At 50.4% G+C, this 123,623-nt stretch overlaps 5 protein-coding genes across 9 annotated transcripts; 3 read left to right on the forward strand and 2 right to left on the reverse strand.

Moving 5' to 3' along the window:
* The first annotated feature begins 7,606 nt into the window (after positions 1–7,606).
* Mvd (mevalonate diphosphate decarboxylase) lies at positions 7,607–17,389 on the forward strand. Its single transcript, XM_021170759.3, has 10 exons — positions 7,607–7,753; positions 10,370–10,440; positions 10,862–10,976; positions 11,240–11,386; positions 12,987–13,186; positions 13,524–13,598; positions 13,798–14,016; positions 14,440–14,555; positions 16,077–16,185; positions 16,810–17,389. Exons 1-10 carry the CDS (start codon positions 7,681–7,683, stop codon positions 16,888–16,890), a joined length of 1,206 nt encoding a protein of 401 aa, XP_021026418.1. The 5' UTR covers positions 7,607–7,680; the 3' UTR covers positions 16,891–17,389.
* Positions 17,390–18,044: 655 nt separating this feature from the next.
* On the forward strand, positions 18,045–26,345 carry Cyba (cytochrome b-245 alpha chain). The gene is made up of 6 exons (XM_021170660.3): positions 18,045–18,196; positions 23,230–23,299; positions 23,667–23,741; positions 23,962–24,045; positions 24,670–24,751; positions 26,030–26,345. The coding sequence occupies exons 1-6, from the start codon at positions 18,139–18,141 to the stop codon at positions 26,237–26,239; spliced, it is 579 nt and encodes a 192-aa protein (XP_021026319.1). The 5' UTR covers positions 18,045–18,138; the 3' UTR covers positions 26,240–26,345.
* Positions 26,346–27,538: 1,193 nt separating this feature from the next.
* Il17c (interleukin 17C) lies at positions 27,539–29,206 on the reverse strand. The gene is made up of 3 exons (XM_021171069.3): positions 29,180–29,206; positions 28,651–28,970; positions 27,539–27,808 (listed from the first exon to the last, which is right to left on the reverse strand). The coding sequence occupies exons 1-3, from the start codon at positions 29,204–29,206 to the stop codon at positions 27,547–27,549; spliced, it is 609 nt and encodes a 202-aa protein (XP_021026728.1). The 3' UTR covers positions 27,539–27,546.
* Positions 29,207–33,460: 4,254 nt separating this feature from the next.
* Zc3h18 (zinc finger CCCH-type containing 18) lies at positions 33,461–85,047 on the reverse strand. 5 transcript variants are annotated; one of them, XM_029480521.2, is made up of 21 exons: positions 85,004–85,047; positions 84,185–84,847; positions 73,772–73,829; positions 71,590–72,194; positions 68,668–68,752; positions 67,864–67,935; positions 52,657–52,805; positions 52,272–52,364; positions 51,448–51,605; positions 48,916–49,033; positions 47,215–47,483; positions 43,387–43,578; positions 42,543–42,668; positions 39,868–39,972; positions 39,426–39,569; positions 39,149–39,214; positions 37,731–37,891; positions 37,418–37,617; positions 36,929–37,022; positions 34,693–34,789; positions 33,461–34,351 (listed from the first exon to the last, which is right to left on the reverse strand). In XM_029480521.2, exons 3-21 carry the CDS (start codon positions 73,782–73,784, stop codon positions 34,153–34,155), a joined length of 2,946 nt encoding a protein of 981 aa, XP_029336381.2. In that variant the 5' UTR covers positions 73,785–73,829; positions 84,185–84,847; positions 85,004–85,047; the 3' UTR covers positions 33,461–34,152. The 5 variants fall into 5 exon arrangements, with proteins under 5 accessions (XP_029336381.2, XP_021025385.2, XP_021025386.3 ...); XM_021169726.3 differs by lacking the exon at positions 73,772–73,829; XM_021169727.3 differs by lacking the exons at positions 73,772–73,829; positions 84,185–84,847; positions 85,004–85,047 and adding an exon at positions 83,233–84,063.
* A 14,808-nt stretch (positions 85,048–99,855) lies between these two features.
* Positions 99,856–104,099, forward strand: LOC110300777 (thyrotropin-releasing hormone receptor-like). The gene is made up of 3 exons (XM_021171051.3): positions 99,856–100,743; positions 102,161–102,554; positions 103,704–104,099. The coding sequence occupies exons 1-3, from the start codon at positions 100,382–100,384 to the stop codon at positions 104,097–104,099; spliced, it is 1,152 nt and encodes a 383-aa protein (XP_021026710.1). The 5' UTR covers positions 99,856–100,381.
* The last annotated feature ends 19,524 nt before the right edge of the window (positions 104,100–123,623 follow it).

A 123,623-nucleotide genomic window follows, 5' to 3' on the forward strand; every position in this document is an offset into this window, starting at 1 on the left:
GGGCATAAAGTGTCTTCTTCATCCCTAAGGGCTTACCATTCAGTTCTAAAATAGAGCCAGCAACTGTGACAATAGCTGTTACCTTTGGGGGCCTCTTCAGCCAACAACTGCTAGGGAGGTACCCGTCACTGGCACTGGGGTTCTCAGTCAACTTTATGGCGTGGGCATGGTGGCATACAACTTTACTTGTGACGCAGAGGCAGGAGGATCTCTGTAAGTTGGAGGCCAGCCAAGGCCACATAGTGAGACCCTGTCTAAACAAACAATCAAACAACACAACCACTTTATAGCTTCAAGGAACACCTGTTTCCACTCTCACAAGATGCCCACTCCTGAGCTGGAGAGATGGCTCAGTGGGTAAGAGCACCCGACTGCTCTTCTGAAGGTCCTGAGTTCAAATCCCAGCAACCACATGGTGGCTTACAACCATCTGTAAGGAGATCTGACACCCTCTTCTGGTGTGTTTGAAGACAGCTACAGTGTACTTACATATAATACTAAATAAATCTTTAAAAACAAAAAAGATACCCACTCCTGTTCATCGCTAACATTTACAGACCCAGGTGATTGCAGGCTTTGTCTCAGTCACCTTGGTGGGCAGCATCTGTGTCTTCCCCAACTATAAAGCTTCCAAGCATGTCACAGCTGCACCTGGCCCTGTCACCTTTCGGCCTGATTTCCTCTACTTGCTCCTCCTGGGGCAGTCACACGTCTCCAAAGGGTTTCCGGATCTGCAAAAACACTCAGAGCTTAGCATTCTGTCATCTATGCCTTTTCCTAGGTGATGATCAAGACACACCACAATGCCAAGGCCTGAACCTCCACGACATAATGATTGGTGGCCAGCATCAAACTCCGAAAGCTCACCACAAGTGTCCGGTTATCATCGAAGTTCACAATGAGGAAGATTCCGAAGTCAAATGGAAGGGAGGTCTCACAGCATGGGAAGAGTCCTCCATCCACTAGAACCAATCTCTTCCTCCACAGATCAGGGTTGGGTGTAGATAGGATGTGCTAATTAGCTCCCTCCCCAGTCCTCAGTCACTTTCTGAGCCTTCCACCTCCACATGCTGTAAGTCTCCTCTGGAGCCTCCCCAACCCTGGTGAACTCAGTGGGGCTGGCTCAAGTTGCTCACCTCTACCCAGGGCCAAGCGGCGTTACCCAGGCCCTGCTCTCCCCTGCTGCCCCTCATGGCTCCCTGGGTCCGAGAGGCTCTGGTTGGGCTGGCACGGTGACTGTAAGGGCAGCCATTTCTCTATCCACCACACCTGGCTACTGGAGGCTGTCTTGGCTGGACAAATGGGCTCGACCCCTATTGTAACGTGTTGTAGGAGGGGAACATTCCTTGCTTAGTCAGGAGACTAAGATAGAAAGATAGGAGATAGAAAATCACCTACCCCTGGCACAGACTTGATCACTTTCACCTGGATGATTTGACCACGATGCCTTCTGTAAACCCTCCCCAGACTTCAAAGCCTTCCAGTAGCTCCTTAGTATAGAATCCCCCCACCCCCATTAGAACTCAGGCACACCTTGCTACTTTTGCTTAAAAAACCCAGACCAGAGCCGGGCAGTGGTGGCGCACGCCTTTAATCCCAGCACTTAGGAGGCAGAGGCAGGCGGGTTTCTGAGTTCGAGGCCAGCCTGGTCTACAGCCTGAGTTCCAGAACAGCCAGGGCTACACAGAGAAACCCTGTCTCAAAACCACAAACAAACAAAAAAGCAAAAGACAAAAACCAAAACCCAAACCAGTTTCTTCCACTGCTTTGGTTCTTGTCTCTCAGCTCGGTTACACATCCTCTCCAGACACTCAGGTCCGCCAAAGCCTTTCTTTCTTCATAAGGATCCTGTCCCGTCCCCCCTCCCACCAAGGGCCCGGCAAAGCCACAGAGCTCCAAGCCAGATCCGAGGATCCAGCTTCTCCTTGAGTATCTAGTGAACACTGACCTCTCAGCCCAAGTGCCCTGGGTACTAAACATCGCTTCCCTCCTTCCGAGATCCCCTGAGCTCTAGTCTCTGTGGCTCTCCAGCCCTCAGTGTCCAGAGGACCTCCATGCTGATGATCATGTGTCTTAGTGTTTCTGTCGCTGTGGTGAAACACTAGGAATAAAAGCAACGAGGGGAGGAAAGGATTTATTTGGCTTCAGAAGCCAATGGCGGAACTCAAACCAGGGAGGAACCTGGAGGCAGGAGCTGATGCAGAGGCCATGAAGAGGTGCTGACTTGCTCCCCATGGCTTGCTTAGCCTGCTTTCTTATAGAATCCAGGACCACCAGCCCAGGGGTGATACCCCCACAATGGAATTGCCCTCCCCAGTGGGATCACCCCCCCCCAAACAATTGCTAATTAAGACAATGCCCTATGGGCTTGCCTTCAGCCCAATGCTTATGGAGGTATCCTCCTCTCAGATGGCTCCAGCCCTGGTCAGGTTGACACAGAACTCTCTCTGATGTCTCTCATGAGCCAGCCCATGGGGTGGATTCCCCATGTGCCGCCTCAGGGATGTAACTTGTGCTCCGGAGATGGATGTGGGGAGGGATCCTTGTGAAGAAGGCTTTGGAGGATTCGAGTGTCTTAGTCTTGTTGCCTATAGCGTGTGAGCCTAGAGGATGCCTAACCTAGCATAACCGTGCTCAGTGCCTCTGCTTCTTCAAGTGCTCACGTGGATCCCACCTGTCCCTGTGGCCCACAGCCGCTCGTATCAGTCTGTGAGAGACGGTTCAGTGCCTGCTTTTCCCTAGTGCTGATTTCCAGTGCTGAGTACTCTGATTGCTATGATCTCCCCCAACAGGCCATTGCTAAGTCCCCCATGTCTGCGAACTGGACCAGAGTCTCCCCTTTCTGACTGCTGTCTTCTGCCTCTCTTTTACTCTCTTCATCTCGACTACCAGAAGCCTTCTGTGGATTCCAGGCTTCCAGAAGGGGCTCTTCAATGCAGACCTGATTTAAGTTTTCTTTACCCTTCGGCCAAGCTCCAAGAAGATGGGAGCTAACACAACCATCTCTTCTCTCTTTATCCCACTTACTCTCTAGATTGGAGGCCAGCACAGAGGACGGACGTCAGCCACCTCTGCCTTCCTCCCTTTATCCTGTGATGTCTTTCCCTCCTGGCTGCCACCATAGCCTCAGGTAGGTCTTGTTACCGATCGCAGTGTCTAGGCTGCCTCTGCAGCAGCTTGCTGACCGCCACCACCACCCCCCCCCCCCATCACTCCCAGGGGCTGTTCTGGATCCTCAGCTGTTCTCAAAGCATCTCCACAGTCCCTGGGCAAACCTCAGCCATCAGGCTCTCATGCCCCTTGTTACCACCTAAGTAAGGACCACTGTCACCAGATCTTCCCCACAGACATCCCCATGTCTTGCTGCCCTCTGAGCTATACTCAAAGGGGACATACCACGGCCTCATGGGTATAGGAAACCATGCCAGTATATCCTCTCCCCTTAAGTAGCATAGCTTGAGCTGCCAGTCTCATTGCCCACCTCAGGGCCAACACCAATGCTCTTCTTCCTGCACTCAACCTTGCTTTTATTGTATCCTGCCAGACGACTGGCTATGCCGGCTATGACTAAAATGCCTTCCCTAGGGGAGACATAAACAATGTCTACCCCCTCTCACTAAGGGTTTCTTGGATAAACTAAGGAAAGCTCACACCGAGGAATTAACAAGTTTTATTTGGCTTACTGATAGAGCAATGGGTAATGGGTTACAGGCAGGAACATGGGTGAAGTCAAAGCAGCCGCACAGATGCTGCTGCCCCACCCCACCCCACCTCCAGTCCCTGTCCCCTGCTGTGGCTATGTAGCTGGACACCTCCCACCCTAGTCTTCCCCACACAAATACTCTAGCTCCTCTCCAAGATGTGACGCACTTTTGGCAGAATTGCATGCACTTTTGGCAGAATTGCATACAGCTGTTTGGAAGGAGTGGCTGGCTGCTCAGGTAAGGTTGCCTAACTCCTGAAGACGTGGAAGTTTGGCTCAGGAAGTAGTCCTTCACAGCGGAAGGGTTGTGGAGATGGAAGCCAGGGTTGCTTACATGCCGTGTGCCTGTGTCTGGCCTCTCTTGTTAAGTATACAAGGGCCCTTGCAGCTAATTTTGTGGTAAGTAATTATTATTATTATTATTTTTTTTTTTTTTTGGAAAGACAAACCTTCGGTTTTCCCAGCTTAGTCTCCAATTTGCTCTTTAGCTGAGGATGACCTTGAACTCTTAACCCTTCTGTCTCCTAAGCACTGGGATTACAGATGTGTGCCCCACACTTGCTGTATGCTGTGCTGGAGAAGGCGTGCTAGGTAAACACTGCTAACCTAACCTGGTGTACATATTTGGCCACAACACCCAAATCAGGGGGCAAGAGAGATGGCTCAGCGGGTAAGAGCACTGACTGCTCTGGAAGAGGTCCTGAGTTCAAGTCCCAGCAACCACATGGTGGCTCACAACCGTCTATAATGAGATCTGACGCCCTCTTCTGGTGTGTCTGAAGACAGCATACTCATATACATTAAATCAATAAATCTTAAAAACAAACAAACAAACAAACAGCCGGGCGTGGTGGTATACACCTTTAATCCCAGCACTTGGGGGTGCGGGGCGGGCAGAGGCAGGCGGATTTCTGAGTTCAGGCCAACCTGGTCTACAGAGTGAGTTCCAGGACAGCCAGGGCTACACAGAGAAACCCTGTCTCGAAAAACCAAATTAATTAATTAATTAATTAAAATAAAATAAAATACACCCAGGTTGAAGAATTCTTTCTGATACCTAGAAAGTGTGATCCACCCAAGGTGTCTATGTAGGTGCATGGGAACAAGCCACATCCATGTATTTGGTCCCTGTCTGAGGCTGCTGGCATTTCCTGGGACACCCCCATCCCCATCCCAACACACACAGGTAGCACTGGCTACCTGGCCCCTTACCTGGAAGTGTGGCTCATACCTGTCCTAAAGGCCATGTTGGGCTGTGGTCACAGAGGCCAAACAAAGGAGGGCCTTTAGAGGTCGCCCAGTGCAGTGGCCTGATTAGTCAGGGCCAAGTGACAGGGGCCAAAATCCAGGCAAAGAACAAGCCAGGGGGAGCGGGAAGGAAGGAACAATGACTCCTGAGGGCTGGTGCCCAGGAACCCGCACAGGTCAGAGGAGGGCTTGGTGACAACCCTCCTGGCCTGAGGAAGGGATTTGCTTCTCGTGGCAGGGCAAGGAAATTCCAGCCTGGGGTGGCCCCGACTGTTTCTCCTTCCCCTCTACTCAATGCAACTTTCCTTCCTCCCCTAGTTCTGCCCAAGCCCCAAACCTCCCCTCGGACCTTTGCTACCTTAGCCCCACCCCTAAACACAGCTGCCAGCCTACAGTCACCCACATGATTGGCTGCACATGCCAGCCCTGCACTGAGCTGTTTCTTGTTTTTTGTTTTTGTTTTTGACAAGGAACCAGAACCCTTGGATGAAATCTACCTCTCTACCAGTCTCTATGGTTACCCAGGCCGGCCAGGTGCTCTGGAACAACTCCAACCCCTGAAGACTTCTCTAGGGAACTGAGTTCAAAGGGACAAGGGACAGGGGCACAGAAATCCACAAACAGCATCCTCCCCTTTGAGGTTGCTGTTAGAGGTTTTCTGTCCCCAGTGCCTGGGCTGGGAAACACAGCTGCACTTTGGTCCCCTCTGCTGGCCTGTTCAGGCCAAGCTCTGAGGTACAAGCAGAAGATGGTCACTCAGCCCTGGTGGACTCTCCTCCCTTCCTGTGCCTCATGCATGTGTGTATCCCTGACCTAACAATGAACTTCACAAACATGACAGACATTTACAACGTTTGATGAGTAGAGAGAAGACCTACTACTGACTCTTAGCTTCAAAGTATACGGGGTTCCAGGTACTGGTGTCCTTCAGCCCATGAGGTGACCTTGGCCTCTGTACCTGATAATGTACAAAAATACCCGTGGGTGAAACTATTCGTTCTGGATTAAATTAATTGTTCTCTTCTTTCTTTAACTTATTGTTTTCATTTTTTAGAGACAGGATCTCACAGTGTACTTCTGGCTGGCCTTGAACTCACAGAGACACCCTCCCCGCTTCTTCTTCTTTGGGTTTATTTAGGTTTTTTTTTCAAGACATGGTTTCTGTGTAGCCCTGGAACTTACTCTGTAGATCAGGCTGCCCTGGAATTTACAGAAATCCACCTGACCTCTGCCTCCTGAGTGTTGAGATTAAACACTATCACCTTTCTGCTGGTGTGTGTGTGTGTGTGTAGCAGAAAAGTTATTGCAAGAGAAATTGAAAATACGAGCCATCTCACAAGCCACAAGGAAACAATAGTGAACTCCCATTGGTCAGCTGTCAGCCTGACTGACAGGCTGTTTACTGTGGCGCAGAAGGCCTATTCACACACTCTTGCTCTAGCAGAGAGAGCTGAGCAATCGATCCAGCTTCCAAGATGGCAGCCCGCCAACAGCTATCAACATCGCCCCGGGCACATAGCTGCTTGGCTGGTTCATCCACTTCTAGGAATCTACGCAAGCACTCTTATACACAATGCAAGGAAAGTCCGGTGCATGGCTTCCAAGGGGGACGGCTTGAGTCAATTACCAACAGTCTAGACAAACAAGGAAGCTGTTTTGGTGTGCAGCTGGAAAGTGTCCAAGAAACTCAGAAGTAGAAAAAGCAGCAGGGGAAAAAAAAAAAAAAAAAAAGCAACTGCCACTCACTGTGTATAAAATGTCAGCCAGAAGGCTGTGAAAGGATTGGGTACCATCCACACTCCTAGGAACAGAACTGGTGGCCTGGGTATCGTGTGCTCGCACATCTTCGGAATTCTAAGCCATTCAACAGCCACAAGTTTTACAGGAGGTGGAACTAGGAAGTTGTATCTGTTTCTGTTGGAGAATGGATGGTTAGTTCTGGAAACAGAGGTGACGGTTGTATCAAGTAAATATACTAAAGGTCACTAAACTGTACCGTAAGAATGACATAGAAATGTGCCGATCCATTTCAGCTACGAAAAAAAAAAAAAAAAAAAAACCGACAAAATTCTTGTGTGGAGCTTGGGAGAGAAAATGCCCATCTCGGATGCAGCACATCCGCCGGCGCGGCAGCTGGACACCTCAGGCAAGCTGTGAGACCCCAGACTGTGGGACGAGGAGACTGGAGGTTGTGACAAGAGACGTCAGATTGTGAATGTAGGAGACTCCAGGATGTGGGGCTCAGGCGCGACCTTGGGCTGCGGATCCCTCCGGATTCACCGTCTAGTGAGCTTTGCATGCAGCGGAGAGGCTAGATGCGCATCCTTTTTCAGCTCCGCTGTTTCAGCAGCAGATGGCCTCGCTGTCCCGACGGTCACTCAGGCTATCCAGTGGTGCTTGTGCCAGAAGGAGGAACCTACGCAAGAAGGAGGTCTCCTGCGCCTGCGCAGATACCACCTCCTGCGCCTGCGTAGATTCCACTCCCTGAGCGGACCCCGCCCCTCGCTCGCAGCCACGAGCTTGCAGGCACCGGGGGCGGGCTCAGTGTCAGCCGCACATCATTCGATCCTGTCCATAGGCTAAAAAGTGGATCATGGGCTCGGCCTGTCGCCTATTGGACGGCACGGGAAAAGCCCGGCCAGCGGGCCAATCATATGGCAGCGCGTGAGGCTGTAGACACCGGGTAATCGGTGCTGGGCTTTCTAGTTCGGGACTCCAGCCTCTCAGTCATGGCCTCAGAAAAGCCTCAGGACCTAATGGTCACCTGCACCGCGCCGGTCAACATCGCAGTTATCAAGTACTGTGAGTGCTGGAGACAACGGTCGCTTCGGCCGGGATCGGGGCATAGAGCTGGAGGCTGTAGTCACTGGGACCCCTGGGCTCGAGGGTCGGGTTCCAGAGTAGCGGGGCTGGAAAGGGGATCCTCCAGGCTGGAATGAGGGGGAAGTTCGCCACCGTCAGATCCATGGGCACAGTGATGGAAATGGGGGTTACTACAACCAGGATCGGGGATCCTGGAAGTTGGAGACCGGGGCACAGGTGCCGGGATCGATGTGCACAAGGCTGGAGATGAGGGTCACTGCTGCCGGGATTCAGGGTCCTAGGGCTGGAGGGAAAGACCAGTGTCCCGGATCTGGAGTAGCTGGGCTGGAGAAGGCTGGAAGGGATGAAGGGGGCGTTGCCATGCAGGGATCCGAGGGGCGCTGGTGAGGGGCAGTTCTTCCTCCCTCCCTGGTGACACTTGTAAACTGGGGAGGTATTGCCGGGACCAGGGCTTCTCACCCTAGTCTCTCCCTGCTCTTCCTTCCACCGTGGTCATTTAGAAGTGGATCCACACAGCCTGTAGATTCTTGAGTTTGGCTCGTTTCAGTACACACACTCTTCTCAAGGATTATCCAGGTGGACGCAGCAGGATTTCATTGCCCACTGTTGCTTAGGCCCTAGAACAGGGGCTCTGTTGTTACCAGGAAAACTGCTGCCACATTTATGGGCAGGTTTTGGTGTGGGAGAACAAGAGTCAATTCTTCATTCTGTTAATGATCTGTGGGTCCCCTGGGTGGCAGTACCCAGCTGGTATTCCCACCAGTGCTACGCCAACCCCTAAGATTTAATTAATTTATTTAATGTATATGAGTACACTATAGTTGTGAACCTTCATGTGGTTGTTGGGGATTGAATTTAGGACCTCTGCTTGCTCCAGTCAGCCCCGCTCTCTCTGGCCCAAAGATTTATTTATTATTATAAATAATTATTATAAATAATTACACTGTAGCTATTTCAGGTGCACCAGAAGAGGGGGTCAGATCTCATTACGGATGGCTCAGTGATTAAGAGCACTGACTGCTCTTCCAGAGGTCCTGAGTTCAATTCCCAGCAACCACATGGTGGCTCACAACCATCTGTAATGGGATCCTCTAGTGTGTCTGAAGACAGCAACAGTGAACTCACATACATGAAATAAATAAATAAATCTTTTAAAAAACAAAACATAACCTTTAGCTATTGGAGGATGGGCACCACCTCTTTTATGGCAGACAGATAGATACACCTACTTTGTATGACACTTGTTCCTGCTGGGGCTCTGTAGGGTTCCTGTAGGAACCATCAGGCCTCCTCTGGAAACTGCTGGCCAGGCTGGGAGAAGCATCCATCCGCCCTGTGGATGAAGTCCAGGTGGCCTGCTGCCCTTCAGGGAGCAAAGTGTGGCACTCCCAGGCTACCAGAGCCTTGGAACGAGGGCAGGGCTGAAACAAACAAAAAGTTTGTCTCACTCAGCTGCCTGGGTTTTCTTGATGCAAGTGTTGCTGACCTGGGACCAGTGGGCAAGAAGAAACTCACATAAGTGTACCCAAAGCCAAGTCAGGCAGTGGCGGCCCACGCCTTTAATCCCAGCACTTGGGAGGCAGAGGCAGGTGGATTTCTGAGTTCGAGGCCAGCCTGGTCTACAGAGTGAGTCCAGGACAGCCAGGGCTACACAGAGAAACCCTGTCCTGAAAAAGCAAAACAAACAAACAAAAAAATAGTGTACCCAAAGCCATACACCCTAACGGTGCCTGCATCTGAGGGCCCAGGGTCTTCCTTCCTGTCTTGTATAGGGCAGCTGGGCTTCAGCCTTAGGCCATAGGGCATCCACTCTGTGTTCCTCAGAGCAGCCCTGTGGTTCCAGGAGAGCTACCTGTGTGCAGATGTCTGTCTGTAGGCAGCAAAGGGTGAAATCACCTGCCCAGTGGGTCTTTTGTTATCGCCTGGCCAAACAACTCCTAATTAGCCAAGCATGTGCAGAAGGCCCACATAAGTGTGATGCTACAAGCTAAGAGCTGCGGGCGCCCTCGGGTGTCTGCTCCTCAGGCTTTCTGGGACATTTTTTAAAAAAGATTTATTTATTATTATATCTAAGTACACTGTAGCTGTCTTCAGATGCACCAGAAGAGGGCATCAGATCTCATTATGGATGGTTGTGAGCCACTATGTGGTTGCTAGGATTTGAACTCAGGACCTCTGGAAGAGCAGTCGGTGCTCTTAACCACTGAGCCATCTCTCCAGCCCTTTCTGGGAGATTTGACTGTGCTTGGGGTCGCAGGAGTCCTGGGCAGAGGGGCCGTTCTGATTGGTACCATCTGGGACACGGTCAGGACCCGGACTCCTCTGGGCGGACAAGCAGGTGGAGGAGATAGACCACCAGCCACATAGGCACGTGGTTCCTGGCAAATGCCCTCGACTGTATCTGGGCAGTGAGAGAAAGATGGAGGAAGTGTGAGGCAGAAGTAGACTGGTCCCCTACCTCCACTGTGCTCTGGGAAGGTTCACTGAGCTTTGAGTCTGCTGCCAATTTAGGAGGTCTTCCTGAGGTGGTGTAGTAAGAGGGGGTGGAGCACTGAGGGGAGGACCAGGAACTCACTGCTTCGGTTGTTGTTTTAGGGGGGAAGCGAGATGAAGCACTGATCCTGCCCATCAACTCCTCCCTGAGCGTCACGCTGCACCAGGACCAGGTGATTGTGCTCTGGTGGCTGGAATGGGGTGACTTCTCATGGGACCATAGCTGGGCCTGTGTCCTCCTAATTCCCGTTGACCATCCAATACGCGTTAACCCTTGTCTCCTCATCCACACACAGACCCAAAGCCACAGGGCTGGTTTTACGTCCGATTCCTTTACTCAAGAGGGACCGGGTGCCCGTGGTTCTGTGGTGAGACAGTTCTCACTCGACACAGTGCAGGCCAGTACGGCTACCCTGAGGGGCTTGCCCACTTCCCTGCTGCCTAGCCAGGGCTGACCCTGGGGGCCCTTCTGACCTTCCACATGCTTGCCCAGGTGGACAGCCATACTGGCCCTAGGTAGGAGAGACCTCTTTGGCAGAAAGGGGTGCTTGGCGGGCATTTGTCCTCAGCACTGACCCTGGTTTTTCTTCCCAGCTAAAAACCACCACAACTGTTGCCATTAGCAAGGACTTCACAGAGGACCGCATCTGGCTGAACGGTCGCGAGGAGGACGTGGGGCAGCCACGGCTCCAGGCCTGCCTGAGAGAGAGTGAGTTGGGGTGACGGTGGGGTGCTGAGTGCCCGCAGGAAGCCTCTGGTAGCAGACAGAGAAGGGCTGGGGTTGGAGCACCCCAGGAGGACGTCTGTGTGAGAGTTGCTGTGCCACAGATTTTAGCCATACTCTCCCCTCTCCCAACCTCTCCCCTCTCTCAGCCTCTCCCCTCTCCCAGCCCCAGTTAAATGAGGCATCAGGAGTAGGTTCAGTGCGTCTGCCAACTGGCAAGGCCACTCACTCTGCCGTCTGCCCTGCAGTTCGCCGCCTGGCTCGGAAGCGGAGGAGCACAGGAGACGGGGACGCTCTACCCCTCAGCCTCGGCTATAAGGTGCACGTGGCGTCAGTGAACAACTTCCCCACTGCTGCAGGGCTGGCCTCCTCAGCCGCAGGCTATGCTTGCCTAGGTGGGTACCCTGGTTCTGCTCTGTGGTAGTAGGGGGTTCCCTGGACTGTCAGCATCCTGGCTATCATCTTAGGGTTCTGGTGCAGTGAAGAGACACCATGACCAAGGCAAGTCTTTTTTTTTTTTTTTTTTTTTTTTTTTTTTTTTTTTTTTTTTTTTGGTTTTTCGAGACAGGGTTTCTCTGTGTAGCCCTGGCTGTCTAGGAACTCACTTTGTAGACCAGGCTGGCCTCGAACTCAGAAATCCGCCTGCCTCTGCCTCCCGAGTGCTGGGATTTAAGGCTTGCGCCACCACGCCCAGCTCCCAAGACAAGTCTTATTTTTTTTTTTTTAAGATTTATTTATTATATGTAAGTACACTGTAGCTGTCTTCACACACTCCAGAAGAGGGAGTCAGATCTCGTTACGGATGGTTGTGAGCCACCATGTGGTTGCTGGGATTTGAACTCTGGACTTTTGGAAGAGCAGTCGGGTGTTCTTACCCACTGAGCCATCTCACCAGCCCAAGACAAGTCTTATAAAGGACAACATTTAATTGGGGCTGGCTTACAGGTTTGGAGGTTCGGTTCACTGTCATCAAGGCAGGAGCACGGCAGCATCTAGGCCAGCATGGTGCAGGAGGAGCTGAGAGTTCTACATCTTCATCAGAAGGCAGCTAGTGGAAGACTGGCTTCCAGGCAGCTAGGATGAGGGTCTTATAGCTCATACTCACAGTGACACACCCACTCCAACAAGGCCACACCTCCTAATAGTACCACTCCCTAGGGCCAATCAGATACAAACCATCACAGCTTGTTGGAGCTCCCTGTACACAGACTCTGAGTTTGGCTTTTTCCAGAATGCAGTTGACCACCAGACCCTCTATGCATTTGTGTGAGGGCCCTTCAGCTCCCAAGTGACAGAAGTGACACAAGCTACTTATCTTGAGGCATGGGGGGGGGGGGATATCCTTGGCTCCTCTCCCTACACACACCTGGAGAACTTCAAGGCCGTGGCCCAGCTTCAGGCATGGCTGCCTTCCAGCTGTCTGACCCCATGGTCAGGAGCTCTCCTCTCCCATCCGTATCTTCTCTGCTTCTTGCCTTGGGTCACTATGTGGCATCCCCAGCCCTGGCACAGGCAGCCCTCACAATGGTGAGCTTAGCCCGCATCCATCGGCTCCAGGGGTGATAACCTGTGTTGTCCTGAACTGGAGGTGTAGGTGAGCCTTGAGGCAGGATCACCTTCTCAGGAATGCTGGACTCAGGGAAGGCCCCATGCTGATGAACAGCAAGCTTACCTCATTGCCTGCCCTACTGCCTTCCCTGTGCCTCAGGCTCTCACCTGGTGGCCTTCTCATCGTCTCCTCTTCCCTCAGTGCTCCACTTGGGTGCAGCTCCTCAAAGAAACTTCCCCACCCCAGGTCCTGAGGCTGTTTGCGAGACTGACTACATTTCCAAACCCAGTACCGAGTGAAGCAAGGCAGAGCTGGGAGCTGTCGGCCCAGACGCCAGAGCCACAGCTCTGCTTTCTCATTTCCTGTGTGGTGGGGAGGGCACTCCTAGCAGAGCTGTGTAGCCCATTAACCCTTACCCTGCCTCTGTCTCTCTGCTGTACCTTCAGCCTATACCCTGGCTCAGGTCTATGGGGTTGAGGGAGACCTCTCCGAAGTGGCTCGGCGGGGCTCGGGCAGCGCGTGCCGCAGTCTCTATGGGGGCTTTGTGGAGTGGCAGATGGGGGAACAGGCCGATGGGAAGGACAGCATCGCCCGGCAGATAGCCCCAGAGTGGCACTGGCCCCAGCTCCGAGTCCTTATCCTTGTGGTAAGTAGGTGGGCATGCGGCTGGTGTGGGGATGGCTGCTTAGCAAGGGCTGCAGGGTTAGGAATGGAAGCAACGGTAGCTATGCAGACTTCACCAGGATCCTAGGCCGGTATGGGGCTAGAGAACAGACCAAGGCTGTTGGCAGTAGGTGGTGAGGTCAGGAGTGGCTCCCACAATGGCCTCGATGTGCCCCTCTTGCATGATGTCACCAGACACGTACCCACATCACCCCTCCCCGTCGAGGACTTCAGGGTTGGGGTGGCAGAGGACAGGACCAACTGATAGTCTGTGGTCCTGGGTTCACTGTGGGCCAGGCTCAGCGCTACCTTCCATTCAGGTGAGCGCCGACAAGAAGCAGACGGGCAGTACAGTGGGCATGCAGACCAGCGTGGAGACCAGCACCCTGCTCAAGGTAGGCTTGCTGGGGACGGGAGAGACCAGAGCCTTGCCCCCAAGGTGGGTCTGCAGGGTGAGGAGTGGAATACAGCAGGCAAGGTCGGGCTCCCCTGGTGGGTGGACTCCCCTGGTGGGTAGGTGGCTCCGGAGGTCCTGGGCCCAGACCTACTGCCAGAGAGTGTGCCTGCCTACACACCCACCCGCCCACCTTGCAGTTCCGGGCTGAGTCTGTTGTGCCTGAGCGCATGAAGGAGATGACCCGCTGCATCCAAGAGCAGGACTTTCAGGGCTTCGCCCAGCTGACCATGAAGGATAGCAACCAGTTTCATGCCACCTGCCTGGACACCTTCCCACCCATCTCCTACCTCAATGATACCTCCAGGCGCATCATTCAGCTAGTCCACCGCTTCAACACCTACCATGGGCAGACGAAGGTGACAGGGCATGTGGGGAGGTGCAGGCAAACGGGGCCAGCTGTGGGGAATGTGGGCGGCTGCTGCTGCTGCTGCTGCTCCCTCCCCCTGTCGCCGCTGCAGCCACCAGCATTACTGAAGAGGGTGCGGGTGGCCTCTGGGTCAGGGCCTTAGGACGACCTTGCTGACACGGCACAGACAAGCTCCACCCGACAGTTCTGGCTTGTTCTATGTTTCTGTGTCTTGCCCAATTCGAAGCCTGGTAGCCTGTCCCTGAACTCCAGGCAAAGATGACTCACACCGGGGTGCCTGGTTGATACCACTCCTTGGTTTGATTACATGGGCCCCATACAGCTCTGGGAGACCCTAGGTCCCCCAGCAGGTAGAGGGTCAGAGCCAAGGGTGCCAAGCTAAGAGCTAGAGACAGACACACTTTGGTTCCAGGTGGCATACACATTTGATGCTGGCCCCAACGCTGTGATCTTCACTCTGGAGGACACTGTGGCTGAGTTTGTGGCAGCTGTAAGACACAGCTTTCCCCCTGCAGCCAATGGAGACAAGTGAGTGTGTACCCTCCTTCCCAAATTGAGAGGCACAGAACATTCTAGAAATATATGGTAGTCACAGCACTAAGTCCAGTGCTCTCAGGCTCACGGATCATCCCGTGGGGACACAGCCACTGCACGTGCACGCGGCAACATTGAAACTCTCCTGGTAGCCACAAGTCGTGGGTATGTGAACAAATACCATATCCCCCTTCTAAGAAATGACATCTCAGCTGGGTGAGGTGCCTCACGCCTGCTCAGGAGCTCAGTCCCAAGCCAGCCTGGGCTTTTTTTTTTTTTAATTTTTTTTCTGATTTTTGGGGTTTTGTTTTGTTTTGTTTTTTTTCACGAGTTTTTCTGTGTAGCCCCACATGTGCTGGAACTTACTCTGTAGATCAGACTGGCCCCAAACATCTACTTCTGCCTCCTGAGTGCTGGAATGAAAGGTGTGTGCATCACCACCACCCAGAGAAAAACAAAAAAATTTTTTAAGGAGAATAATATCCCTGAAAGCCCAGGGGCCCTGCTTCAGTAAAAACTGACTTGAGCTTTATTTATTTATTTAAACTATTTTAAGACTTTTTTTTTAATGTGTCTGAGTATTTTGCCTGCGTGAATGTTAATGCTGGGGCTGGTGAGATGGCTCAGTGGTTAAGAGTGCTCTCCCGGAGGTCCTGAGTTCAAATCCCAGCAACCACATGGTGGCTCACAACCACATGTAATGGGATCCGACGTCCTCTTCTGCTGTGTCTGAAGACAGCTGCAGTGCACTCACATACATAAAGATAACTAATTAAATCTTTAAACAACAACAAAAAAGTTAGTTCTCCATGTGTGCGCAGTACCCTTAACAGCCAGAAGAGGGCATCATAGCCACCAGAACTGGAGTCACACAAGGTTGTGGGCTGCCATGTAGGTGCTGGGCATCTGAACCGGGGTTCCCTGCAAGAGCACCGAGTGTTCTCAGTCTCTGAGCCACCGCTCTAGCCCACAGTGAGTTTTACTAGGAAATCAGTGCATGAGGCACTCTGATGCGCACGTTTGGTACCTCATAAATTTGAAGTGGGGGATTTAAGCAAAGCCCCAGTTTCTTCCATACCGAACAAGTCTGAACCTGTGAGTGTGTGGTTTCTTCTTTTTGTTTTGTTTTGTTTTTTTTCGAGACAGGGTTTCTCTGTGTAGCCCAGGCTGTCCTGGAACTCACTTTGTAGACCAGGCTGGCCTCGAACTCAGAAATCCGCCTGCCTCTGCCTCCTGAGTGCTGGGATTAAAGGCGTGCGCCACCACGCCCGGCTGAGTGTGTGGTTTCTTGTCTCTTCCTGTCACCGTTCTATCTTCTGAGACTGGTCTGAATGTGTGGGCCACTTCTCCATCTTCTCATGATCCCCCCCAAAAAAACCCCCAAAAAATCCCTCCCTCCTAGTAGACCCCTGCGCTCTTCACCCGCACCATCCCCAGCCCACCGTGTCTGAGGAGCTGCCCTTCTGGGCTTTCCATGCACAACCTCATGAATATGTTTCTGCCTTCTTCCCCTAGGTTCCTAAAGGGGCTGCAGGTGGCACCTGTTCTTCTCTCTGATGAGCTGAAGGCTGCGCTGGCGGTGGAGCCCAGCCCTGGTGGGGTCCAGTACATCATTGCCACTCAGGTGAGGCCAGTACACACGGCAGGCACCCCCTTACCTGCCGGAGGGAGGGCCCAAGCCTCCCCCACTGTGTCTCTGGCCAGAGGCAGAAGCCCACATCAGCCACGGCACGGAAGTAGCCACATGGCATTCTTAGGCTCAGAGTCATTGGACACTGTCTGGTTTACTCATTTCCCCTCAGTGGTCATTTAGGGACAACTCGTAGAGGAGAGCAGGGGCAGGATGTGAGGGTTAGGTACTCTGGACAAAAAGATGATAAAAAGCAGTCACTTGCCAGGAGAGGTAGATGTTGGGGTCCCCAAGACTTTGCCCTCAGGATGTACCCCACCACAAGCAGGCCAGCATCCCCACGTCTCCTGATCCTGCTCAAAGAGGCTCACTCTGAGTCCCTCCTTTCACACGAGATGAGGGTCACTAAGATCCCCACAATCTAGCCCAGCCAGGGTAAGGACCCCCGGGCAGCTTGAGAGGCTCATCCTGCGCAAGCTGATGTGGACTTACCATGAAGGGAGCCACCCGTCTCACCCCCCAATCTAATCCTGCCTTAGAGTCTCTGGCCTGTAAAGTCTCCGGAGCAGCGGCTTCTGCCGCACCCCATGACTGGACACTGATTTTTCTCCCCCCCAGGTGGGACCAGGACCTCAAGTCCTAGACGACACTCATGATCATCTGCTAGGCCCGGATGGACTGCCACAACGGGACCTTTGACCTCTTCCACGTCCAGTGCCATTTGGAGAAAGGGGTTGCTCACTGGAACTCGGGAGCTGGCCTGCTGGTCGGCCTCTCCTCAAGGGTTGCTTGATGATGGGTTATACTGGGGGATGTCGAGTGTGATGAGCAGCCATCTAGGCGATCACGGGAACCCCTTTCAAGTGCCTCCGGTTCCCCGCTGGTTTCTGAAGGGCTAGCTGACCCACTCGATGGACCTTCCTGCACTCCAGACAGCAGCTCATTAGGGATGGGGAGTCGGTGTCTCCCTCCACCCCCCAAGATGCTCTGAGGGCCTCAGTAACCATCTAACCATGATGGCTCAGACAGCGGTGCCTCTCTGCTGAGACTCAGGCCACAGTTTCTTTATAAAGCCTTCTGGTGAGGGTAGGGGCTGTAGAGCCCACGGGTAGGGTCCATTGTGTGTGTGGGTGCCTCATGAGGGTGCAGTCAGTGGACCTGAGGACCACAGGAATAAAGTGTGCTGTTGCTGCCTGCCTGCCTGTGTGGACTGTGCTTTCTTCTTCCTAAACCAGCGCTTTAGGGGCTCTGGTCTACTGATCAGTTACTGATCTGCCGGGTCCCACCCGCCATTGAGTTCAGTCTTATTTCCCTATGTAGTGGAGAGGTGCGGGCTGAAGTGGGTCCTGCCAGGAACACTTCCCACTGCCCACAAGCCAGCCCCCGGTACCCACCCCGTCCCCCCACCCCCGTGAGAGTCTCCTGCCACCTTGTGACCACCCAGCATACATGCGACAGCTGCTGGAGCTGGTCTAGGCCAGAGAAAAGAGACAACAGAACAACGGTATTCTGGTGTTCTGTCCCCTGCTTTCTGGGTTTTCCCAGCCTTGCACACTATGGTCCCCCACCCCCACCCCGTAGTCATGTGACCCAGGACACACCTGCCCCAGCTCACAGTGGGTCGGAAGTAACCTCATCGCCTTTTAGGGAGCAACCTTTATCTGATAACTAGAGGAGCAGGTGGATGAACTGACTTACGCCTCTGGCCCTGGGGGTACGGTCACAAGTCACAAGCAGTCACAAGTGACCCTGGTACATTCCAGCTGGAGAGAGACGTCGATGGGGAGACTGTCCCACCCACCAAGGCTCAAAGGGAAGGTGCAGAGGAGGCCTCTGGGGCATAGCCCGAAAGGGCGGGGCCTGAGCAGGGGGCGGGCCGATCAGTGAGGACTGCAGAGTGGGCTGCAGAGTTGGACCGGGCGGCTGCGTGTGCGCAGGGTCCTCATCATGGGGCAGATCGAGTGGGCCATGTGGGCCAACGAACAGGCGCTGGCGTCTGGCCTGAGTGAGTGAGGTGGGCTGCGGGTGGAGGGGTTGCTCAGGACCCATGGGGCACCGCGGGGCACCGCGGGGGAAGGAGGGTTCTGGATGGTTCTGCGGACCTCAAAGCGCGGATCCTCGGAGAGACCTACCGGGGCCTCGGGGCTCAGGACGGGCGGTGGCCGCTGCAGGCCGTGCTCAGCCGCCTGTTCTAGAGGCGACCCCGCCCTGCACCCTGTTGGATCCGCGCTGGGACCTCGGAGGAGGAAGTTGCTTACAGCTGGGGAAGAGCATTCACTCGGTGGTTTCCCGCCTGGTTAGGAAAACCCCCGGAAGACCCTCTTCTGCACACAGCCCACTTGGCCTGGAGTTGGGACTCTGGCCTTGGGGTCACTCGGGCTCCCGCTTCTCCCGGAGGGGCCTGGGATAGGAGCTAAGCTCATCCTAGAGGAGCAATCGGCTCCATCCCACAAGCAGAGTGTGCGCAGAAACTTTCACAAGAGTCAGGACACCACTGAGAGGGATCTTAGCCCTGATGGCCTGCCGAGTTAAGATGCAGGACACTAGCCTTTAGTCAGGTTGACACTGGCCGTGGCTTGAACAGTTCAGATTGTCTGGGAGGTTTGCCAAGGGGCAGTGGGACCCCTGGGCTTCACTGTACCAGGAAAGGAACCCAATAGACCAGACCAGGAGCATCAGGCCTGAGACTAGAAACTGCAGACATGCCTCAAAGCCGAAGGTAGCCAGGAAAGACCTGCAAGGGCAGGGAGGATGGCCCAGACACACTTCCACTCACCCGGGAATAGCACATAGGAGAGGTGATAGAGAAATCAACGCCAGCCCACGCTGGAAGCTCCCTTGGAAGGCCTTGCAATCCCAACCTTTTGAAAATGGTGCCCCTCCCCCACCTGCAGTTTCCCTTCTTTACCCTTCCCAGCCTCCTGCCAGTGGTGGTTTGTCCTGTGAACACTACGGACAGTTTCAAAAGTTACCTCCAGGAAGTGGGGGTGCCAGACACACCTAGGGTGGGAAGACCTGGCGAGCGCTGTCCATGCTGAGCCACCCAGTGTCTCCTGTCCTCGTGTGTGCTAAGGTCTCTATGTACTGCCTCAGCTAATTGTTCAGAGTGTCCAGGCTGACACAAGTGTCCTGTGCTGAGAAGTCACAGGCTGTGGCCACTTACTTTCTCCACCGAGTGTGACTTCTGCTAATCAACAGGGATGTACTTTGTTTCATTTTGTTTTTTTTAACGTTTTATTTTTTCAGAATGTGTGTGTGTCTGGCCATGTGCATAACTTTGCAGACAAAGGCTAGAAGAGGGTATTGGATCCCATGGAGCTGGTGTTACATACGGGTGGCTCTGAACTGCCTGATGCGGGTGCTGAGAACCACACTCAGGTCCCTTCCAGAGCAACCCTCGCTCTTAATCCCTGAGCCATCTCTCCAGCCCCCTGTTTTGTTTTTTTCTAAATCACAGAAAATTCCATCTGTTCTGGCTCCAACTCAGGACAAAAGCCCGTTTCTGACTGCCGAGTCCCCGCTGGTCTCCTGGGCTCTTCCTGCCTTCCTTGCTAGGTTGCTCCTTCTCTGTCTCTGAGTTTCCTGAATGTGCAAGGGGCCTTTTTGCACAATTGGCTGGGGTCACAGCTGATGCCTCCCTTCCAGTCTTGACTCAGATGCCACCTGCTGAGACATCAACCTCAGATAGTGGGCTTCCCTGGGACTGAACCCTCTGTTACAGTGTATCACTTCAGCAAGCCAGGGGCTTGAGAATCAGTCCTTGGGTCTCCCTGTCGGGTAAAGAATGACCCCTCCCACTCATGGTGGGCAGCTTAGCAGAAGCTCACAGTGAGGACATGAGTCCCTAAGGACTATGGGTAGCAGGCGGAGTGAATGTGTGACACAGCACCCTTCCCTCCTGCAGAGTGCACCCTTAATGCTGACCAGCAAAACAGGAAGGTTAATATGTAGCCGTTTCAAGCCCAGCATAGCAAAACACCAATACGATTTAAAGGGTGGGAGAGGGACCTGGAGTCTGGGGATGTCCAGGACAGCATGGAAGCTTTTCCTGAGGCTGCTCCAGGGTCTTTGTACTGAAGAAGGCAGGAGTCACCACCCTAGCAAGATTGTCATAGAGGGACTTGTCAGTCCCTCCAGCTGCCAAGAGCTGTTGCTGCCAAGGGTCAGGCAGAAAAGATCCCAAACAGCCAAAGCCTGAGACCTGGGCCTGAGGAGGTTGTAGGGGTGAGGCTGCCTCCACCCACAGATGCAGAAACTAGAGACCTCAAGTAGGCCCATGGGCGGCTGTGGGATATACACCCTATTGGCATGAGGTCACACTCACCGTTTGAGGAAGTGAACCCTGTGAGGAGTCGGCACCCACTGGGCAGGGGGACCCGTGTTCTTGAATGTCAAAGGAGATAAATGGCCACCTGGATCTGAGAAAGGGAATTTTGTAGACACACACCGATCAGCTCTTGGTGGTAGTGGGTACACCGAGGATGTACCACCCTGAGGAAGGAAACAGAAGGAAGCCAAGAGGAACCACACAGACGTGGAGCTTCCTACACAGAAGTTGTGTCATACGTTGTACAAGAAGGGCGAGCATGTGAGACGCTGAGTTCCCCAGTGTGGGGGAGGGCTTGGAGGCTTCGCAAGCACTGCCCAGAGACGAGGAGACTTTAGGCTGAAGAGAAAAAGAAGTCTTTTTTTTTTTCCCAGAATGAATGGAAACAAATCCCTCCTTGGATCCACGAAAGTGAAATTAGACAAAGAGGGAGAAAGTCATGGGTTACTACCAGGCTAGAGTTCCCAGACTTATCGTGGATGCCAGGAGACGGTGCAGTGATAATTGGATATTGAGCAAAGAATACATCTCCGCTGGCAAGATCCTGCTGCGTTTCAGCTACCGGGCCTCTGTGCTGTGGTGGCTAGCGGATGTTGCCGTAGCGAGAGGGAAACTGAATCCAGAGATGGAGCTGATGGTCGAGAGAGAGAGGACAGAAACTGCCAGATGAGAAACAAGTTAGGGAGCAAAAGCAAAGCGGAGCTTCCTGGGGTCCACCCACAGCCGCGAGGAATCTTGCGATAAGTAGCCTTAAAGATCTGGGAGAATTAATTTTCAAATGTCAGGACAGGAAAGAGAAGAGCTTGACTCTGCGCGTTTCTGTTTGAAAAGTAGCAATGATACCTCTCACTGTACCTTTGAAAGTCCTTGCTAAAACACATATATTTTTTTACTAAAAACTTTATTGGGTAAAACTTAATTTTTTTTTCTTATTGTTTGAAACAGAGTGTGGGCCTGAAATCTGTGATCCTTCTGTCTTACCCTCAAGGGTATTGGGATCCCACACATGGCCACACCTAGCTGAAAAACAATACTTTGGACGAGTGGCCGGAGTTCTTAAACATTGACCCATCGCTCCAGCTCTTCTATCTTTTTAAGATTTATTTATTTTATGTATAGGAGTACACTGTAGCTGTCCTCAGACACAGCAGAAGAGGACATCTGATCCCATTACAGATGGTTGTGAGCCATCATGTGGTTGCTGGGAATTGAACTCAGGACCTCTTCCAGAGCAGTCAGTTCTCTTAACCACTGAGCCATCTCTCCAACCCCTCTCCAGTTCTTTTGTAACCAAAATCTTCAGATGTTTCTTACACTTGGTGTGTCACGAATCTCCCTAAAACTACAACACAGGCTCCTTCTAGCTTTTATTTGCTTACCTGTTTGTTTTGAGATAGGCTTTCAATTCAGGCTGGTCTCAGATTCACCAAGTAGCAGATGATGACTCTGAATTCCTGGCCCTCCTACAGTCATCTCCTGAGTACTAGGATTCTGGGGACTCATGTATCCCAGCCACTCCTGGAGCATACTGTGTAAGCGAGGCTGGCCTTGAACTCATGGTCTTCCTGCCTCCCCCTTCCAAGTGCTGAGATTACATGCAAGTACACCATGGCCAGCGTATGCAGCCCTGGGGGTTGCACTGAGGACTTTGTGCGTACTAGGCAAGCCCCCCACCAACCCAGCCACGTCTCCAGCCTTTGCTTGTTTGTTCATTTGAGGCACAATCATGCTGGGCAGTGGTGGCACACGCCTTTAATCCCAGCACTTGGGAGGCAGAGGAAGGCAGATTTCTGAGTTCGAGGACAGCCTGGTCTACAAAGTGAGTTCCAGGACAGCCAGGGCTACACAGAGAAACCCTGTCTCGAAAAACCAACTAAAACAGAAGAAGAGGGGGAGGAGGGTGGTCCACGCCTGCAACCCAAGGTCCACGCCTGCAACCCAGACATATGGGGCGAGGAGTTCCAGACCAGCCAGTAGCAACAACAACAGAGTGAGCCCCTGATTATTTACAGAGCACCTCACTTCAACTTCATGTGAGCTAAAGACATAGATGCAAGAACTTCCTGAAATGAGGGAGGTTGTCTGTTGTGTGGTTCCGGGGTGGGGATGGGTGTGGGGACCCAACCATAACGTTAGCTCGTGTAATTCTACTGTAACGAAGTCTTGGACGGGCTGCCTGAGACATTAGTGGGGGTGAGGGTAGCATAGTACTGCAGGAAAGCTCCCCTCTCCCTCCACCTCTCTTCCCCCTGTCCCTCCTCCCCCCAACAGGGTTTCTCTGTAGCCCTTGCTGTCCTGGAAGTCCCTCTGTAGACCAAGCTGGCCTTGGTCTCACAGACATCTGCCAGCCTCTGTCTCTTGAGTATTGGGATTGAAGGTATAATGCCACCAGCGCCCAGCTATACCCTCTCAACCCTGACCCTGGACAGGGATGGAACCCAGAAATGTGCTACTTACAAAAGGACCAGGAAGTAACAGCACAGCTGGAAAGAGTTGACGTTCCAACCAGGGCGTAGCACTGGACAGCTATGGTGGAGTTCAGCTTGCTGCGGCTACCTCCCTGAGTGTCCTCTCTGTCCCTGAACCCCTTGCTGCACAGTGCTCTGCTCCAGTAGGCAGAGAATTGGAGGTGGTCCCAAGCCCAGGGCAAGCTCAAGCTGGCTCACGCCTGCAGCAGGTGGCACATCCTAACCACCTCTCTCAATCCTTAGTTCTCATCACCGGGGGCATCGTGGCTACTGCTGGACGTTTCACACAGTGGTATTTCGGCGCCTACTCTATGTATCCTTCTACTGGGGACCAGGAAGGTGGGGTGATGGGAGTGCTGTCAGCATGAGCACATCAGTTCACAGAGTGCTACACATAGACTGACCACAGCCTCCAGAGGCAGGACCAGCTCCGTCTGCAGCTTTAGAGTCCAAGGCCCAGGGCTGGATGCCCCCTTGCCAAAGGCCACAGACGGGGTTCAGGCAAATGTGGAGCTGAGGCTGAAGATCCCAAGGTTTGGACTGGAGTCCATTGCCCCTCTGTCCCACCCTGCTGCACAGTAAACTAGGCTCCTAGGCCAGGGCCTGAGAACAGATGAGGCAGAGGGCAGGTATGGGGCAGCGGCCTAGGCCTAGCGTGGCTTTCCTTAACCTCACCGCAGCGCTGCAGGTGTGCTCATCTGTCTGCTGGAGTATCCCCGGGGAAAGAGGAAAAAGGGGTCCACCATGGAGCGATGGTAAGTCATTCCTACCCAAGAGGCCTGGGGACCTGCCCCATGCACCCACTTGTCCAGAGCTCCCAGCCCAAGGCCTGCCCAGTTGCCAGGCTCAGGAGGAAAAGGAGTTGCCCAGGAGGAAAAGGACCCATAACCCTGGAAGGGGACAGATAAGGAGTGACAAGGGCTTGTTGGTGTGATTGGTGCTGACCCTTTGATGTTTTGTCTTCCCGCTGTCTAGTGGACAGAAGTACCTGACCTCTGTGGTGAAGCTGTTCGGGCCCCTCACTAGGAATTACTACGTCCGGGCTGCCCTCCACTTCCTGTGAGTCCCTCTGTCCATCCCCATGGGTCTATAGCTTGGACAGGAAGGTATCGCCCAGCCAGCCAAGCCTCTTCTTCATTGAAGTTTATCCAGATAGAAAAGCTCAGCTTTGGGGCTGGAGAGATGGCTCAGCAGTTAGGAGCACTGACTGCTCTGGAAGAGGTCCTGAGTTCAATTCCTAGCAACCACATGATGGCTCACAACCATCTGTAATGGGATCAGATACCCTTTCTTCTGGGGTGTCTGAAGACAGCTACACTGTACTCATATAAAACAAACAAATAAATCTTAGAAAAAGAAAAAGAAAAGCTTTTAGAGAGGCCCCAAACCTGCAGTGCACACCAAGCCTAGCACCTGAGCCACAGGTGCTGTACTGCAGTTTGGGGACACACCTATATGGCCACACTCCAGCTCGGGCCTTTTCCCCAGCAAGATGTCTGTGGCTTGAATCAAAGGACACATCATCACAGAGAGTAGCTTCTACGAACCCCAAGCTGGACCTGATGAGAGCTAGCCTCTGCTCATCCCCTGTCCAGGGCCCCGGGGAGGGAATCTCCCTTTGAGACTGTGTGACCAGATGCCCTCTGACTGCTATCTGTTTGCTTCCTCCTGTCATGCCTCAAGGTTGTCGGTGCCTGCAGGCTTCCTCCTGGCCACCATTCTGGGGACCGTCTGCTTGGCCATTGCCAGTGTGATCTATCTGCTGGTAAGTGGCTGCCCTCAATGGTCTGCCTCCCTCCTGCACCCACCCTTGTGCCCTTGGTGCCCGTGGCTCTTGGAGCAGCTTTCTCGCTCCCATTGGCTGTGTTGAATGCTCCTCTGCTGTATCCTGGGCACTTCCCTGATGAAGCTGTACTGTGGCTCAGAGAAGCAGCGTGGTTGGTCCAGGTCATACCTCCAAGCCTCCATGTGGGCCCATGGCTCATCCAAGCCTGCCTGAGTTTGGGTGGTGTTAGGTGGACTTCCCAGGAGCTCATGACACAGAAGTACCTATTTTATTTATTTTTATTTTTATTTTGAGAGGAAGAACAGGGTCTCATGTAGCCCAGACTAGCCTCAAACTGGCTCTGTAGTTGAAGATGGCTTTGAACTCCTGATCCTCCTGGTCCTCCGGCTTCCGTCTCCTGATGCTGGGATGACAGATATGTGCTGCTTCAGCTGGCCTAGTTTGTGTTCATTACAAGGCTTCTCTGTTCTAAGGTCATACAAATATCTCCCTGTGTCCTCTTCTGCCAGCTCCATCCTTACCATCTGGATAAAATATTTTGGCTTGTTGGTTAGAAGGTGTAGCCACAGGTGTGTGCTCACAGGTGCGTGCTCACAGGTGCGTGCTCACAGGTGCGTGCTCACAGGTGCATGCTCACAGGTGCGTGCTCACAGGTGCGTGCTCACAGGTGCGTGCTCACAGGTGCGTGCTCACAGGTGCGTGCTCACAGGTGCGTGCTCACAGGTGTGTGCTCACAGGTGCGTGCTCACAGGTGCGTGCTCACAGGTGCGTGCTCACAGGTGTGTGCTGTGCTGCAGACTTTCTATCTCTTGAGCATTGTGGGATACGAAATCAATCTGTCAATTGATTCGTTCTGGCTTTTTGAGACAGGGTTTCTCTGTGTAGCTTTGGCTGTCTTAGAACCCACCCTCTAGACCAGGCTGGCCTCGGACTCAGAGATCCGCCTGCCTCTGCCTCCCAAGTGCTGGGATTAAAGGCGTGCGCCACCACTATTCAGCATTTTTTAAAAAGAATTGTTTATTTATTTTACATATATAAGTACACTATTCCTGTCTTCAGACACACCAGAAAAGGCCATCAGATCCCATTACAAGTGCTGCCATGTGGTTTCTGGGTATTGAACTCAGGACTTCTGGAAGAGCAGCAGTCAGTGCCTCCTAACTGCTGAACCATCCCTCCAGCCCCAACCCTTGTCCACTTGGAGTCCCTGGGGACAGTAAGCAGCTTGAACCATAACATAGCCCCGCTCTGTCCCAGGCAGCCATCCGAGGTGAGCAGTGGACTCCCATTGAGCCTAAACCCAAGGAGCGGCCACAGGTTGGAGGCACCATCAAACAACCACCTACCAACCCCCCACCCCGGCCACCCGCGGAGGTCCGGAAGAAGCCGAGTGAGGGTGAAGAGGAGGCAGCCTCAGCTGGAGGACCCCAGGTTAACCCAATGCCAGTGACGGATGAGGTCGTGTGACCTTCAGTGGCTGTCTACAGCTCCTGCTTGAGTTTCTGTGGAGTTGTCCCCCCCGCCCCCCGAGGGTGGTGTTGCTCGCTGTAATAAACATGATTAATAGCTGGCACGGACAAGAAGTTCTCCATATGAGGCTGGGGGAGGGACTGTGGTCAGCAATGGATGGAACACACTCCCTGACCTGTTTGGTGACCGGAAGGCCAGTCATGGAAGGCCTGGTGACTGCCCAGTGGACCCTGGGTGGGCTCATGTTTACAAGTGAGACCCTGAGCCTAGTCCAAATCTGGTTCTTCCAAAAGCTGTGGGCACCCAGTCCCCTCCACCCAGTGGAGTCAGAGTACAGGGTGCTACCCTGGTGGCTCCTGGCTCTAAGTGGGAGTTTAAGTCTCCAGTTTGGCTTCACAGCCCTGGGTCCCCATTGGGGAAAAGACAGGTCCATGCTGGAAAGGTCTGTTGTGGCGGTGACTGTCTTGATGCAGGGGGTCATTCCTGGGGATTAGCCTCAGGCAGAGATGGTGTTGTCTGAACGGTCAAAATAATAACAAAGACTGGCGGGGGGGGGGCACAATGTGGCTTTGAGGGACTGCCTGGGACTTCAGCTACCTCCCATAGAAAGGTAGAGACCCAGGCCTGATGGCTCTACCGAGCCCACCTGTTCAAGCCCCGCCCTACCACAGCAGGACCCACTCAACCTCAGGAAAGGAATTTGGGGCTTTCGTTACCCTCTGAGCCCACTCGGTGGACGGGACCAGGCGAGCAGAAAAACGGACTGGTAGGGGTAAATGAAGGAGACACTGAACTGTGTTAGTTTAATAACAGTTAAAATAAATAATTGTTGAAAAACAGATACTGAAGGGTTTCATCAGACAGAAGCCAGGGCTCTGTGGTGACACAGACGCAGCCTCCCATCTCCTTCCCGCTCACTGTTGCTAGAGATTCAAGGAGAGAAAGCCAGTTCCTTCGGGCCCATCCCACCATCTGGCTTCCCTGAAGCTCACTGTGTAGACCAGGCTGTCTGAGGACCTGTGGCAACCTTCCAGCCTCTGCTTAGGATTCCTGGTGTGATTTATACCACGCCCAGCTTTCCCTCTGGTGACAGGGTTAGCTAAGTGGTCCTTCTAGATGTGGCCCGGATCAGGGCAGTGGTTATGGGTCACAGGGCAAAAGCTGGGCATAGCTTCTGCTTCTCTTGAGTCAATAAATAATAAATAAATACACATAAATAGAAGGCGTCCTCCTCTGTGGAGGTGCCTGGAATGCCTGTCCTGGAAGGATTGTGATGCGCCACAGTGGGGCCACGACAGAAGTCATCACTGTGTAGACCTGGGAAGAACGCAGGTGCAGCCGACAGGCACGCGGATGAACTCGGTGTGGAAGGCGAAGGATCCTGGCGTAGGGTCCGTCGTGCCGTCTCGGGAGCAGGGCTGTCGCCGTAGTACCAGCAGGCTCTGAAGCAGCTGCACCGAGTTCAGGGCAGCTGTCTCACGGCCCGTCTTGGCGTTGATGCATCCACGACACAAGCATTCTGCCACCGCCAGCTTCTGTGGGTAGCGGTTCTCATCTGTGTCAATGCTGTGGGGAGGGAACCATGAGAATGTGTACTCGGGCTCTACCCAGAGCCACTCTGAGCTTCCACAAGCAGCTCGCAGCTCGGTGGGCTGGGCATCCCTCTTCCCTCCATTTTTTTTTGTTTTTAATGTGGATGCGGGGGATTTGAACTCAAGTCTTCATGCTTGCCAACTAAATGCTCTTATGCAGTGAGCCATCTCCTCAGCCCTCCCGCTTCCCTCCTTGGAGCTCTACTGTCCTGCGACTGCGCCCCGCTTGCTCTAGAATTTGTAGTCTGAGAATGTGAATGCTACAGACAAAATGGTGCAGGCACTGAGCAGGCTGGCATTCTGTTAATGCTTGATAAGCGATGTTACCTGCATTCCTCCATGGCCTCTGAGAATGTAGAGGCAGGGGCTTTAGTGAGGGCTCTGGTCTCACTTAGCTCAAGCCTCAGCTGCTTCTTCTTCTTTTTTAATTAGCCGAGTCTCTCTCTCTCTCTCTCTCTCTCTCTCCTCTTTCTTCCTTCTCGCCTCACTTGCTCCGGCCCAAAGATTTATTTATTTATTATATGTGAGTACACTGTAGCTGTCCTCAGACACACCAGAAGAGGGCATCAGATCCCATTACAGATGGTTGTGAGCCACCATGTGGTTGCTGGGATTTGAACTCAGGACCTCCAGAAGAGCAGCCACTGCTCTTAACCGCTGAGCCATCTTTCCAGCCCCGCAAGCCCCAGCTTCTTAGGGGAACATGTTTTTAGAGGTTGGGGTGAGTGTGCACACTGAACAGACAATGATCTAGGGCTCTGGAGTGGAAATAAAGTCCCCCCACACCCCCACCAATGGGGACCCCATCACCCTCACCGATATCTCCATGGTGAGATGGAGCGCTCGTGAGTGTCAGCTTCCAGCACCTCCTCCGGCCGCAGCACGGGGCACTGTGTTCCAGCTAGAGGTCCTTCATGCTGTCTCCTGTGGCCCGTGGCCTCCAAACTGGCCACCAGGGCCACAGGGAGGGCCTGCTCCCACCTGGCACTTCGAGTTAGCAGGTGTGGAGGAGCCTGGCCGTGAGACAATTCCTCAGCAGAATAGCACCGCAGGGTCCTATGGCTTCGGGGTTTCCCCCAGGATGGGGGATCTTGGTGGGTCATCCCAGTAGGCAACCAGGCTAGAAGCAGGAGACTCTGTGGAGCAAGGCAGGTGCATGGTTAGGGGAAGCCCAGAGAACACCCATTTCCTCCCAAGGTTGCCTGTTCTCACTGAAAAGATGGGGTTTAGATTTCCCTTTGTAGGTGGGCAAATAGGCTTAGCCTAAAGACATCCCAAAAGGCCCCGCCATCCACCCCTCTGGGATAGGCTGTCATCATGAGGCTGGGAAAGGCACCAGGCTCACCATCACAGTGACGGTGACGGTGGCCATGGCAGCAGACATGGAGCAGCCTCACACCTGGCGATGGTCCCAGTGCTGTACCCGGTGAAGCCTGGCTGTGTGCTTTATACCTGGGGCCACACCTGGGGAAAATCCGGCACTGCTTCCTCCTCTGGGTCTGTCCCTTTGCATCACAGAGTTATCCAGCTAGGTCCTGAGAACAGCCCGGGCCCTGCCCTGGCCACACCTACCCCGGCGTCACAGATACTTCGGAGCCCCTGCAAGGCAACCTTTCTCCCCAAAGATCTGACCCAGTGGAATGCCCAGGAGCGCACAGGGCCCTGCCTGGCAGGACACTCTGGAACCAGGAACTAGGGCTTTCAGCCAAGCAGTTCTCAGCAGCTCACTGCTTTGATTTGTGTCAGTTCGGCTGTTTGAACTCAGGGACTCTGGGGCTGGCACTGGGGGACTTACGTGCTATGTCCTGCCTGCCATGAGTCTATAAGGTTCCAGGCCCTGGACCAGTGGATGGACTTGGAGGTTGTGCTTCCTGCCTAAGGTCACCATGCACCACCACCCTGTGGAGGCTAGGGAATGCCCTTAGGCTTGATCTGGGACCCTACAAGTTTATAATAATAATAATAAATAATAATCCTTTTGTGTGAGCTAGGTATGTTGGCACTTGCCTTTAATCTGAGCACTCAGGAGGCAGAGGCAGGCAGATCTTTGTGAGTTTGAGGCCAGTCTGGTCTACCGAGTGAGTTCCTGGACAACCAGGGCTACATAGAGAAACCCTGTCTCAATAAATAACAACAAGCAAACAAGCAATAACAAACAAAACAAACAAACAATAAACCACCCCAAAAACCAAACAATGTGGATGAGTGTTTTGTCTGCACATATGTGCCTGGTACCCACGGAGGCCAGGAGTGGACCCTTGATCTCCTAGAACTGGAATCATGGCTGTAAGAACACCCAGTGCTTTTAACTTCTGAACCCTACCCTCTCTCCAGACCCTCTCCAACAATTGTTTTTTTTTTTTTTTTTCTTCGAGACAGGGTTTCTCTGTGTAGCCCTGGCTGTCCTGGAACTTACTTTGTAGACCAGGCTGGCCTCGAACTCAGAAATCCACCTGCCTCTGCCTCCCAAGTGCTGGGATTAAAGGCGTGTGCCACCATTGCCCGGACTGTCCTGGGTTTTGCTAGACTCTGAAATGTCCAACTCTTGGGATGGAGCCAGGCAGTATCAGCCTTTATACTTCGAAGCAGTGTCAACCTGAGTGCAGGGGCTGTGGTGTAGCATCTGTTGTGGCCCAGCCCCAGAACCAAGGAGGCACATCAGGGCACCCTACAAATGACAACTCAATTCGATGAAGGGGCGGCTCTGCTCACAGACTTGAAAGGCCACCGCGAGGGCAGTGTCATGCCGCCAGCTGGCTGGAGTCAGTTGAATCACTGGAGGCTGAAAGTGTGGCTGTCACCAGATTCACAGAGTGCCAGGCTCCCAGCCTGCTTCCAGAATCTGGGATGGACACTCCCAGCCCCTCCCATTACATGGAACAATGCCAGGTGGGGCTGAGACTGGCTAAATGAGCCAAGGAAGCCTCCTCTGAAGTGTCCTTAAGGGTCCTGAAGCTGGGGCTGAGGTGTTGTGCAAAGCCCAGCCCTAGGTCCCTTGCCAACCAGCCTGCTGATCTCCAGCTTCTCCCTGGCACACACACACGCCCACTGACATGCACTTAAACACCCACACATACAGATGGAGCTGTAGGGCTCCAGGTTCTTGGAGAATACTCTGGTGGACAGGGGTGGGGTTTCCCAGACCTCAAGTTTTCTGGCTAACCAATGGGCACCCTGATGATTCCTGTGGCCTTTCTGCATTCTGAGTCTGTGAGTCACAGATTTTTCAAGACACAGGTGGGAAGGAGGCAGGTTGGAGGTGAGGGAAGAGTTTGGCCAGCTATATCCTGGAAGAGAGGGATGTGTCAGTAGATTCCAGACTCTTCTTGGATTGGAGTCTTTCTGTATACAACCTGTCTGACAGCACCCAGTGCTCCTGGGGAGAGCAGGAGGAGGAACACAAGGAAAGGAAAACCAGTGTGTATGTGTCTGTCTGTCTGTCTGTCTGTCTGCCTCTGTATGTGTGTGTCTATGTCTCTGTGTGTTTGTGTATCTGTGTGTCTCTGTGTGTGTCTGTGTATGTATGTGTGTATATGTGTGTGTGTGTTTGTGTCTGAAACAGAAATGGGAATTAGAGAGGAATTCCGGGGAGAAAGACCCACTGCAGAGCGCCCTACTCTAGACCAGCCATCTCTCCCCAAGGCTACTTCTTCCAGAGTGGAGCCCAGAGGGGCCACGTGGCTCCCTATGAAAAGGGCTCTGTCAAGGCAGTGCCCAGTGCGAGGGAGTGCACACCTCCTGCCTCTGTTCCACTTGGTACCTCAGGCCCAGCAGAGAACAGGAGCAGGAACTTTGGAGACATCTAACTATTGCCACGTGCACACTCTAGGAACTCCAGGTTACTCACTGCCCAGGTGGAAAAACTGAGGCCCAGGGTTGCCGCAAATTAGCCCAGGCAGTACAACACGTATGTTGTACACATATGTACTACTGTGCTTCCTGCCGGGTCCTGAAACTGAGATCTGTGGACCTGTATGCTATGGGCCATTTTCCAAATGGAACCTGGCTGAGGTGACCAGACCTCCTGCCTTGGCTTATGGTAGCTCTGTGTTGGTCCTCTGGCCCCAGTGGCTGGCAGCTGTTCTGTGCCCAGTTAAGCCCAAGCAGGGCTTTAATTCAGACATCTCCATCTCTTGAAATGCACAGGACTCCTGGGCCAGGATGGCACTAGCATACTGGCCTCTGAGCTCCCAGGTTGGAGCTGACAGTCCATGGGTGCCCTAAGATGGCATCAGAACAGCGAGTCAAGCCTGGGCCCAGATTATGTCCTGTAACCTTTGGTCTCATACCCCCGTCTTCCCACCCTGTTTTGTATTTCACTTTAACCACTGGTGGCTGGATGGGCAGTCTGAGGAATTGAGTGCAGCTCTCCTAACAAGACACTGCCCTGGCTGTATGTAGGATAGAGAGAGTGGGTGTTATGTGGGAGTCAGAACACATGCAAGCATTGGAGGCAGAGGTAGGTAGCCTTGCTCCTGAGGTTTATGCAGAAGTCCCAGGTTGGGCAAGACTGGAAAAGCACCCAAGAGGAAGGATGCTGGGCAGACCCGCCCTGGCTGGGCAGGCCCGCCCACGCTAGACTTGAGCAGCCCCTACAGAGATTCTGCCCTGTCTGGGTCAGGCAACAGTGAAAGGCCTGAAGATCTGAGGTCTCTCTGAGGCAGGGGTTGCTGTAGGTCGGTTTGGAGTTGCTAGGTAGGGCTGCATCTCCCCTGGGCCTGGGGTCCAGTCAATAGCCAAGATGGCTGACACTGACCCAAGAGCAAGGTTGTGGGGTCTAGGCCTATCCTGGGTGAAGCCTGGGGTTGGTGGGACAAGTTCAGCTGGTAGAGAGCTTGCCTTGCCGACACAAAGGATCAGAGTCCAATCCTTAGAATCCATGAAAAATGTCACTTGTGCTGGCTGGGGAGGTATAAATAGGTAGGTCCCAAGGTCTTAGGCTAGCCAGGCCAGCCTAATGGTGAGTTCCAGGCCAATGAGACCCTGTCTCAAAGGAGGTGCAAGACATTTCTGAGGATACCTGAGGCTGGCTGTCCTCTCAGCTCCTTCAGACTTGGGGGCTTTTGGGCATGGTACTTCCTGGAAGATGGTGCTAGAACAGATGAGGCTGGGCACAGCACCAGGACTGGTGGCCTGTGAAGACGCTGTGGTATTGACCTGTCTGCACTGGCTGGATCTTAATCAAGTGCTCCTCTCACAGGAATAATGAAGGCCATGGAGGGACACCGCAGTCAAGTCCTGCAATCTTAGCTAGGCTTTGCATATGCCTGGGTGAGGGCCAGGCGACAGCTTCCCAGCAAGAATGACAAGCAGCTTTATAGCTGGGGTCAGCTCAATCATTGTCTACAGTCCCTGCTCAGCCAGGGCTCACGGGAGGGAGGGAGCTCCTAAATCACTCCAAGTCAGTGGTAAGAGCTGGGCTGCTCTTTCCTCAACCACAGGATGGGAAAACTGAGGCTCAACACTCCGGGGGCTAATGACGAGCAGTCTGTGCCCGCGGGCTCCTGGGGGTAATAGACGCATCTGCTCTCCTAGGGTGCTTGGCCCATTTTGAGCCAAGGCATGGATGCCCGGGAGAGAGGCAGCCGAGGCCCAAGCAGACATTACCAGGACCAGAAAGTGCTTATCAAAATATTTTATTTTAGGAGATCGCTCAAAAAAGACCCTCCACATTGGACAGACACCCCAACAATACCCCTGGCCTTTATTATTATTATTATTATTTTTTGTCTTTTCTGTTTTTTTCCTTTTTAATCAACTAAAACAATTTGATGCTTAAAATAAAAGACAGGAAATGTTTCCCAATCAGACTTTAGGCAAGAATATATATATATATTCTTCTTTAGGCAAAGTATATATATATATACTTTTGATCCAGGGAGGGGAGGGATGGCTGCCTGTAGTCCAGAAGTGTTCGGCTTTCCTGTCCCCAGAGGAAGCTGCTGAAAACTGCAGCCCAGGAGGTCACCTGGGAGAAGTGAGGACGGAGGCAGAAGGGTGAGGCCAGCCCCTGCGTGCCTGAAGCTCTTAAGTTACACAGAGTTGGTGTCCCCTGCTCAGTGCTGATCTGTCCGTCTGTCCGTGGAGACTCTATTCTGGAAGGAGCTGGTTCAGTCTGGTGGGGAGGTTGGGACTCAGCTTCATCTTCATCTTGTGTGTGGCTTCTTTTCCAGCTGAGAAACTTTTTTTTTTTTCTTTTTTAATTTTTAAAAAGAATCACAGCCAAAATAAGACATTGACTGGAAAATCCAAAATGGCTGCGCTTACCCTACTCTTTATAAAAACATGAAGAGTCTACTCCAGGAGTGAGCTGGGCCACTACACTTTCCCGGGGATCTTGGCCCGCTTGCGAGCGATGGCGTCCTCAACCGCCTTGAGCTGTTTAAGGAGCTCCTCTCGCCGTGACAATGTGCTGGCCTTCCCTGACTTGGTGCCTGCTGTGGCAGTATCTGTGGCTTTGCCAGGCACGCTGGTGACCTTGCTGGAGCCCTTAGACTGGGGTGACAGTGGACGCTTCCTGTAGGATTGAGAAGGTGTGAGGCAGAGGTGACCAAGAGCCTGCCCTGGGGCAAGTGCCCATGACTCCCCACTTCTTCTGTGGGGAGACAAGGAGGGTGCAGGCTAACCTGCAGCCTCTCCTATTTGCCCCACTATATAGGCACCCTGAGAACCACTGGCCCTTGTCTAGGGTTCTTCAACAAGACAGTAATATGCAGTTGTACCCGATTAGTCTGAGGGGTTAAAGAGGAGTGGGCTGAGACTGCCCTGTCCTTCCTACTTGTCTTCCATGTCTCCCATACTCCTAAAGCCGATCAATTGTCCAGGACAAGCCTGTCATGGACGCAGGCAGAGACTTACCTGTCCGCTGGGGCAGCAGGAGCTTTAGCGTTCTGGCCTCTCTGCCTCTCTGGTTTTGGGGAGCCCATTCTTCCACCTGATTTCCGGTCTCGAGAACCTAGTAAGCAAGGGGACAGAATGAAGCCACTGCTTTGTATGTGGGCTGTCAGAGAACCCTAGTCCAAAGCATCAAAGTGACCAAGTGTGATTGGCTCTAACTCTGGCACCTGAGGTAGAGAGGGAGGAGGAGGAGCAGGACTTGAATGTGGTCCTTGGCTCATAGTGAGGTTAAAGTCAGCCTGGGTCACCACGAGGCCCTGCTCAGAAAGTCACAATATCAGGGCAGCTGGCGCTTTTCTTTCTATAAAGAATAAAACAGGAAATGCCAGGGTGGGAGACATGGGTCAGCAGTTAAGAGACTGGCTGATCTTTCAGAGGACCTCAGTTCAATTCGTAGCATGCATAGGGCAGCTCATAACTGTAACTCCAGTTTCAGGGGGTCCAATACCCTCACAGACAATGCACGAAGGCAAAACACCAACAGACATAAAACGTTAACAAACAATCAATCAAACAAATAAATAAATAGTGAAGACAAAACAAGACAAGCCAGGCAAAGCCAAGCACTGCTTCAGAAAGCAGGCCTGGAGCTGGACTCATCTCATCAAGTCCTCTCCTTAGTGAGACCCCTCTCTCTCAGCACACACATCTGACAATGCAGAGCAGTAACTGGAAGTCAACTCAAGAGTGGAGTACTCTCCTTTGTCAGGCTGGGCTAGGTAGCGGAGAAGAGGGCAAGGCCTGAGCGTGAACCAAGCCGGTGACCCAATGGCCATGGTTCTGAGGAAAGAATTCCCTCTGGAGTTCAAAGGCCAAGGGTCATGGGCCCAGGGATCTGCCTGAAGTGAGCCCCAGAGCCTCAGCAGCAGCAGCAGCCACCTCCTCTACACCTGCTTCAGAGAGGCAGGTATTGGTTTATATTGGTTTTTGCTCTGTCTATTAAAGCAAACCAGGAGAATCCCCCATCTTTCCTGCAGGGCTTGAGATGGGGTGTCCTGGGAGATATGGAGGGTCTCCAAGACTCTCTAGTCTCCACGGTTAAAACAATGACTCAGAGCCACTGTGCCTTCCCACATGCCAATGACCCTAAGGTGTGCAGAGGCACAGCTGGGTCAGTCTGGGGTGAGGTTTCACTGACTGACTGTTGGCTGTGCAGGCTGGGTTTTATGGCAACTTGACACAAACTAGAGTCATCTGACAGGAGGGAACCTCGACTGAGAAGATGTCTCCCTAGGATCTGGTTGTGGGTAAGCCATGGGGCGTTTACTTAGTAAGTAATTGATGCAGGAAGACCCAGCCCACTATGGATGCTGCTACCCCTAGGCAGGTGGTCGTGGGTGTTATAAGAAAGCAAGCTGAGCAGGCCAGTAAGCAGCACCACGCCACGACCTCTGCATTAGGCGACCCCAAGCTTCCTGTCCTGACTTCCATGATGAACAGTGGTGTGGAAGTGTAAGCCAATAAACCTTTTCTTCCCCAAGCCACTTTTGGTGATGGTGTTTCACCATAGCAACAGTGGCCCTGACGACGACGATAGCCGACGACATCGGGCATTAGAACGTGAGGAGAAGAGCGGATGCACTCAGTCATTTGCCTGCTGCCTGTAGCCCAGCCTGGTCTGGAACTCTGTATAGCCAAGGATGACCTTAAACTTCTGATCCTTCTGTCTCCAGTGCTGACGTTTTAGATGTCCATAGCATAGCATTAACGTGGTGCCAGGAACCAAACCCAGGGCTTTTGTGCAAGCCCTCTATTAGCTGAGCCCCTACCTGCCCCCTCACCCACTGTTCTGGTTGTATACTGGAAGGTTGGTCATTATTAACAGACTGCATCTGTGTCACTGTGCAGACATTATTTATCATCTGTAACCAGGATCTTGTGTTCTACCACTGAGCTATATTTAAAGACTTAAAACCTTTCCTATCACACACCTGTCATTCCAGCACTTTGGAGGTGGAGGCAGGAGGATCATGAGTTGGAGACAAGCCTGAGCTAAAGAGCAAGAAAATGTCTAAAAGGGAGAGCAAAGCTTGGTGTGATCCCCAGCACTACAGTACTCATCACAGACACACAGTGGGGTTTTTAGGTTCCGCTACAGTTTTCAGAATACACTGGTATCAAGCCCCCGCAGGTGGGCCTTCTGGCTTATGGGTGACATCCATAGTATAACCTCAGGCACAAGACCTCCAAGGCTTACCTCGGTCTGGGGACAAGTTGGCCTTCTTGGCAGGAGGGCTCTGCCGGTCCTTGTCTGATGGCTCATAGCGCTTCCGGCTTCCTTTATCAGCTGCCTGAAACAGCACAGTGAGGGCGGTAGGGCTCAGATCATTGTTAGGCCAGGCAGAGGGTGGCGGGTGGCGGTGTATCTGTTGTTACTGGCGAGTGATTCTTTGCTCCCATGAGCCTCCTCTTGACTGAACCCCTGACCCTCCAAAGCAGTTCTGTGGCCCTTGCCACCACGTGATGGGGCCCTCTGTGCTGCATGAGCCTCACAGGATCTCAACATGTCAGGCCTTGGCCCTTCCAGACACGTGCAGAGCTTTGAAGATGTCTGATGCTGGGGTGGGGTCAGGACCCAGGCTGGCCAGGCCGCAGGTACAGGCACATGGATGGGCGAGGTCCCTTGGGCCGAGACCCCAGTACCCAGGCTCAGGTGCAGTAATACAGGCCTGTCCCCTTGTCTCACCTTGTTCAGCAGTGTCAGCTTTATCTCCTTGTGGGCAACAAAGGAGCCCTGTTGGGGCTGCCCAGGGGCCGCCTGCTGAGGTGCCGCTGCCTGCTGGGAGGCCTTCCCACCTGCTGGAGCTTTAGAGGACTTGGGTGGCTGCGTGGATGGATCCCGCTTCCGCTTTTCCTCTCTCACTCCGTCTTCTTTCTTGGATTTCCCTATCAACGACAAACCTCAGTCACAGGTTCCTGTGTACATGGACCATAAAACAAAGTCTCTGTGGAAAGCTTACCCCCAAGCCCACACCCCAAGGGCAAGGGCCCTTGCCTACCTCTCTCCTTCTTGGTCTGGGCAGGAGTTGGGGATCGAGAGCTGGCTGAGGACACAGGACTGGCCAGGTCTGCATACATGTCATCTGAGTCCACACTGTGCACTGAGCTGCTACTCGAGGTGGCGCTGGACACTGAGGAAACGCTGCTCACACTCAGAGACCTAGACACACAAGCACAGCTGTGCGCTCAGCCCCACGGTGACTGCAAGATGGCTGGGCTGCAGGCTGACAGGAGGGTCTCCATGGTTTGTCTTCACCCAATTTCCATGTTTATGGGATGCACACAGACAGAGTACACAGTGAAAGGACAACTCTGAGTCTCCACTTGGCTAGCCTGGGTGACCCGGTACTGGGGACTGAGCCCAGCCAACAGTGAGACAAACCACAACCTTAAGCACAACAGTCACAACCCACAGTCCCGGTAACCTGGGAGACAGAGGCAGATCGCCATGCTTCAGGATAGCACAAAAGGGGTGTGAGCTGCTGGAGGTGTGCTGGAGCCCCTCTGCTCCCAGCTTCTTGGGAGTTCAAGCTCATCTGGGCAACACAGGGAGACTCCCAATTCAAACGAGCCTGCAGCTCAGTGACAGGGAGCTTGAGCAGAACGCAAGGCCCCGGGTTTTAGTGGGACCACTAAGATACCTTGTACTCTCCTCAGGGCACAGGAGTAGGGTAGGGAGAGGAGATGGTGATACAGTTTTGATACAGGGCAGTGCCATGACATGACTATCACAAACACCAACCAGCTTCTTCTAAGGGCATCAGGAGACAGAACAGAGGAGCAGAGACAGGGAGAAGATAGAGTCAGGGGTTTTCTAGTTTTCAAAAACAAACAGGCAGGGCATGGTGGCGCACACCTTTAATCCCAGAACTTGGGAGGCAGAGGCAGGTGGATCTCCATGAGTTTCAGGCCAGCCTGGTCTACAAGAGTGAGTTTGGGCACAGAGAAACCTTGTCTCAAAGAGCCAACAAATAAAAATCCCATAGGTCTTTGAAAGAGTCTAGACTGCTAAGGCCTTGGACAAAAGCTAAGGCCCTGATGCAAGAGGACAGAGGAAAAATGGTCACCAGATTCCAAGAGCACCAAGCTGACTCTACCTTCTAACTCCTTTCTGGTTTTCTTTAAGGGATCTTCCTCCCAACTGCTTTAGGGCTGACTCCCTCCAATAGGATCAGCAGGCCCTGAGAACACCCGTTTATCCTCAGGAAAGGTGTGGGTAGAGAACCTGGGACTGGCCTCAGCTTTGTCCAGCTGGGGAGCAGGAGCAGTCTCGCCTCCTCCCAAAGGTTAGGTAGGTGCTGTTGTGTGAAGGGAGACCATACTCGCCCTGAGCTGTGTGTTCTCAGATAAGCCCTAACATGGTCAGCCCACCTGGTGAGGGAAAAGGGTCAATAGGGGGTAGGACCAAGCAAGTGACCTGGATCGGGAACTGGAGCCACTGTAGCTGCTACCACTGCCGCTACCACTGCCGCTGAGCGTCCGCCTGCAACACAAGCAGCATAGTTCACCTCAGAGGCGGCCTCACTGAGGCAGAGCCGTCCTGCACACCAGGCTGCTAACGGGCCTGTTCCAGGTTGGGCCTCTGCTCCTTGCTGCTTCCCTGGGGATGGACCCACCTCCCAGGCTCCAGTCTTCCATCAGCACCAAGGACAAAGAGAACTGTCCCAGGATTGCCATAAGTCCACACTGCTCACCTCCTTGGGGGAGTCCTGGTTTGCCGCTCCTTTCTCCTGGCTTCTCGGAGATCTCCAGGTTTGGCAGGCTCAGGACCAGGAGCAGTAGTTTTGGTGGCCTGTGGTGGGGCTGGGGGAGGGGCTGGCTTCTTTATTGACTTCTCCCTGTGAGGCAAGGCAGGGTCAAGGCAGGGTAGGGCTAGGGTCCCTGCTCAATAAACCCACATCTCAGGGCTCTACAGTTTAAGCACAGCACATGACTGCTAAGGTTCCATGCTACAGGGACCCAAGTCTAGGTGCTGAGCCCGGGCCTCTGCCCACCTCCTGGGAGCCAGATCTGCTGCCCTTTGGAGGCTGCTCACTCTAGTTCAAGCATGGGATGGGAAGAGAGGAGGAGGCCGGAAGCCCTGGAAACCCCACCGAGGTGGAGCACCACAGCAACCTGAGGGGGCTCAGGACTCACCCTGCTTTCCCGGGAGGTGGGGCCGGCTCCCCCTTGGTTCTGACTGGAGGTCTGTGTGGGGAAGGTGTGGGAGACGGGGATGGGGACGAGGAGAAGGACCGGGACCTGGGGAACAAAGAGAGTGTGAGGAAGAAGTCTGGTGCTTGGCAAATTCCCTTACTGGCTGGAGCTGGCACATCCCCTAGGAAACAGAGACCTTAGGCTGAGGCTCAGCTGATTCACCATCTGATAGAACACACACTCTGATAGGAGAGCACACACTCTGATAGGAGAGAACAGAAAAGGGCATCGAGCAGTCTCAGGGATGGAGGCTTGTATGCAGGAGAAAGCACATGGCTCTGCCTTAGCATGGGGCCAAATGAGTGGATATGGCTTTGGCTAAGTGTGGAATCCAAGACACCTAGAAGCCAGGAGGTGGCAGAGCTGGTAAGGGTCCCAAGTGCCTGGTCGGCAGGCACAGGCACAGCACAGAGGTAGGTCCCCAAGTAGTGACAGCACGACATAAGCAGGGAGTGTACAGCGGGGAGATTATGACCGGATGATTTCCACAGTGTCAGGTGTCAGCAGGGTAGACAAGCAGCCCAGGAAAGGGTGCTGGTCCAGGCGGAGTTTCCAGGATGAAGTTCTAACAGTGAGCTCACACTTCAGTCGCGAGGATCAAAGAGACTGGGTTGACCTATGTTACCTATTCAGAACCACCACATGAACGCCTGTGACGTCGAGCTAGGTGGGGCCAGCAATGGGTCAGGTTCCTGCAGTCCTCCATGCTTTCATGGGCAAAGGCAGATGCCCAGGAAACCTCGCATTTACTCTCATGGGCAAGCACTACAGGAGGCCCAGAGACTGTGACCCAGGGGACCCTCCAAGCCTTGGCAGCAGGCCAGCCTCCTCTCCCTCAGCCCCTGCTTCTTCCTCAGCAGGCCTCCTGAGTGCAGCTTTGGGAGGGGCTGCTACAGATGAACTTCAGGAAGGACAGCTGCAGAACCCCAAGGCTAGGACTCCAGGTCTCCTTCCTCACTTCAAAGGAGGACACCCAGAACGACAGGTCTCCAGAAGGATAGTGCGGACACCAAGTGAGTTACGCCACTGAGAAAGGCACTCGCACTGTGGGAATGGCGAGACCGTGATGAAGCTTCTGGACCATGGATGGGATGGAGTATTCCCACTGGTGTCTCCCTGCAATGTTACCTTGTAGCTCCTTGGCTGACCTGTAGGACCTTCCTGCGTCTTGCCTGCTCTGGGACCCACCCAGCTTCTTGCTTTCTGTGCTCCATTTACCAGCAAGGGCCAGAAACACACGGACTGACACCTGGAGTCTGTACCTCTTGGTCCTGTTGCAGCTGCCTCCCCGACCCAAGGCCCTAACCTTAGAGCACAGGATAGACAGGGAGTGTTTTCCTGCTACCTTCTACCACTATCATTAGCTGCTTGCCCAAAACAAACATCATATACACAACTTTCTCTCCACACTGAGTCCAACCTTTCTAAAGGCCCCTTGTGTTCTCTACCTCTACAGCCCCTTATTTTACAGAAAGCTAAGTGACCTTTGTCTGTCTCAGAGACTCCCACAGGTTCTCCTTGTCCTTCCCACTGTGAGGCCCATGGTCTCTTCTCTTTACTGCACCCCCACCCCCACCCCCGCTGCTGACACCTGCAGAAGGAACCTGCCAATGCTTGTGCTCTGGGGTTTGTGCCAGCACATCTCTGGATGGCCTCCACACAGCCTTCTCTAGGCTACCTTCCCCTCCTGGTTGCCTGTTATGTTACAAGAGCTCCTATCTTCTATGTTCATGAAGACAGACCCCCATGCAATTTACTCCACACTGGCAGAAGCATCAGTGAACATCCCGTGAGACAGCCTCAGCGGCCTCAGCACTGCAAGCTAACCCTCATTCCATGTACAGCAAGAGCAGCTGTGTGTGACGGCACACTTCTTTCTGCCCAGCCCTCGGGAGGCAGACACAGGTGGGAATTAGAGGCCAACCTAATCTAATACATAGCAAATTCCAGGCCAGCTAGGGCTATATATATAAATCTCAAAATGTCCTTAAAGAAAATAAAAACAAGACCATATGCCAGGAAGGGGTAACATTGCAAGGGACCAAATTACACTAAGGAACTACAGAACGTTTTATTCCCACACAAATGCTTAGTGATAATATGTCCCAAAGCAGTGGGTTGTGTGTCTTTATGTGTCCCAGGTAATGACGAGGACTGACACTTCAGCTTTACCAAACACCACGCCAAAGTTTTGCTCCTTCTAAAGAGCTTTACAGTGACAGCAGCGCAGGGAAGGGACACGATGGAGCATCAGCTCAGTTGAGGGACGGACGGACCACTGAGCACTGCCCTACCCCCAAGCCAGCCTGACTGAGGTGAAGGGCACCTGCCACTGGCAGACACACTACCACAGAGAGAAACTTGCCTAACTCTCCCAGGGCTTCTGGGATGGACACTGTACATTCCTACCTGCCGCTCAACAGAGACCTGAGGGGCAGGTCCTAGGCCAGCCCCTGCAGTATTGGCACCTCAGTCCCAAGTGCTCCTCAGGATGCAGGGTACTGAAACCATTTTGGAAGCAGGCACCCAGGAACCCTGCGAGAGACATGACCACCTGATCCACCCCACACACCCATGATCACTGAACCTGCTAGAGGTCAGCAGGCAGGACTTACCTGGACCGGCTGCCTGAGAACGAGCTGTGTCTGGAAGAGCGGCTAGAATAGGAGCTGTAGGAGGAGGATCGGGACCGGGACCGGGATGAGCCAGAGCCAGAGTAGGATGAAGACCGTGAAGATGACCTGTGGGCCAATGGACAGAGAAGGGCAGTGACAAGGTGGTGTTCACTCCTGCAGCACTGGGATGTGCTGAGCCGCTGTTCTCTCGTGCAGTCAGACAGCGTGGCTCCATAGAGAACAAGCACTTTCAAAGACAGAGATGATCAGGAGACCTGCAGAGCAACCCACAGTGCCATGCTGCAGAGAGCAGGACTGGGCGCCCCAGGAGGAGGGAACCAGAGACTAGTGTGAGTGCGGAACAAAGCCAGAGTGTGAGTTTCCAGCTGACCCAGGGTTCCCTCCCATGGCTGTGTTCATGGCTGTGTCCAAACACACACCTCTGGTTCCGCCCAGACTCCATGCGGAGCTCCTTCCCCTGAGGTGCAGACACAGCTTCTGGCACGCAGCACTCACACGAGTCCTGTCACTAAGGGAAGTTCTCTGAGAGCTGAGTGACTGGTCAGCAGAGTGTGTAGTTCCTGTCAGCAACCCACAGCCTTTCCCACAGGATCTGAGAGGCCTTCCCTCCCTGAGGGACCTGTATGACTCCAGCAGACAGCCGGTGTCTATGTGTTAGGTCACCCATCCTACTTACTGCTGTAAGTTCTGGAGCACGGAAAGTCTTACCACAACACTCAGCATTAGTCCTATCTAGTAATCCACTGACCAGGCACGCACGCAAACAAGAAACTGGCAGCCAGTGACTGTGCCCAAGCCACCTGTCTTTACAGTCCCTTTGTACCTGGAGGAATTGGAAGCCGAGGCTGAAGAGGCGGAGGTTTTGCGACGTCTTCGTGCCCGGCTTGGGGAGACGGACACGCCAAGCTTCTTCTTGGGAGACTTGGATCGGCGCCAGGGGTCCTTCCACTCATCGGCTCGCTTCACCTGGGGCCCCACAGAGGTGCTCTCCTTCTTTGGTGGTTCAGCTTGACGGCTAGAATCACAGAGAGGCTCTCTGCTCAGGCTGCCACCCTTCCCCAGCGATGCTGCTGTGAAGAGAGACTGGAAAGCCAGGGCATTCACCTGAGATACCCGAGGAAAGAGTCAGATGAAGAGGAAACATGGCATCCCTTCTACTCCACAGTCGACTTCCTGCAGCAATGGGCTTAACTTCCATGCCATCTTTCCTGGGAGGGATCCCATTCTCTCTCCCTCTCTCTCTTAAGATTTATTTATTTATTTTATGTATATGAATACACTGTAGCTGTCTTCAGTCACACCAGAGGAAGGCGTCAGATCCCATTACAGATGGTTGTGAGCCACCATATGGATATTGGGAATTGAACTCAGGACCTCTGGAAGAGCAGCCATTGCGCCATCTCTCCAGCCCTCATCTTCTCTTATATATAATAAGTATTTTTTTTGGTGGTAAGTTTGAGGTCAGGCTGGTCTATAGAGCAAGTTCCAGGATAGCCAGGACTACACAGAGATATTGTCTCAAAAATCAAACAAACGAAAGAACAAGTACTTTAGGGGAGTCATTACTTAACTCTATCTTTCTGACTGTACTGTTCTGACAGCAACGGAGTCCGCCTGATTCAATGCTTATTTTTAGTGTTGGCACATAGTAGGTACAGAGTATTCATGAAATTAAAGCAACAAGAACCATGTTTTTAAACACCTGTTAACAAAGAAAAGTGAAGGAAAGTCCATGCCTTAAGCCTTTTCTTTGCATTTCAAGAATCTGGTTAACTGCACCCTGGGAAGTTCTTGATTGATGCACAGAGAGAATGAGGATCCCAGGCTCCCTTCCCTAACAGCACCAGCCTCATGTGCTCAGAGTTAGAGAAAAGGTATATATATATATATATATATATATGGAAGGCTGCACTATCCCATGCAGAGAGAAACCCTGCCGGTTTATCCTTTCAGAACTTCTGTTTAGTCAGGCACCAGCCAGTGGCGGGTACCAGGACTCTCGCTACCCACTGAGAGGCACAGGGAGAGCAACACCCAGCTGAAGCTTAACCACCAGACATGTGAGTCTGGCTTGTGCCACTATTATCTCAGCCCTGACCCCGGAAGCTAATGCCCCAGGTACACCCAGGGGCTGCCCTAAGGAAATGCAGAAAGGATGGCGTAGGGAGAGCCTCTGATCCCCAGCATAGCTGGGAAGAACCCAGGTCACAGGAGAGGCTATGTGGGTGAAACATGGGTATCCAATGGAAGCCCCAGATTTAGTGATAGGTCTTTGTGATAGGAAGAATGACTGGATGAACCATCATTCAAGAATCCATTACCAAATTCACTGAGAGAAGTGTTCATGTATCATGTAGAGGGAAAAGCTTCAAGACTGCCGTGTGTCTGAGTGCCAAGGAGTCTGGCCACGGCGAGGATCTATGACCACTGAGCTTGTGTTTCAGGGTAGCAGCTATTGAGCCGCGGGCTAACACCCTCCCAGCTGGCACCTGAGTTGTCTTGACAGTTGAGGTCTGGAGTCTGCAGAGTGACATAGGTTGAATCTTTGTCTCCCAGGACATCCTGAGAAAACTGCTGAATTGTTTAGTGGGGAATAACCACCCAGATATCACATCAGACCTAGAGAGCCAGGCAGAATACAAAACCACAGGAGGTTACATCTCCCCATAGGTGCCCACATAGTGTGTGTGGTATATCAGGACCGTAGTATGCAAAGGGAGAAGTGCTGGTCGGGAACTACAGCAGGCATCTGCTGGGCAAGGACAGATGTGTTATTTCCAGATATTTCTGAAGAGACAAACAAACAAAGGCACAGGTGATCTGTGACCTTGATCTTCTGTGTAGCTGCAGCACCCTCTAATCTCCCTCTCGCACAGTACCATATCCAAAGGCTACCGGAGGCTCTACAGGGCAAGGGTCAGCTGTGCTGTCAGAGTCAATGCTAAGGCTGACAGCACACAGGCCAAGGGAGGCACAAGGAAGTGAGCAGCAGCCCATGAGCGAAGCAACCACCCCGCCTGTCTGGGAACTCCAGCTTGGACAGCTGTCAAGTCTGGGGTCAAAGAATAAAAAGCAACTGATGGCAAGTTGCTTCTAAAATCGGGAGGATTAAACATCTAATAAAGACAGGAAGAAGGAACTCACAGCATGTGGGTTCTTCCCTACTACCTCAATCTGCCAACACCCAAGGAACACACACTTTTGTTTATCTCCCAGGAAATTGCACAGGTTTCCCAGGACTGTCCCACTTGGCCACAGTGTATACAGTTTGCCCTAATTTCAGTGGGTGACACCACTGTACCTCTTCATGCCTTACACCATGCACACGATGACGTCTACTGGCTAAACCCCTCTGAGCTCAGTGAGTCCTTCTTCCTTCTGCAGTTCCCCAGGAGTACAAGTCCTACGTGTTCTCTGCTCTGCTTTGACATTACTTCTTGTGAGCACCCTTTTCTGAAAGTCAGCACTTGCTGTCTGGTCCTCTCTACTAGCCCTACATGTATGAGACAGCAGAGATTTCTTACTGCCATTTCTCCACCCTGTGCCCTAAAGAACACAGAAGGCTAACACATGCCAATCTACTGAGACAGCATCAAAATCCAGAGGCAAGAACATTTGTTAAGGCAGCCTGGTCTACACACCTAGTTCTAAGATGGCCATAGCCACATAGCAAGACACTATCTCAAAAGAAAACAAAACAAAAACCAAACCAAAACAACCAACCAACCAATCAACCACAGAAGCAATACAAGAGCAAAGTCCTATCTGTGGGCTTCACTTAGCTCATATTCCAACCAACTAACAATCCCAGAAGGTCTGAGTTCAGTCCTGACCTGCAAGCGCTGAACTGGAACAAGGCTTTTCCATAACCTACCACTCTGATTCAGAATCTGAAAATGTATTTTTGAGCATACTGGAAAGCCAGCAAACCCAGAGACACAGAACTGGTAACAAATGTCAACAAAGGCCCTAGACCCATGTGTTCTGGGACAGAAAGAGACAAAGTGGCACATGCCTGGAAAACCAGCAGCTGGAAAACGGAGGCAGGAAGGATCATAAGTTCAAGGCTACACTACACAGAAATAAAAACCAAAACGAATAGTGTTATTTGTATTACTTCAGATGGTAGGCAAGGCTCACTAAAATGTACTTCTAACATCATGCTACCCACACTGTCCTTGGCTCTTCATCTCACACCTCTACTCTGCTCCTGCCACTTTGCAGAGGACAAGGGAGGGGCTCTCTACCCTGGTGTGGCAGCACTATGGGCTGAAGGTCTAGGAGAAATGGACAAAGCAGCTTCTTTGGAAGGCGGTCCGTCAGATCATCAGTTATGAGATGACCCGGCAGCTCCTCCCACAGGTAACCCAAGAAGAGAAAATCCACACCCACACAGCAACATTCACAGCTACAACTGTCAAAAAGTACCCACAGCCCAATGTCCACCAACAGACAGACAGACACAAAAGGAGCTGAGGCACAGCCACAGTGCTTTCTGCAAATACAATCTCAGAGGAAGAAAGTAGCCCCACACCTACACTATGTCCTACACAGGCAGGCTGCTTCAGGAAAGCACAGAGCTGTTACCCAAAGATCTGATGGAGAGGCCAAGGGCAAGATGTGCTGACAGATGGGATTTAGGGTGACCTACCTCGGTGGCTGTGGGGACCGGGGCTTCGGCTTCTCCTTGTCCTTCTCCCGGTCCTTGTCCCTGTCTCGGTCTCGGTGTTGCCGGTCCTTCTCATCTCGCTTGGCTCTCTCTCTCTCCCACTCCTCTTTCCTCCGCTGCCGCTCCTTGTCCCGCTCTCGCTCCCGTTCTCGCTCCCGCTCTCTCTGCCTGCGCTCCCGTTCTCGGTCCCGCTCTCGTTCCCGCTCGCGTTCTCTTTGTCTGTTTTCTCGCTCTCGTTCCCTCTCTCGTTCCTAGGTTAAAAAGCCAGATACAGACGCTGAGTCACAAACTATTGGATAGAAGCAGAGAGAAAACAGGGTGCAGGGAAGAGGATGCTATCAAGAGGCCATTCTATTCCCAAGTATTTCCTTAAAATAAGTTAGCTGTGTCTGATGGCAAAGGCCTGCAACTAGGAGACTAAGGCAGGAGGATCTCAAATTCAAGGCAAGCCTGGGTCAGGTGAGAGCCTTCTTTAAGTCACTGACCAAGTATGTCCAGAGTCTTAGGAACTTAGGGTTAGTTCCTAGTACCACAAAACAGACACATACACACAAACACATACATGTTAAAAAATGCATACAAATTAAGAGTGAAGTTACCCCAACCAATAAATCCACAACTTTGCCAGCACCAGTCTGTAGAAAGGAGCCCACACCACAGGCCCTCCCATGAGTGACCCAGCTGATTCTTAGAATGGCTGTCATGCAGGCAAGGCCCCACCACAGTGCTTATGAACACGTCTGAAGGAAGAATGTATCCCCTTACTGCAACTCCCCACTGCTGCCTTCTTTTCCTGCTTTAATACTCAGCATTAAAACTCAACAAGTTCAATAATGGCAGAGCTGACAGGCTCTGGGCCTCTGGAGGCGTCGGGAGACACCATGCAGGCTCCTGTGACGTTCCTTCCAGCTACTCACTAGACTGAACAGAGAACAATTACTGTACTGGGCATCCCACCTCCAGGAGGAAGGAAGCTGTGGTTCTGGGCTATAGGGGAGTCTGCATAGCTCATACCTATGGACTCCTGGAGTCAGTACTTCTCTTCAGTGCTGTGACAGCCGATGGGTGGTATGTGAGTCACGGCACATAATAACTCAGGGGCTCCTCTCTAGCCTTTCCTAGAGCAGGCTTCCCGAGCAGGCTGAGAGTGAAGATGGAGCAGGCAGTCTGGGGCACACAGATCTTTATACACACTAGGTTCTCAGGACCTGACCAACATGGCAAGGCCAGCCAGAGGCACATCTGTAACCAGCAGACTAGATGGACAAGAACAGGGCTACAAGCGAGGACACTAAGCGCGACACGACACGCTCAGGAGAGCGACAGTCCCGTGGAGGCTGACACTGACTGTTTACCAGCACGGCCAGCCTTATAAAACCATGGCAGCAACAACGATTCCAAGGAAGCTCACAGGACACCAGATGACCACAAGCCTAGCCAGTGGCTGCCTGCACAATCAACTTGGGCTCAAATTCAGGACTATGGCTAAATACATTTTGCTAAGTGAATAAGCTCACAGTGGATAGATACACCACAGGAGGAGTGACTGCTGCTGGGTGAGGAAGCACACAGCACTAATTGTACAGCCAAGACAGGAGGATGATGGATTTGAGGCTAGCCTAAGGTTCATACTTAGACCCCGTCTAAGGGAAGAGGAAAGTTTACACACGTGATCATACTTACGCGATAGTTATGATACGGCTCTGCTTCTGTATACTGCACCCTGAAATTCTCGTACTGTCCACCACGCCAAAACCGCTCTATCTCATAGTCATAATAAGGGTCTGCATAAGGCTCAAGTCTGAAAAAGGAGCCAAAAAGAAGGAAATTGTGTCATTTAAGAATGCAACAGCACAAACTCTACATAAAGACAAGCCAACAGAGTCCAATCCCACATAACAAAAATACACCATGACCGAGTGGTGTCTGCAGCTAAGAACACAAGGATAGAACACAAGCAATAGGACAGCGGCACACATTAGTCAATCTGGGGGGAAGATTTTTAACAGGTGAAGACAAAGAGAAACTGTCTGTATCCATTTCTAGAGAAAATACTCAACAAAATAGGAATTGGCATTTTCTTAACGAGATAGAAACATATTCTTAAAAGCCCTGTAAGGACTCTCAGGATGGCTCAGACAGTGAAACACTAGCTGTAGATGCTTTGTGTTTCATCCTAGAAAACAAATCATCAACAATTCCACAAAGCTGTCCTTGGACCCCCACACCATACATTATATGCACAGACACACACAGAACAGTAACAACAGTAGCAGCACTTTTAAGGCCAAAGCTGGAGAGAAGCATGGAGGAATTCTCTGGCATTAGGATACAGTAGGACCCGTCCTCACCTGCTAGTGTATGTAGATACTGATGACAAGACTGCCCAGAGGAGCCCAGAGAGGTGGAAACACAGAAAAACGGTCTCTATCTGCCATCCTGTGACACTACACCTAAGCAGCCCAGGACAGAGCCAGGTCATACAACCACTCACTCACTCACTAAGGCAGGACGAAAGCCTCACACGGAGACCTAGCTCCTCACATGCAGCTAGGGCAGAGGCATAGAACCACTTGCGATAGAAGAGGGATAGTGCTTGGGAACGACACATATTCACCCTGAATGTCACAAAGCAACAACTAAGTGAGAAGACGTGACAGAGCACTCTTATCAGCATTTGGGTTCACCCTGCACTGCTCATTAGTATATTCCTAGAAAAACCAGTGAGGATATTCCCAGGCTAGACAGATACACTGACAGCCTGGTCTACATGAGAAAGAGACACGAGCCTGGCCAGAAACTCAAGGAAGAAGGCAACCTCTGACGCTTGACAGCGGCAAAGAGCTGCGAGGAAGCACCATTAGACGTGCTTCATTCAGTGCAGGAAGAAAGCAGGCCCAGGGAGACACGCTAGGGTGGCACCTTTTTGTGTCCCCAGTACCTCACTACTCACACCTGGAAATCATGCCACTATACTGGTGAGAAACTTTATAAACAAGGGGAGATATGCAATTGACTAAAAGAGTAACCGTAACAATGTAGCTAAAGTCACCAAAATGTATAAGCTGCTTACTTTTGGAATTCTCAGTCTTTCTGAACCTTGTAATGCAAACCACAAAATGGAAAGCTTGTGCTGTACACCACAGTTACTTTTTAACCCTCTTAGCTGCTTTCTATATGCGCAGGCAGGCGCAGACTCGCACCTGCCCAGCCAGTGCAGAGCTCCAGGGCGTGAAGGGTGGCAGGTGACATGTGTTTAGGGGTGAAGGTGGGAGGTGGCTAGGCAGTGATGTTGAGGCACAACTACTTTCTCCTTCTTTTCATCCTTTTACCATCCAGTAGCCAGAAATGACAGAGATGAGAACCGCAGAGAAGAGTTTTATGAGACTATGACAGTGACTCAACCGGCAATTCACAGCGTGGACTACCACTTATCCCCCATGTCCTAAGTCCACACCGTGCACCCTCGGCAGGCAGAAAGGAGACCCATCATCTTCCCAGGAGGGTTAGGAGCCCCTGATGAAGAAGCAGAGAAGGAGCACCTTCCAGGCCACCCCGTTCCCCTGGGTCTGACAGTCAAGTCTCTGCAACACACAAGTCTCTACTGAGGGGTTTGTCTTCCTTTTTTTTTTTTTGAGATAGGGCTTCTTTTCTTAGCCCTGGCTGTCCTGGATTGCTCTTTGTAGACCAGGCTGGCCTTAAGCTCAGATCCACCTGCCTCTGCCTCCTAGTGCTGGGATTAAAGATGTGTGCCACCATTCCTAGCACTATTGAGATTTAAAAAAAAAAAAGACCAGCATTAAATGTTTGAGAAAGGAACCGAAGAGATGGCTCAGTGCTAAGAGCCCTTGTTTGATGCGATTCCAGAGATCACAGTTTAGTTATCAGTTCCTGTGTTGGGCAGCTCAAACAGCCAGGAACCCCAGCTCTAGATCCAATGGCCTCCTTCAGCCTTCGTGGATACATACACATATAACATAAATGTTTTTCATAAAACCTCCGTTCCCCAAGCAGCTGAGGAAGAGGTAAGGAGACAAAAGTTCAGACTGTGCCAAGCTTGTAGGAACTTCAGGAGTGTACCTCAGAGGCAGCCTCCCAGAATGGAACTAAAGGGTTCTCCACAAAATCCAGAGTACGGAGGGAGACAGTGCCCTGGGCACTTGCACTGGCGACTGGTAGGGCATGAATGGGGCAGGGCAAGCAGAGGCTCCTTACGTTGTGTCTCTGACATCTCTCGGGACTCGAGAATTCCAATCTCGGAAGACTTCATTCTCCTTGTCAAACTCCCGGTCGTCTTCACCAATGGTTACTGTGAACCTTTTTTCTTCAAAGTCGGGCTCCTGCTCTTTCCGAATGGTTGCTTTTTTTAAAACCTAGTCCCAAAGACAGAAAGCCATTCAAAAATAAGTTTGAAATAAGGGGTTCCAAGGCCACTGGAAGGAACACAAGGAACCCGAGCCCTGCAGAGAAGGGTGTGGCAAGTTCAGGACTCAGCCAGCTTCTGCGGGCCTCAGAGGATGGTCTCTGCACTGGTCTGCTGTGACTCATTTACACAGGAGAGCACTGGGGATCAGCACAGGGCCCAGAAGACTTCAGAGCAAGCAAGGCCTTCATGTCAATCTCCCTGAAGAGAGAACTTGGGCACTGACAAGACAAGGCTGGGTGTCAACAGACTCAGGGCCACAGTGGGCAGGCAAAGGGGGTCCTGAGAGAACCAGCAAGAGCAGACAGTGGGTGTGGGGGGCAAGGAGTAGCTCCCATAGAAAGGTAGGGATTGTCTCACTGCTAGAGTGGCGGCCAGAAACACTTAAAAATGTTAACTCTACATCCACAGAGGGTCTCTCTGGCTACTGAGATTTGCCTGAGACTGGGTCTGAGATGGCTAAATATTATTTCTCATTCTTCTTAAAGAAGCCCAGAAGTGTTCTCACTGAGTCCCCACACACCCTGTGGGTCAAGGAACTGGCAGTTTCGCTGGGCCCGCCGGTCCCCTGGAGGGACACCCTGTGCTTTTCCACCAGAACACAGTGAGCTCTTACCTCTTTTGCATGTCGGAGTCCACGTTCCCAGGCACTCTCTGTTGGGGGCTCTGGAGGGGGTGGAGGCAAAATTTCATCAACCACTGGCCCACCCTATTAAAAAATGAGAAGGAAATATTGAGGTACTTAAAAACCTACTAAGAAATGGGGCAAAACATTTAACAATCAAGCCAGCTAGCTGCACACAGCTGGCTGTCCTACCCAGGTGCCCATGTGCCCCAGCATCTGAGGCTACTTCTACACAAGCACAACAAGCCCTCAACAGGCGCTCCTTGACTCTCAGGTGCGATGCCTTCTCCATAGGAACACTAGTTTGTCTTCAGCCCAAGATTCAGACAAAGCTCAGGTATCCCATCTGGTGGCAACTAAAGAGGAGCTCACGCACCCAAGGGTTGGCAGGCATCAGTGGGTGAGGTCCAAGAGGCGGGGCACCGTTGGGTGGGAAAGGCTCCGCTTTGGTGATGAGGGAGTAGTTACCCTTGTCATTCACTCCAGGGTGGATAAACCGACAGCTCATTCCCCACGTGCAGTTTCCTAGGGAAACAAAAGTCCAGTGAGAAAGGACACCAAAGAACCCAACTGTGGAGGGCAGTAGCTGGGGGTGTGTGTATGTGTGCAGCACTTACTGACATCTTGGGAAGCAGCCATCCAACCTGTTCCTGCCCAGCTAGGTCACTGGACCTCTGCCTGAACAGCCTGGCCTACCTCCCTCTGCGCACACAGGCATCCCAGGCTTACAGAGGTGAGCAGGGCAGGTCTGGGCCAATGGTTCAGGCCAGGCACTTCCATGAGATAACATTCCCTTATTGGGAGCTCTGCCTGGACCCCCAAGGGCCTGCTTATAGTCAAGTCACTCAGCCGGTTCCTCACCACAGATCAAAAATATTCTTTGTGGTTCACTGAACATGTAGAGACATTTTGTATCTCCACTCCGTAAACAATATAGTATAAAAAGGACTTTTTCATGCTGTGTCCAGGATTATAAAAGCACTTAGAGAGGGTTTACATTACAGGAGGGTATGTGCTACAGCATCTTTTAATGAGGACTTGGATGTCCTCAGATTTGGATACCACAGGACCACGGAATAAAGCAGAGAAGCCATAGTCTCTAGAGTTAAAGGGCAGAGGCAACACTGGCGCCTCCAGGGAGCTCTGGTGGGTGTCTGGACATGTGTTTTGACTCATGCTGAGGTAGAAATAAACAGGAGGCACGAATATTATCAGATCTCTGTTGAGTCTGTCCCAGGGTGGCCTTCTCCAAACTACTTCAGGATTATTTCTGGCCCTTAAATGTATGATATTAAGCTATTTTAATTTATCAAATCAACCAAAGTACAATTTTATACTTTGCTCATAAATAATCAGTGAAGCCCGGGATTACTGAAGGAGCTATTCCATTTTTCAGTGCTTTTGCCTCATCTATACATACGTCACTAAAAATAAAAAAAAAAAAAAGAAAAAAAAGTTCTATGTACACACTAGTAGAAGCATCTAAGATTTAAACACATTTCCTAGCTTAATACATATAAACTTAAATAATTTAAAACTATATTCAATCTGAAACAGATATTCCAGTTGAACGTTCTTGCTAACAAATCATGTTTTCCTTCCTGTAGTTAAGTAGAAATTATCACTTACTACTTAGGAAAAAGCCAGGTCTCATCTTTAAATACCGTGACTACTTTAGCCTATGTTAAAAGCAACTCAACACAAAATATAAATAAAGCATAAAATATACTCAAAATTGTTTCCCTTTAAATACAAAACTGACAAAATAATTTTTCTCATTGCTAACAGTATTTCAAGTGTTCCATGGGAGCTACATGAGGTTGGACTTTGAATGCAGGCACATGACTAATGGAGCCAGGCATCTGAAGACAGATGCAAACGCCATCCACTTCTTCATCGTCAGCTCTCCATCTGCATCCGCTTCTTAACCTTGTTCATGTGGTTAAAATGTAACAAAGCTCATTAGAGAAAGCCAGGAAGTACCCAAACGTATCAAGTATATATATTATTATATACAGAATACTGAAAATACACACCCAGTTAGTTAAGAGTTTATTATTTGCTTTAAAATTTCAAAACAAAACAAAAACTAGAAATCCCAAACTCACTGTCAACCCTCACATCACTCACATGGGCAGAAAAGGGAGAAACCATATGCATGGGAGGAGGGAACACAATTGAGGAAGGTGAGGAGAGGGCAGAGGCATCCCTGACAGTGTCAGGGTGACAGAACCCAGGTTTCAGGTAGCTAAGTTAGGTCCCTGTTGAGAGTGTTTTGACCCGTGGCCACCTAAGTAATGAGAAAGATGGCTTCAGAAAGAATAGCCACCCCACTACCCAGCCAGAGTAGACAGCCTGCAAACACTGGACCAATGAATGACCAAGGAGTGCAGGAACCCCATTTATAGAGGAACATTTTCATGGGGCTGGGGCATATATACTATTGCTGGGACTGTGGGGAAATGCCTTCTGGGTACACCCTTCTCACTAGGTACATGGGACTCAGGGCCTCCTTGTACATACTAGGGACATAAATTATTGTCTAGCTACATTCCTAGCCCTTTTACTTTGTTTTGTTAGTAAAAATTACTTCCACAATTAAAAAAAAAAAAAAACCTCATGCGAGGGATGGCTTAGCAGGTAAGGGCTCTGGCCACTCAGCCTGATGACTTGAGCTTCATCTGCAGAGCCCACACCTATCTGTTGTCCTGAGCTCCACATATACACTTGCTCTGCCCTCTACAAACTTAATTTCTTTTTTCAATTTTCAAGACAGGATTTCTTTGCAGATCAGGCTGGCCTAGAACTCACTCTACCTGGAACTGTGTATGGAGAAAGCTGGCTTCAAACTCAAGAGAGATGCACCTGTACCACTCGGATGCTCCTGAGTGCTGGGACAGAAGGTGTGTTACCATGCCTGGCTATTCTGCATTTCAGAGGGCTATGTTTGGACATAGGGTTAAAAAAAAAATTTTTCTTAATTAGATGGTCCATGTCTCAACAATTCTTTTATTAATATTTATGCTTGGGTAGATGCTGAATTAAATAATTAGTAAGTCCCAGCAGTGGGGTTTATTACCTATCTCAATGCTTAACATTCCTGAATGAAAGATCCACAGCCTTTGCATTTTGATATGCCTTAATCTGGACAATAGCTGGGCTACTGCCTAGCCTCCACTACTGACAGAACCTAGACGCCGCACCAATAACTCCAAGTTTACAACTTGTTTACAACTAAATTCTGTGCTCTGTCTTGGCTGCTCTGGACCCAGAGGGCTGCCCAAATGGGCCAAGCTCTCCTGGCTCCTTCAGATACTGGCCATGCCTCTCTGTCCTACACTCTTATCAGGCATGGTGGATCTCTCCTTTTCCACTCTCCCGGCACGGCCAAAATTGAACACAGATAAGAAATTAGGACAGAAGTTTGTACAAGTTTAGCATGCAAGATTCTGGGGTTCATGGCTTAAGGCTAGGGATGCGGCTGGAGAGATGGCTCAGTGGTCAAAAGCACTGGCTGCTCTTCTGGAGGTTCCGAGTTCAAATCCCAGCAACCACATGGTGGCTCACAACCATCTGTAATGGGATCTGATGCCCTCTTCTGGTGTGTCTGAGGACAGCTACAGTGTGCTTACATATAAATAAAAATAAAATCTTAAAAAAAAAAAAAAAAAGACTAGGGATGTGGATGGCAGGCTAGTGATCTAGCTGGGCGCTCTCTCAGGTTCTGAGCTGCTGCGAGAGCACAAGCCATGGAGACCAACAGCTCCTGCTGGGAGAAGGCAGGCTGCAAAGAGCAAGCCTAAATCAAATACAGACATGGAGGAACTAATGGCAAGCTAGGAGACAAGGCTCTGAAAGCAACAAGACTCTTGCAATATGGGAATTCTGGGATAGCTTGGTGTGGCATTCATTAATAAATCAGTCCACGGGAATGAATTGAAGTTAAATATGTAGGAAAAGATGTTAATGCAAGTTAAATGAAAAGAAAGGGGATATAAATATATCCATAGATACCAATCTCTTGAAAAGGGAGGAATGAAGGAGAGGTTCATTGTCTTATGATAGAAGGGAAAAAGTGGTAACTGCTTTAAATGTTTTTAAGTAAGTAATAAATGTTTTAAATGATGTTAAAGAGATATTAAATCTCCACAGAAGGGAGAAATAAAGAAATCCAGAATTGGGCAGTGGTGGTGCACGCCTTTAATCCCGGCACTTGGGAGGCAGAGGCAGTCAGATTTCTGAGTTCGAGGCCAGCCTGGGCTACACAGAGAAACCCTGTCTCAACCCACCCCCCCCCCCCAAAAAAAATCCAGGCCTTTGATCTTAAAGTAAGAAACAAATAGAAAACCTAGCTCAACAGATAATAATTGTTCTAATTATCAAACTGAAGGTGATTATAAGTTTGGTTGTATTAACGGTATTACTAATCCTCTAGGAGAGAGGCCAGAGTACAGCAGGCCCTAAGAAATGGAGGCTACAAAACTGGACCGGTGGGTTTCAGGTCACCAGACCAAGGACACGCTATTTTGGGAGAAATGCTCTATTTCTGTTAACAGGAAATGAGAACAGGCTTTGAACCCCTTCCAAAGTAATGTGGATTAGCTATGAAGATCTTGTTTACAGACAGGCAACATGAATTGCTGATCCCTCCACATGGGAACAGCCCTGAAACTGGAAGAAACATAAAAATGTCTTCAGCTGAAACTTCAACTGAAATTAGCCAATAAATCTTTTTGGTTACAGAATCTTTAAAATTAATCATGCAGCCGGGCGTGGTGGCGCACGCCTTAAATCCCAGCACTCGGGAGGCAGAGGCAGGCGGATTTCTGAGTTCGAGGCCAGCCTGGTCTACAAAGTGAGTTCCAGGACAGCCAGGGCTACACAGAGAAACCCTGTCTCGAAAAACCAAAAAAAAAATAAAATTAATCGTGCAATCCTCCATATGGCATGGATGAAGACTTATTACAATTGGTTATTGATCAAATAGCTCATGAAAAAGGTAGTTGTCTTTCACCTGACCAGACAATGAGCAAACTTCATCCGTAACTGCTCTGTGCACCATGCACAATCCAAACAAATATCTTTAGAGAACTAAAACTTTAGTTGTAAGATTCATCTATTGCAGAGTGAAGCACCCTGATGCAACGCTGACAAGCTCCTCCGTAGGGATGCTGAGGTGACTTGCTCGCCAGCTCCCTGTCTCAGCTGCAGCTGTTTCCAGAGACTCCCTCCCAGAACAGGTTCAAGAATGGCTGCTGATTTCTCATGACCTCGGTTCATCCAGCCTTTCAGACGGGTGCGTTCAGAACTTCAGTTAAGCCCTGAACTTTAAAGGCATGCAGAGACTGGATAACAGATGCCAAGGCTAGCTTTCTTAAGGCTAACCAATCTTTACTATTTTACTACCCTCTCCCCACCCATTAAAACAATTCATCGCCCCAACATTGCAGGAAGCAGCTCTGGAGTGACCTCCTCCTGATCCCTTGGGATCGGGTGTCTGCTTACGGTTATTTTATAAATGGGTAGGTTGTCATTTTAAGGGATAATTTGGAAATGGTCATAATTTCGGACAGGGAGGAAACTAAATAAAGAGCGTAGACTTGGGGATTTCCATATTTCCTTTCCTCTTCTCTATCCCTTCTTAGGTAAAAGGAAGGGTGTTAAAGGGAAAGAAAGGGGATAGAGTAATATAAGAAATTAGATATATGGGGATGCATAACTAAATTTACTCATAAGCAAAACATTATAGTTATCATCTTGCATTGGTAGAAATCTTCACTTTTTTTGTTTGTTTGTTTGTTTGTTTCCCGAGACAGGGTTTCTCTGTGTAGCCCTGGCTGTCTTCAAACTCAGAAATCCGCCTGCCTCTGCCTCCAAAGTGCTGGGATTACAGGCGTGTGCCACCAGTGCCCGGCAAAATCTTTACTTTTTGATGTAGAATTGAAGTAATAATCTCTTACATCGGTACATAATTTATATATTGATACAGGTTTAAGGTTTTCATTGAGATAAATCTTTGAATATTAAAACAAAACTTTAAATTAATATTGTTACTCTTAGATAGGCATTGTGCCAATGCAACTCATTTAAGAATGTAGGGCTTGGACCTAGTACTTCTAATAGCTGCTACTGCAAACTATTTAGGATGATAAAGTAATGCAAGTTAAAGGTAATATTAGATTCTGACTTAATTACAATAAAGTGTTTTCAAAATTATTGCAATAGTAAATAGCTAAGAGTAGTCAACGTTTAACAGTTCAGAAAGACTATATGTAGTTAAGTCTTCAAAGCATCAGAGAGCCACAGAATATGGCATTTAAAATCTTATTAATAATCAATAGATCTTTTGACTAGAAGACACATCTGTCCCGACAGTACCCTCTTCCCACTTCAAAGAAGATACTGAGATCATTACCTCCAACTAGAGTTGATACAATTGTGGCAAACTAGTCACCGGGTGAGAAATACCCTAATTTCATTCTGCAGACAATTACTGTTCAAAAAATGGACACACAGAAGCAGGATAGTCGACTGCTAAGGTCTGTCAAGACAGGGCAAACTAGTTCTTCATAATCCCTGCTTTACTTAAGGTCTGTCAGATGGTTCTAGCTGGAAGGCTGAAGACAGATGCCCCGACATTATGAGGGATACGGAGGACTGTCCAGCGAGTCAGCTGTCTCTACAAAATGTATACGCTTTGAGAGCTGTGTCTTTGTCTTTGTGCTTCCTACATATTTAAGTAATATTTCATTCCTCCTCAGATCTCTGACTACAGTATTGTTATAATTATGTTCAATATGTATATATGAGAGAAAAGAATCTTTTTAATTGGACAAAAATGGGGAAATGTAGTAGGTTTGGCCTAATGTTGCTTGTATTATGATGATAATCTGGGTCCCCAAAATTCCCTACATGAGGGTCCACAAGTAAGACACTGAGGGACTCTTCCCCCAGTTGGCTCTGAATGGTAAATAAAGATGACACCAGTCCACGGCTGGGCAGGGAGACAGAGCATGACTTTTAGGATTCCCAGGCTTGGGACAGAGAGAAGCAGGAAAAGGAGATCCACCAAACCTGGAGGAGGAGGAAGAGGAAAAGGAGGAGAGACACAATGCCTGACAAGAGTGAAGGACAGGGAGGCACAGCTGGCATGTTAAGGAGTTGAGAGAGCATGGTCCAGTCAGGGCAGCCAAAGTAGAATATAGAATTTAGTAAGTAATAACTCAGGATTATTGGCAGGAGGTGGATTAACCATGTGGCGGTTCAGAAGTAGCCCAACTGTTGCACTGTTTAAAGCATATCAGAACGTAAAGGCTGTGTTTTTCATTCAGGAATGTAAACAATTGGGGAGGGTAGCAGGAACGCACTCCCGAGGTTTATTTCTTAAATAATTAATTCAACGGGTAGATATTTGACATAAAAATTTTATGGTAAAATGAAGTAAAATCAGGAATATATGTGTGAATAAAGTGTATATTCTCTAAAGAGCATACAGTAGAGCCGGGTGGGTATGACAGCAGACCTTTGATTCCAGTACTCAGGAGAATGCCTGGGCTACATACTGTCTCCTGTTCCCATGTCTCTAGAACCTTGTGCAGAGGTAGTTACCAACTTAGGGGTAGTCAAACATGTAGTCACCAAATGTCTACCCATTTTTCTTGAATATATTATACACTCTGACTTGATCTTTACTGCTCTTGTCTGTAAGCAATTTAAGAAAAAAAAAAAAAAAAACAACCTATGTGATTAGTAGCAACAGACCTAAAACTGCATCAGTAATACTGACATATGACTATGGCAGATGTCTCAGCAGCAATCGAAGAAGTTCAACAGATGGCAGGAAGTGGCTGCCCATCCATCACCTGCTGGCCACAGTCCCCATGTCTAATGGCTGAGATTCATCCATACAAACGTGCAAATGCCAGCAAGAGCAAGCACACGGTAGCCATGTGCATGAGCAACTGCATGTGTCTGTTAAGTCCAGAAATGGCCTTTAAGCTTGTGATCTATCACTTGGATCAGTTCTCATCAGCTGCATGATTGCCACCATAGGCAAAGCACTTGCCACACAGTGAAGATAGTTTTACACTGTCACTTTACAAACAAAACACTTGTTTTGGTCCAGAGCGCACATTCTGACAAAGTGGTCTCTATCACACGCCGTGGTTTCCTTTTCAGCCAGTCTAAGCAGCTGCAAACAAGCAATAACCACAGCCCGTGCATGAATGTCAAAGTGCTTCACTGGTTAACAAACTCTTCTTGACAGGAAGGCAGACTACACAGAAATACAACAATTAAGCCTTAAGCAATTGAGCAAACTGCAGACCTATAGCTCTGTGCCCTTACAGGACTTAAGACCCAGTGGCTCAGGGCACATAATGGCTCCTGTGACAGGAAATTTGTGTGTCCTTTCTCTCAGCTTAGAGACATGAGACTACAGCTTCTCTCAGGAGCTCAGAGCTGGATAAATGCCCATGCTGGCTTGCATGAACCACTCTGGGAGAATCCTGCCTGTCCAGGGAGCCTTTGCTCCTGAACATGATTTCTACTAAGAAATGTCAATTATCTACTTAGATATAAACATGTCAGCACATGTCTATGGAGTATGTAAACTGGGAGAAGATGGCATCGTCTACTTTGAGCAGATGCATGCTGAGGCAGGGTGCACATTCAGTGCCGATGCTGGTTCTCTGTGCTGCATTTGGTGCGTTGGTGGGGCAGCTATACCAGGTGTGATGCATAGGAGGCAAGGCCTTCCAGAGGCTCTTCAGTCACACCACAGCTCTCCAGTTGTGGGCGGGAAGTCCACCCAGCGTAGAGAGCCTGGGCACTGGGTGGTCTGAATTGACCTTCCAGGAACTCTGCTCTAACTTTTCAGAGTCACCTGCAAGGCTGATGGACACTGGAAAGCAGTCATGCCCACAAGTCCAATTCTCATATGGGAGAACAGATCTGAACACCCACACACTGACTGTTGTCTCTTCTTGAAAATATTTACTTACTTTTATTTTATATGCATGGGAGTTTTGCCTATATGTCTTTGTATGTGTGTACCATGTGTGTGTCCTTGGTGCCTGTGGAGGCCAGAAAAGGGTACTCCTGGAACTGGAGTTACAAATGGTTGTAAGCCACCATGTGTGTGCCAGAACTGAACATGTGTCTTCTGCAGGAGTAGCAAGCATTCCCAATTGCTAGGCCACCTTTCCAGACTCCCAGAGTATTGCCTGCAAAGTGGCAGCTTTCAGCCTTCATGATCTGGGCCCAGCTCTGAGCTCTATCTACTAGCTGCTCTGTCTGTCTAGCCTGAAGGCTACCATCCTATGGAAGGGTGTGCACTGAGCAGTCTCACTAGAGTGGTAAGTCCTTAAGGACTGAACTAAGGTGAGGCACATACAACTGGGCAGATTTACTCAGAATCACTGGGTTATACATTTACAGTGGCAACATTTTATGGCATGTAATTGTACCTACCTCTGTAAATCTACAAAACAAACAAACAACCAGTCAGAGCCAGGACAGTGGTGCACACCTTTAACCCAAGTACTCAGGGTTGGGGGGCACAGAGGCAGGCAGATCCTGGTCTACAGAGTGAGACTGTCTTTTTTTTTTTTTTTTTAAGATTTATTGATTGATTGATTGATTGATTATATGTAAGTACACTGTCGTTGTCTTCAGACACTCCAGAAGAGGGTGTCAGATCATTACGGATGGTTGTGAGCCACCATGTGGTTGCTGGGATTTGAACTCCGGGCCTTCGGAAGAGCTAAGAGCTGTCGGGTGCTCTTACCCACTGAGCCATCTCACCAGCCAGAGACTGTCTTAAAATTAAAATACACAACAATATCCCTGTCAAAATTGAAGTTTTTTTCCTTACTAACATAACTGAGGCTGGCCTTTACATATGTGCGCTCACAGTAGGAGTGTCTTACTTACCACTATGAAAACTGCTCTAATTTCAGAGTCCCTGAATGGTCTGGAGAACTCCCATAGGCTACAGGCCACCCCGAGGCATTCCAAGTTATAAGCATGAAGGAGAACACACACCGATATGACATGCATAGAAGGGCACATAAGAGCATGAAAAGGGTGCACATCACTGAACATCAGGGAGTCCAACAACCCAGACACGCCCAGACACTGCTAGAAAAGCTCCTGACAGAGTGGGAAAGATTAAAGGGTACAGCTACAGTGGAGCTCCTTGAGTGGTGATCTGGTGCTCAACTTGAGGTTCAAGGCTCTGAGTTTCACTCCCCCATACACTCCCTGTGAACATCCAGCTTCGTTTCTGGATCAACCAAGCAGGACCCTCATGCCCACACACAAGTGTTTAGGTGGTCACATTTTAATTCCTCTTGAACAAACACAACAGAGGGCTTGATGCAGCAGTGTGAGTAAGAATGACCCCTCCCCCCCCCTTAGGTTTATATATCTGAATGCTTGGTCTCAGTTACTGGGACTGTTTGGGAAGGGCTAAGAAGTGTGGGTTTGTTGGTGGAAGGGTCAGACGTTGAAGTTTCAAAAGCCACATGATGCCCAGATGTCTGTCCTACTTGCAGATAAGGCTCTAAGTGCTCCATTACTACTGCAGCACCATGCCTGACTGCTCTCCACACCAGTGGTCATAGATTCACCCTCTGAACCTGGGAACTTCCAAACAGACTCTTTTTCTCTAAGTTGTCCTGTTTATGGTGTCTCATCACAGCAATTAAAAAGTAACTAAGATAGATGGTACCAGGAATGGGGTATTGCTGTGATAGGCCCATGATACGTCTCTCTCTCTCTCTCTCACTCTCTCTCTTTCTCTCAAAAGAACTGTGCAAGATGTTGGGACCTTCAAGTAAGAAAGGGTTTGAATACTGTAAACAAAGGCTTAATGGGACATCCTGGTAGGAGCTTGGGAGACAATGAGTAGTGCTGAGAGCAATGTGGACTACAGAGTCCCAGCTCAAGAGGTTGCCTATGGAACAGTATTAGCAGCTGGTCCAGAGACCATTCTTGTGATATTCTGGCAAAGAATATGGTTGCTTTATGGTTTAAGAATCTGCCTAAGGCTAAACTGACAGAGGAGATGCCAAGACAACCCAATACTGCCTCTGTTGCTTTAGTATTAGTAATCACTCTATGCAGGTCTCAAATGGAAAAGGACAACTGGGGAAAAAAGAAATACAAAATGTGAGCCACAACGGCCACACCTTTAATCACAACCCTTGTGAGGCAGAGGCAGGTGGAGGTCTGAGTTCTAGTCTACAGAGCAAGTTCCAGAACATCCAGGGTTACACAGAGAAAACCCTGTCTCCAGCAACAGCAGCAGCATCAGGGCTGGAGAGGTGGCTCTGTGGTTAAGAGCATATACTGTTTTGTAGAAGCCTGGAGTTCAGTTCTCAGCACCCATGCTAGACAGCTCACCACAGCCTGTGACTGCAGCTGCAGGGGTTCTAATACTTCTGGCATCAACAGTTACCTGTACTCACATGCACACCTACACATATTTAACATAATAAAAACAAATGTTTAAAAATATACTGATGCTGGGTGTGGTGGCACATGCCTTTAATCCTAGCACTTGGGAGGCAGAGGCAGGCGGATTTCTGAGTTCGAGGCCAGCCTGGTCTACAGAGTGAGTTCCAGGACAGCCAGAGCTATACAGAGAAACCCTGTCTCGAAAAACCAAAAATACTGAGAAAACTTAATTTAGGAGCTAAGGTTTGTGCAGAGAGAGATAGGAGAAATGGAACTAAGGGGAGCGGCACCCTCAGGACCCTCCCCAGCTGATCCTACATGCCATCTGTGATAAGGCTTAAGGAATGATCTGTTCCTAGAGAGCAATAAATCTAAGTTTATCCAAATGTAATCCAAGGAGGGGGCCCAAATTTCATCACAAGGCAGCCAAACTTGGCGGCATGGGTTCTGGCTTCAGAGTCATGAAGGATGCAGTAAAGGGGTTGTAGAGTCTCAAGGGAAGAGGGGCTGAGGTCAGTTGTGAGGTAGGTGAGCCCCGTCCCCGTCATGGAATTTGGAAGAGGCCATTACATGAAGCCATGAAAGTGTTGGAGACCCCAGCTGCTGGAGGTATTAAAGCTGTGGGGCATCTGTCAAAGAAAGCTTCGTGCAGACAGGGGGTGGAACAAACCCCATAGAGAAGTGTGCTGCAGTCAGCAAACTGCAAGGGTGGAGCCAACTAAGCTCTCCGACATCAGGCACAGATTAAGCAGCAGTTCTCAACCTTCCTAATGCTCAGACCTTTCAAATAGTTACTCATGTTGTGGTGAAAATAATTATAAAATTATTTTTGTTGTAAATCTGCTACCTTTATGAACTGTAATGTAAATATCTGTGTTAATGGTCTTAGGCAACCCCTGTCAAGAGGTCAGCTGACCCTCAGAGGGGTCGTGACCCACAGGTTGAGAACCACTGGACTATAGGTTTTGGCAGATGTCTCGCTGGATTCTGACTCTGCATTGTCTCAGCATTTCCTCACTCTGCTCAATGCTCTCCTTTGGAACAGTAACACATTTTATGTTGGAAAATGTAGCTTGCCTTCTGACTTGATTTTACACGGGTAAGAATTATGAGATTGCTTAAAGCCTCCCTCAGGAGACTTCAGACCACAAGCTCTCAACCTTTCTAACACTGTAACCTTTTAATACAGTTTCTTAGGTTGTGGTGGCCCCAACCACAAAATTATTTCATTGAGACTTCATAACTGTAATTTTAGTACTGTTTATTATTATTATTGTTTCTTTGAGACAGGGTTTCTCTGTGTAGCTCTGGCTGTCCTGGAACTCACTCTGTAGTCCAGGCTGACCTCGAACTCAGAAATCCGCCTGCCTCTGCCTCCCAAGTGCTGGGATTAAAGGCCTGCACCACCACAGCCCGGCTTTAGTACTGTTATGTCCTGTACATACCCGCTGTGCAGGATATCTGGTATGTGACCCAGAGGGGTGCCACTCACAGGTTGAGAACTCCTGCTTTAGTCTGTGCTGAGGCTGAGAAAGACCAGTGAGGACTTTTAAAGTTGAACTAACTGTATTTTTCATTATGATACTGCCACAACTCAAATGGAGCAGGGATGGATGGAAGGATGGAAGGAAGGAAGGAAGGAAGGAAGGTAGGTAGGTAGGTAGGTAGGTAGGTAGGTGGTGGTCTGAGTGAGCCTTAGGCTCATAGATTTGAATGCTTGGTCTACAGCTGGTACAACTGTTTGGGAAGGATTAGAAGGTGTGTCACTCGGGGAAGACCTGTGCGTTTCAAAAGCCAATCGGGTTGGTTCCTGGTTAGTGCCTCTCTCTCGCTCCCTCCTTGCCTCCGAGCTGCATTTAAGATACAAGCTCTTAGCTCTGGCTGCAGAGCTATGCCTGCCTGTTGCCATGCTCTGCCACTGTGTTCCTGGACTCTCCCTCTCCACCAGTAACCTCCCAATCCCTTTTTCTTTGTTGCCTTGATCATGGTATCTGAAGAGACAGACACATACTTGGCCATAGCTGTTCTATTTCTCAGCTTCTGAGGAACTGCTCAACTTTTATTTCACGTTCCCACCAGCAGTGTGCAAGGGTTCCAGTATACCCACACCTTTGCTAAGAAAACAGCCTTAGTTTTATTTCTAAAGTAACTTTTCTCATTATTGTTTTTTTCTTTTTTGACATAGTATTTGCAGCCCGGGTTGACCTGGCACTTATATGTCTGTCTTTGTCTTCTAAAGTTCTGGGATTAAAGGTGTACACAACCATACATGTCCAGCTAAAGAATTACTTTTGTGTATGTGTGGGTGTAAGTACATGGCCACATGTGAGTACAATACCTGCAGAGTCCAATGGAGGGCACCAGACCCTCAAGAGCTGGATTTATAGCCAACAGCCAGCTGCCTGACATGGGAGTTGGTAATTGAACTTGAGTCCTCCAAGAACCTTATCTGCTATTAACTGTTGAACTGTCTCTCTAGCCCTATGAAAAGGATGATCAACTGAGTTCAACTAAACACTATGCTTATAACTTGTAGGCAAGCCACAGGGGAAAAATTCCTACAATGATGAGAACGACATCCCAGAGAAGTCAAGCTCACCATTCCTCTCCTCCTGCACGTTATAAACAGGATGAGAGAAAGGGAAGCAGCAATTAACACCACCCTGAAAACGCTATGTTCATGTCTGTTCACTGTACTCACCCTGGAAACACTACTACTGTTCACACTCACGGCCCTGGCTAGTTTTTAGGTCAACCTGACAAAGGCTACATTCATTTGGGAAGAGAAACCTCAAGAAAAAAAGCCCCACCAAACTTCAAGACTGGCCTATAGGCAAGCCTGTGGTCTTTTTCTTAAGTAATTGATGTGGGTGGCCAGTGTTACCCCAAGCAGGTAGTCCTAGAGTATAGAAGAAAGCAAACTGAGAAAGGGGAACAAGCAGTAAGCGGGGTTTCTCTATAGCCACTGTTTCAGTCCCTGCCTGCCTGCCTACCCTCCTCTCCTCTCCTCCTTTCCTTCTTTCCATAACGGACTATGATGTGGGACTGTAAACTGAAATACCAACCATGCCTCCCCAGATTGCCTTTGGTTCCGGTGTTTTATCAAAGCAACAGAAATGCTAAGACAACCACCTAAGCTGCTTCCCACTTGACTGCAGAAACTTCACCATGCATTGCCTCACTCATGAAAAACCCAAACCCAGCTTAGTGTAACCAGCGGTGCTCACCCAGTGTGCTAAAGCAGCAATCCTACCCAAGTGTACACAGATGTCTCACTAAGAGCTACCTTTACTTCATCTGATCTGTGCTTGGTAAGCCTGAGACTAGATCAGGGTGTGAACCTCTGGCTCTTGCTCTGACTTATGCTGATGCTGCTGGCCTGTCCCAAAAGTCCCCAACAAGCTTCTCAACTGCAAAGGCTCTGTGCAGCAGTCTGAGAGCAGTATACTGAGAACCAAGTATAGATCCGTGTGGTACACACTTCTGCTGCTGCAATCTGCACATCTGCTGGGGACGACTGCACTGATTCCTCATGACATTACCTGGAAAGGGTCTTCTGCTTGCACTTACATTTCTTGAAATATCAGCACGTTAAATAGCAAAGATTTCTAAGAACTAAGACGTGGTATCACAGCTCTTCACCCTTAGGATGCTTGGGGCATTTCCAAGTGAAGGTCACCTATACACTGCCCTGTATCCCACCCCAACACACACAATCGGCTGTGCAACTTATGGGCCAACTCTTTTCACTTGGCATCCCAAGACCAGAGAAGCAAGCCTGAGTGGAATTTTCATGAACATCCCATCACCAGGGCATCTCGTGACCTGAGGGACAGAGCTGTTTGGGGCTCACTCCTCAGGCACATTCTCCCCATGAGCAGGACGGGGCTCCACTGCCCGTCTGTGGGAGCTCCTGTTCTTCAAGTGCAGCGCCATGGTCTCAACCTGCATCTCCTCCCCAGCTCTATGGACACTAAGGAGAAAAGGGCCACAGCAGTTCTGTCCCTCAAGCCTCCTCCCTGTTGGCATCCCAGCTGTGCTCTGGATCCAGGAGAAAGAAGTCTGGCCTCTGGCGCAGGGGACTTTAAGGCACAACAGAGAGTGAACACAGGATATTTTGTACCTTTAACCTGGCCTCTGAGTGGTATGGAATTTGGTATTGGTGGAAGAAGAGTGGATAATGGTGTCACAACATCTGGAAAAGAAGTACAGGAAGCTCTTGTGAACTTAGACTGCACACACAGGCTGGCGAAGCGAGCAAAGTCATCCACGCGCAAGAGAAAACACCTGCCTATCTGTCCAAGGAAAACACTAACAAGAAATACACCCAAACCACTGAAGAACATCCAGACTGGAGACTCTTGATTCCATGTCTGAACCCACCCCCACCCCTGGCGTTACAAAGCCAGAGCACAGATCACATCTGGACTGTGAGGAAGACAATGCCCCTGCTGAAGCTGCTGCATTGCATTAGTCCTCTGCAGGACTGATGCCCTTAGAGGCTTCCCCTTGCCTTTTCAATACCACCCCCAAGTAACGGACCTGCTTCTAACCCATCTTGTAAGAAGTGGCTCTTTCTAACAGAGGAGGGGAATGCTAAGACTGGAACAGCTGGCCTTATAGAAAGAAGCACTCAGAAACAACTGCCACTGTGTGCTGCAGCCTTGGGTCTGCTGTACACAAGCCCGACACCTGCAGGGTAAGAAGAGGGGCTCTCCTCTATGGCAGTTTTTAAGGCAATGACAGGCCAATGAAAGGCCCATGTTTACCACCAACAGCACCTCACTGCCATCAACTCTTGCAGTCTAGCCCCGTGAAGCCTCACTGACATCAACAGTGTGCCCAGAGGAGGATGGATCACCACCATGGCCCCAAGAGAGCAGAGGCTACACAGATGGCCGCAAAAGGGCTGGAGGCAGACAGTTACCTTTCATGAAGAATCGGCAGGTGGGGCGAGGCCTCACCTTCCGGTCACTGGGGTCCTTCACCTCGCCTTCCTCCAGGTCATCATCCTGGAACAGAGGACAGTCATCTGGAGGGAGCCACACCACTTCCCACCACACCTCTTCACCAGGCTGGAAGCAGAGAGGCTGGGGGAGCATCCACCTTTTCCACAGGTACGTCCTCATCAGCTCACCTCCAGTTCCACATTCTTAAGTGCCCAGTTACACCACAGATGGTCTTCAGTCACCTATAACCTCAGAAGAGTGCTGTGGAAATGGTAGGCTCCACCTAACACTTCAGAGCAGAACTTCTGTTTCTATCCATCGCAAGCAGGCAATGGTCATACTTTGGTCTTTACTACTACATACGTTAACAGTGTATAATATAAACCCCAGTACTTCATGTCCTTTACAACTGAAATCTACTTGCCTCTCATGGGGACATCAGGTGACCCTGATGGCAACACTACCTATGGCTCACTCTTTACCTCACCATTACTTTAGAATGACCCAGAAGCTTTACAGAGAGTAGAACCCAAGTTGCATTTCCAGGGTCCTCAGGGGAGCCAAGACCTGACCACTACTTTGGGGTCTCACCAGCCACCCCTGTGCCCAGGGCTTGTTCACCAACCTATTCCCATCAGCCTAGACTCCTTGTAGTCAAGCTATGCCCATGGTCCTATGCTCTCTGGATAGCCCTGGCACCAGGGGAAGAGTGGGCAAACATGCCTTCTGCCTTGGCCTGCTGACCCCATGAGGAGACAAAAGCAGAACAAAGCCATTAGCCACAGAGTCAAAGAACAATCCCTGGTTAAACACACACGGGCTGTTCCCGGTGTCCTGCAGATGCAACCGACCATGGCGTGCGTCTCTAGGAACAGGTCAGAGGGATCAGAAAGGATGCCCTTGTTTTCCTCTGGTGACAGGGGATGTCACGCCACATCTCCTGCTCTGCAGAACCCCATGCTCACTAAATATCATCTGACAGGGAATATCCTTTCCAGCAAATACCAACAAGCAGCTGGCCCACAGTCCAAACTAACTAAACAGCATCCTAAACACTCATGTAGAGGCTCTGCCTGAGAGATATTCATCTCTCAGATATTCATCTTCAGAATGCCATGCCAAGTAGGTCTTGGCCTAGGAGACTGTCCCTGAGGAGGGAGTCTGGTGATGCAGCAATTATCTAAGACCATGATAAGAACAACAAATATGCTAAGCAAGAATCACAGTGGATAACCAGGCAGTGGTGGTGTGGATCTGAGTTCGAGGCTAGCCTGGTCTACAGAGCGAGATCCAGGACATCCAGGGCTACACAGAGAAACCCTGTCTCAGGGGAAAAGAAAAATCCCAGTCGAGGCCCATGAGCCTATAGAGACGTAGGAACATAGTTCAAACATGCAAACAATATTGTGGAATGGGAGGAAGACAGGGTCCAGGAGAGGAGCTTACAGGGAAAGTGGCTGCTGGCCTGGAGTCACTGTGCTATCATGGGCCAGGCTAAAACTTATCAGTTATGGTGCCCACTTGCCTACCTGTCCTATTATATCTTCAGCATGCAATTGTGATCCTTATACACTTCCAGGATCCCCAGTGTCCAAGACTTCCCAACAACATGAACCACAGGGTACTGTGGGCTAGAACAGTAGGAAGGAAGGACCTCTCCTGTTACTAAAGGATGCTGGGCTGGGGTCTTTTAGTAGCATGCTATTTCCCATAGACTGCAGGACCATTCACATTGGGGTAGCAGGTAACATACTGTGGAACTGTGTTGGGCCAGAAAGTCAAGTGGCAGATTCATCCCATACACTGTTTCCAAAGGAAACCAGCACACAAAGACTATGAATGCTGTCTAGGGTGGGCTTGGTTCAAACCATTTCCCCACTGCCCATACCCACAGCACAACACAAGAGTTACCAGTACCCCCACCTCACCCTCTCTGACTTTCACTGTGGGAAGAGGAAGGGCATTTCACAGGGAGCAGCCTGACACCAGGCACAGCTAAAACACAGTTGATAATCCCACCTGGAACAACACAGCATCTTTTCCCTTTCACCAACCCCTGAGGGAAAGATCAATTTCTCCAAGGGTGAAGCACACGCACGCATGCACACGCACGCATGCACACACACTCACACTCGCACATACACACAGGAGCCAAGAAATCATGTACAGCTTAGTTCTTCCTGAGGGGACTAAGCAGGTAACTCAGAAGACTTTACTCCCCAGCTGGGAGAAGATGTGAGACATCTGATACACTTGCAGCAACTACACCCCATTTACTCTACCACTGGGACACAAAGCCCTGCTACCAACCAGCCTGTATGGCCAAAGTCATCCTCCATCCATGAAACCCTAAAATGAACTAAGTGTGCAGGGACCAACAGGCTGCTGCAGGAATGGTGCATGTGAGAATCTTAGGTCCCTCTCTCTAGATCATCTGATATGTTTAACCTATCTCCTACCAGACAAGCAGGTGCTTTCTGAGAAACCTCAGCTGGCTCATCTAGTCTGCCCCTCCCTCACCTGCTTTGAGCTCAACTGCTCTGAACTTCAGGCTATGTCTTCCAAACCTCCCAATCACGCTCTCCCAACAGAATCATCTGCAAAGAAAACCTGACCTTCACACCCATGATTCCATGTGAAGATTTAAAGATGGGATCTTCTCTTGAACCTGAATCTCAAGAGATGCCCCGATAGCTCTCCTCTCTGAGGTTCTCTGCATAAGCCTACTTCCCATTCTACACTGTGAGCAATTGCTTTCCTGCCTCCACACAAGCTCTCATTTTCCTGCACCCTAGCCCAGCCTACCACTGACCCTCTCTCTAGGAACAAGGGAGCCTGAGAGTCCTGCTGGGCCCGCTTCTCCTGGATCAGGCACATCTTGACAGCTCCACCATACTCACGTCTATCTCGCCATCATCGATCTCCCCGTCGTCATCCTCTTTCTTCTTCTCCTTGGCAGCTTCTGGGGGTTCTTGGTCTCCCACACTTTGAACATCAGGCTTCCCTTCCTCTCCGGGAGCCCCTTCCCCCTTCTCCTCCTCCTCCTCAGCCCCAGCCTTCTCAGCCTCCTCCTCCTGGGCAGCAGGAGCTGGCTCCTCGGGGACCTCCTCATCATAGTCTAGTTCATGCTCGTCCAGTTCCCGGGTCACTGAGGAGGCTTCGTCCCTGAGGTCACTCGTCCCATCTTCCTCAACATCATCCCCTTCCTCGCATGGGGATCCTGCTGGGCCCCTGCTCAGCTCATGAGCCTCTGAGTCCTGATCTTGTGACTTGGGCTCACTGGCTCCATCTTCCTCATCCGAGCGAGTCTCTTCCTGGCTTTGTACCCTGGTTGCATTTTCCTCCTCCTCCAAATCAGAAGCCCTTTCCCCAGCTCCATCCAAATCTTGTTCAGATCCACTTTCCCTCAGAATGTCATCATCTGAGAGTGCCGGCTGCTCTTCATCCTCTGGGGAGTGAGGATCCAGTTCAGGGCTCTCGGCCACATCCATCAGGACCCACAGATCTGCAAAAGACACAAACCATAGTCTCAGCCTGGGCCCATCCTCCTGGCCCACATGCCCTCTGCCCTTGTTCCACACAACCCCTCCTCCCAAAACCACATGCCTCCCTGTGGAGTGCAAGGGCATAACTCTGCCGCCTATGGCTGGCCTCCACTCAGCCCTGTGCCATCCTGCAGCTGGCACAGGTGAAGAAAAGTGAACAATAATAAGCCATGAACTGCCAAGGACAGTGAACTATTGGGACTCGTGGGGACTGACTTCTGAAAGTAAGGTTTCTACACTGGAATGAGATCTTACCCTAGGTCAGCTGCAGTTTCTAACTGAGCCCTTTTCTCTTCCTCTGCCTCTCAAGCAGTTTCTTGTCACCTCTTCAAACCCCATCCCCCGCACTCTAAGACTTCTACCCAGCCTACAACACTGCTCTTCAAAAGCAGAGCTCTGGGACCACTGACTCCAGAGTCCAACCAAAGCTATCCAGGTAGCTGCTGTACAAATGAACTATGACAGAATATTTTTAGACATTTAAATCATATACTTATATAAAAGAACTTTTTCCTTTTAGAAGACACACTTCTATTTCTATGAATCCAGATTGAATGAAGCAAATGGTTCTTTTTTGGTTTTTCCACCTCCACAACTCATAGAAAGCACCTTGCTCTGCTGGCTGTAGCGATGCATGCCTGTAACACAACACTTGGGAGATGGAGGCCACCCTGTGTTACATAGTGAAACCCTGACTCAGTAAAAAATGCACACTGCTGCACTTGTTTTACAGGTGGCCACCTAACCTGGGGCTGAGAATAAGTGTAGACATCACACCTAGCAGCAAGTAGCCAGTATTTCTATCTCATAAGCAACAGAAGTCAAATCCTAACACAGAGGAGGAAGTGTTTGGAATTCATTCCACTCTATATTCTGGGGCTGGAAAAACAAAAGCTGTTCCGTATCTAGCAAAATGTACAAGTTATTGAACTCAGGTTTACTCTGCGCTTAGAGGCACCAAGGTCACACACCTTTACTTTCTTTATACATTGTCTTTCCGTAACTTCATATCTACCTATTAAAGATACAACATAGTTTTCAATTTGTGAATTCAGGACTTTGCACATGTCAGGTAGCGTGCCCTATCACCAAGCTACAGCCCAAATTTTACTTTGAAAAATTTATAGCCTGCGTTGCATATTGAGTCAAAGGCCTGCCTAGGCTATAGAATAAAACCTGTCTCAAAAATAAAATAAGAGAGGCAGGCGGATTTCTGAGTTCGAGGCCAGCCTGGTCTATAGAGTGAGTTCCAGGACAACAGCCAGGGCTACGCAGAGAAACCCTGTCTCAAAACAAAACAACCCCCCCCAAATAAATAAATAAATAAATAAATAAATAAATAAATAAATAAGATGGGCGAGCAAGATGGCTTAGTGGGTAAAGGCACCTGCTGAGCAAGAAAACCCAAGAAGGTCTCTGGACCAACATGGAGAAAGAGGGCCAGCACCTGCAGGTTGACTTCTGACCACATGCTCTCTCACACACATACACACACAGAGGGAAAGAATTTAAACAAGAAAAAAAATTAAAAGATCACCTGTTTTAAACATTCACTGTCAAGAGTTGGCATCAAAATGTTTCTAGCCAGGAGCAACCTAGTTGCAAGCAAAAAAAAAAAAAAAAAAAAAAAACTATGTTTGCTGGGTAACTGAATATGTAATAAATCATTTTAAATCAATCACTTGCAAAACACAATGATTACATTATAAATTTTCAGATAAAACCAGCCTATCAACAGGAAGTGGTGGTACACGCCTTTAAGCCAGTACTCAGGAGGCAGAGACAAGGGGATCTAAAGAGGGATGAGTTCCAGGATATCGAAGGATACACAGAGAAACTCTGTCTGGAACCCTGCCCCACCCCACCCCGCAAATAAGACAAGAAAAACAAACAAAATCCCAAAACCCAAAACAATCTATCTTAAGTCACTCAAAATACACAGTAGATAAGATTCTCTGGTCATCTACCATCACTGGAGAGGAAGGAATACTGAAGTCAGTCCTATCCAGGACGGCAAACACTGGCCAGCCTGAAGTGAACAGTGAACTGCAGCCCGTCTGGGTTAGAGAGTGAGAGCAGACAGCAAGTAAGGACAAGTTAGAAGTTATGTGCACAGCCTCTGAGCTCTGTAGAATGCTGTGAGCATCCCTGGTGCCTACGGCACTCACTCATACAGTGGGCAGGGGTGAATGCCAGGTAGGACAACGGCCAGAATGGGAAATCTGTGCTTTCTGCTGTTTGAGAGAATGTTTGTGCACAGTCCCAATGTGTGTGTGTGTGTGTGTGTGTGTGTGTGTGTGTATATAGCTTCTAATTAAGGCAGGCTAAGCCAACATACTGAACACATGAACTCCTTGGTGTGTAACATCTGATCCCTAGCATTGCAGTTTTAATTGCACTGTCTATTTTGAAGTCTCCATGAGGCACAGAGACTTTTCATCTCTCCAGCTGCCTGGGTAGCACTGGTAACAATAGAAGTCAGCAACGCTGACCTGGCCACCAAGTCTCATATACTCTGCTTAAAACCTGACAAATCCCTACTCTGCCATTTTACGCCTAAAGGCAACCTCATAAACAAAGGTATCTTTCAAACCAACTGTTATGCAAAACCAAATGTCCAGTCTAATTTGGAAGTCATAAAACTGATACTGCAGCACACAATGCCCGTGTGGTAAACTGCATGCTATCTTGTGTACGGTTCACAAGACTTTTCTAACCTGCTCACAGCCCTTTCTGGGGCTCTGGTACAAGTTGGTTTGCTTTTAGTTTCAGTCAAACTTGAGTCTAACAAGTTGGCAGGTTTTTTTTTTTATATTCCTAAAAGTCTTGAGACTTCTTGAGATGAATATTCTGGAACCTGTATGCCCAGACATAGATGGAATTATTGCCACTTCCAGCGGCTGAAGTTACTACTATAAATCCTTTTTGGTATAGACCATGCATAAACCTTCGTAAGAAACGAAGACTGAGTGACCAACCAGATATCTGAACCTTAGCAAGCAGCAGGCTGGTAAAGGGGGAAAGGCTGCTCTTTTATTTGGGCTTGTGAGTTAAAGCTTGAATCCCTGTTCTACTGCTTCCAGGGTTTAAAATCTCAGGCCAAGTCAAGCACAGCTGCCAGGCCTCAACACCGTCATCTGAAGGACAAGAACAGCAGCAGCTCCCTTATGGGGTTGTCACAGCCTGGTACCTGAGGATGTGCTGGAAACACACTCTATATATGTGAGAGAGAACTCTCCAGTCAAAGCACCATCCTCAAGCCACTCCTGTCAACTGCAGTCAAGTCATCCAGAGCTCTCAAGAAAAGCTTGCTTACTGATGACTGGATAACGTGGGACAGCCCATCTGTCAGGTGCTGAGAATGCTGCAAGACTCCTGAAAAACGAACGCATTTCCTCACGCCTCGTGGGTTGGTTGTTTGTTTTGTTTTTCTGAGACAAGGTCTCATTCTGTAGCTCTGGCTGTCCCGAAACTCAGATATCTGCCTGTCTCTGCCTCCCAGGTGCTGAGATTAATGGGATGTGCCAGCATGCCCAGCTTCCTCATGCAATTCTTAATCCCTTTATCAACCTTCCAAGTAAGTAAACTGAGGTTATATGGCTACTGCATATGTCTCACGACTGCCATTCAGGAATATTCTGGAACCTGTATGCCCAGACATAGATGGAATTATTGCCACTTCCAGCGGCTAAAGTTACTACTATAAATCCTTTTTGGTATAGACCATGCATAAACCTGTAGGTTCTGTTTCCCTCTCCCTCCCTCCAAATATCAAGGCACTAGACACTCCCCACAGGAACATCAATTTTACACAAAGACACAGCCAGGCTAACTAGCTTGAGAATTCTAAGGGGCTGGTGTTCTGTGTGCATGCCCAGTGAGCTTTTCCACCCTCCAGATGAATTTACAGTTACTTTGGCTGCCAGGACTAAGTCAACTTCTGATCTGTAAAGGCAGTTAATTATTGGCACACATGCCATAAAGTAGTGGGGCGAATGGCTGTCCCGGTGTATGTTTGCAGGGAAGGACAGAGGACTCCTGGGATCACAAGCTGTTCTGAGCAACCAATGACAAGTTATAAACAAGCTCAAACATACACAATTTCTCTCTTCCTTTCTGGTAGTTCAAACCCCAGAATTCCTCTATAAGTTAGGAATCTTGTTTCTTGCACTGTGCATTACTCTGTCCATCTAACTGCAGTACACAAGCTCCAACAGTTTGTTTGAAGGATGTTATAAGTTGGGATCTTGTTTCCAAAAGCCCAAATATTAAAAGTCTGAGTCCCCAGGGATCCTCTACTAAGAGGTGCAGTGTAGGCTCTCCCTGCCCCGTCCCTGGGACAGAGTTTCTCTGTGCAGCCCAGGCTGTCCTGGAACTCACTCTGTAGCTCAGGCTGGCTTTCAACTAGGAGTCATCTACCTCTGTTTCCCAAGTATTGGGATTAAAGGTGTGTGTCACAAGCCGGCTCTTATGTAAGAATCTTAACAGGTTAGTCTCAGTGGGAGATCTGTTCAGGAGTCCAGTTTTTGCTTTCTGGCATCTGATAAGGTGGGATAATTTTACTGTCACACTCTGGCCACAGTGGGACCTTACTACCTGTATTAGTCAGGGTTCTCTAGAGTCACAGAACTTATGGATAGTCTCTAAATAGTAAAGGAATTTATTGATGACTTACAGTCTGCAGCCCAATTCCCAACAATGGTTCAGTCATAGCTGTGAAAGGAAGTCCAAGGATCTAGCAGTTACTCAGTCCCACACGGCAAGCAGGCGAAGAAGCAAGAGCAAGACTCCCTTCTTCCAATGTCCTTATAGTCTCCAGCCTAAAGTGTAGCCCAGATTAAAGGTGTGTGCCACCACACCTTTAATCCCAGATGACCTTGAACTCAGAGATTTAATCTTCTGGAATTGGAATCCATAGCCACTATGCCTCAAGATCTCCATACCAAGATCCAGTTCAGACTCCAAGCCTCCAGATAAGGGTCACTGGTGAGTCTTCCAATTCTGGATTGTAGTTCATTCCAAATATAGTCAAGTTGACAACCAGGAATGGCCACTACACTACCTGAACATGGTCTAGACTCTAGAATCTATCAAACTGAGAGCCAAAATAGACCTCTTCTTTTTCTCCCCTCCCCTCTTTCTTTCTTAGTATAAAAACAGGTTTATCAGGGGCAGCTCTTGAGTGAGTTCACTGACTACACAGGAAAGAGCCAATGAAGTCACCATGCAGAGGGAGATACAGGAGTCTGGAAGAGAAAACATATGTGCACACACACACACACAGAGAGAGAGAGAGAGAGAGAGAACACAAGCAAGTGAGCCTGCCTTTCTTTTTGAGATAGGGTCTAGGTATTCCTGGTGTGATGGTTTGTATATCTTTGGACCAGGGAGCGGCACCATCTGAAGGTGTGGCCTTGTTGGAATAGGTGTGACCTGGTTGGAATGGGTGTGTCACTGTGGGTGTGGGTATAAGATCCTCACCCTAGTTGCCTGGAAGTCAGTCTTCTACTAGCAGCCTTTGGATGAAGACATAGAACTCTCAGCTCCTCCTGCGCCATGCCTGCCTGGATACTGCCATGCTCCCACCTTGATGATAATGGACTGAACCTCTGAACCTGTAAGCCAGCCCCAATTAAATGTTATTTTTTTATAAGACTTGCCTTGGTCATAGTGTCTGTTCACAGCAGTAAAACCCTAACTAATACAGAAGTTGGTACCGGGAGTGGGGTATTGCTGTGATAGGCCTGACCATGCTTTTATTTGAAAGAATGTGGATTTTGGGACTTTGGATTTGGAAAGCAGTGGAATGCTTTAAATGGGGCTTAATGGGTCATCCTAGTAGGAATATGGAAGACTTTGTTGCTGGGAGTAATTTGAACTGTGTTGACCTGGCCCAAGAGATTTCAAAGGAGAAGAATTTCAGAATGTGGCATAAAGACTGGTTTTGTGGTATTTTGGTGAAGAATGTGGCTACTTTTTGCCCTTGTCTGAAAAGTTTGCCTGAGGCTAAGGTGAAGAGACTTGGATTAATTGCATTGACAAAAGAAGTTTCAAAAAAGCCAAGCAGAGACTTTGTTCTCTGGTTAAGTCTTATGAAGAAAAGTTTGAACAAGCATAGCAAGCTTAGAAAGGAAAAATATAAAATGGTTTGAGTATTAAAGGAGTACCAGGAAGTGAAATGGAGCAAAAATCTTGTGTTCTAGGAGATAAAGATTAAGGGAGTGGGACCTTGGGGCAAGATCCTACCCAGCTAAATTAGATCCAGGCATGGTGGTACACACCTTTAATCCCATGAGACAGGCATGCTAATCTCTACATTCAAGGTCAATCTACAGAGCAAGAACCAGGATAACCAAGCTTAGGCAGTGAAGGATTTAGAAAACATAAAGCTAGTGATAATGTAATAATACAAGGGGATCATGTTCTAGTTCCTGTAAGCAGCAGAACTCGGCAGCTTCAGCCATGTGCCTCTGGCTCTAGAGTTAAGAATGGAAGGAACTACTGGGAAAATTGATGCTGGTTAGCTGGAGCTAAGGAATTAGCAGTGATTAAGAAGAGACCAGCATCGTTGAGGTGAAATCTTCTGGAAATTGTTTTCTGGGAGCACAAAGAAGCTGTGTTCCAGAGATACCCAAGGTTGTACCTCATGCTGCAGCTGGACTTGGTAATGTGTAAGAGTCACTCAGGTGGTACTGCTTGTGAAGGAATGAAGGGATCATGGAGAGAAGCTGAGGCTTAGCACTGTGAGAGGCCAAGGAAGCCCATTGGAGAAGGTGAAGCCTCAGCTGTAGTTGATGGCCCAGGATTGAAGGGGTCATGCAAAGGATTTGAGGCTTGGCACCCTGAAGAGAGCCTATGAGAGGCTATTGGTGAAGCCTAGTTGGAGTGGAACACCCCAGTGTATTGGAGATGTCAGTACCATGGGATGATCACCAAGAACAGCAGCCATAATGGAGTGGATCAACCTGAGCATAGAGTGCTACAGAGGTCAGAGATGGAGAAGTGATGCCAGTCCTTAGAAGGAGTCCAAAAGATCAAGTGGAATCCCAGACACTGAAAGAAGAAGCTGTAACATTGAAATTGCCTTGGAGACTCAAAGATGTTAAAGATGCCAGAGCCATGGGATACATGCTGAGGAAAGCTGCTAACAGGGAGTGGAACCAGCCCAGGAGGAAGCAGTTTGTTGCAGTCAAAAAAGATGAAAAAGGAATGGAGATCTGAAGACCACTTTGACATCAGCCATGGAGATGCAGAGTTTGGAGTTTGCCCAGCTGGTTTCCTGCCTTGCTTTGGGGATTACAGTTAATTAAGTTGAATGAATCTCAGAAGAGACCTTGAATTTTGGGCTTTTAACATTGTTGCAACTGCTATAGACTATGAGGACTTTGAAAGTTGCACTAAATGCATTTTGCATTATGCTATGTTTAAGTATGGCCCCCATAGACTCATGTTTTTGAACAAGTCTATGGGGACCAGGGAGTGGAATGTGATGGTTTGTATATCTTTGGACCAGGGAGCGGCACCATCTGAAGGTGTGGCCTTGTTGGAATAGGTGTGACCTGGTTGGAATGGGTGTGTCACTGTGGGTGTGGGTATAAGATCCTCACCCTAGTTGCCTGGAAGTCAGTCTTCCACTAGCAGCCTTTGGATGAAGACATAGAACTCTCAGCTCCTCCTGCGCCATGCCTGCCTGGATACTGCCATGCTCCCACCTTGATGATAATGGACTGAACCTCTGAACCTGTAAGCCAGCCCCAATTAAATGTTATTTTTTTATAAGACTTGCCTTGGTCATAGTGTCTGTTCACAGCAGTAAAACCCTAACTAATACACCTGGTTTCCTGGAACTCTCTATGTAGACCAGGCTGGCCTCAAACTCACAGAGCTCTGCCTGCCTCCCTCCCTAGGATTGCTGGAATTAAAGCACTCACCACTACATATATTTTCTTTGTATGAGTTCATCCCTGTGATGGTTTGTATATCCTTGGACCAGGGAGTGGCACCATCTGAAGCTGTGTTCCAGAGATACCCAAGGTTGTACCTCATGCTGCGGCTGGACTTGGTAATGTGTAAGAGTCACTCAGGTGGTACTGCTTGTGAAGGAATGAAGGGATCATGGAGAGAAGCTGAGGCTTAGCACTGTGAGAGGCCTGGGAAGCCCATTTGGAGAAGGTGAAGCCTCAGCTGTAGTTGATGGCCCAGGATTGAAGGGGTCATGCAAAGGATTTGAGGCTTGGCACCCTGAAGAGAGCCTATGAGAGGCTATTGGTGAAGCCTAGTTGGAGTGGAACACCCCAGTGTATTGGAGATGTCAGTACCATGGGATGATCACCAAGAACAGCAGCAGTAATGGAGTGGATCAACCTGAGCATAGAGTGCTACAGAGGACAGAGATGGAGAAGTGATGCCAGTCCTTAGGAGGAGTCCAAAAGATCAAGTGGAATCCCAGACACTGAAAGAAGAAGCTGTAACATTGAAATTGCCTTGGAGACTCAAAGATGTTAAAGATGCCAGAGCCATGGGATACATGCTGAGGAAAGCTGCTAACAGGGAGTGGAACCAGCCCAGAAGGCAGTCAAAAAAGATGAAAAGGGAGTGGAGATCTGAAGACCACTTTGACATCAGCCATGGAGATGCAGAGTTTGGAGTTTGCCCAGCTGGTTTCCTGCCTTGCTTTGGGGATTACAGTTAATTAAGTTGAATGAATCTCAGAAGAGACCTTGAACTTTGGACTTTTAACATTGTTGCAACTGCTATAGACTATGAGGACTTTGAAAGTTGCACTAAATGCATTTTGCATTATGCTATGTTTAAGTATGGCCCCCATAGACTCATGTTTTTGAACAAGTCTATGGGGACCAGGGAGTGGAATGTGATGGTTTGTATATCCTTGGACCAGGGAGTGGCACCATCTGAAGGTGTGGCCTTGTTGGAATAGGTGTGACCTGGTTGGAATGGGTGTGTCACTGTGGGTGTGGGTATAAGATCCTCACCCTAGTTGCCTGGAAGTCAGTCTTCCACTAGCAGCCTTTGGATGAAGACATAGAACTCTCAGCTCCTCCTGCGCCATGCTTGCCTGGATACTGCCATGCTCCCACCTTGATGATAATGGACTGAACCTCTGAACCTGTAAGCCAGCCCCAATTAAATGTTGTTTTTTTAATAAGACTTGCCTTGGTCATAGTGTCTGTTCACAGCAGTAAAACCCTAACTAATACAATCCCCTTAGGTATTTGTCATAGTGATAAAACTGAAACGTTCTTCCTACTCCTCAAGTGTGAAGGAAGATGATGGAGGCTCTGAAAGGGCTGGCTCTCAGCAGCCTATACATCACACACTGCACTCTATCTGCCTGGGACACTCCTGAGACTACAATGCCACCATTAGCATCCACAGGAGGCAAGGCCACGGCTTCTGTAGTGCAGTTTCCTTACAGAGGCCCTGAAAGATTTGAGAAAAGGAGCTGTACTATCTTCCTTCCCATGGGACCTCCTGGGATTGTACTGCTGGAGGCTGCATCTGGTGAGCGTCTTTCAGAGACAACCACAATCTATGTTTATTAGAAGCACACTAAACCATACATTTAGACCAGGGATCACACTGGAAATCAGTAGAGGGACTCATCTCCAGCCATGCTCCAAAAAGGTCCACTATCTCTCTAGGTGCCAGTAGTCTTTGCTAAGACTAATTCTGTGGCCGGGCGTGGTGGCCATGCTGTTACCCAGCACTCGGGAGGCAGAGGCAGGCCGATTTCTGAGTTTGAGGCCAGCCTGGTCTACAAAGTTCCAGGACAGTCAGGGCTATACAGAGAAACCCTGTCTTGAAAAAAACAAAAAAACAAACAAACAAGCAAAAGACTAATTCTGTGTGCTACCCTCTGCTGACTGCAGGGAACTCATGTGCTACATATAAGCCTTGAATCCAGGGTCCTCCAGCCCAGCTACAATGTTTACAACCTTCTTACCCACTAACCCAGTAGTGCAGGACTCTCACAAAGTTTAGAACTAACCTTTAGTCCTCCTATCCACAATGGTGAACCTGTTCAGCGGGTGGAATGACAGTCTTTCAATATCTCTGTCCCCTGCTGCATTTGACATACTGGAAAACGCTTGACTAAATGACAAAACCCCCAAACCCCATGAATCCAGGAACCACCTGTTGCATACTAAAAAGAGAGCTAATAAAGTTGCCCGATTTGTAAAACATTGTAACAGAGCTCCAGAGCAGCCTTCAGCTCTTGTGTCAGCAGCAACTCTGGAAGGCTAAACTGACTCCAACCACTCTACTACTGACAGAACAGTTATGTCATGGTCTCCTCACAGCTGGGTCATTCTCAGCAACTGCTACAAGCTACTTAAGAGCCTGGCCTGGTGAATTTACCAATTCAGGTTAAAACAATTCTTGGGCCAACGTGGTGGTGGGGGGCATGACTTGGGGAGGGGGCAGGGTTTCTCATCGTAGCCCTGACAGGCCTCCAGCCAATAGAGACACACCTGCCTCTGCCTCTTGCACTGTCACCACTGACTGGCCTACTACTGAGAAATGTGTTCCAAGTAGGTTTTGTGAAGGAGGCTCGATAACACACAAATACAACCTCTGGAAAACTGCTTTCCCTTTGAACCAAGGTCTCACTTTGTAGCTTTGGCTGTCCTGGAACTCACTATGTAGACCAAGCTAGCTGGAACTAAGAAATCTCCTAGCTTCTGCTTTCCCCCAAGTTCTGGGATTAAGGTGTGAGCCACCATACTCAGCTGTGGGAGATGAAGTTTAGCAGAGCAGAGCCTATGTTGATGTCTAAGTTCTGTTATGCCTGGTTTAAAAAAAAAAAAAACTTATTCATAGCTCCATCCATGTATAGAGCAAGAATGTCAGGATGTTGAAAACACCACCCCCAAAGTGACTTAAGCTCTGCAAAAACTCTTCGGTAAGGAGATGGTCTCCTTGGGATGGTCTGCAGATGACAAGCTATCTCTTTGGAGATGAGCAAAGCAAACTTACCTTCTGAGTGTTCAGGAAGTAAATCCGAAGTTCTCTTAAAATGTTTGAGCATTCCCCATCTACAACTTGAGAGGAGTTTCAGCTTTGGGGACATATTGAATTGGTTCCAGAACTGGCTGGCTTCAAACGTGTTCAGATCATTCACATTCTCCTCTCAGGGGGCTGGGAAATGGGAACTAGCCTAGGGACAGAGAATCTCAACCTCTGCCTTGGGATAGGTAATGTGATGAAGAAGAACCAAATGCCTTCTTCTACTATCCTCAAATGGGTCTGAAGAATTACTCTTGTTAATGAGTGCCAAGAAAAAGTTCATTTGAAACAGCTATTGTGCCCGGTAAACTCAGCTGTCAAAAGTATACAGGAAATTCAATATCTAGTAGGGGCGAGACTATAGGTCTTAGTTTAATTTCCTTCTAGCACTACAATCGCTTGGCTACTTTACACTAAAGAAACGGCATCTCTAAGCTCACAGTCTAGGAGGCGAAGAGGTCACACTTCCTAAGCGACCCGGGACTCTTGGAGCACAGTGGGTCCGTCCAACCTGTGCTCGCTTGAAGTTGCGAGAGCAAGTTGCAGGAGGCTCCAGAGAGTTCAAAGTTTCCTGCAGAGCCCGTCGAGAGTCCAAGCGGGCCTCCTCCCGAGCCAACCTGCGCGATCCGCTCCCCTTTGTGGGCGGCGAACATGTGCCACGCCGAGTGGCCCGGAAGGGAAAATGACAGCTTCAGGAAAAGCAACTTCACCACGGCAGACCGCGGCGCGCCATGGCACCCGCCCGGACGTCCCAGGCCGCAGCGGGCTCGCGCCTGCCGGCTGTCCCGGCCCGCGCTTCAGCCCGCGGCTGCGCACAGCCGGGGGCGCGCCCGAGAGCTCGGGAGGCGGCGCCGGGCTCCGGGGCCTCGCTCCCGCCGCCGCTGGGGCGGCCTCCTCCCCGCCGCCCGCCGGCCCAGCTTACCTCAACGCGAAGACGGGAGGCGGCCACGGCTCCGCTGTGGTGGGGGCAGCGTGGACGAGATGTTCCTCAGCCTTTTCGCTCCTCACTGGCTCCGGCTTCGGGCACGACGCGGGCGGAACAAACGGGCTCCACTACCCGCGGGGGCCGGCCATTGTGCAACGTCATCAGGCCGCGACGGCCGTCTTGCGAACCGGCGGGCTTCCCTCGCTGGCCCCGCCCTCTTCCGCACTTCCTTCCGGCCTCCGGCGGCCCCGCCTCCGCGGCGCGCGCTCCCAAGGCTCCGCTACTGCGCAGGCTCACCGAGGTCGACCCCGCCCTCTAGCGGGCCTCCTGGGGGCGCGTGCGCAGTCGGTGGCCCTTCGTGGTAGTTGCTTGGGATGAGATCAGATGAGGAGCAGGTGGGATGCGTGCTGGGAAGGGAAAGCCCTTTGAGGCTCTTGGTGAGTGCGAGTGGACACTTCCAGGGTCTGAAAACTTAGCATTCGTTTCTTCAGGGCGCGAACTTTCTGCCTTATTAAATATCAATACTTAGCCGGGCTGTGGTGGCGCATGCCTTTAATTCCAGCACTTGGGAGGCAGAGGCAGCCGGATTTCAGAGTTCGAAGCCAGCTTGGTGTACAGAGTGAATTCCAGGACAGCCAGGGCTACACAGAGAAACCCTGTCTGGAAAAAAAAAAAAAAATCAATACTTGACCAAAAGTGTTTTGGGGATGGAGTGTAGCTCTGAGGTTGAGACAGCACCTGCCCAAGTATGCGCGAGGCCCTGGTACCCTCAAAAAGAAAAAGATTTTTGGAGTTGAAGGATTTAGATCCTCTTACCTGTTTCGGTGACGCTAAACATCTCTGGCATCGTTAAATTACCGTGACCCAGTGTAACCTCCCTGGGGAGGACTTAAACTGATTGGGTCATTTTTCAGTCCCCTCCTACTACCCCTCCTACTACCCAGATGGAGCCCGAAGTCCAAACCCCACCCCACCCCGCTGCTGACTTGATAAAAGGTACGGAGATCATTCGGTACTGACCCCTTGCAAATTTTGAATCCGATCTTGGTCTTACTGGTTAGGGGCTGCCTGTCTTCCTCAGATAAAGTGAAACAGCCCAGATGCCCATAAACTGATATAAGGGGGGGAAAAGTTCTGGTTGTACAGTCCTGCATTAATTGGGCCACAGAAAGGGATGAAGTTCTGACACATGCTACAAACACCGAGGAAGCCTAGACAAGTCGAATACTTTTGACTCCATAATGCGGCTGAACTATGCCGCCCACCCTCCAAGTTACATGTGAAGTCCTAGCACCAAGCTGGTATGGATGCTCTCTCTCTCTCTCTCTCTCTCTCTCTCTCCCCCCCCCCCTCTCTCTCCTGTGTATGTGTGCGTGTATATGTGTATGTCTCTTTTCACACACCACCACCACCATCTGAGGAGACAGTGAGAAAGCAGCTATCTGCAAGCCAGGATTAGGCCACGCTGGCCTCCCACCTCCGGAAGGAAATTAACTCCCACTGCTCAAGCTACCCAGTGAAATGAGCCAAATCAAGCCAGATTAGATCTTATTCAAGCCAGGTTTACTGGGGAGCTGCTTGCCAGCGAGCTCACTGACCCCAAGGACTGAGGCCAGGGGAGTCGCCAGGTCTGCTTAGCTATGTAAAATATGCACCTCGGTCCCTTATAATGGGGTCCAGAACTAGACATTGTCCACCTGCATGCTACCATGCTCCCCTCCATGATGATGACGGACTAATCTCTGAAACTTTGAGCCCCTAATTAAATGATTCCTTTTTATAAGGAGTGCCTTGGTTATGGTGCTTTTTAACAGCAATAGAGCAGTAACTAAGAGACCAGACTTGAGTAGTTGGCATGGCAGTGCAAGCTGCATAATATTCAGTTTATATAAAAATATAAAATAAGCGAGATGGCTCAGTGGGTAAAAGCTCTGACTGCTCTTCCAAAGGTCCTGAGTTCAAATCCCAGCAAACACATGGTGACTCACAACCACCCGTAATGAGATCTGATGCCTTCTTTTGGTATATCTGAAGACAGCGAGCAGGGACTGAGAGAGCAGGGTTGACTGGAGTGAGCAGAGGTCCTAAGTTCAATTCCTAACAACCACATGAAGGCTGGCAACCACATACACACTCATTCTGTCAGTTCTGTGTCTCTGCGTCATACAGTACTGAGCTCTGAGATGGTCAGACAAACACTTCCTTCATAAGCTGTTGGTGGCCACCACAGAAATGCAGTCAATAGAGGCTGGGGAGATGAACTGGGGAACGAGTCAGCCTTCCGGTTGGATCCTGAACTTCCCTCCTGTTCGCTATGCTCTCCACCCCTGGCTCTTGCCTGAGTTGATATCAAAGTCCCCTCTTCTCACTCTTGCTTCATTTAGAACCCAATTTCATCGACTCCTGCAGTGGCTTCTTCAGCCATGAGATAAAAGCTACACTCCTGGTGCCCCACCTCCTGTGGCCTGGTGTCCCTGGCCCATTTCTCCCACACTCACATCCTCTTTGCTGTCCCCAGGTGTGCAGGATGGGATCTTTCTTTCTTTCTTTTTCTTTTTTTTTTTTTTTTTTTTTTTTTTCGTCAACTTGACATGGGCTAGAGTCACCTGAAAGGAAGGAACCTCAACTGAGAAAATGCTGCCCCCATAAGATCCAGCCGTAGGGCATTTTGTAAATTAGTGATTGATGGGGGAAAGCCCAGTCATTAGTGCATGGTGTTATCCCTGGGCTGGAGTTTCTGGGTTCTCTGAGAAAGCAGACTGACCAAGCCATAAGGAGCAAGCCAGTGGTGAGCAGCCTCTATGGAGAGCCCTCCATAGCCTCTGCCTTTGCTTGAGTTCCTGTCCCGACTTCCTTCGATGGTGATGATGATGATGACGACGATGAAGAACAGTGCTGTGGGAGTGTAAACCAAATAAACCCTTTCCTCCCCAACTAGCTTTGGTCATGGTGCTTCGTTGCAGCAATAAAAAAAACCCTAACTAAAGACACCGACTCTTCGCAGGGTCCTCTCAAACTACCTGAAACCCCTCTGTCTGATTCACATTTAGTCACGCCTGGGTCTTACCATGGATGGAATTATTTTCAGGCACCCTCCAGATGTACTGGGGATAGGTGCCACCTGTGTGTACCACTCAGCCCTGCCAATCAAGGCATGCCCCCGGCAAGAGTGTTCTATACCAGAAATCCCTGCAGTCTCCATTCAACAGGCCCAGGTGATATTCCAAGCATGTGAGATTGGGGGGTGACCTTGGGATCCAGGAGACATGGACAAGAGGAGACACCAAAATCTGTAGTAATATATATTTTATATATATACATATATATATGTATATATATACACACACACACACACACACATATATGTGTATGTGTGGCGAGCTGGCTCAGCAGGTAAGAGCACTGACTGCTCTTCCGAAGATACTGAGTTCAAATCCCAGCAACCACATGGTAGCTCACAACCACTTGTAATGAGATCTAACGCCCTCTTCTGGTGTGTCTGAAGTCAGCTACAGTGTACTTATCTATAATAATAAATAAATCTCTGGGCCGGAGCAAGCAGGGACTGAGGGAGCAGAATTGACCGTAGCGAGCAGAGGTCCTAAAAACTCAATTTCCAACAACCACATGAAGGCTCACAACCATCTGTACAGTTACAGTGTACTCACATACATAAATAAATAATTTTTTTTTAAAATACAGGGAAACGTTCTGGAAATGGCCCAAATATTTATCAGAAGATATTTCAATATTGTAACTTATACTACACACTAACAATGTTGCAATTGTTAAAAATTACATAAATCTGGAATATATAAAAATACTATTTGGAAGCAGGGGTGAAACTCTATAAATTACATTTAAAACGTCAAATGGCAGAAGAAACACAGAGGATCATTGTTTTTGCTGTGTCAAAAATAGCATCACAGGGCTGGTGAGATGGCTCAGTGGGTAAGAGCACCCGACTGCTCTTCCGAAGGTCCAGAGTTCAAATCCCAGCAACCACATGGTGGCTCACAACCATCCGCAACAAGATCTGGCGCCCTCTTCTGGAATGTCTGAAGACAGCTACAGTGTACTTACATATAATAAATAAATTCTTAAAAAAAAAAAATAAAATAAAATATCACCTCTTTTAAAAAAAAAAAAGCATCACAAAAGCACCTGGGGAGGAAAGGGTCAATTTCAGCTTACAGTTTATATAGAGTCTAGTTGCCTGGCGGGATGAGTGATGGTACAGCTAGCACTGAGGAGGCAGAGGCAAGCAGATCTGAGTTTAAGACCAGTCTGGTCTACAGAGTGAGTCAGGACAGCCAGGGCTACACAGAGAAACCCTGTCTTTAAAAGCAAAAGAAATACAACAACAACAACACAGTTTATAGTCCTGCATGGAGGGAAGTCAGGACTGAAACACACTTGGAGGAATGCTGGTTATTGGCTGGCTCCTGTGGTTTGCTCAGGCTGCCTCCTTGCAGTCTTGAAGACTACCTCTGCTCAGGGGTGGCACCGGCCACATTGATATGAGCCCTGTCACCCAAGTCATTAATTGAAAACACCACATGGCCTTGTCTACAGACAAGCCGGTGGAGGCATTTTCTCAGTTGAAGTTTGTAGTGAGAATTGTGGAATTTTGTTTTCTTTAAAAAAAAAAAAAATACAGAAGGACTGGTGAGATGGCTCAGTGGGTAAGAGCACTGACTGCTCTTCTGAAGTTCTGAGTTCAAATTCCAGCAACCACATGGTGGCTCACAAACATCTGTAGTAAGATACAATGCCCTCTTCTGGTGTGTCTAAAGATAGCTACAGTGTACTTACATAAAATAATAAATAAAATCTTTTAAAAAATACAGAAATATAAGAATAGGTTTCCATTTAATCCCAGGTGTGGGATCTCGGGCTGCTTTAGGCTGTCCACAGTGGCTGACAATGATCAGGCTGGTAATCTAGCAGGGGCGTGGTTTTTGCCAGCTGCAGACAGTTTCTGTCAAGGTTTGGTCAGTATGCAAATTTTGTACCTGACAGTCTAGGCCTAGGAGTGACTTGCCAAGGTTACAAGCTTTGGTTGTGCAAACCTTGTTCCTAGACTTAAAATTATTGGTTACATAAAATAGGCTACGACCGGGCTGGTGAGATGGCTCAGTGGGTAAGAGCACCCGACTGCTCTTCCGAAGGTCCAGAGTTCAAATCCCAGCAACCACGTGGTTGCTCACAACCATCCGTAACGAGATCTGGCGCCCTCTTCTGGAGTGTCTGAAGACAGCTACAGTGTACTTACATATAATAAATAAATAAATCTAAAAAAAAAAAAAGTTTAAAAAAAAATAGGCTACGACCAATTACTATTTAAAAAAAAATAGGCTACGACCAATTACTGAGGGATTGGAGGTAAGTGGGTTTGGAGTGACCTGGTTGGGGGAGGGGGGAAGGAAGAAGGAGAAAGGGGATGAACCATGAGCACATGGCCAGGAGAAACAGTAAGTATGTGGGGTACACCACTGGGGAGGTGGCCAGATCTGCAGTTAGAAGAGTAGATTAGGGGTCATCCCCCACGAACTGTCAAAATCAAATAAAAGAACCATAGTCCGAGACTCGTTTATTGGATGGTGGGCATAAATTGGTTTTACTACAAGTTTCTGTGATTGTGTGATGTTTGGAATTCTGGGGACTTTTCAGAGGGTCTATAAATGCTAGGCTTGCTGAGTAGTCATGTGCAGAGAAGAAAGAAGACGAAATTAGATATTCTGACAGCAAAGATCAAACTTGCCCCCAAGGAACTTGTTCTGAATCAGCAGGAAGTAATCTAAGGCTAACGCCGCCCCCCCCCCCAACCCTTTTTTCTCTATATAGTGTGAGGGGGTTGGAAGGGTGGGAAAATGGTGGAGAAGGGTGGAAGAAAGAAGAAACCGCCAAGTAGCAAATGATGAGTTACCGAAGTCCCTCTTCTCAGGTAAGTCAAGCTGGTGTCAGGTTGACAAAAGCAAAACCAACCAACCACGAGTCAGGGTGTGTGTGTGTGTGTTGCACAACTTTAATCCCAGCACTCAGGAGGCAGAGGCAGGCAGGTACCTACCTCTCTGTGAGTTCCAGACCAGCTCTAGTCCACAGAGCAAGTAGCTGCACAGAGAAACTCTGTCTCAAAACAAACAAACAAACAAACAAAAAAAACCCCAAAAAAACCCAGAAAACAAAACCAAGAGAGGTGTGGAGCAAGTGAGTCACACAGACTGCCAGCAGGGGTGTGAATGATGTGTAGAGAGGCAAGTGTCTGGGGTCTGTCAGTATGAACTGCAATGGTGGTGCCGGCCTATAAACCGAGTCCTTGGGAGGAAGCCGGAAGATGAGGAGTTCCAGGGCAGGCAGGAGGGAAAGGCTTGGAAACAGCATAGGAAAGATATCATCAGGATAAATGCTAGGAAAATGCCTGCAAAGACAAAAGAATGGAAAATAGCTGCCTCTTGAGAGCAGGAAGGAGGAAGGGAGATGGGGGGGGGTGCACAGAGGGAGAGGTGCGGGGGAGGGGCTGGATTTCTAAACTGGGGACTATAATGAGACAACATACAAGCGATAAAAAGTCATATAAAGCATCCAATTTTTTTAAAGCTTTATTTATTATTATATGTATTATATGTAGCTTTCTTCAAACACACCAGAAGAGGGCACCCGATGGTTGTGAGCCACCATGTGGTTGCTGGGATTTGAACTCTTTGAACTCGGGACCTGCGAAAGAGCAGTCAGTGCTCTTACCCACTGAGCCATCTCTCCAGTCCCTAAAATGTACAATTTGACTTTTGCAAAGTGTACACCAAACAGTTCCACCTGGCTGAAACTGCCCAACCTGTTGCCGTGTGTGGCGCTCCTCTCGGGACATGCGGCACGGAGTCAGAAACCCGAGCCTTGTAGCCCTAAGGACGAAGGCTCAGTCAACCAGTCTCAGCAGACCAGTTCATCAGACAAGTGGTAGTGAAGTGCAGAGAAAAGAGGTTTATTTAATGTGGCTGCAAGGCCCAGACTCTGACCCAAATACCTCTGGAAGCCCTGGGTTTTGAGGTTTGCATGTTGTCCACCTGAATACCCCAGCGGAGGAAACGGGAAACGTTGGGAACTGCATGTCTCATTTCTCACTCCCCTCCCTGCAGGGCTCCCAGGCCTACAGTCTCCACATTCTCAAGGCATGCGTGGACATAGCCATACATGTTTGCCCAGCCTTCACTCTCCGTAATGTCAGATGCACACAGCTGACAAATGATTTTGTCTGAATTTTAGAATGGACCGCCTTACTGATTCTTCACGTGGTCACCAGAGGGCGTGCCAGAGTAGCAGAGCTCTGCTCTGCAGCTGACCCTGTTCTGGCTGGCCAGCTGTGAACTCAGTTTAAAGCAAACTCACTCTGAATGTGAGGGGCCTCTACTTCTGAGGCAAGGAGAAAGAGTCTGGCTGGATCAGCAGGGGGCCCACTCTCTGGCGTGGAGGGTTTTACCAGTCCTGTCAACTTTAGGCTGTCCTCTGCCCAGCTGGGATCCCATCTACCTTATTCAACATCTCTCAGCCAAGGTTCTTAACCCAGGGAGGCTGGACAGAGGATCCCGAGACCCCTGGCTTCTGCTGGCTTTTTTTCCCCTCTTGCTTCTGCATCAAAGAGCCTCAGCTCCTGGTTTGGGTGAGCCAGTGACTTCGGCAAAGGGCCTACGTGGGGTCAGCTTCTTCCTATACTCAGAAGTGTATGTATGCAGGGTTACATGTAACACAACACAAGCTGCCCTTGAACTTGCCATGTTGCCACAGATGACCTTAAACTTCTGATCTTCCTGCAGGTACGCACCACCATGCCTTGAGTGCTGGAGACAGAACTCAAACCCTCAAGTGTGCACTAGGCAAACACTCTACTAAACTTAGCAACATCCCCTCAGCTCCAAGTAATTTTGTAAAAATAAGCTTGAGATTATCAGTACAAGCTTATGTGCATATTTTATATCCTTATGATATAGGTCATGTAAAATTCTCTTGGGCTTTCAAAGAGATCATGAGCAGAAAGTTTAAGAAGCCCCACTCTCGACCTCCTCCATGGGCCCAAGACAGAGTTAGTATCTGTCCCACAGCTATGAGCATTATAGCTGGCTATTGTCTGGCCGAGAACTGTGAACACCTTCCCTGTGCGTTTGGGAGTATGCTGTGCTGAGCCCTCGTGGGAGCTACGCTCAGCTCCAGGTCAGATGGAGAAGGTGAGCTGTGAGGGTGACAGCTACATAAGGCAGATGCACACAGGGAAATAAAGTCTGCATAAAGACGCAAAGCACGTTAGCTTGCTTAGAAATTTATATTTGGGTGGTGATCATGTTAACAGAGGTAGAGGTGACTCATGGGTGGAGAATCTGTTCAAGACTCTGCAGTCAGCTGCAGGTTTTCTGCTGTGTGTAACCAGGATTCCCAGACCACATCCCTGCCTCTCACTTTACCGTAGGCTGATGGACTCAGCAGGCGGTTCTTCTCCATGTGATAAGGCCAGGATGTGTGAATGCGGCTTAGCCTGACTCCATGGCCTCTGTAGCAGAGTAGCTTGCCAGGCTTTCAGGCACAATGCCATTTCCTGTGCACTTGGGGTGCTCTTATGGAAGGATGTGAACCCCACAGATAGGTTCCCTGCACGTGTATTGTTAAATTTCTCCTCAGATGGAGATGTAAACAGCGCTACAGCCTCCTCCTCGGTTCTCAACAACAAACTGAGTTACGATTACACTGAACTTCATTCTGCAGGACCAGTGGATCTATTGGGCTTCCGTAGAAAGCACAGGTGACAGGTTATCTGCTGGTGCATTAGTGCTAGCTCTCTTCAAATGACCATGCACATCTGGCACGGATGGAACATGCTCAATCTTCGTGCTGACATACCCTAGCTCCTCCCTGCATGGAGTGGCTGGTAAGGGGTCCCTGGCCCTCCCAGCCCTTCCTCCTATGAGGATATAGCAACAGTCAACAAGCCTAGCTTGGGTGGGTTTTGCAAGTGGGCACAAAGATGGTAATCATTATATGGTTAGGAGGATAGTCGTGTACCACAATGGTAGTAGCCTGTGGATATAAACAAAAATGCCCAGCAGGTACCTCAAATGGGGCATCGTCTCCACCCAACACAACAATTTACATAGTGTTCCTGTTCATTTGTGTTGCCACAGGACCCACTCCTGTTTGGAGCCTTAGTGAGGGTTTCTATTGTTGTGAAGAGACACTGTGACTGTGGCAATTCTTATAAAGGAAACGTTTGGTTGGGGCTGGGTTACAGTTTGAGGTTAAGTTCATTATCAGTGTGATGGTTTGTATATGCTTGGCCCAGAGAGTGACACGATTTGGAGGTGGGGCCATGTTCCAGCCCCAGCAAGCAGCAGAACTCAGCAGCTTTGGCCATGTGGCTCTGGCCTCAAGAAGAGGAGGGGACTACTGGGACAATGGTGCTGGTTTGCAGGAGCTAAGAAATTAGTGGTGATTAAGAAGAGACCAGCATCACTGAAGTGAAATCTTCTGGGAAGTGTTTTTCTGAGAGCACAAAGAAGCTGTGTTGCAGAGATAGCCAAGATTGTACCTTGTGCAGCAGCTGGACTTGGTAATGTGTACGAGTCACCCAGGTGGTACTGGTTCTAAAGAAATGAAGACATTATGGAGAACAGCTGAGGCTTGGCACTGTGAGAGGCCAAGGAAGGCCATTGGTGAAGATGCAGCCTCAGTTGCAGCTGATGGCCCAGGGTTGAGAGGATCACGCAAAGAAGTTGAGGCTTGGCACCATGAAGAGAGCCTATGAGAGGCTACTGGTGAAGCCTAGTTGCTGAGGAAGATCCCAGCATATTGGAGTTACCAGCACCATGAGATGGCCACCAAGAACAGCAGCAGCAGTGGAGTGGATCAACCTGAGCTTAGAGTGCTACAGAGGGCAGAACTGAAGAAGAGCTGCCAGCCCTTTGGAGGAGCCCAGAATATCGTGTGTGGATCCCAGACATTGGAACAAGAAGCTGTAACATTGAAGTTGCTTTGGAGACTCCAAGATGTTTGAGATGCCAGAGCCGTGGGATACCTGCTGAGGAGAGCTGCTAATGGAGTAGAACCAGCCCAGAAGAAAGAAGTTTGAAGGTGAAAAAGGAGTTGGGAGATCTCAAGACTGCTTTGATATCAGTCATGGAGATGCAGAGTTTGGAGTTTGCCCAGCTGATTTCCCGTCTTGCCTTGGGAATTACAGTTAAGTGATGGGATGAATCTCATAAGAGATTTTTTTTTTTTTTTGAGACAGGGTTCCTCTGTGCAGCCCTGGCTGTTCTGGAACTCAGTCTGTACACCAGGCTGGCCTTGAACACAGAAATCCACCTGCCTCTGCCTCCCAAGTGCTGGGATTAAAGGTGTGCACCACCACTGCCTGGCTAAACTTTGGACTTTTAACATTGTTGAGATTGTTAGTAGACTATGGGGACTTTTGAAGTTGGATTAAATATATTTTGTATTATGCTATGTCTAGGTGTGGCCCCCGTAGACTCCTATGTTTGAACACTCTTTGGGAGTCACGGAGTGGAATGTAATGGTTTGTATATGCTGGACCCAGGGAATGGCACTATTTGGAGGTGTGGCCTTGTTGGAATAGGTGTGGTCTTATTGGAGGAAGTGTGTCATTGAGGGTATGGGCTTTAAGATCCTCATCCTAGCTGCCTGGAAGCCAGTCTTCTCCCCTTCAGAACAAGATGTAGAACTCTCAGCTCCTCCAGCACCATGCCTGCCTGATGCTGCCATGCTCCCACCATGATGATAAATGGCCTGAACCTCTGGAACCCTAAGCCAGCCCCAATGCAATGTTGTCCTTATAAGAGTTGCCTTGGTCATGGTGTCTGTTCACAGCAGTAAAACCCTAAGATTAGGTCCCCACCCATTTTGAGGCTCAGCATGGCTGCAGGTTTTATCCTGTATACCCATCAGCCACCGTCTGCAACCCTGGTGCGTTTGGGGATAACTGAATCAATCTGCATCCTGCTCCAGTATCCACTGGGGCCCGTGTAACCTGCATATTTATTGATGAGCGATCAATAAGTCATCAATATGTCATCTCCTGTTATCCTGTGTGGCCCTCATGGATGAGCTCAACCTTGCCCATCCCTTTGAGGAGTGGCTGGGAAGACTCCCATCCAAGGGACATTTTTTAAAAAAAGATTTATTTATTTATTTATTTTATGTATATATGAGTACACTGTAGCTGTACTAATGGGTTGTAAGCCATCATGTGGTTGCTGGGAATTTGAATTCAGGACCTCTGCTTGCTTCAGTTGGCCCTGCCTGCTCTGTTCTAAAGATTTATTTATTATTATATCTAAGTACACTGTAGCTGTCTTCAGACACACCAGAAGAGGGCATCAGATCCCATTACAGATGGTTGTGAGCCACCATGTAGTTGCTGGGGTTTGAACTCAGGACCTTTGGAAGAGCAGTCAGTGCTCTTAACCACTGAGCCATCTCTCCAGCCCTCCAAGGGACATTCTTTATCAGTGTGGGGGACAAGCAAACCTACTGCATCTCCTGGTCACTTTTTCCCTTACTCCTCTGTTGAGTTGTAGCTGGCCTGCCTTAAAGCTCTTCACACGTCAGCCAACCAACCCAGAGTTTGGTTGCCCATGAATTTTATCCCTAGGGATTCCTGTGTGACACAAATCCAGCTATACCTGTGTTCAGGAGGCACAAGAGAGGCCCTTCTGCTTGGCTCTCTCCTCTTTCTTGCTCCTACCTGCTTTAGCACCTTGAAAACCAGGTTATATATTGAGTCATTTAGGTGGGCCAAAGCCTCTCCTGGTTCATATAGGTCTGTGGTGGTTTGAATATACTTGGCCCAAGGAGTGGAACTATTGTTGGAGTAGGCGTGGCTTTGTTGGAGGAAGTATATCAATGAGCAGATGGGCTTTGAACAAAGTGTAGAACTCTCAAATCCTCCTGCACCATGCCTGCCTGGACGCTGCCATGCTCTCGCCTTGATGATAATGGACTGAATCTCTGACCTGTAAGCCAGCCCCAATTAAATGTTGTCCTTATAAGAGTTGCCTTGGTCATGGTGTCTGTTCACAGCGGTAAAACTCTAAGACTAGGTCCCCACCTATTATGAGGCTCAGCATAGCTGCAGCGCTTCATACTGGTCTCGCTGTCCTTGCTGAATCCATCTCTTAGGTCTCCCGTAAATAAAGTCTCGATGGGCTCATGAACTGGGCCCCTAACACCACCTCCCACCTGCCCAATTCTCTTAGGGTCTCCCCTTCTGTTTTCTAGTCCCTGATGTTCAGGGAGACCTCGGCTACGGATAGATAGCCTGGTATCCCTAGCAGCTCCTCTGCGCCATCCCACCAGGGACTGACCCCTCACTCTGCTGCGCTGCTCTGTGCTGTGAAGCCTTTGACTCAAGGAGGGGATGGGCAGCCGCCTTGCCCAGCTTCTTCTCCGCTTCCGCAGCATTCAGGTTAATGCCGTCTGACCCCCATGTCCCAAGCCTCACAAGTCAGGTGGCAAAGGATTCCTGCATTGCTCATTCTAAATGTTCCCTAGTCCCACCAGCTCTGTCACCCAGTGTTCTGGTCACTTAGTCTTCCACACTGACCGTTGTTAAGACCCTGGTCTGCGTGTCAGGATATCGGTTTTCCCGTTATGTTACAGGCTGGACCAGAGGAGTGCCTTGCCAGTTTTAGGTTCCTTCCCCATAGGTTCTGGTCGAATACAGGTGCTCTTCCCCTCTGCCCCCCCCCCCCCCCGCTCCTAGACATAAAGAGCAACAGGCCAACATCTCCATGTACTCTCTCTCATCTGGTTCTACTGCTAAGTCTCGGGCCGATACAGAAAGGCCAGCCTCTTCTCCCTGTCTCCCTCCAGGCTGCCTGTGCTATCAGCTGTTTGCTGATACCTCCATCCTTGATGCATCCCCCCAGGGCGTGTAATATCTGTTCTCAAAGCATCTCTGCTTGCTATGTGAATCCCACCCATCGGGCAGGTATGCCGCAGACGTGCCCATCACGTATTCACCTGACTGGGGTATCCCAGTAATCTCCATTCCCTTGTCGCTCTCCCACAAACCCTGTGCAGATAAACCAAGAGGTCAAGATTTTCTCTGTAAACAACCTGGCCCCTCCCCATGCAACAATTTGTGTCATGTCTCCAAATTATGGGTGACATCATCGCCCTTCCGAAGCACGCACTTGTGCTGCCAAGATTCCTTCCCAGGACGAGAGGTAAACATCGCCTCCGAGGGTCCCAAGGTCAAACTGAGGCACAATTCCACCAAAGTTTACTCGGAAGGCCCAGTGAGTTTGTTGGTCCCCTCTGCAGAGCATGGGTCAGGTGTCTGGGTTATTTACTACAGTGTGGGTGCCCGCTCGCCCCTCCACCCCCCCAAAAGATTGAATGCAAAGTCTTCATCCAGTCAGGATAATGGCTTCCTCAGAGTCACATGGATGGAGTCCCCCTTGCCCCTCCACCCAGTCTAGCCCCTTCCCAGTCTGGTCTCTCATGGACCCTGGGGCTAGGTCATCCATGGGGCTTGGCTTGGAGCTGCTGTCTTAGCTGGCCACTGGGGATTTGGCCCCACTCCTCAGGTTCCTCTCTGGGCTCTTTGTCCTCCTCCTGACTGTCAGGTAGAGAATTGCTCTGCTCCCTGCCAGCCAGATGAACTGGAGCACTCACCCACCCAAACCCGAGAAGACACAGTGTCCATGCTTCCCCCTTCCCGGTCCCCCTGCTGGAGAGACCTAGGCTGCTGATTTTGGTACAGATTGGCGCTGGGACTCCCTGCTCTGCAGAGGGAGGGTGAGAGGGGAGCCGAGGAGGAGCCGGGAGAAGTTGGTGAGGCTGTGTGAGGTGCACACGCGCACATGTGTAATACTGCAGCCAGCAGAAGGTGAAGCTGCCTTCCACGGAATGATTGAAGCTTGGGCATCCTCCCTCCCTCTCTCTCTCTCTCTCCCTCTCTCCCTCTCTCCCTCTCTCCCTCTCTTCCTCCCTTCCTCCCTCCTTACTTCCACCTCCTTCTATTCATTCTCTGCTTCCCCCCTTTCTCCCTCCCCTCCTTCCTTTCTCTTATCCCTCCCCTCCCCGCCCCCCCACTTGGCCCAACCTGGAAAGAGGAAAATGCATTGAGTCTTCACTAGGTGAGTTCTCTGACCTTAGAACTTTCTCAGGGGGTCTAGGGGCTATTGGGGGGGGGGCAGTTCTTGCTGGGACATTGTATGCAGTGGTCCTCACTGAGGTGTGTGTGTGTGTGCCCTATACTGTGGGCACAGTACACAGGGCATTCACATCGGGGCTAAATGGGTGTGGTAGCAAATGAGAGTCCCTGGAGGTAAGGCGTCAGGGGTGGGCCTCTGCAGCTCTGGCTCCCACATCTGGAAGAGCACTGTGAGGTCTCTGGATTCAGCCCTGATTTCCAGCTTCTTGCCGGCTGTAGAGAAAGAGCTACTGGGGTTGAAGCAGCTGCTAGAGCCTGCAGATCTCTGCTCCTCTGCTCCACCAGCCAGGAATGTCCCAGCTGTGTGTATTTTGTCTGTAGGAGCAGGCATGTGGTGTATATGTCTGTGCGGGAATAAGAGGGTGGACGGTGTATATGTCTAGGCTGAGGAAAGTCAGCCTGTGGGATGTGTGTGTGTCCTATACTGTGAGCACAGCACACAGGGCATTCACATCAGGGCTAAATGTCATGTATGCACACAGAACATGTGTTGCACACATGTGTAAGGTCTGTAATGCCTGTGTGGGCAGTCATTGTGTGTTGTGTATGATTTTTGGCTTGTATTTCTGTGTGTGTGTGTGTGTGTGTGTGTGTGTGTGTGTGTGTGCATACCTGGATGTATGCTCAAGCGGGTGTAGACATCTTCCATGTGCACAGGTGCAGTGCACGTGTGGAGGCACAGGCACATTGTGTGTGCATGTGTGCTGGGTGGCTATACACATGTGCTCTGTGCTGCATGTATACAGCTGTGTGTGGGCAGCATCTGTGGAGTCAGCTTCTCCACGAGGCCCCCCTTGTTCTGATGCTCTGGTGCCTGTCCTGAGGGCTGTCGAAGTGCAGTGTGGGACCGAGCCTCAGGTCGTCCTGGGGTTTATATGGTGCTGGGCTCTGCAGTGTCTACAGGCAATCACACTGACAGGGTGCAAGCATTGAGGTGTGTGGGTGTGTAGGGCTAAGTGTAGTGTTTGGTGTATGTGTGTATCTGTCTGCTGAATGTGTTGCATAGAGAAGTGTGTGTGTATGTTGGTGTGTTGTTTGTTGAGATGTGGTGTTTGTGTCTATGAAATATATTTAATCTTGTGTTCTGTTTGTATGCAGTGTGGTATGTTTGCCCTGCATGTCAGTTGTAGCAGGAATGTGTATGTGCACTTTAAGCTCCCATGTTGGTGCCTGCCTTAACTGGATCCCCAACAAATCCTTTGTAGCCATCCCCAGAAAGCTGGTACTCTGTGGATCTCAGAACACACACCCGTCTCCTCGTGGTTCATCTGAGTCTACTGGGTCTTGAGCCCCAGACACTTGCAGGTGAACGGAAGACTCAGAGTCCACGAGGCTCAGGGCCTGGTTCTGTTGCTCTGGGCTTCAGGCTTGGCAGCTGAGCCCTCCCACCCTCAGCTGTGGGCTGGGACTATATCATGTACTTTGTACTATCTATCATAGGACTGCTGCGGCAGCTGATATCTCAAGATCCATCTATGCCCCTGTGCTGATGGCTGCTCTATTTCCACCCCTAGCCCTGACTCTAGAGCCCTCCTTGCCTGCTGTTCTGCACCTCAGTGGAGGGTCCTCAGGGCTTTAAACTACAGCTTCTCAACTCTCAAATATGCACCCACCTGATTTCTGCGCTGACTCCTTTCTTGGCCTTCCTATCTGAGCCCTGTCCCAACATCCCTCATGCCCTATAGACTGCCCTGATGGCATCTCCAGCTGCTCTTCCAGAGGACCTGGGTTCAATTCCCAGCATCTATATGACAACTTACTTATAGATTGGAGTCTGTAACTCCAATCCAGGGAATCTGATGCCGTCCTTTGGCCTTCCCAGGCACTAGGTACACACACGATACACAGACATACATTCAGTTAAAATGCCCATGCACATAAAATAAATAAATAAAAAGGAAATAAATAATAAAGAACAGGCACAGGTCACTTACCAAGGTCAAGGCCAGCAGGGCATCACAGAAAACACCAGCAAGATGGATGGTCCCAGCAGCAATGTCTCACTCAATCACGGTGACACCACACTGGGCCTCCCAGAGTACAAAGTAGTCTCAGTCTTCCTGGTCCTCCTGGTGTGCACTGTGGGCATCGTGGGCAATGCCATGGTGGTCCTGGTGGTGCTGACCTCACGTGACATGCACACACCCACCAACTGCTACCTGGTCAGCCTGGCTCTTGCTGACCTCATTGTGCTGCTGGCTGCGGGGCTGCCCAATGTCTCTGACAGCCTGGTGGGGCACTGGATCTATGGACATGCTGGCTGCTTGGGCATCACCTACTTCCAGTACCTAGGCATCAATGTCTCCTCCTGCTCCATCCTGGCCTTCACTGTGGAGAGGTAAGTGCCCACGGGCTATCCCATGCCCTCTTCTTTCACCTTGTCTTTCTGAATCCTGGGAGCCTGGGTTCAAGCAGGACTTCCTGGTAGATTGAGGTCCCTCTGAACAGAAGGGGAGCTGAGCCATTGGGAGGTGCCAGGAGAACCAGCACAGATGCGGACATGTAATCTGCTTCTAGATTTATGTAGGGCATCCAGGAAAAGCCTCGCCTTCCTCTGAGTCTAGATCTCCCATCCAGAACACAGGCAGTTGGCTGGTCCTTCTCATCACCCCCACTAGTGGGGATGAACCCTGGGTTGTCCGTGGACTAGTCAAGCCACATCGCTAATCTGTTTTTTAAAAAAGTTAAAAGAGACAGAGACTTGCTGAGGCTGGTTATAAGTTTGTAATCCTCCTGCCTCAGCGCCCTAAGAAGCTGAAATAACAGACCTCCACTACTGTGCTCGGCTATGGAGTGTCTTCCAGCTTGGCTTTTTTTTTTTCCAAGACAAAGTTTATCGCCTTGGCTGTCCTGGACTCACTTTGGAGACCAGGCTGGCCTTGAACTCAGAACTCCACCTGCCTCTGCCTCCCAAGTGCTGGGATTAAAGGCATGCACCACCACACACAGCTTCAGCTTGATTTTCTTATTTGCTTGCTTGCTTGCTTGTTCATTTTGTGAGACTGGGTTTCATTTTGAATATGTACTTGAATGTCAAACTGTCCTTGAATTCTCTTTGTAGCTGAGGCTGACTCAAATTCATAGTCACCCCACTGCTTCAGTCTCCTGAGTCCTGGAGTTACAAATGCGCCATCGTGCCTTCCTTAGCTCTGCCCATAACACCCCAGAGACAGATGGTCCAGTGGTTGAACATGCTGAAGCGAAGCCTGAATTCTGGGTCAAATCTAGCTGTCCCATGGGCAGGAGCCGAGGCATTGAACTCAGTAGCTACTTAGGGCTGCCCAGAATCTGAATAGAGCCCAGACCTGCCACATCCAAACAGTGAATCATCTGCTTCCCGAACCCCTGGATGTGCGTAGGGATGTCTCATCTATACCATGTGATTATCCCCAGGGGTCTAAGGGTGAGCAGTGAAGACATCTGCCTGCGAGTGATGCACAGTCTGACCCCTGCCTTTGGTGGCGGGTAGCACAAAACGCTTTGACCACACACGTTGTCTTTAGACTACAAAGGTGCCTTTGGAAGGCATGGGGATCACAGGACGGGACATTTTCAGACTGTTTTGTTCTTCTCCAGAGGCTGGCTTTGCTCTGCCTGTCCTTGAAGTGCCCTTGCCCTAAACCTCTACAGCCCTTTTCTTCTGCCCTTCCAAAGTACAGCTCAGCCACTACTGCCTAGACTCAGTTTGGGACAGGTGTCCCAGACATACAACAAGCAGTCCTTAGGAGCCAACACGCCTTGCTTGTGTCCTACAGGTACATCGCCATTTGCCACCCAATGAGAGCACAGACCGTGTGCACTGTGGCCCGGGCCAGACGGATCATCGCAGGCATTTGGGGGGTCACGTCCCTCTATTGCTTACTCTGGTTCTTCCTGGTGGACCTCAATGTCCGTGACAACCAGCGCCTGGAATGTGGCTACAAGGTGTCCCGAGGCCTCTACCTGCCCATCTACCTGCTGGACTTCGCTGTCTTCTTCATTGCGCCCTTGCTGGGGACCCTCGTGCTCTATGGGTTCATCGGGAGGATCTTATTTCAGAGCCCATTGTCCCAGGAGGCCTGGCAGAAGGAGAGGCAGCCCCATGGGCAGAGCGAGGGTACACCAGGCAACTGCTCTAGGTCCAAGAGCTCAATGTCCTCCAGGAAGCAGGTTAGGGGTCCTCTGTGGTGCAGGTGGGGTTGCATGTGGGGAGAGTCATGGGGAGAGGCACAGATATGCAAAAGAAGATAAAATACATAGGGTGTAACTGGGAAAGCAAATAAGTAAAGCAGCCACTTGGTCCGTTATTTGTCCAACCATCTGTCTGTCTGTCCATCCATCCATCCATCCATCCATCCATCCACACACTCATCCATCCATCCACCCATTTATCCACTCAGCCACCCACTCATCCATCCACCCATCCCCACCCACCCCCTCATCCATCCATCCACCCATCCATTCATCAATCTGTTCGTCCATCCACCCATCCATCCATCTACCCATCTATCCATCCACCCGCCCACCCACCCACCCATCCATCTACCCATCCGTCCACCCACTCATCCACCCACCCACCCACCCACCCATCTACCCATCCACCCATTTATCTATCCACCCATCCATCCACCTATCCATCTACCCATCCCCAGCCACCCCCTCATCCATCTATTCATCCCCCCACCCATTTATCCATCCATCTGTCCATCCATCCATCCATTCACCCACCCATCCATCCAATGCCTGCCAAGCCCTTGTATGTGTCAGGTGGGCGCTGGATCATGGGGAAGGAGAACATGGGAAGGCTGTCAGATGCCCTCCTTGTAGACAACAATAGAACCAAGTAAGCACAACCCCAACCAAATCCAGGAAGGAAGGAAGAAAACATGGCAGTGAGCGATGCTGGAGAACAGCAGTCAGGGGATAGTTCAGGGGTCTTTGCTGACAGGTGACAAATGGATAGAGCCCTGAGCTTGGCAAGGGAGAAACCCAAGCTGGGAGCATGGAAGCGTTCCAGGAAGAGGAGCTGCCAAGCTTAAGGGGAGGTGGCAGGCTGAACAGAGAAGGGGCTTTGAAGTGGGAAAAGTCACAGTGGGGACCCTATCTGGGGCTGGGGACTTATAACAGAATTGTGTTACAAAGACATTTTTGTTACAAAGAAAGGATGGTGACTGTCCTGATACTGTCTGAGGCCCAATTCTGAGAGATCCCTAACCCTCTGGTTTTGGCATCTGACATATGCAGCAACCCTGTTGTCAGCTTCTCCCCATGCCTGGTGGGTGTCTCACGGTCACGCCTCCCCCCTTTACCTCTCTGTAGGCCACCAGGATGCTGGCTGTGGTCGTGTTGCTCTTTGCAGTGCTCTGGACCCCCTACCGCACACTGGTGCTGCTCAACTCCTTCCTGGCCCGACCTTTCCTGGACCCCTGGGTCCTGCTGTTCTGCCGCACCTGTGTCTATGCCAACAGTGCCATCAACCCTGTCATCTACAGCCTCATGTCACAGAAATTCCGGGCAGCCTTCCTGAAACTGTGCTGGTGCCGGGCATCTGGGCCCCAGAGACGTGCAGCATGCGTCCCCACCAGCAACTCCAGTGCTGCCCAGGAGACCTCCCTAGGTACTGAGAAGATGCAGCCGGGCTCCCGTGAGGTCTCAGGTCCAACAGCAGCTGCTTCCCTGCGTTGCCAGCATGAGCCCCACTTCAGTGTGCTCTGAGGATGCCTGCCTGGCCCCTGACTCCACTCCCCTGGTTGGCATCTGCTCTGAACACTGGCGGGCCATCAGGAGAGGGGCAGGCAGCTCCTTGCTTCTGGGTCTCCAGAGTTCCTTTACCATGAAGAAGGGCACTGGAACGCTCTCAGCTGGATCCTGGGTGGGAGGTTCTCTACTCCAAAGTGAGGTCGGTGGGAACAGAGAGGAGGCTGGAGACCCAGCCTTCACCGTCTGTGGGATCAACCCCCTTTATCTGTTTTCACCAGCATTTTAAGCAGTACCATTTTAAGGGTATTACTGAAGGAATGTTCTTCTAAGCTTTGATCGCATCTGTCCCTTGGTGAGCCCATGCACACAGGTCTCAAACCTGGTCACTGGACAGTGGGGGTTACATAGAACAGTGTCCAACCAGTCATACCAGCACCCAAGGCTGCTCTGTGATGTTCAGCCCCGGCTCCAGCCCTCCTTCCAGTCTTCTGTAACAGTGGGCAGCCCTGCAAGAGACTCCACCAAGCAATCCTACCCACCGCAAATGTTCCTGAAGGAGGTCATTTGTCTTTCTAACCGCCATCGAGAAGCCACTTGACCCCAAATGTGCAAGCCTGGCTCTCTCAACCCACTTTGCTAGCTGCTGCCCTGTAGGCTGTCTTTAGTGGAGGCGCACTGCAGACTCAAAGATGAGAAGGCAGGGAAAGCCTTTGCAGAGAGACAGCCCCAGCACTGTCTGCAGGACTCCTGGTTGAGCCTGAGGACGGCAGGCCTCTGAGTCCTACCCTGTAAATGTGATCAATGACCCTATCTTGGTCCTGGGACCCCAAGGCTGAGGGACTCAGTAGCAAAGATGTCTCAACAAGCAGGACAGTTCACTCTGTGACTGGAGACCTCGGGAAGGCAGGAATTGGGGGGATGCTTGTGTGTGTGTGTGTGTGGGGGGGTTAGCCTGGGTGACTCAGCCTTCTCAAGCAGTTTCTGGCTTCCTGACTGGATATGGTCCTAGTGACTCATCCCTGCACTGGGGACGTGGGGTGCTCCAAAATAGATGTGGCTTTTTAGGGGCTCTGCTGGCTGAGTCTGGGCTGGTGAGGCAGGGTGTTTAGAACCTCAGGGGGGAAAGCCCACACAAAGGTGGAGGTGTGCCCGGGACAGCTGAGTCTTACCTCTGGCCTCCCCATGTCATTCTCTCCAGCCTGAGAGGCACCCCCTCTAGAAGCCCTCATACCAGGCTGGCTGGCTGTCCTGGGCCAGCACTAGCTCCATTCTGGGCCGACTGGTTCTGCCACCCTTTGAGCAGGTTTTTCCTGAAACACCCCAGGGGATCTTTCTTCAAAGATGCCCCTTTACCCTGTGACTCTTCCTTACCACACCCATGTGACATGTGGGTGTCCCCTTGCTGAGAGGCACATTTTCTAGAAGCCCACACACCAGGCTGGCTTGCTGATGTGACCAGAACTGACCCTCAGCTCTGCCCTGTCTCCTGCACCATTGTCTGGGATCAGAGCTTATGTCCACTGGGAAGTAGTGTCAGGGGGCACAAATGTGGGGAACAAACATGGAGGCACAGCCGTGGCCTCCCACACTGTCCCGCCTCCCTCTGTGAGCTGCATGCACAGGTATAGTTTAGATGTGTGACCTCGCCCTATGCCTCTGGCCTGGACAAATCCACCATCCTTGTTCATGGGTCTCCTGATGTCAGACACGCCAAATGTTTTCCTGTCCTATCTCCTTTCTAGTCAACTGTTCCCTTGAAGCACAGCACCTTCACCCACATGGCTGTGTCGCATCTGTTGGGGTTCTATAGCAGCCATTGCCTCGTGTCACATGACAGGCTCACACTGGCCTGGGCTTTAGATAAGCCAGTCCACAATGCTGACAGCGAGGGATGGGACCCACAGGTACGACTGATGCCTCTCCACTCAGCTCTATACTGAGATGGCTCAGCGGTTAAGAGCACTGACTGCTCTTCCGAAGGTCCTGAGTTCAAATCCCACCAACCACATGGTGGCTCACAACCATCTGTAATGGGATCTGATGCCCTCTTCTGGTGAGTCTGAAGTACAGCTACAGTGTACTCACATATAATAATTAAATAAATCTTAAAAAAAAAAGAATTTAAGCAGCCCCACGAACAGTAGTGGAAGCTAAATTCAGCTGTACCAGAGAAAGTTCACTGAATGAGTGGAGCTCATTAGGACAAGGGTCACCTAAGGGGTGTCACTCAATGCAGAGCTGGAGGGTGGCTTTCACTGCCCCAGACTGGACTTTGAAGACTCTAAGAACCTTGTAACCTTGTGCAGAGCACAAGTCTCTGCCTGGAAGTTATCTGCAAAGTCCGAATGGCAGCTCTACTGGCATGGTGCATTGAGCTTTAGTTCACAGCAAGCTCACTGAATCTAGCTCTTGCTCCTTATTGTATGCACCAGGAAGCAGCAGCATCATCCATGACGCTGCAAGTACAAACTGCTACATTCCCAGGATCCCGAATCGTAACTCCTCCTTGTCCCACTCATGTCTGGCTAAGTGCATAATCAGTAACGTCACTGTGCATGGGCAAGTGACAGATTTCTGGTCCTTTCCGCTCACGGACAATGGCCATCCATCTGTAGATGTCTGAAGAGGAGGTGTCTGCTCAGCTGGGCAGCCACCCAGAAAGCAGCTGTCTAGAGATCCTGTTCACAGTGCACAAGGCAGTTCCTGGAACACCGGGGCAGAGGCCTTTGTCAAAATGTGGACCTAAAACATCACATCACGACAAACAGACTCTCCAGGGATTTTGCCTCTTGCTGCTACAGTCCTGATGTGCTCACTTTCTGGAGTGAGCTTGGGTCTTGTAGGGCCCAGCTCAGGTTGTGGCAAGGCAGAGCTCCTGAGGTCAGAACTATGCCATCCTCTGAGGCAACTGTGCTTCAGCTCTGCATCTGGCTGTTGCCTATCATAGCTTCGCTTTGTAGACCATGAGGTCAGCGGCCAATCCCACGCTCGGCTTGGAATGTGCTGTTTGGTAGAGTTGCTGGTTGGTTGGTGAATGCTCTTTAGGCATGGTGTCCTGTTATTCTGGAGTTTCTCCTTTGAGTGGTAGCGTTAGGATCTGGGGTGGGATGAAGCAGGCCAGCAGCCCCAGTGTGGCATGGGTCTTGTAAAGGTTACTGACGCCTAGCCACTGTGGCTTCATGCCTCAAAATCAGGCTTCCCAGATTATACCGAACACCACAGAGAGTTAGAACCATGGGACAGACTTCAAGGGTCCCTCTGGCTCTGAATCAGACTCCCCTTTACACTGTGGCAAGATTTCCATCCTGGGGAGGCAGCTGAGGACCCATGAATGGAAAGATTGTACAGAAAGACATGGGAGCTGTGAGCCTTCTTCGGGACTGCCTAATGACACACGGACATTTGCAAATGCATGCGTCTGCTCCTGTCTAACATAAAGTCTTTTACAAATACGCGAGCTGTGCTTGGAACAAGTGTGAATAGCCTGCCTTATGTATGTTTTCCCTGGAGGCCAGGTGGCCGTGGATGCCTGTTCCAAAGCTTGGGTTCTGGAACCTTCTCAGATCACTGCAGACTATAGACACCTTGTTTCTCTCCCGCAAGATTCAGGCAGCTCCAGGGTTTCTATGGTCAGGTACGCCCTTCTAGTCACCAGTCACTTAGAAGCAGCAAGATGCTGGGCTATCCCATGACATGATGGCCTGGTCCCCATCCTTCCTGAGGAGACTGGAAGCTTGCTCAGGGCGTTCTACAGACAAGCAGATCCAGACAGTGAGAAATATGGTCTAGAAACACAGTAATTAGCCTGGCAACCCCATTTGTCACCTGCAGTTCATCTTAGAGCCACCTAGGTAATTGGAAGGCCATCAGTGTGGGTTTTGTGGGATCTGAAGGAATGGTATTGGCCTTTCTCACTCCCCTGCAGCTTCGGGGGGGGGGGCTGTAGGTGGTAGAAGACAGTGTATCTACTAAGCCTTCTTCGAGGGCCAAGGACAAATAGGAGTAAAAAAATAACAAACAGCTTAATTCTTGTCGGTGGGAAAGGGGAAAAGGGCTTCTAATTTTGTAGTGATTTTATTCTAGACAGCCTGGCATGTTACACTCTTTCCGTGCAGATTTTTTTTTCAGTTTTAATATGATATTGTGTGTGTGTGTGTGTGTGTGTGTGTGTGTGTGTGTGTTTAGGGCTGTGCTCATGACTGCAGTACCCTCAGAGACCAGAGTGGGGCGTTGGATCTCCTGGAGCTGGAGTTATAGGTGGTTGTGAGCCACCCAGTATGGGAGCTGGAAACTGAACTCAGGTGCCCTGCAGAAGTAGTAGTGAGTGCTCTTAACTGCCAAGCCGTTCCTCCAGCCCTCTGTGCCTGTCTTGTGAATCTTTTTTTTTAAGGCAGGGTGGTCTTGCTATATTGACCAGGCTGACCTTGAACTCCAGAGCTGCCTCTGTACAGTTCCTGAGTGCTGAGACTATACTGACCATACTGAGGATCTCTCTCAAGGACTTAGGAGCTGCCCTTCCCACCGCTGATCAAAAGCTGGGGTTCTGTCTCACAGCATCTGGCAAGGGGACCTCATGAATGGAACGGGGCGGGGCCGATGTCAAGGAACAGAGGCACAGGAAATATGCAAAGCTCAGGGCGTTTGGCCTGGCTGGGTGGCCATCTGTGTTCCAGTTTGCTTGGGGAGGGGGATAGGAAGCAGGGAGCACAGTGCCTCTCACGAATTAGGACTGGGACACTTTGGGGAAGATGACAAGGCAGACACCTCACAGAGGATGCTCATCAGCCCTGCCTCAGTCGCTGAAAAAACAAACAAAACCAAAAAACGAAAGCAGGCAGTGCTGTCTGCTTTGACTCCCCTAAGACCAACTGGAGGGGAAGATGGAAACAGCTGCTGCTCTGGGGGAAGGGGGAGGGCAGGATGAGAATCGAATATAAGGTACAGTATGAGGACCATCACATGTGACTTGGTCCCACCCGGGGACCTTACGTACAACTGTGGGGTTTATCCTCCACACCCTCCATGACATTGGCCATGACCTCCATCCTGTGGTAGAGAGGAGCCAAGTGACTTAAGTGCTAGGCACGCTCACAGAGCAAGGGGTTGAGTGGGACCCAGGTAGGTGGTGGGGCACCCAGAGACTCCACAATAGACATGGCTGCACTGAGATCCCCAGAGCACACTGTTCTGAATCCTGAGTGCTAAGAGGGAACGAAACCTGTAGACACAACACGCTCAGAACAGAAGGTGTGCTGGGTGCCACTGTGTCGGTGGATGCTCAGGAAGTGAGACACCTGATGGGTGTCCTCTAAGTGGCTTGTGAGTGACCTGGATGTATGAGGAATTGGCTCTCAGCTCCCCCTTGAAGGCTATAGAAAGCTGGGCTCACACGGGTCATGCCCACCGAGAAGACCAACTGCATCAAACGCTGACAGATCAAAACTCCCATTTTTTTTTTCCTGCCAGGAAACCCAGGCCCGAGGAAGAGAGGAGACTTGCCTGTCATGCTCAGTAATGCTGTCCTGGTTCCCATTGCCTGATGCTTGCAAGAGTGGTGGTCCATCGTGGCCAGATCCCGGTAACCTTGGGGCACAGAGGCTTCTCTGCTGGTCAAGTTGGAACTGCATCTACATAGTACTGGCAGGTTTCGGAACTCCCGAAAGTCATCAGGGTTCCTGGTCTCTCTAGATAGTTAAGGAAAAGATTGCATATACTGTGCTGGGTCAAGGTGGAAGGAGCCCAAGGGTTCAGCCGCAGGACTTGCTGCGCGGCGGTGCATTTCTAGTTTAAGTGAAGAAGACCAGAATCCAGATTGAGTCCGAGTTGCGAGTCCCGCTGCCTGGACTCAGTACTGAAAAAGCCGCTTAGTGGCGAGGCAGTGACCAGGGGACCCACTTCAAAATAATAATGAGGGGATGGGAAGAGGAGGAGGGAGGGTCCCCCACATGTGGAGGGAGAACCAGGAGTGTTGAGGAAGCCGGAGCTCTCAGGGGTCTCTCTCAAAGCCATTAAGGCTTTGGATACAAGGGACAGGGTTGGCACACAAGGATCCTCAGTTCTCTCCTGGGTTCACACTAGTGGCTCCAGGCACCAGCAGGCTGACACCTCTAGACACACTGGTTTCTGTCTCTCTCAAGGCCTCCCTAAATATCTCTTACAGCCCAGATAAAGAACAAAAGAAAGCACTTCCCACTTCCCCCTGGGTCCCACAGGCCCCCACCTGTGTCTACCCCAGGCTGAGTCTGTAGTCTCCATCCATTGACTCTGCCACCCACCCTCCCACTAAGCTAAGCAGGCCAGCCTCTAGGCTCCTCATGGCGGTCCATTCCGCATGCACATAAATTATCTTTTAATTGAAAGGTTATAAGCTCTTTAATCTTGCTTATTGTAGCTGAGATGATGTGTGTTTGTACAGCTTTATTGAATAATGAATGTCCTCGCCTCCCAAACGCCCATTTAATTTGCTTTACACTGGCTGTGTGTTGGGTGGCAGGGGGGGAAGAAAGGCCCTACACTTGCAATGCCTAGGGGGGACGGCGGGGGCGTGTGTGAATGCTTACCACACAAGTACAGGGTCTGAACCTCAGCAGCCATGAAATGTTGGTGGGTATCTGTAATCCCAGTGTTGGGAAGGGGGAGGCGGGATGAAATAAAATAAAAATAGATAAGTCTTAAAGAAAAAAAACAACAACCAGCAGGTGGATAGGAATTGAGGACCTCAGCCTCCGGTCCACTACAAGCACATGACACAAACGTGCTAACGTCACTGGGGACACTCAAGGATGTGGCAAGGTGTCTTCTCTCTCTCTCTCTCTCTGTGCTGTGGGCTCTGTCCGTGACGATCTACACAGCTTCCCTGGCCTATCTTTAGTGTCCCAAGGCTGTGGCCGCAGCAGTACTGATTCGATCTGGGTCTGTCTCCAGGAGCCCTGCCTCTGATACACAAAATAAAGGCTGCACACGAACCACCACAGTGCATGGCAGAAAACTCCAAGGCCCCTGGGTGGCCTGTGGCGGTTGTGACAAATGACCACAAACCAGGGGCTAAAGCAGTAGGCATTTCCTCCCATGCTGTCTGTAGGTCATGAGTGTGAACTCTTAGTACCAGCAGAGGCCGGCCTCCTCTTAACTCCTGGTGTCTCCTGTCTGTCGAGTTGTAGCTCCGTGGCTCCAGGCTCTTCTCTCCTGGCCCAGTCACATCTGTGTACCCCTGTGGCCTCATCTTCCTGCAAGGGTGCCTGTCATGTTGATTGGGACCATTCTCATCTTACCCTGTATCACAGCTACAAAGTTCACTAATGAGGTTGTAGCTACAGTTACTGGGTTAGGACTGGAACACAGTATCTCCGTGGCACATTCAGCCAGAACACGCTCTCGATATGTTCAGAGGTTTACCCACATCTCTGCCACAGATCAGGGCTATACCCTCCCAGTGACCTCAGATGTTCAACATGCCTCAAACTGAGGACCTAGCCTTCGATAGACAGGCCTCTGTGGAAAACAGTCAGTTCTGTCCCTCAAGTGAGGTCCTATTCTTGCAGCAGGAATGGCTTTTCTAGTTTTGCATTTTAGGGAGGATAATTAAAAGCCAGAGAGGTGGACAGGTTCCGCCAAGACCAGGAGCTAACAGTTCCAGGCTTCTAGCAGACACAGGACTCAGAGCTGTCAAGGAGCACATGTAGATGCACCACATGCTTGAACTAGAGATGGAGGTCAGCCTGGGCAACAGGACAGGAACCTATATCCATAGTCTAAAATAAAAGAGGAGGTAAGAAAAACTGAGAGACATATTCATCAGCTAACAAGCAGTCAAACGAATACAGTCACTCCTCACAGCTGAGAGCCACGCAGACAGAAGAGAACAAACGAGTTCACTTCCCACAGGTGAGAGCCATGAAGGCTGGGAAAGAACCCGGTCTGAGCATGCTCAGTATAGAAGATCCTAGCTGGTGCAGAACTGAGACGTCATGCCAGGGGCCGCAGGCGAAAAAACCCGTCAACAGGAAAAACAGCCATGATAGAAGCCTCTGGAACAGAGAGGTCTCCAGGTACCTCAGGGCTGGAAGAAGGGCTGAGGGACCTGTGATGGGAAGGTCCTGGACCTCGTTAGAGATGAAGGCTCTTTGTGAATATCTAAATATGACTCACTTGCATGTATTAAAGAGCAGAGAGAGGTATTCTGGGAATTTTATCTCAAGAACAAGGTATATTGCTGGGTGGTGGTGGTGCATGCCTTTAATCCCAGCACTTGGGAGGCAGAGGCAGGCAGACCTCTGAGTTGGAGACCAGCCTGGTGTACATAATGAGTTCCAGGACAGCCGGGGCTACACAGAGAAACCCTGTTTCAAAAAACCAACCAACCAACGAACCAACCACCCACCCACCACCATCACAACAAGAACCTCAGAACGAGATGCACTGAGAGACAGCTGAGGGACGCGAGCTGTGGGACGCCCCTCACATTGCCCTGGTGGGGCACCCCAGTGACTTGGGCTTACATTGCAGCTCAGGGACCCAATCCTCTCTGGTAGGCTCAGGACTGAGGCCAGTTCTGTTGCCCCCCCTGTGGTGCCCCCTGTGGCAGTGTTTGGTGACCCCTGTTGGCATTTTGCCTCACTAAGACAAAACTGAGACAAAGTGGCTTAGGACCTTAAGATATTGGGTTGGAACTTTAGCAATGTAGCAAACAATGCAGTTTGGTTTTTCCAGTCCTGGAACAGGAACTCTGGGCCTTCTTGTGCTGCCTGGCAAGCACCCCAATACTGAGTCACACCCCAGCCCCCAAAAAGAACTCTGCAGAGGAAACCTCAGAGCAGAATGCTCCATAGGCCATTGCCTAAGCAGCCTCTCTGATTGTAATGCCTAGGTATGGCCCAGAGCAGTTACTTGGCTGGGGCCCAGGCTCATCTCCTGCCTTCTTAGGATGCCAGCCCTGCTGCCGGGCTGTTTTCCTGGCTGCGTTCAGTGTCAGATGACTCTGAGCTGTAAGCAAGAGATGAATCCCAGGACTACCTCCGAGGGCCTCTGGCTCTAAGAGAGACAGCTCAGCTTGCTGCTGGCCACTGCTAAAGGCCACTGTCCTCTGCCTACGTTATCCCAGAAAGGAGCCAGAGACCCTGTCCACTGCCTTTCAGATAGGGTCAGGTCTCCTAGCCCTGGGCTAGCCTGAGCTGCCCTAAGGCACCTTTGTCTATGGGTGTCAATTGTGGGCAGCTAGATGGCCCTGGGAGGCAGAGAGGAAGGAGTTGCCCACATCTGTGTCTAAGGTGTAGATCCTGGGCAAGGTGGGGCCAAGAAGCCTTTGTAGTTCAGCTGAGCTTGGGAGAAGGGTATGATCTCTAAGGAGCTGCATCTAAGATTGTGGTGGTCAGGGCTCAGGAAGCTGGCACTTACTTTCCTGATCTTCTGACACTTTGGTGACACTGGTGATCAGTAGGCATAAAAATCTTTTTTTTTCCTCCTCCTCCTTAAATGTTTATTTAATGTACATGAGTACACTGTAGCTGTACAGATGGTTGTGAGCCATCATGTGGTTGCTGGGAATTGAACTCAGGACCTCTGCTTGCTCTGGCCCTGCTTTCTCTGGCCCAAAGATTTATTTAATGTTATATGTATGTAAGTACACTGTAGCTGTCTTCAGACCAGAAGAGGGCATCAGATCTCATTAGGGATGCTTGTGAGCCACCGTGTGGTTGGCGGGATTTGAACTCAGGACCTTTGGAAGAGCAGGCAGTGTTCTTAACCACTGAGCCATCTCCCCAGCCCCCCAGAGTCTTTCATCTTCTAACAGCGGGGTAGGGACTAGGGATCCAGGATCAGTACCACAAGCTTCAACACGCTCAGACCCTTCTTGCACACTTATATTGAAGAGGGGGATGTGGCAGACTGGCTTGGCTCTTAACTCAGGTCCCCACTGAAGACTTTCCTTGTGTCTAAAGGAGTGAGGCCTCAACACCTCCAACGTTCCCCGATGGCGAAGGTTTCAAAGTCTTGCTATTTATTTTACTTATAAGTTTGTTTCTTGTGTGTGTGTGTGTGTGTGTGTATGTGTTGTGCCTATGTGTGCTGTGCATAGGCACAAAAAGGGAACTCGGTGTGGTCACTTTTGTCTTCCCCTCTTCTGTGGGTTCCAGGGATTGACCTCAGGCTGGCAGGCTTCTGTAGCAAGTGCTACCCGCTGAGCCATCTTGCCCATCTACTTATTTATCTATTGAGATTGGGGTGGGGGGGAAGGGGTTGTCTCATTTTGTAACCCTGGCTGGTCTGGAACTTGTGAAGCAGATCAGGCTGGCCTCCAGTTCTCTGTGGATGTCTGTACCTTGAGTGTGTGCTACCACACCCAGCCTTATTTTTTTTTTCTATGCATATTTTGAGAGATTCCTACAGGTGTAGAGTAAACTTGGATCCTGTCCATCGATCCTCATTCTCTGCCAGTCTTTCACGGAGCCTGCAGATCACCGAAGTCAGCTGGACCGGCTAAGCCCATGGGCCCCATCTCCAGGTCCTGCACTTCAGTTATAGTAGGCATGTCACTGTGAATATGGGTTTTAAATCCCTCATCCTAGCTGTCTGGAAGCCAGTCTTCTCCTGACTGCCTTTGGATGAAGATGTAGAACTCTCAGTTCCTATAGCACCATGCCTGCCTGGATGCTGCCATGCTTCTGCCTTGATGATAATGGACTGGACTTCTGAACTTGTAAGCCAGCCCCAATTAGCTGTTGTGCTTAAGAGTTGCCTTGGTCATGGCATCTGTTCACCGCAGTAAAACCCTGACTAATACACAGACGAATAGCTAAGAAAGCTGACAACACAGGGCCACACAGACTGTGCCCTTATTGCTAAGACGAAGCCAACCAAGATTCCAGAGCACAGTGGTGTTCAGTCACAAACAGGAAGCATTGAGACCAGCCGCAGCACACCTGACAGGACCCTTTGGAGCTCAGGGAAAAAAGCCAAACCCAAGAGACCACTCTGCATGCAGTAAATTGTCTGGACCCCCAAACTTTCCGGGGCCAGAGGGTTGACTAGCAGATGTTTAGAAAGCTGGGAGAGATGTTCAACGTCAGGTTTCTTTTTGGGGTGGTGACTTTGTTCTGAAGTTGAACATGGTGACCAATCCACCGCTGTGAGACCACTGGTAGCCAACTAACTGTGAGCCGGCTGGGTGCCTGCGTGCCTGAGAGCTGCGGCTGAGTATAGCTTCCTGGGACCTGAGGTGGCTGAGGCCCTGAGACGGTCTGGGGTGCAGCCAGGTGTTTGGGGTACAGCTCTGCTGCTCTACAGATCACTGGAGAGTGAGGAGCCCCCAGCCCAGCCTTTCCCTGGGGCACCACACCCTACTCTATTCCACTGTGAATCGCAGGGGAGAAAGGACCCCATTTTCCTTCACAGAGCCAGTCATCCAGCCTGCCCGCCTCCCTCTCTCCTGCCTCTACCCACTGAGGAGATGGCACAGGGTGACTGCCAGCCAGACACAAGCTCCATTAAGTACAAGTGAGGAGGAAGCAGCAGTCAGGTGACCCGCTTGCCCCTGTGTAGGCAGGGGCTCACTTGCCTCTGGGGACAGAGCTAAAGATAGCACTCCAGGGAGCAGCTGTAATTCTGTGTGTGCACCCCCTTCCCCCTTTCTCCCTGCCCCTCCTCCATCCTCTACCTTTTTCACCCCCCCCACCTTACTCTTCTCCCGATTTCTGCCCTGATCCTTCTTTTTTGGAGCCTCTATTTTTTTCCTCCCGAACCTGGGAAACGGAGACTAAACAAGTCCAGGTTAACCCTAACAGTTCTGCCTGCTGGGTCTCTCACCCTGAGGAGACTGAAGTAAGGGGTCACGAACAGGCACAGTTTGTGACACCCCCCCCCCCATAGCCTAATATGTCTGGCTTAGCCAGACATTGAGCAGCTGGTGAAACCTCCTTCCAGATGCCCACTAGACAAAGCGGTCTGGTCCGATCCTGTTATTGTGGGACCACCCCCTGAGCTACCTCTCCCATCCCCACAGCACAGTCCATTTTACCTCCAGGGACCGTGGGTCCTCAGGGCACAGTGCTCCCCCTGGGTTCTCACCACCATTCTGAGGCCCTGTCCCATGAGGGCTTTTTGTGCTAGGGGAGGAATTAGTGTCTATATCCTTGTCTGGGATCTGGGGTCTGGAGTGGAGAATGTCCACCCCGCCCCCCCCCCCCAGGTCTTGTGGTAGTCGGGCTTTTGGCCTGGCCATACTGTGGGCTGGGCTGACATATCAAGTGTCCATTTGGAGGCGTCATGTAGCCCTGGCTCACAGAGAGCCCTGGGTAGTGTCCTGCGGGAACCGAGTTCACCTACTTCCCCAGGCTACTGCTTTCTTGACAACAAGGGCTCAGCAGGTGTAATGAAGGCAGGAGTGAAGGTGGAGCAGAGGGGGTGGGTCCTAATCTGAGGCAGGCAGGGAGGAGGCAGGCCAGGAGAGGCACAGGAGAGAGCCTGCGGGGATGGAGGCAGACTGCCAGGGCGAGTCCACACAGGTGGGGCCCGGGGGAGGGGGGGTGGCGGCGAGGAGGGACAGATCCCCCACCCCAGGAATTTAGTCTCTGAGAAAGTCATGGGGTTAAGGACTTTAAGTACTGAACCTAATTCAGTACTGATGTTCTTATAAAGGGGAGAGTTGGAAATGGAGAGCCAGAGACTCACAGGGAGAGACAGGAGTGATGTGGTCGTGGACCAAGGAAACCGGGTCTTCTGGGAGCCGAGAGAGGCAGGATGGAGAACCGCTCCCGCCCCGCCTCCTCCCTCGTCCCGCCCCGCCCCGCTCCCCCCATCCTTGTCCCTGGGGAGGACTCCGGGGCGGGACACAGATCTACCACACTTAGAGTTTTCATATCTGCAGAGAAGCACCTCAGTTTTCAGTCATTTTTATAGGTGCCTCAGGGAACTTAGGACTGTGTGTAGAGAACCGAGCCACTGACCTAAGCCTGCCTCACCTCCCTGTGTATTTCTGTCGCTAATGGAGTCCCCAGCTCGTGCTCCGCTGTACAACACTGGACCGATGTTCTCTGTTCCCTGGACAACTTTTAGATGCTGGCTAATTTCTGGAATATGCTAAAACTTACTATATCCGAACACAACCATCATTATGATTTTGGAGTGGGGTGTGTGTGGGGGTGGGGGGGTGCGGAACCCCATGCAACCGGGAGAATAGAGCTCTCAGCTGGGAGACTGGCACTCTCAGGACCCTGTGCAGATGGAAGAATGATGCTTCAAGACGCTGTGGCTCTTGGAGAATGATGCTCAATCTGGAGACTGCACCGTGCAAATGGGCAGAGCTGGGGTAGAGGAGGTGTGCTAGGCTAGAGAATCAGGTGCTGGGTACCCGTGCCATTTGCACAGCAGTGAGGTGAGCATTGGTCCTGAAAGAGGAGTTAGGGAATGTGGCAGAATCCCCCTGAAAGTGCAGGTCACCCTGGTGACGGTGAGGACAGGACTCTCAGTGCCAGTGAGGGCTCCACTAGGGAAGAGGGTCCCCAGGGGAGTCTTTCAGAACGGGAGCTGGAGTCTGTGTTAGACAATGGGTGAGGACGGGCTGGGAGCCAGGTCCTGCACTGTGGTACATGATTCAGCAACAGACGAACAGGAGGCAGGTCAGTCTCTGTGAGATCAAGCTCTTAGCTCCCGTTTCTCACTTGCCACCCATAGTCTGACACACACACCACATCCTGGCGAGGAACAGGGAGACATGAGTATCTGTGGAGACCCAGCCCTCATCTCAAGGGGCCATGCCCATCCACCATCCCTGGAGTTCTGGGGACGTCTGTCTGTCCTTAAGACATCCAGTAATTTCCTCTAGGAAGTAGGGTGTCTCACAGGAGCCCCCAGCTGGCTTCTATGTCTTGGGATTCTGTGATGAATGTGTTTGATTAGACCCACAGAAGAAATGCAGCTGTCTCGGGGGTTGTCCTCGGTGACTCTGAACACTGTTTCATGTGAGCTCAGCTTTGATGCCAGCGCTGCCTGGATGGACTTAGATTCTCTGTCTCTGCTTCTACTCAGGGAAGAGAGAGTAGAGGGACTTTTTTTTTTTTTAATTCTGGAATTTTGGTTATTTTAAAAAGCAGAGAAATATCCTAAGAACGCGCTTTTATTTTAATCCCAGGTGTGGGGTATGGGGCTGCTTCGGATTATCCACAGCAGCTGACTGTGATTCACCTCGTGCTCTGGCAGGGGCGTGGTTTTGCCAGCTGCAGATAGATTCTGTGACTGTGTGATGTTTGGAATTCTGGGAACTTTTCCAAGGGTATATACAAGCTTGGGTTCCAAGAGTTGAGGTTGGTTGAGGTTTGTTAGTAGTCGTGCTGAAAGAAGGAAAAAAAAAAAAAAAAAGGAAAAAAATCTCAGATTCAGAGATTTTCCCAATTCCTCTCTCCCATCTCTCCTTGTTTCTCTCCTATTTAGTGTTAGGGGGTGAAACCAGGGCATAAAGGGTGGGAAAAAAGAAGGTGGCCCTTGATGTCCTCCCTGTCCTGTCCAGTGAGTATTCTGAGAGGGATGAAGAGAGCCACAGTGTCTGTGACGAGGAAGGGTAGGAAGAGCGGAGACACTCAGCTGGGTACACAGACTCTGCTGAGGCTCTGTCCCCGCGAGCTTAGGTGGAAAGTCACTGTCCACAGCAAGCCAGCTACACCCCTGTCCACTTCTGTCACGGCCTTGCTGCATGAGTCTGACCTAATGCTGAGTAGGGCGAGAGATGTCAGTACACACACCGTGCATATCATGCCTGCCTGTAGCTGTACTGGACACACCGAAGGGGACACTGGCCTTATCCCTATGGGGAAATGGGGACTCTATATGTGACTGCAGTGCCCTCCAGTAGTGTGGGTGTATAGTCCTTCACAGTGTGCTCTAGCTCAGTCCCCTTCCCCCCTGTGCAGCCTGGACTGCAGCCCAGCACAGTGAGCCTTAGCAATGGTAATGCATAGGGCATCTAGGTTCGCCAATGCCCACTGTGATGGTTTGACTATGCTTGGGCTAGGAAGTGGTGTTATTAGGAGGTGTGGCCTGGTTGGAGTAGGTAAGTGTGTCGCTGTGTGGGTGTGTGGGTGTTAAAGCCTCCTCCTAGCTGCCTTCTTGGCTCCTTCTCCAGCCCCACATCTGCCTGAACACTGTCATGCTCCCACCTTGGTGATAATGGACTGATCCTCCGAGCCTGTAAGCCAGCCCCAATTAAATGGTGTCCTTATCAGAGTGGCCTTGGTCATGGTGTCTCTTCACAGCAGTAAGACCCTAAGTAAGACACCACCTCAGACAATGCAGCAAATGCATTCAGAGGGGGTGGGGTGGGGTGGCAGAGTGACCTTGAAGATGTCTATAGCCCATCTAAGTAAGAAATGGGTTGATGTAGAGTAGCTGTCCCTCCCTAGCTGACTTTGGGATAAACTGTCCTAGACAGTGAGGGGTGACAAGATTGATCAGTAGAGGGAGCTGGAGAGAGAGAGAGAGAGAGAGAGAGCGCGCGAGCGAGCAAGCAGAGTTTGGCTCTGAAGAGGGAGGAGCCACCAGCTAAGTCATGTAGAAACTTCTAGGGTAGTGGTTCTCAACCTTCCTAATACTGAGATATTGCAGGATATTTCATCACATTGTGAACCCCCAAATTGTATATTTACTGAAATATCCTGTTTCTGGCTGTGGTGTGGCTCATCCCTTAGCACATACCTTTAATCTCTCCGACAGGAAGACAGACATGCCCTTAGCACCCACCTTTAATCCCAAACAGTGAAGGTAAAGTGAGTTTGTAGAAGGAAGCACTGTTTGAAAGTGATGTCTAATTGAGTGGCAGAAAAAGTGATGAATCAGAGGAAGATCTGACAGAATAGGCTCTGCCCAACTCAGGAGAAGAGACAGGAAAGGGAAGCTACCTAAAGGGCAGAGCAGAGAAGAGGCAGGTTTACTGAGACAGTTATAGAGAGACAGGTTGCAGAAAGTGAACAAGCCAGACACCAGTGAAGCCAGAAGGAGCCAGAGAATGAGGAGGAGCCAGAAGATTTGAACAAATTGCCAGAGTTAGTATGAGCCCAAGCAGAGCAATTCAGGAGACTCAGAGAGAAGCCATACCGAGTCAGTCAGCTTGGAAAAGAGTTCTGAGCAGAACAGCTGAGTTAATCCAGCCAGCTAGAACCCAGAAAGAACTAGAAGGGTGAGCTTATTCAGCAGCAAGTCTCCAAGGCTGAGAACATTCTAGGCCTAGATATTTTTGTGTGGAGGCTAGAAGCTTCCAGGGTAGGACTAGTGAGCCTCAGAGACAACAGTTACAACAGGAGAATAAAAAACCTACAGTTTTTCATGTTGTGGTAGCCCCCAACCAAAACAAATATTTTTGTTGCTGCTTTGTAACTGTAATTTTGTTACTGTGATGAACTGTCATATAAATAGCTGTGTTTTCTGATGGCCTTGGGGACTCCAGGGAAAGGGTCGTTTGACCCCTGAAGGGTCAAACCACAGGTTGAGAACTGCTATTCTAGAGGCTACAGAAATCAAGGTCAGGCTTCTCCTTGGAGTCTTTGGCGGGAACCGCTCCACCGACCCTTGTCCTTCAGCTCCCTGTGACAGCACCGGGCTCCTGTACATCGTGACTATGAGAGAATCCACATGGACTGTTTAAGCCACTAGCCTGAGGCCTCTGTTTAAATAGCCACAGGAACCTTCCACAGGAGCCCACACTACAGCAGCGATAGAGGGCCTCTGGCATCCAGAGTGCAGGTACAAAAGTCTGCAGGGGCTGCAGGAGTGTAGTAAAATTAAATACTCAGAACAGGCAGAGAAGAAAACTCACTGTGGGTGCTTGGCTCCTGAGCCAGCCAGAGAATGTGATAGGTGTGGAAGAGGAGACACGGGAAACCAGGGAAGCAAGACAAAGGGCAGAGAGGGGACAGACAAGATACAAGTTCATCCCTGCAAAGCTCTGGATGACATTAAAACGTGGCAGAGTTGGAGTGACATTCAGACGATCTGCCTGTAGGAGGCAGAGTGGGGACATCTTTCCTATGGGAGCAAGAGGTCACAGGACCTATGTGTACTCATAGTCCCAAGAATAGAAGAGTGTCTCCGGAGTGGGAGCCACACTCTAGAAGGACAAGGGTGTCCAAGGACCACTGGAGCCCAGACAGAGACAAGGCTGGGCTCTCAAGGAAGGCAGCTAGATGCTGCCATGGAAACCTAGATGCTAAAACAGCAATAAAGCATCGAGGAGCAATGCCAGTTCTCAGGAGGCTGAGGTGTGGGGGTCGTGAGTTCTAGGTCAGCTTGAGCAACAGAACAAAACTCTGCCTCCTCTCAAAACAGCAGTAGCAGCAGCAGCAGCAACAAAAGCATGCAGCAACAACAAAAGCATGCAGTTTACAGTCAAAGCAGTCAGACTGAGAAAAAGAACTTGGCAGTGTGGCTCACTCTGGTGATGTGGGGGTTCCTGTCACGGAGGGGTGCAGACGTTAAAGCTTTAGGATATAGAATCATGCATCAAGAGTGTTAAATCCCAGTGCCTAGAAAGTGTGCTCTGCAGGTGATGCTGAGGCAGGTGATGCTGAGGCAGATGATACAGAAGCCTGCTCTGAGGATCTGCCCACCTCTGCCTCCAGCCCAAATGCTCGGCTTCTGGCTTCCAGCTTTCTTCTCAGGCCTGCAGGGCTTCTCCAGAAGTCTGGGAGGCATCAGTATCGGGGTTCTCATTACTCCTTTCTCTTCCTCAGGGATTGTAGCATACCCTTGGTAGTGGGTAGGTCACCCTAGCTAAGCACGGTGGCAGGCCCGTGCTTACAATGAGGCTAACAATGAGGTGCTTCTGTGAGCCATACTGGCCTCTCCTGTCCCGAGTCTCCACTAGTGTTGAAATCGAGAGCAGGTTTTGGTGGGTGGGGTGGGTGGGGTCACAGTTTGCTGGGAAAGGGAGAAAGGTCTAAATGGGGCTCCCCAGAAGGCCCAATGGATGGTATATATTGCCCCAATAAGACATGTATATGGAGTCTTTAGAGGGGAACCATTGTCTGAAGCATGGGACCCCCATTCCAACCGTTCCCTGGTCAGCTTGGGTGGATTTGAACAGAGCTGAGCCCTATGCAGGGCTTGGGGAGGTCATGCTTAAGATCTCCAGGGCAGGGGCCAGCCCAGCCAACTCCGCTAAAGCCCAACTGTACCCAAGGTGCTCTGGCAGGGGCTCGGCACCACTGAGCCTTGATGTTCCTACCCATGGACCAATCCCAGTGCGTGGGGAAGATGTACACCTGGCAGAGGTGAGTGGCAAGGGACAGTGCTGTTCCCTGTTCTCATGGATGCTCATGGGCCAAGCATCGTGAGGTGGTCCAAGGGCAGATGGGTTCCATCTAGCCGCAGTGGAAGCAGCTTGGCAAGCAGAAGTCTACAGCGGAGTGGAGAGTTGAGAGACCAGAGGGAGAGATGGAGGGTTTCCTGCAGGGCACTGGGGTAAGGAGACAGACCATGGTGATTTGAGGCTATCTTGAAGGGAGGAATGGGCCAGGCAGGGCTGAAGGAAGCCAGAGTGGCTTAGAAGCAGGCTCCTGGGCACTCGGTGGTGACTGAAGCAGTGGTATGGTGTTGGCTGCACATGAGGAGCTGACATGGGTGGTTTACTCTCCACACAGGCAGAGGCTCATAGTGACTGACCTTGGGGTCTGTGACTGGGGACCAACTGCAGGCCATAGAGTGAGGGGCAGGAGAGTTAGGCAAGAGCTGGTGATCTGTAGAGCCCTATAGCTAAGGAACAGGGTAGACTGAGCAGGGTTGGACTTCCGACAGTGGGACCAGAGAAAGACCCTGTCCCTCCTGCAGGGTAAAGGCAAGGGAGGGCAGACTGCCCTGCCAAGGTGGAAAAAGGAGTTTATGGAGTGACTGAGGCCAGAGGCCAGGCCTTGGGCATGAGCATCAGGAAGGTGGAAGGATGCACTGCATTCTGGGAAGGGCCTTTAAGAGGAGACCAGGAGGGATGCTCAAGACTGCGGGTATGAGATAAAGGCTAACAATGAGTCACTGCTACAAAACGTGCAGCAGCTGGAGCTGGCGCCTTAATTACTACAGCAGGAGGGGCAGAGGGTTCACATGCAGGGGTGGAATGCCCCAGGGAAATGTTGGGGTAGCATCCATCCCTCAGCAGGAAGTCAAGAGTGAAGAGGCATGGCCAGACCTGTGACAAACTCAGGGGTGTCCCAGTGCCCACAGCCCCTGCAAATCTTTAGAAGGGAGGTTGAGTCGGGTCTCTCATGTAGAGTACAACCATCCTAGGAGCAGGGGACAGACACCCAGGGAAGTGTCACTTGGCTGTCTTGCTATGGTGGCCACATATGTGAGGGACAGAGGCCAGAGAGCAGGTGCTGGAAACCCTTGAGCCAAGGGGATTTGGGGGGAAGCAGAGTGGGTCATGAACTTGAGGGTGCACGGGGATTACTGACATATGTGGAAACCTGCCAGGAAGGAGTGAGTTCTCAGCGTAGGGGTGTCAGACTAAGCACGTGCTCAGGTCTGAGCTGATGTGTGCTGGCCATAGACACTGTGGGAAAGGCAAGG

The sequence above is a fragment of the Mus caroli genome, unplaced genomic scaffold (genome assembly GCF_978045245.1).
Source record: "Mus caroli unplaced genomic scaffold, Mus_caroli_1 scaffold_10, whole genome shotgun sequence".
NCBI classification, from domain to species: Eukaryota; Metazoa; Chordata; class Mammalia; order Rodentia; family Muridae; genus Mus; species Mus caroli.

Coding starts and splice junctions, on each gene's coding strand:
- LOC110300777 (XM_021171051.3), top strand. CDS start 100,382: ATGGATGGTCCCAGCAGCAATGTCTCACTCAATCACGGTGACACCACA. Junction 100,744..102,160: donor CTGGCCTTCACTGTGGAGAG/GTAAGTGCCCAC, acceptor TGTGTCCTACAG/GTACATCGCCATTTGCCACC. Junction 102,555..103,703: donor CAATGTCCTCCAGGAAGCAG/GTTAGGGGTCCT, acceptor ACCTCTCTGTAG/GCCACCAGGATGCTGGCTGT.
- Il17c (XM_021171069.3), bottom strand. CDS start 29,206: ATGGCCACCGTCACCGTCACTGTGATG. Junction 28,971..29,179: donor CCGTCACCGTCACTGTGATG/GTGAGCCTGGTG, acceptor CTTGCTCCACAG/AGTCTCCTGCTTCTAGCCTG. Junction 27,809..28,650: donor ATCTCACCATGGAGATATCG/GTGAGGGTGATG, acceptor CCCTCCCCACAG/CATTGACACAGATGAGAACC.
- Mvd (XM_021170759.3), top strand. CDS start 7,681: ATGGCCTCAGAAAAGCCTCAGGACCTAATGGTCACCTGCACCGCGCCG. Junction 11,387..12,986: donor CGCAGGCTATGCTTGCCTAG/GTGGGTACCCTG, acceptor CTGTACCTTCAG/CCTATACCCTGGCTCAGGTC. Junction 14,017..14,439: donor CCTACCATGGGCAGACGAAG/GTGACAGGGCAT, acceptor CTTTGGTTCCAG/GTGGCATACACATTTGATGC.
- Cyba (XM_021170660.3), top strand. CDS start 18,139: ATGGGGCAGATCGAGTGGGCCATGTGGGCCAACGAACAGGCGCTGGCG. Junction 23,300..23,666: donor TATTTCGGCGCCTACTCTAT/GTATCCTTCTAC, acceptor ACCTCACCGCAG/CGCTGCAGGTGTGCTCATCT. Junction 23,742..23,961: donor GGGTCCACCATGGAGCGATG/GTAAGTCATTCC, acceptor CCCGCTGTCTAG/TGGACAGAAGTACCTGACCT.
- Zc3h18 (XM_021169727.3), bottom strand. CDS start 83,326: ATGTCCCCAAAGCTGAAACTCCTCTCAAGTTGTAGATGGGGAATGCTC. Junction 72,195..83,232: donor ACTTCCTGAACACTCAGAAG/GTAAGTTTGCTT, acceptor TGTCTTTTGCAG/ATCTGTGGGTCCTGATGGAT. Junction 47,484..48,915: donor AGCCGTATCATAACTATCGC/GTAAGTATGATC, acceptor TTTTTAACCTAG/GAACGAGAGAGGGAACGAGA.